At 43.6% G+C, this 108497-nt stretch overlaps 2 protein-coding genes across 15 annotated transcripts; one reads left to right on the top strand and one right to left on the bottom strand.

The window, feature by feature from the left end:
• Positions 1-781: 781 nt before the first annotated feature.
• hivep2a (HIVEP zinc finger 2a) lies at positions 782-82769 on the bottom strand. 13 transcript variants are annotated; one of them, XM_026318016.1, is made up of 19 exons: positions 82329-82769; positions 74652-74720; positions 64314-64449; positions 60080-60128; positions 44793-44863; positions 20175-20248; positions 18719-20055; positions 16568-18459; positions 16091-16351; positions 15643-15811; positions 15400-15478; positions 13465-15244; positions 13204-13361; positions 9942-10117; positions 9249-9350; positions 6354-7233; positions 5367-5475; positions 4165-4278; positions 782-3756 (listed from the first exon to the last, which is right to left on the bottom strand). In XM_026318016.1, the coding sequence occupies exons 7-19, from the start codon at positions 19698-19700 to the stop codon at positions 3079-3081; spliced, it is 7380 nt and encodes a 2459-aa protein (XP_026173801.1). In that variant the 5' UTR covers positions 19701-20055; positions 20175-20248; positions 44793-44863; positions 60080-60128; positions 64314-64449; positions 74652-74720; positions 82329-82769; the 3' UTR covers positions 782-3078. The 13 variants fall into 13 exon arrangements, with proteins under 13 accessions (XP_026173801.1, XP_026173803.1, XP_026173811.1 ...); XM_026318018.1 differs by lacking the exon at positions 64314-64449 and having other exon boundaries at positions 782-2923; positions 3057-3756; XM_026318026.2 differs by lacking the exon at positions 64314-64449 and having other exon boundaries at positions 13465-14587; positions 14651-15244.
• Positions 82770-92010: 9241 nt separating this feature from the next.
• On the top strand, positions 92011-105334 carry aig1 (androgen-induced 1 (H. sapiens)). 2 transcript variants are annotated; one of them, XM_026319414.1, is made up of 6 exons: positions 92011-92307; positions 95406-95561; positions 97413-97514; positions 103495-103610; positions 103850-104016; positions 104796-105334. In XM_026319414.1, the coding sequence occupies exons 1-6, from the start codon at positions 92167-92169 to the stop codon at positions 104813-104815; spliced, it is 702 nt and encodes a 233-aa protein (XP_026175199.1). In that variant the 5' UTR covers positions 92011-92166; the 3' UTR covers positions 104816-105334. The 2 variants fall into 2 exon arrangements, with proteins under 2 accessions (XP_026175199.1, XP_026175198.1); XM_026319413.1 differs by lacking the exon at positions 104796-105334 and adding an exon at positions 104642-104754.
• Positions 105335-108497: the final 3163 nt, after the last annotated feature.

Raw genomic sequence — 108497 nt, 5'->3', positions numbered from 1 at the left:
TATTCTTTTTTAAAGTCCCATCACAGTCACAGCTCTTCCTGCCACCACAGCACGTCCCTAATGACCCTGGAATAAAGATCTTATGTCCATTGTCCGTGAATATCCATCACGTCACGTTAGTTTCCATCCTGAATCGATCTTATCTTATATATTATGACAGGTAGTGTCTAGAAAAGGTGCACAAACTCAAGAAAATCTAAAAAATCCCTTACAAGCAACAAGTTAATGCTCTTTGAGATGTTCATGCACATGCACGTGTTTTTTAATTTTCTAAGTTATCAGCGATTATTGGAACCAAAAAAAAGATCTTACCTTCTGCATGGACCATGTGGTGACTTCTTCACTTCCTGAAAGGATGTCCCGCCTCCCCCTTCATCCTGGATTGGACGGTTTATTGGTTGTTTCCTATGAGAGTGTAAATACTGGGCAGTATCTTGTACCTGTAACATAACATCCAATTTCTGTTTTCCACCAAAGATCTATTGACAAGTCTCCTGATTGATGATTAATGATTAATACTAACAATAAGAACATTACACAACATTTTAATTCCAATGTTACCTTAAAAACCTGTAGAAAACTACAAATGATATTTGTGAATACTTAGCACACCAGAAAATATTTGTGCTGGTTCTGTTTTCTCTGATTTGTCTTCATCTGGTCCTGCTGCTGGGAGGACAAGACCCAAAACACTTGAGTTAAAACAGAAGCGGAGCCAGATAATCCCCCGTGGCTTCACTTTCCCCTCTCACATACACGAAACACTGAAGAGACGAACACGTGATTCTATTCATATTTATTTGAAAACAACAATCCATTTTTCCACTTCTACTGCGATTCCTCATTGCAACTGGGATCATACATGATATTTGTATTAATTCCACGGACACCATCACAAACGTTACCCTTGTAAATGCACGTTTACCTTTTTTTGTCTTTTTTTTTGTATGGTTGTCATTTTTTTATACAATGACTTGTGCTTTGATATCTTTGAAAGAGAGAAAGAGATTTTTTTTTTTAAAGACATCATCGTTGTCATGATAAGTGTACATAACAGAGAGGGAGGATCAAAATTGAAAAAGACATAAGAAGAGGATATACTGGTCGAATACACACCGATACACAATACGGAGGTACACACTCACATTGGAGCCTGCCCAACTCCACCCAAAACTGTCAAAAAGATAAAAGAAGAAAAAAAAAAAATCACCACAACCCCCAACTGTTCCCTTCTTCTCCTGATTTAAAGATTTTTAATCACGCTATTGTTGCCTTGCAACAAACACACTCCCTGCTGGTGAGCAGAGTTTTGGCTAAATATTGCTGAGCTACAAAGGGACGTCCGAGAGAGGAGGAGGGATGAGAGAAGGGCCGAACGAAGCAGCGCAGAAAGCCTCAGTGTCACAACTGATACAAGTACTATCATCATCATCATCATCATCATCATTATTATTATTATTAATAATAGAATTATTATTGTTCCAGACAGTTGGAGGGTTTAGAGCACAGAGCACTTCTCCTGTGAACGTTTGCTGTAAAAATGACCAGAGTGCTGGGACGTTCACAGAAGAAATATAAGGTGCATTTGTTTGTTTGTGTCCCCAGAAATAAAACCACTTAACTAAGAGTTTCTATCTAGGTCGACTGAAACGGCCACAACGCCAATGAATGCAAATAAAGCCTCACGTCTGTTTAAAGGGTTGGCTGAATATTTACATGGACTGGAATGTTTCCCTGTGTAGGTATCCAGTGGAAAAAAAAAAAAAAAAAACAACAAAAAAAACTTTATTCCTTCAAGAAAAGTCATTTGACAGAAAGTGGAGCTACCTTTGATTTGTGTATCGTTCCCCTCGGACAGAGGAGGCTGTCGGAGACGGGGGGTTCAAAACCAACGGGTGAGTCGAACGCCAGGGTGAGAGGAGGCATGTTCATTCACTTAATGCTGAGAGCAAATCGAAAAACAAAGAAAACTCACAACCAGGGACAGGAAAAGAGCAGCAGAGAAGATGTACACTACCAAACTACCATAACGTGAATGCCATTCTAAATGTTAAGTGCAGATAGATAGATAGATAGATAGATAGATAGATAGATAGACAGGTTGATAGATTCTATATACTGTATGTATTCATATGCTGGGTAAATATTCTGGTAAATCTTACTTCTATGTGTATATACCTCCAAGTAGAGGGGGCTTACTTAGACGTATATAAATATTTCTAACATATAAAGCCATATTACAGTGTACATATCCTTGCCCTAATGTAAGCGATAGCAAAATCCCATGCTTTACATAGAAAAAGGAATCCACGACATTTAAGAAAAAATGTACAATTTATGAAACATGGTAACAATAATAAATAGTATTATAGAATTGCTGCTGTACACAAAAAAGCCATTTTTCAATTTCACTCATATAAAAATATGTTTTAGTGCAACCATACATAATAGTAATATCCATGACTTCACATCGCTTGTCGAGACTTTTAAGGTGTCCAAAAAAACAAAACAAAAAAGAAGAGACACAGGAAGAGAAGGGGCAGGAGGACTTTTTTTTTGGGGGGGGGGGGTTGAATTGATTACAAAGCTGATACGCAAAACGTGATAGTATTGTATTTACATTTACCTTCCTGCTTTGTTTGCTTATAAGAATATAAGCAAAGAAAACAACCAAAAGATGAAAGAAAAGGCACACACGTAACTGTTCGATTATTTTTTTTTTTTTTTAGTTTCGCATTTTTTGACGTACCGTTTACCCAGAGTCCTTTAGTTGCTGAGCAGATTTTGGTCAGGTGTTGGTGTGTAACTGTAGGCAAATCCTCTTTAAATGAGAAGGTGTCTGATAGCAGGCCCCAGTCAGAACAGGCGAGCTGCACAAACAGGTCCACTTGAGTCTTAGTCCTTTTTTGACAAGAGCTTGTGTCTATGAGAGACAGAGTGTGTGAATTAGAAGAAATGTGTGTGTGCGTGTAAAGTGTGCAAAAGTTCTTCTTCTCTCTGTTGCACTTAGTCCCTTCCTATTATCCAACAACAAACAAACAAAAAAAAGCCTCCACCTCTTGTTCTTCTGCTGCAGAACTACGACACGTCTGTGCACGTCTCTGCCTCCCTGCCTCGCTCCAGCCTGAGAGGTTTGGAGGCTGCTGGAGGCTGGAGGGCGTCAGATCTGGGGCTGGGAGGGTGAGGGGAGGAGGAGGAGGAGGACGAGTGAGGGGAGGCAGGGACCGAAGGGTGGGGAGGCCTGAGCTCCAGGCTGCTAAAGTGCTGAATCCCGGGACCTTGAGGAGGAGATGGCGAAGGGTGAGGAGATGGCGGCGAGCGCTGTTGTTGGGAGTCAGGGGACAACACGGAGGGAGAGGAAGAAGCTCTGCCGCCATCTTTCTCCTCTCCTCTTTCTATGGCGTCCTTCGAGTCAATGCAGAGTGAGGCGATGGCCTTGGTGCAGGTCTGGATGTTCTCCTCCTGCTCCTGCCTGACTCCACCTCCCTCATTCTCCTGCAAGGTGATGTGAGATGAGGAAGACTCCCTCACCCTGTCTCCTCCTACTCCACCTTGCCCTCCCCTCTCCGTGAAAGAGGAGAAATGTGGGGAAGCGACGTCGCCGGTGGTGGAGTCCTCCGACGTGCTTTTCTGCAGCGTCAGGCGGGACGCGGCCTGCTGCGCCCCCTGCTGACCCAGAGGGGTGGTGACGGAGATGGGAACGGAGTGTACCATCTGGATCCCTCCAATGGGGATCATTGGGTAGGGTGAACGCACCTGGAATGAAGAGTCACATTTTAAAGGCCTCTGCTGCCCCACATGCTCCTTAGAGCACCCAGTGTGTGTTAATCCGCCACTTAAAATAGTCCCTAAAAATGCACCATTCACTCCTGTTTACGTCACATCTGCTAAAAACTGTAGTGACCAGCTGTTTCAGGAAATGAGCCAACATTTAAAAAGTGAAGCTCCGTATTTATGAGGTGTTTTAAAGAAATGAACCAACTTAAATTAATTTTAAACGTAGTTCAAATTAAATATACTTCTACTAACTAATGCGTCTTTATGTCTCTTTTAGTATAAAAGCCAAATCAAAATATGTGTAATACGCAGAAACTTTACCATATTAAAAATATATAAAGTAAATTTGCAATTAAATAAAGAAAAAAAAAGAAAAGAAATAATTACCTGGAGTTGGGAATGAAGAGGAAGATGACTGAAGAGGCCTTGGTGATGTGGGCTGGACTGGTTGCCATGGCTACCACCCTGATCCCGGTCTCCTGGTGAACCTGGAATATGTTCCTGGAAACACAAAGGGAATATGAGCCTCAGATGGATTTTATTTTACTCCACAAAAACTCAGATGAAACCTCACTGCTGAGTTTGAAGTCTGACAGTAAAATCTTGAGACAAACATCAAACACACACTGGACCGGACGGAGCGACTCACAATAAACATGTTTGTGACGTGAAACCAAATATTATGCAACAAGAAATAAAGAGCAGAAACAGAAAGGTGTGGTTGCAGGTGCTGGGAATTAACAAGTACCAGGCATAAAGGCTGAATCCTGGTTATTAAAACATTAATCTGCTTCGTTATCAAAGCCGAGTCTCTGCTTCACACTTCGTCTAAGTGGGAGCAGCAGCCGAAGCCAGAGTTTGAAGTGGAGCTCTTAAGAAGAAAAACAGCCGCGTTATTAACCACACCACCGCCAGCCAAGATCCCATTACCACCAAAACCCAGCAGCCCTATCTTCAATCATCCCTCTCTCCAACTCTCGGTCTATGCGACTCGCTCTTCATTCCCTCATCCTCTCTGAATGTTTCTGCTCTGTCTGCCAGACGCCTTTCTTCCCCGTCCCTCCGTCTTTCTCCTCTTACAGTCCTTCCCCTCCAGCTTCCTCGTTTTTACTTAAGGTTTTCCACTTCAAAACCACAGACTGAATGCAAGAAAGGATCTAAAATATCACTGGCACTTCCTGAGTGTTAATGCAGCCTATTTGTATCTAAGGCATCTAAGGCAAAAACACTCAGGTTTTAAGAGCATTTATTGTATTTTTTATTAAAAAAACAAACATTAATACACAGGTTTCATATAAAGTACATGACATGACGTGGTATCCCTGCTAACCAGGCTCCAGCTAAACTTTCAAAATAAACCGCTGCTGCTAGATTTCAATAAGAACAATAAAAAAGGTAAGAAGTCAAACTGCAGCCAGTGAGAGATGTTTAAAGACCACACACAACTGAACAGGCAACAAACGCTCTTCAAAAATTCACGTCAGAATTTTGTAGCTATAAATAAACATCTACAACAAACACATTCCTGTGAGAGAAAAAAACCCCACAAAGACTGAAGATGGAGAATCACAGACTACTATCGGACTCACCGTCTCCATGTCTGTGCTGGCTCTGCGACGTCCCAGACGGCCGAGCTCTCCCTGACCCAACAGCCCGGTGTGGTGACCCGGCTTCAGGCCCCGGGCTCCGCTCTGAGGGCTGCAAGTCCCAAACAAACGCAGGCACGACATTAAATCTCCACCAGGTAGACGCTTCTCTCTGGCTTTGAGTTTTTTAATCGGCTGATGTTTAAAACGAGCCAGTTGGCTAAGATTTACAGAACCGATGATTAAACGTGTCCGTCTTTGGCTTCTTCCTTTCTCAGATTGTTATGAAATCATGTTTCACTGATGTACAGTGTTAACAGCAGCTGGCAACCACAGCTGTCAAACTAATAAGTAAATTCCCTTATGAAATGTAGTGGAAGAATAAACTGGGACAACATTCAGTGCTTAATTAAATTATCCAGTAACACCAGTACTTTTCCACTTTTATAAAATCAGCCAGAGCCTGTTACTGGATTTGTAGTTCATAAAAGAGCTTTCTGTATATACTATATAAATAAATAAATATAAATGTTATAAATATATATTCTAAGCGAGTAAACCTCCAACTGAATCTAAGCCCATTGTTCCTTCTGGTTTAGCTCTGTGTTTGTTCTGATCTCTGTAGCTGCTAAGTGCTCGTCTCCGACTGTGTCTGTCTGCTGTTTGCTGCAGTGGACGCTGGTTTTTACAACTGTTTTTGCTGAAAACTGCTTTTTTCTGCTGCAGCCAACATCAACACTGCACCAACGTACAGCACAGCTCTGGTCTGGGCACTAAACAACGATCTGAAACTTGCTGTTGAGCTTCAAAAAGCTGCAGGGAGTCATCGACACTATGTCATATGATGCACTGTTATTATATTGATATGCATTATAGCAACTTTAAACACATGTAAAGGACCAGTCTGATCAGATTAACAGTCACTATAAAAGTGACATAACCAATTACTAATTAATAAAAATAACTCAGGTGACCCTCCCCTTGTCTTACCTTTGGAGGTGGAGATGTTGGGAGAGCCCTCGGCGAGGAGAAACTGGCCGGATCATCCCCCTGTTGCGGCCTCGTGGTGAAAGGTCACGTTTAAAGTCTCTTCCTGCGGGAGAGGTGGGTCGAGACAGAGGGGAGAGCAGCGAGAGGTGTCCCCTCCTGGGGGACAGGTCTCGCCGGTATCCCCCCGACACCCCGAGGTCTCTCTTGGGGGAGATGTGACGCAGAGGAGAGATATCCCGCCGGGGAGAGAGGTGTCTGGCACGTGGCGAGAGGTCACGACGTGGGGAGAGGTACCGGCGGGCCGAAGGTGAGGAGGAAGGTGAGATAGGGGACGGGCAGCCGGAGTGGTCCAGCCCAGGTGAGGACAGGCGGGAGGAGGAGGAGGAGAGGTCTGGGGAGGGGATTGGAAGGTCTTCGTCCATGGAGGAGGAAGGTGGAACCATCAGCCTGCTACCCGGTGTCCTCTGCAGGCCTCGATGGTACTCTGCCTGACTGTGCTCTTGCCCAGCCAGGTCGCTGGGTGGAGCCTGTGGCGTGATCTGGATACTGGGCACGGTGGTGAAGTAGCCAAAGAGCGGAGGCTTGTTGGTGTTTCCCGGCAGGTCGGACGCTGAGTGATGGGACAGGTGAGGAGCAGGGTGGGAGGCGGCCACAGCGGTGACGGACAGGGAGGGCAGGCCGTAAGGCTGCGGGCTGGTGGAGCGTGAACGGGTCTTTGGAGTCGAGTCGCCGTCATAGTCGTCCTCTTCATCATCCTCATCATCCACCTCATCGCCATCTTCCTCTCCCCCCTCTGAGTCGTCCGCATCTGAAAACTGATGATCTGTCATCCCTCCTCTGGAAAGCTTTTCCGCAGACCTCTGACCTTCCTCGCCGACGTCTAGAAGAGAAAGCAAAAAGCAGAGGATGAACAAGAAGAAGAGGAGAAAAGAGAAATTGAGGAAGGCAGAGGAAACAGGACGGGAAGATAAAAAAGGAAGCAAATTAAAAAAAAAAAAACAGAGGAGGAAGAAGAGGAGGAGGAAGAAGAGGAGGAGAAGAACCAGAGACAGAAACACCAGGTTTGTATTAATTTGTGGCAACAGAGTTTAGTTCAGACGTGGAATCAAATACCACTGAAACCACATTCCCACCAGCTCGGACCAACAAACCATAAAACACAATAAAACAAAGTTATTTGAGACAAGACCCAACACACTTTGGGTTTTCTGCACGATGGACTGCAGCCAGACGTTGGCACCGTCTGATTGGACGGTAGCTGCACAAGTTACTGTTGGCAGGTCACCAACCATCACTTTGGGTTTGACTTTACTGTAGAAAGTAGCAGATTGGCTGATAACTCAGTTTGTTTCTGTGAGTCAAAGATGCACATTAATCTCTAAACTTGTTCTGAGTTCACTAAAGTTCCTCTGGCTCTAAATCAAAATCTAAAAATGTTCTAATGATTTATATTATCACCCAAAAGCTCTTTGCTCTTTAATATTTTTCTGTGACTTTTATTTGCTCCTTGCAGACTTTTTCAAGACGCGGCGTAGAGAAGCAGCCGTTTTGGAGTTAATGCATTATATTTAGACAACTGCTCTGAGCAGAAATCACATCCACTAACACTGGACTACTTTTCCAGTTAGCTTCTTATATACAACCGTTTTTCACAAACCACAGATGTTTATGTGAACCCACAGACGGACTTTCTGAAGCTTTCTCTTTCCCAAAAATCCCTGTGCATGTGTGGGCTTGTGTCCCAATTAAACACCGAGCCAACACACACACCAGCAGCCAGTTGAAGTAAAATTTAATTTGGCGGTCACACATGCTGGGAAATTACCACCAGTCAAACGGTGGAGAAACATGACGGTAACGACTTCATTCATCCACTTCAACAGGACTTGGTTTGAGTTTGAACGACCTCCATGTCTATTCTGACCCACCTGTTCAAACAAATACGGAAAAACGTCACATGATCACCGGCCAATGAGATGACGCCCTAAACGAGCTTCGCACTATTAATTCTAGCACTGGGCTCACAATATGCTTCAATAATCCTGAAGCATATTTTGTATTTATTATTTGGTGGATTTTATTTCAAAGCTCACCAGTGACATGAAAAATCATGAAGATGAAAGTAGAGAACATGTCTAACAAACTAACACTCCCTGATCCTGTTTCCATAACCCCACCCCCCCAGATGTTTAGAGACCAGACCACAAAGACAATGGAAAACTTCGCTGGTGTTAATAGTAAAAACCTGCGAAGAACATAAAAATAAATCCACTGATTTTCTGCTTCATTATTAAGTCATCAAAAGATTAACGGGACGCCGAACCCCACTCATCTGTTCAGACTCTGTCACAGCCTCGAGAGACAGCTGAAGAGAATTTATTATTTGTGAATATTTCATGGGAAATCACATTCATCCCCCTCAGCCCACAACATCGTCCCCAGGAATCATTTTCAGATTATTTCCATATCAGCTGATTAATGGGATGGCGAAGGCCTTGGCTTTAACTCATGAACCCCGCCGTGCTGGAGGCAGTCGCAGGCAAGCAGCAAATATTTGTTGCTATTTCTGTGAAAGTCGAGGAAAATAAAATTGTGGCTTTAAAATTGTTCCTGGAGATCTTCATGGGAAAGTTTTAATGGAATAAGGGACTTTCCTCTAGGATTTTTTGTTTAAGGTGGCTTGAGTGTGAAGTGTGGCTGACATGAGTCCTGGCTGTCAGGGCTCAGCTCTGCTTTCCATTACACCGACTGTCCCTGTGCAACCGCACCGAGCCAAAACACAGCGGGCAGTCCAACGAGATGGCCGGACGTCACTGCAGCTCCTGGAGTGTGCGTGTGTGTGTGTGTGTGTGTGTGTGAGAGAGAGAGAGTATGGTTTAGGTTATGGCCTCCTACCTCCTTCATCTGCCTCGGTGTCCTCAACCGAAGACATGGAGACTCCCAGCTCCAGACATTTTTTCATATGAGCCTTAGACTTCATGTGCTTCGTCAAGTTTCCTACAAAACACACACACACACATTTAATCACCATTCAACTTGTCTTCCTGGAGACCAGAGCTTGTTTGGCTGCATCAACACAAAAGTTATTAGAAAGAGAGTGAAAGGAAAGAGCGAGACCACAGAATTATAATTTACAAATTATACATAATTTATACATAATGTCATTTAATGACAAAATTACTCAACCTGGTCTGAACTCTGCTGCACTCAGATGTGTACAGTACACTGTGTATGCTGCTTTGAAAATGTATCAGGCAGATAATGGCTTTTTATTAAAGGCTGGATATCAGCGAGTCAGCATCTTCGACCTCTGATACGATGGTGGTTCCCGTCTGACCGCAGCCGCAGAAAACAGCCGCTCCGCATGTTTTATTCATTCATTTAAGTGCTCACGTCTGAATTTTGGGATTTAAATCATCAACCCAGTGAAAAACAGCATCGGTGTTGATTTTCCTACAAAAATCTGCTTTTAAAATTTGTCTAATGGTCACAGGAGTTGGATGGAAAGTTTTCAGGCTTCGAAAAGTCTGTGCCTCTGAATTCAGAACGCTTTAAGGACGGTGCGAAGATAAATAACAGAAAACTCACCTTTCGTCTTGAATGCAAAGTTGCAGAACTTGCAGACGTAGGGTCGGACGTCGGTGTGCGTTCGGATGTGTTTCTTCAGCATGCTGGGCTTCTTACAGCGGATGCCACACTCTTCGCAGATGTATTTCCCCCGACCGCGACCACGGACATAAACATAGTCCTCATTGGATTTATACCTGCAAGAAAGAACAGGGGAGTTTCATCTTCCTTTCTTTATGTAGAACATAGACACACATGAAAAAAACAGTTTTAGACTGTACTGCATACTGTATATGCCTCTCCACATATACAGGGGTCAGAGGTCAGGGGCAGCAGCCCTGCAGCTGGTACTGGGACAGGGATTCTACAGGTTCTGCCTAAGTCCAGCTGAAATCATGGGTTACAGCTGTGAGCATCAGAGCTGCTGCACATGTAGGACAACCTCTGAACATTTGTATAAAAATATGCATCACTGGATTTCCACTGATGGGTTCCTGTAGCTGGAGTCTCATGCCGTGTTTCTGGGCCCCCACAGTAAATCCTGATACTGGATTTTATTAGACCAGCATTGATATTTCAGAGAAAAAACACAAACCCATAACTTCAACACATAGTTTTAATAGGCCTATCTGAGCAGTGTCTAGGTTTTCCAGCTGTTCTTCTAATTTACCTGCTCTACAAACTCGGCAGGTTAAACTGGGACAGTAAATCCCACATCAGTTGACCTGGTCAAGGGGGTTACAGACTAAAATAGGAACCAGTGCACTATTCCACCTCTGGTTTTGTGCTCATGGTCTTTAAGCTGCTCCTTTGTGTCTAAAAAAAAGACAACCACAATCCTTCTTCCAGTCCTTCTTATACTTTTACAAGACATTTTTAAACATCACTGTCAGATGTGATTTTCTGTCCCAGATGAGGCTTTGAGTGAAATAGCGGACACTTGGCAGCAGGATCATGTCTGCATGAGTCTGTCTGTCGTGGAGGGAAATTACCACCAACCACTATTCGAATGTTGCGAAATCGTGTCTGTCTTCTCTTTGCCGCAGAAGCATCACACTCAGGTTGTCCGTTGTGTGAAAAAATAGCTTTTCTTCATGGTAAAGTAGTTGGGAATTGTGTCGTTTCCTGTCCTGTCTGCAGCGACTGGAGCAGTAGGTAATGAGCAGTTCAGGGCCTCGTGTTAGAGCAGGTCAGGTATCAGGTACATCAAACAGTCCGTCTGCATCAGCGAGGGGAGACGGTGGGAAACACCTCTGAGTGCCGGTCCGAGCCGAGACGTTTGCACAGCTGCAGCCCGTTATGAAAATGAATTACGATGACGGTGATTTTGTTTTATTCTATTTTATTCGCAGCACACGGTGAGATCATAAAGAAGATTCGCTTTCAAGGCACGCAGGCATAAAGTCGGCATAAAGTGGATTTGTTTGCTCTGCCAAAACTTGCGCTTTATAGATTTCCTTCCTGTCTTACTTTGCTCTCCAGTGTTTTGTGTACCAAATGCTGGTTAAGAATGTGTGTATATGTGTGTGTGACTTTTTCTGTTCGCCCTGTTTGTATGCTTTTATCCACTTATTGCTTCTAAAGTCTCCTTTGGGGACAAAGAGAATTACTTCACTGTCTGCTGCATTTAATAACTCCCCGTATGTGTGTGTGTGTGTGTGTGTGTGTGTGTGTATTTGCATGCACTGTCTGTTCCTTTCAGTAACCTTGGTCTTACTGGCTCTACTGTAAGACTATAAAACATTATGATGCAGCAGGAATGTCTCACACTACAGGGGTTTCTAGCTTAAACTCCCTCAAACAGCTTTATTTGACCATTTAACATACATTGCAGGTCAAATTCCTGCGATTTCTATGTGGAAAATAAAGTTTATATGACTTTTAGAACATCGTAATAAATAATACAGGGTGATCTTGGCTTCATCGCTATCAAACAAAACCTTTTATTGCCTCACAGTTTGTATCAGATCCCAGTGTGGCTGCTGTGTAAACACAATGCACAATGAAAAACTCATTTCTGGTAAATGGAAAATCACCACACACCAGATCCGTAGTAGCAGTATGGCTTATTTAAGGTTTTTCCAACACTAACACAGTCTGAGTCAGTATATATCCTATAAACCGGCCCCAAAAGAAGCTAAAATATCAAATGTTACATCTAAAAAATGAGAGAAGTGATGCTTTAAATACTCGAGAAATCAAAGAAACAGCAAAGATCTGAGTAAACACTTCCAGCTTTTCAATACAGACACATTTCATTCACTTCCAAAACATTCAGGTTTGAATCCTGGTCTTTCTAGAGAGGTGGCATTTCTTTTCTGGAGCCAACAAAATTCCTCATGTGTTTTCATGGGGTCCTCCCATCAGCTAAGGACTAATGAGGGACAGTTTCCACTTCACACCAGCCTATGAACGTAAGAGCAAAATTATCAAAGCCGACATCCAATTACAGCGATGCAGCTCAAGTCGTTAACCCTGATGGGTTTACCAGGCTCTTGGCCTGACTCTCACCGGCACAAATGAAGCCTAGAGAATCGGTTGTAAAAGGATAAGTCTTCTTTTTTTCATATACCTAATAAGATTTTCTGATTAGCCGCGATGTCCTGATGAAGCAAAGGTCATCAGGGTTCGTTTTGGTGAATGTTGAGCTGTTCGGATTAAGAAGAAGACAAAAATAATCAGACTCAGTGTTTTCAGAGTCTGAGGCTGCGGTTGTCTCATTTATATTAGAGCTGAGCAGCAGCTCTGAATGAAGCTCAGGTATCTGCTGTCTTTATTTATTTAAGGTCCAGAGCTGCCTTTCTCTCATTGGTCCTAAACCTCAGTCAAATGAAAGAGACCAGGCTTCTGCTATCCTGGTCCCTCAGGTGAGGACTTCGGTTCATCTCTTTTCACCTCTGAAACTTTCCTTCTGCGTGTGCTTGTTATTGTTATTTGGCTCAGGTCTCATTCCTCCGTTCGGCCCATTTATTTCCTTTTCCCCTTTTAGTGTTAAAATCTTGGTTTGCCCATGTGAAGCTCCTGCGAACCGAGCAGCTGTGAAAAGTTCTGATTAAAGGTGCTACTATGATGGATGAAACTGCATCCGTTAAGAATAAGAGACAGAGCGTAAACTTCCTGCAACTCACCCATCACTTTCATCGCTTTAAGATGTGGAGCCTGATCTGTAGCTTCTAGAAATCCCAGATCTCAATCACTGTCAAAGTCTAGATGTAACTGAGCCCCCTGGGGGGATGTGCTGAGAAATTACTCAGCTGTGTGTGTGTGTGTGTGCTGGACTTACCCGCCTTCGAAGATCTTGATGCGGGTTGGTTCGGTGGCCGGCTGTTTGACTGAGACCTCCTTCTCTGTCGGCTCCTCCTTTGAACGGTCCCACGACACCACTCCCTTCATCTTCCTCCCAAAACTACTGACATCAACCGGCATCAACTCAGGCTTCAACTGCGGAGAAGAGGAGCAGCATGAAGGACAGAGCAGGACCATTTTTGACACTTCCTGTGCTGGTGTTTTTGATATTTGAGTTACAATGTCATAAACCTGATACCTGATCAAACCTCAGCTTCCAGGCCACAGACGACACCAGTTTTCCAGAGCTGGGCGGTGACATGGCTGCTGGTGTGTACATCAAATCGGTGTTTCTCCTCTGCTTGGACCTCAGCAGGGCTAGAGCAGCCTTGGTGCTGAGGTTCAGGGGATTGGGATTGTATGAGCTCACACACCACGAATTGTAGACGGAGCTACGCAAGGCAGCCTCGGCGCTGTTGGGTTTGGTGTAGTTCAGGAAACACCAGCTGACTCTGCTCATGGTGCGCAGGCTGGGAAACTGGAAAAACTGCTGGACATCAGCCACATCTGTGAGTAGAAGAGTCTGGCCCGCGCCTCCGGACAATCCCGCACTGCGATTGGCAGTAAGCTGAACCAGCATGCTGACGGGGATTTTACTGGGTGTTGGCTGCTTGGTGTTCTCAGAGCCTTCTGCATCATTGGAGGAGACCATGGACTGAGGACTGGAGCTGGGCTCTGGGCCTGAATCATCCACATCAAGGTCCTCTGGGGAGTCCCGGCCACCTGAGACCGGGGAACGGTTGGTGACAATCTGGAGAGGAGGGGTGAAGCTCTCGGCCCAGGACACATCAGAAAGGTGAGGGGCAGAGGACCGGACTGGAATGGCCATCTTTGTGGCAACAGGGAAGTCGCCTAGCGGAGGAGAGGAGGACATCCTTTCAGAATCATCCATGGAGCCTTCGCTCTTCAGACCGGCTCGATCAGCTCTGCTGTGCCTCTTGTCAGGCTTGTTACTGCTTTCAGTTCCACTCAGTTCCACAGCACTCATCTCCTTAACAATCTGCCCATACATCCTCTCCTCCTTCACTCTTTTCTGCTGCTTGGTCTCAATGAAGAGCTCCAGGGAGCTGGCAGGGGAAAGCATGCGCTTGCTGCCGCCGATGCCGGATCCTGAGGCGTCTGTGGTGGATATGGTGCCTGATGTTAGTGACAGGGGGATTCCTGTGTTCAGGCGTTGCTCTGGCAGTGAATCTGGAACCTTCCAGGGTGGGTACTGCAGCATTGTGCCATCAGTCTGTGCCAGGAAGTGTGACAGGCTGAAACGTGTTCCACCTGTATCTCCTCCGATTCCTCCAGGTGGTTTGCTGATACCTGCAACACCGACTGGAGGAGACGCGTTGTTGTTGTCGGCACCACCTGGGCGGGCTGAGCCTATCCCCTGTGCTGCACCGCCATGTGCAGCTATCACCTGGCTAACGCTGGTGTACATCACACTACCAAACGATGGCACATGGGTTTGGATCCGCACAGGAACAAGCATACCGGGCAGGGACGACTGGGAGACCAGGTTCTGGGTGGCAAAGACAGGTTGGATCTGCTGCAGAAGCATGGGGGCAGCAGTGGAGCTGGGGAGGGACAGCTTGGAGGGGAGGGAGCCAAAGTTCTGCTGTTGTTGCTGGGACAGAGGAGTGGTGCGAGATGAAAAAGAGGCAGAATACATCTGAGAGCCTGGGTTTTCTTTTCCATCGTGTGGCTGTTGGTCATGGATTTGCTGCAGGGAGTGGAGGGGCTGCTGTTTGTGTGGTGGGTGTCCTGGAGATCTGATGTGGAGTTTTTGGAGCTGCTGCTGTGCCTGCAGGGTGAGCTGCTGTCTGGGCGTCTGTCCGGCCTCTTGACTCCAAAACAGACTTGGTTGCTGGAAGGAAAGGAAGGGGGGGCCACCCTGGTACTGCTGGATTACTTCCTTGTTCACGACCTCATGACATGGATGTTCCCCCTCTGACGATGAGCTCTGAGCCTGCAGGCGATGCTGCTGGGACCTGTTTTGGAGAAAAGGTTCTTTTTCTTATTGTGATGAATATAAAAGCATACATAAAGAAGCACAATGAGAAGTTGTTATGGACTAAAGGCAAACATGAACTGAAATATTTCTAAATGTGAATAAAAGGTTGTGTAGGGAAACAGACTTTCATACCTGCCATAGAGAGGCTCGTCCTGCAGGCTGTCCTCACTGATACTCTGCTGGAGAAGATACTGGTGATGCTGGTGAGATCCTGCACATGAAGATAAGACACAAAAAGTTCTCTATATGGTTTATTGTGAAATAAAAGACATCCCATATTTTCATACTGGACATGTATAACTCCAAATACTGCAACCCTGGTTACTGAGTGGAGAAGCATGTCCTACATTTAAACTGAGTGGTTGAAAGGCTTACCAGCAGTACTGCTGCCAACCCTCTTGGTTCTGCTGGCGTGATCACTGCTGCTGTGGGGGGATCCGACCGGTCCAGGCCACACCCCATGTTCCAGACTCTCCTGTTTGACTGACATCTCAGCACCTCCTGGTTCTTGGGCGACTGCCTCTGGATAAACACTCAGTGAGGCCTGTCAGATGAAAGCAGGGAAGTGAAGTGGGTCAGTTGCAAAGAAATGACATTTTGTTATAGTTATGCGTGCAGGCCTAAGAATGGGTGCAGCCACAATGTAATGCTGATACCCTGTAAGGAAATTTGGACGAAGCAGTGGAGTTTCTAGTGGTGCCTGTCTGAGCCCCACTCAGTCTGTACCGTGCAGCTCAGGGCACCTACTGTACAAGCTCAAACTAGAGAACAACAGACAGACACTTTGTCCAACTTTTTAAAGAACGACAGCTTTTGACGCTACCTGTCGGACCAGATATCCACGACGGCGTTCCTTCATTGCAGAGGCACTGGAGTACAGCTCTCCCTGTCTGGGGGAGGACAAGCTTCCGTAGTCGAAGGATTTGCTGCGCATTTCAGGCAACTCCATGGGCAGTGTGCAGGGTGCTTGCTCCGATGAAGACCTCCTCATCTCCCTCTGCTGGTGATGGCTGGAATGACCACTGCCAGGCACGGTCAGGAACTCCGACTGCTTCGTTCCACCACCGGAGGCCCCTGAGTCATCCTGGTACAGAAACACAACTAAAGCTGTGCAGGATTGTTCCCACTTTGTTTAGACCTAATGTGTGCACGCTGTCTTTGACAGGTGCTACGTAAACATGAACTAACTATGTTAGAGCCATAAAGTACATTAACTATCTACTGATCAAGCAGAATATGGCACAAAAACCATAGTAATACTGGTGGAGAGGTAGTTCAGATAAAGTACGGGTTAGGGTACCTGTTTGGTCGGTGAGACAGTCTTCAGGCCTTCATCTCTGTCGAAGGACATGGAGAAGGATGAGGAGTGGGACAGGTTGCTCTCCTGACTGGGGCTGCGAGATAGACTTGTGCAGGTCGACTCAAAGCTTGATTCCCCAGATGAATGCTCCATATCTGCGAGGCGCAGTCTCTTCTTCTTTGGTGGGAGTTTTTCCGATGGCATCTGGGAAAGCGTGTCACTCCTCTGTGGCAACTGGAACTCCTCAACATGCTGCTGCTGCTGCTTCTCTGGCTCCTTGGTCAGTGGAGCTTCGGTATCTTTCTCAGGCTTGTCTGGCTCCTCTGTCACCCTGATCTCAGGAACCTGGATGTTGGGCTGTCGGACTAGTTTGTGTGGCATGTGATAAGGCTGACCAGGTGAGGCTGCAGCTGAGGAAGACGAGAGGGAGGCCAGGTCACTGTCGCTTTGCAGCTGCTGCTCCATGCTCTCTGTCCTTAGCAGGGCGGATTCAGGACTCAGAGCATCTTCGAAGATCTCTGTGTCGGACTGTTCAGAGTACTGGCTAGATGGAGCTTTATCTGAAGGCTGATATCCTGGCTGCTCAAAGGACTCGGACTTTTCAAAGGAATTTGGCCGGCTGAGGGAGTTAGTGTGCTGGATGACTGATATCACATTCCCTGCTGCCTTCCTGCCCTCAGAGTCAGGAAACAATGCAATGTCCTCAGAGCACATGCTGGCACAGGTGTCAAAGCTGTCAGACTGGCTGTGGGCACTGTGGAGAGAGCCCTTACCCGTTAGGGTGGCTCTTGAGCCATCGAGACTACTTTGTTTAAACTCATAGTCCCCAATCATCTCCACAGAACCACTACAGCTACTGTCACATTGTCCAGGGCTGTCCTCCTCATCCCCAACACTCTTCTCTTTCCTCCTTTTTCTTGTGGCTATTTCTGACATGCTAACTTTAGTACCATATGGGCTGTGGGCAATGTGCTCTGGGACTCCTGGGCTGCGCTCACCAATCTTTAGACCTAGAGATGAAACTAAATTCTTGGGCATGTGTCCATAGCCCTCGGCCTCTCCTACGTGGGCTTCATTGGCTGAATGCTCAAACGCAGCCTGTCTTCGAAGTCTACGAAGCCCTGGTGGGTAAAACACGTCATCAGATGTCATCATCTCATCAAAGGAGTGGCTGCCCCGAATCCCTGGGGGGACAGTGAGGTTCGGAGGGGAGGAAGTTGGCATGGAATTACTCCTAATGAGGGTCCCGGAGTCTGATGGAGGCTCCAGAAGCCCTGTACTGCTTTGACAGGGTCCTGTTGGATACTGTTTGGGATCTCCAGAGATCCCAACATCCCCTCTGAAACAGATATGATCCTCAGCTATCTTCCCCATGTCCAGAATAGCACCGGGTTGCTTTAAGCTAGCCAGGCTGCCTGGGTCTGGCCCCGCCATGCCCACTGTGATAGACTGTCTGGATCTGGAGTTGGGTCGGTAGTACCAGGTCCGACCAAACATGATCTCTTCGTACGTCTTGACATTAGTATTTGGAGGGCTGATCTGCTGCTCTGCACTCTCAGAGCGAGAAAAGTAGCCAGAGTCTGTGCTGCCTTTGCTGTGAGGACTGAGGAGGTTCAGGGACTGGGACATGATCAAGTCAGAGTCCTGGCCTTTTTTCTCATTCAGCCTCAGGGCCAAACGTTGCTTGATGGTGGGGGAGTCGTCCAGTGAATGTGCTCTTCCACCAGCCTGTGATGCCAACATGTGATGTGACCCTTTTATGTCCTGAAAGGGTGGGCACTCCATCCCTGTGGAGGGGACCCCACCAGCCCTGGGGACGATAAGGATAGGCACTTTCATAGACCCCACGGGCAGCTCTTCAGCCGAATCTGCATATGCTGGTTCCACACCACCTATACAGGGAGAAAGACAGTAAAGCACAAAACACAGATTAAGACTCAGGTCACCGACTCCATACCAAGAAATAGTTTATCCATCAAAAACCTCAACACTTGTTGCCTCTACTGAGTGAGTTTTGGTGAAGCAGCCACAGGGCAGACACAGTGAGTCCTTAAACTAAAATGTTTTGGTTTCTGACAAGTTGGAGCAGCTTTTAAGGAGCAGGACTTTATGCGTTTTAATCAGGGTGTGTAATGTTGATGTAAAAATGACCTGCATTCTTGTCAGCTTCAAGAGGGACGGGGCTGTCTTTGTCCGTCAGCATGGTGGAGCCCTCCACACCTTCCTCATCTGTGTCAGTGCTCTGTTCTCCATCTGAGTGGACCTCGGCCTCGCCCCCTGGTGAGGCCTGGTCCATGTCTCCGCTGCGGGCCACGGTTAGCTCTGAAAATGGTACGAGTCCAGCCTTGATGGCATGAGCATGGGACTTGCGATGCTTATAAAGGTTGCTCTTGGTTTTGAAGGAAAAGCCACACGGGACACATGGATACGGCCTCTCTCCAGTATGTGACCGGATGTGCTTCTTCAGGACGCTGGGCTTGGCACAAGCTCGACCACAGTAGTGACAGATGTACTTACCAGGCTTCTTCGGCTTCTGTTCTTTTTTGCTGTAGCCCTCCTCTCCAGGCTCAGGGCCTGACTGAGAAGACTGTCTGAAGGAACTGGGTAAACTGGGAGATTTCTGGCGGGGAAACCTCCCTGCCCCAGCCCCATGAGGGTGTGTGTGTCCTGGATGTCCTACAGGGTAAAGGTCATCTGAGGGCAGCTGACCAGCAAATGGCCAGGCATGAGCCTCGAGGCCTGGCTGGGGTTTGGCTCCTGAGAGGAAGCGTTCAGTTTGGGGATGCTGAGGATACGGCTGGCCCAGCTGGTAGGAGTATCCCCTGGGGAACCCCTGAGCAAAGGGACCTTGTGGATCTTGAGATGGTGGGCCTCCTAAGGCCCCAAATGCTGAGGGTCCAGATAGCAGCTTTCCAGAATTCCCTGTGACTGCGTACTTCTGCTGAGGTGCTGATCCCCCGGTGGCACCGCACGGCAAACTCTCGCGGTGTCTCGACTCTGGGTCAGCAAAAGTGCTTCGTTTGGTGGTGGCAGAGGGCTCGGACGCCCACTTTCTTTGCAGAGGGGTCTTCTCCTTCACTGGTTCCTTGTTCAAGCATTTCTGCCCAGAGACAGCTGATTCACGGGCCTCCATGTTTGTGACGCTCCTCTATGAGTTAGGATAAGGAGGAGAGAGGGGATGGTGGGGGGTGGGGGTGGGCGGGGGTCGGGAGGGCAGGTTGTGGAGCGTTACAAGGTCCCCAAACTACCAGGCATGATAGCTGAAGCTTTCAGGGCTGCTAACAATTTTAAAGAAACAGGAAATCCCCATCCATCGCTTAGACAGACTGACCGTAGAGCCAACAGTACTTAAAGTGTAGTAAAAGGCAGGCTTCACACAAAAACATCAGAAATGTTCCTCTCCTCCTGCCATTTTGTAAACACACGAATGTTGTTGTGCGTAGTTTTTCTGTCCAGTTCATGTAAAGGCAGAAGGATCCTTGAGTGATCTGGAGTGGAGAGAAAGAAAGAACATGGGTGTGGACTTGTGGAGAGCAGCTAACAGGGTCTTTAAATAGTCCATGAAGATTTAAACCATGATGAATATTAACTAAGGGTGTGCACTAACTTTTCTTCAGGTGAAAGTGCTGTATGGCCTCTTTGTCTGCCGTCAACAGTCATTCGCTTCTATCACCAAAAGACCTGCAACAAAACAAAAAGAGAGAAGCAACACATTATTTTTTTTTGCCCCAGAGCTTCAATTAACACAACAATCAAATTCAGTCCTGGGACAGAACATCAACCTGACGTCTCCCTGGTCCCATGAGTTGGTTTTGAACAACAAACCCTGAAGGAATTTACAACAAGATGTAACATTTTGATTTCTAAGCCAACACACCACTGCAGCAGTGAGCCGACAAGACCATGCCTGATGTGAGAATGAAAATGTCATTGATTGCTCAGTTAGTTTCTTCACGCTGGAATCCATCTGTGCTTTTGCCTTTTCCACCCCTTCCTCCTCCCTCCCTCCTCCTTCCACTCAGTGAGTCACCGATGCAAAGCAAACCCACGCTGTTCCTAAAAAGACACAAAGGCTTATAAATAGCACAGGGGAAGTGACGTCGGAGTGTCATAATGTGTGTGGGCGTCCAAGAAGGCCAAGTCGAAGAGCATGCCATCATCGCTAGCACCTTTCCTTTCTCTCTGGCTGTCACAGTTTCATCTGTCTTTATATGTACGCTGTCAAAAAGCAAACAACACACACATTCACTCAAATAAAGAGACACAGACACACACAGGTGGATACTTTAATTGCAGGCAACTGCACTGCAAACACTGTGTGTATGTGTGTTTCCATTGTTTAATGTTTCTTAACCACACCGACACCTGACAGCAGAAGAAGCAGCGCAAGCAAACACACACACACACACACACACACACTTGCTGAAGTTGCATTTTTGCTTTGTATTTCCTCATCTCAGGGTTGAAACAACCTCCCTCACACTCTGATTGCAACACACACTGTGGCCTCAGTGCTGGTAAGCAAGGCTCGGTGACGTGTGTGTGTGTGTGTGCGTATGTGTGTGTGTGTGTGTGCGTCTTGGGGCCCAACGTGAAATCTAAAAATAGCAGTGGAGGAAAACATGCTGTATTCTTAGCAGCAGGAACGTTAACTTTGTGTTTCCTTGTGTTTCACACACACACACACTAGAAACGTTATCGCAGACATGGGTCGGTTTTATGTTTTCCATGGTGTTAAGAGTTCAAGAATGTGGTCTGAAACTCAAAGGACTGACTCCTCTGGTAGAAACAATGGGGACTGAGTTTGGCCAGCATCAAACTCAGGGTGATGCTTAATGGTTAGTAGGAGGGTCAGCTGAAATAAATATAGACAATCTGTGGTGATGACTTGGAGGTAAAGCTGGACTTTGTATAGCACTTTTCAAACTCAGCAATTCAGTCGTGTACGTGGGATAATTCCCTTCAGGGTGAAACACAGCAGTGCTGAAGCGTCATGGGTTATGTCCTTCGACGCCTGCAGCCTGGAGAGAACAACAGATGACGATGTGCAGTAACAGACTCATTCAAAATGAGGCCAGAGTTAGATTTAGTGTTAAAAACATCCTCTTTCATCCCTAATTTGTGATTCTAAATGGGTGATGTTCACATTTCTGCATGTCTAGGCCTGATCCAGGATGACGTGCTGGATCTCCTGGCTGCCAGACGAACAGTTCATTCATATATAACTTGTAATGGGAAGAGCATAAACAATAAAGAGGCTGAGGAAGAAATCCTGCACCCTGGTTTACTGTGGCAGTCAGTCCTGTAATGAACTGAGCCATAAGAGAACAGATAGTTCAATGAATCAGGGCTCATATCTTTAGATTTCTCATAGATGGAAGTGTTGCTAACTCAACAGTAGTAACTTCATTGTTTTATTACAGTGGCTTCCATCTTTTCCATATCTGCCACAGTTTGACCCACTTTCATACGTACCCAGGATGACTTTAGCAACGTGAGAGTTCAATACAAAATTCAACCTCTTTGTTCTCCGAACCCAAACAGCCACATTTAGCTCCCTGGGTATTGATTTCTGGATACGAAGTCCTGAAAATGTAGACACTTACTGTAAGTCCTGCTGCCAAAAGGAGGAACTAGCTTGTTGAAGCCGTCACATACCTCGGCAGTTACTGTTTTCCACCTCCTGACTCACACACCCACAATAAGGCAGCAATTAACTCTGACCCTAAAGCATGCAGATCAATCTTGGTTAAACACCAGTTTACCCTTATGCAAAGTGGTTTTGTAAGAAAGTGTTGAATGGCTGCAGTCTGCAGAGTGAGTGGGAGCATGTAGTGAATGGCTTACATAAAGCTTTATTCATGCAAGCACCGACACAACCTGCCCCAGTTCCTGTGCGTAGGAAGAGACATCGCTACCGGTGTTGTTTATGTGTGTGTGAGCGTAGGAAGTGTGTGTGCTGGCTGTGTGTGTATGTCTGTGTGTGCCTGGGGTGGGGGTGGGGGTGGGGGTCATTGGCAAAGGGTAGGATAAGACCCAAATTGTGGGCAGGTCAACCCAAGGTGCATTCACAGGCTACACTCAGAGGTAAAAATAGAAACGCACAGACACTCAAACAGTCGAACACAGTGATTTATCCGAATGCTTTAAATAACCAGAGTTACTTAACATAAAGGAGCAGAGATCAGCTCAGCTTTCAGAGACATGGAAATAGATCTAGGTAGTGTTTTATACCCACTGCATGCTTTTCCTAGAATATCAGACCTGGTCTAAGTTTCTTTTGTGTGTGCAGGCACTGATTGGTGCTGTCTTGAGTTCTCCTGTGTGTGACTGCATTCAACACACACAATGGGCTGCTGTAGGGTGAAGTGAACAACATCTCCGTGAACTCACTGAACAACCACTGACTTGTTTATGGTCACGTTGAACTCAAAGTAAACTGCACCAAGCAAACAATAAAAGAAGGATCTGCAGGTTGGAGCTGGACCATTTATTATTACTATAATTTACTCATATCCTGAAAATGTTGAAAGAGGGTTATTGGTGTTTTTGCAGATGCACAGGTAGTGGTAAAAATAAGTTACTGCACCTGTACATGTACAGCCAACACACAATACAAGACCAACTAACAAATGTAAAGACTATGGGGAACATAACTTAAGTAATGATACATCAGTGGGTGTCGTGCTGCTGCGACCAGGGTCAGATCTGATGGAAACCATCAGCATGTGTGGAAGGACTGCTTTGAACAGCTTTGTAAACTGTTTAAGGAAAAAACAAGCAGCTATACAACAAATCTGACAAAATACAATTGACACAAATGACCTAAATCAGTTCAAACATTAACTGGATATTTTAAATAAAAACAACTTCCATAGTAGAAACGCACTGAGGCCACTGGAAACGAGTGCATGCACAGTTATGGACTGGAGACTCAAGCGAAGTCAGGGGCATGCAGGTATGTACAAGTACACTCATACACACATATGCCCGAAGCCTGAAGGTATGAATAGTGTGTGGGCATGAACCGTGCACTGAGAACAGAAGGCTGTGTGTGTGTGTGTGTGTTGGTCTATGAAGTGTGGGTGGTTGTTCAGTCCTAAGCGCCGAAGGCGCTCTCTCGCTCTCTCTCTCTCTCTCTCTCTCTCTCTCCCTCCCTCTCCCTCGTTCTCCTTCATTTCACCCAGCTTCACTGGAATGACAGTCGGGAATAACGTTGCCAAAACTACAAGATAATAGATCAACATTAGTGCAAATCCCTTTCCATCCTTGTATCATTATCAGTGTGTGTGTGTGTGTGTGTGTGTGTGTGTGTGCGTTTTGGAGCAGGGATGTGATGCATTCGTCTCTCTGACACACACTCACTCACCAATATCCCTCTCTCCTACAGTGTCTTGTTCAGATATGCAGCAGATAAGCCTCTCATTTACTTTCAATGAAAGACCCATACGAGGACAGAGTTGGCTTCTGGCATAACTGTGTGTGTGTGCATGTGTCTGTGTGTGTGTCTGTGTGCGTGCGTGTGTGGTTGGCTAGTTATTCTTAAATTGGCCCACCAGGGTGCCGCATACCAAGGGGAATGGTTGAAATTCTTGTGACACAAAAACAGACAGAAAATATCTTTGTGTGTGTGTGTGTGTGTGTGGTCACTTTGCATACGAAGCAGAACACATTTCTAACTATGAAACCATGAGCATGAACACAAAGAGACCGACACAAGAAAGACACGAGGAACCAAAGAAAGAAAAGGGAACAAGGAGTATAAATACTAAATAAGTGCACTTGAGTGAGCGGAGCGAGGACACAGGACATGAAGTAGGAGACTAAAGGACAGATACAAGGAAACAAAGACACAACAGAGCAAGGAAAAAGGAAAGGACTTAGGTGAGGAAACAAGGATGCAGGAGGGTAAACAAAAAGCTGATGAGGAAGAAAGATACAAACAGAGGAGCAAGGAAACAGTAAAGAGATAAGGAAGCAACAGATAAAGAAAGGAAACAAGGATGCAGTGGAGGAAACGAGCACAGCAACAGATAAAAACAGCACAGATTAGGAAACCAAAACCAACGAGATGGAAAAGGACACAAATGAGGGAACAAGGACACAAGGAAAAGATGAAAACAGGACAAAGAAGAAAGAAAAGGGGACGATGCAGGTGAGAGGTGAGGAAACAAAGACATACAGGTGTGTTTTCCAGTGAGATGCAACCTTTGTAAATGAGACTGGTTGGTATCAGGTTAAAACAAACACACAGGTAAACTGCACATATATCAATAGATGCGTACATGGATCAGAAACACACCAAACAAAGGCTGGGTTCGTATTTCGGAGCGGGAGGCGAGGTGTGCTGGTGCTCTGGGTGGTCAGATGCTGTGTAAATTATTTAAACACCTTCCTAATGGTTTCCATTCAGTGATTAACCACTTTACACAGCCGCAGAGAGCGAGGGAGAGAGAAGGGCCGGCACAGGGCAGCTGGCACCGGGTTTGTTTTCTGGCTCTGCTCCGTTTGGCCCCAACTGGACCAAAACCACACACACCTCCATTAAAACACTACCTCTGATTTACCCTCAGGGGACAACAAGTTACTGGAACAATAAACTGGACCGAAGCTCGTGCGTGTTTAAGTGTGCACTGGGAGTTGATCCATTTACTGGCATCAAAGCCAAATATTTCAACCGTCCTCCACCACTTCGTTAGCGCGTTCATTACTGTGCAGGTTCAGTCTCACAATCAGACTCAACTGAAACTGTCATAAAGTGCCAAAGCATCCTGGGAGTATTAGTCTTTTTATTGGATGATCTGCACATCCAGATTTGGCCAAAGTCCGTGTTAATGTGGGGAAATGATCACTGCACATGTTATTACTGGTCCACAGTGATAAACTGGTAGTTTGGGATGATATTTGGCTCCTGCTCCAGGTAAAAGTTGTATCCATTTTAATGTAGGAAATTAAAAAGTCGTGGTTCTGCTGGAGGAAGTCCAAGTCCTTCCATCCAAAGGTAGAGCTACACCATCTTCTCTATTCCCACTTTCCTTCAACCCGTCTCCTCTACCTCTATTCCTGCTACACACGACCTACATTTCCCAGAGAGCTTTTGGAGAAGGTCCTAGTGAGCCGGTTGCCGTCACCTCAGGGTTACATGTGTAGGTGTAGCTCTTACAGTGGAGCTTCAGTGAGATGCTCTCGTAACCCATTCTGTCTTTTACTGGAGCTGCACTGGAATCTGCTCTATTTTCACACCAGCACTCGTGGGTGCAAATATCAGCCTCTCTGCCTCTTTTACACAGAGAGAGTCAAGCATTTCTCTGACTCCGAGAGAATAATGTCAGCCAATTATGTGTGGAAAAGACTTTTGCATGTTTTGGATAAAAACATAAGTTTAAAAGCAAACTTATGAAAAACTTTTCTCCATTTACGAGCTTTTCAATCCTGTTTGCTCATAAAAACCTCACAGCTCCAAACCCAAAATGCATCATCATCATCATCATCATCACCCTGTTAAAAATCAAAAACAAAACACTGGTAATCTTCTGTTTTTGCCTCCCAAGGACTCACAACACAGACCCCTGTTCCTCTTTTGATACCTCGATATCTGACAAAAAGCCAATTTGGGCTGGAAACGTTCTTTTACGAAGGTAATAAAACAGACATTTTAAAGAGATCATCCATCTTTGTTGTGAGTCCTTGGGAGGAAGAAAGGACGTTAAATCTCTAGGCCTCAGCACCTGTGTTTGGCACACTGGTCCAAGTTTTAAATGTTTCTGTCAAGACCCAAACACACCAGCATTTAATACAGCATTTAGTCCTTAGACTGAACTCATGGAATAAATGTCTTTGATCAGTTCACATCAATGACTTTAACATTTGATTAGTGAATTTACTGATCCGGAGCCCTAAAGAATCCAGAAGAGGATGCTATCGATGTGACTGGAAACAGAACCACCTCAATCTCATACACGGCTCATATAAGCTCAAAAAGCATCATAATCCTGATAAACGTGCTTTTCTTTAATTCCCTACATGTTGGGTAAAGTTTTGAAGATGAAATGTGGAGATTTCTTATTGGTTTTAAGTCATAAGCTGCCCTGTTACATTTCTGAGATGAGGCGAGCTTGACGAGCTGCCTCTCCATGTTTTCTTTACACCGTCCCCCCTTTCTGCTTCTAGTGTTAGAGAGTTGAGTTTCAAATGCAACGCCCAAGCAGAGAATTATGACCAGTTATAGAAGTAAAGTACACCGTTGGCTAACACTCCTTTTTTTCTGAGCTCAGTGTAAAAGCATCGACGCTTCGACTTAAACTGCCGACTGTCGTTTTAAGGGACGGTGTTTTGTTTTAATTTGGTGCTGTCAATCATCTGTGCAGCTGATGCGTCGCTGCAGGTCTGGATGTGGAAGATTATACGTGAGAGGGAATAAGGAGGCAGAAATGACAGAGGGAAGAGGTCCTGAAGAAAAGACTGAAATTACATCTAAGTGTGTGAAAGAGATGAATCAAACTGAACCGAATCTGAACTGTGATACACACATATACAGACACACACACACACACACACACATACAGCAGCAGACAGCTTGTAGACAGTGATTTACAGCAGGTAGGAAGTCAATTATGCTACTGGATATTTCAGTCAGAAAAAATGTCTGTGTGTGTGTGTCATGAATAGAGTATGTGTGTGGGAGGTGGCAGCACAGGCAGCTTTGCTGAGACAGGATGAGGGTGTGTGTGTGTGTGTGTGTGTGTGTAGGAGGAGGAAGTTCTTGGTGTGCCAAGGTTACAGTGCTGCTGCTGCTGCTGCTGAATTGCTGTTATAAAAGCTTCAGTTATACAATGGAAACACTGCAAACGTAACGCTGCTCTGTGATGGGGAAGAAATCTAAATTGGTGATCTTTCACTTCCCATCCACCAACACACTTTTGCTATTTTAAAATTTACCAAAAAACTATGCTTTTGGAGCAGAAACAGATCTCCAAACACTGTTTGCTTCTGAGGATGTGCAGGGCAGAAACAAAACAGCTAGAACAACCTGAAACCTGAGAATTACCAGTTTATCTACAGATGTTTTTTCAACCTTCCACAAATTATTCAACTCATTAGAGACTTGTAAACTAACCTGAAGGTAAAGTTGGTAAAACCCAGAGAAAATGAGGGGTTGCACTCTACAGGTGACAGATACTCCTGCCATGTTTCACCTTCACACAGGCTCATCTTCCACTTGCTGGCTTCTGTTCACACACAACTGCAAACACTGTCCCCTGCAGGCTTCGGTAGGTAATCTGTGGGAGACGTCTGAATGTGTTTTTAGGAGAAGAAATTTGTGTGGTTTCCAAAGAAAAGAGGTAAAAATGCTGACTCAAACCACGCTGCAACATCTAAACTAAACCAACAACTAAAAAAGCTCTAGAATGGAGGGTGGAGATGCACTTTAATTGGTCAATAAAGCTCGTCCAGAAAAACAACCGAAAATCTGATAAAGGAGGAAAAATGTCTTCAAAAATAACCGTTTTCTTTCTGTTGCTTTGCCGGTTTTTTATATTCGAGACTGGCTGGTGGAGTAAAGTCCAACACCAAGAGAAAAAAGACACTGTAGGACTGAGGGTGTGTTAGACATGGGAGCTACTGACTGCTGATGATTTTGTATGTGCTTGTGTATTCAGTCCTTAAGATTTTCTACATGAGGTCACAGGTGATGGGAACATTTCTGCCACATGACAGCTGGACAAGTAAATGTTAAAATGTTAAATTCTCTGACTCAGAACTTGTAATTTACGGACTCGGCTACTGTGCAGCACAAAAACAAATAAAATCACTCTAACATTCAAACTGCGGTCTTGTTCTCGTTTGTTAATGTCCTGTTGTCGTCGTTTGCTCTTATTGCAGAGTCAACACTTCCTGTTTCTCATCTGGTTCAAATTGAAATGCTTCCACAGGCTCATCGGGGATACTCCCTGTACTTGTCCCTGGAAACTTTAATTGTGACCCCTCTAAAGGAAGTATTGGGTTTCATTTACAGCAGCTTGAAAGGAAACGTAGAGCTGAAATGGTATGAATCTGTGTGGTCACGATGACGGTGTCTGGGCAACCAACAATCCAAGACCCAGTGATATTCACTAATAAACTAAGCAAGGATGAGGGGTTAGGGTTAGGATGAGGGTTAGGACAAGGGTTAGGATGAGGGGATAGGATGTGGGGTTAGGGTTAGGATGAGGGGATAGGATGAGGGGTAGGACGAGGGTTAGGGTCAGGGGTAGGATGAGGGGTTAGGACAAGGGGTAGGATGAGGGGTTAGGGTCAGGGTTAGGATGAGGGGTTAGGGTTACCATTAACCTTAAAGTTAACTGTCTTTCTAGAAAAAACAGACAACCTCTGACTGAGGCCGACAGTAAACTTGGTTCCTCTCGGAGCAGAAGTTGTGGTTTAACTATTGAAAACCCTGCGTCTCACAGGACGTGGTGGAAGATCTCGCAATATAAAACAAAAACTACAACAATACAAACAAACTTATAACTTTATTTCCCTTTTGTTATGTATTATGCTTGTGTGCTGCACAAAACTTTGCCCCTGTAAAAAGTGCATGTACTGTAGCTGCTCTGGAGGCAAAAAGGGTTCACACACTCACACACAGCGTGTGGTTGAAATGGGAAACATGATGTGACACAGGCTGTTAGAGAATTCCATGTTCTGTCTCCTGACACACACTCACACATACAGTATATAAACTGTACCTACAGGCTTTTCTTTTCCAAAGCAGCGGTTCTTCCACAGCTGTGGCTGTTTGACCAGCATGTTTCCATTTAGCAGAGAAAGCAGAGAGAGACTGAGAAAGAGTTGGAGAGACGGGGAAGGAGTGAGAGAACGGAGACCGAGAGGAGGGCGGTGAAGAGGTGAGGAAGGGAAAAACAGGCGTCTGTTGGTGTAAATTGCCAGTGGAAAAGAGAAGGCAGTCATATTTTCCACGGGGCTGTTGGGCCAGCCTTGAAACTATTACTGAGTTAGCCCCGTGTGTGTGTGTGTATGTGTGTGTGTGTGTGTGTGTGTGTGTGTGTGTGTGTGTGTGTGTGTGTGTGTGTGTGTGTGTGTGTGTGTGTGTGTAGCTTCATTACATTTTCCACAACAGTTTGCAAAATACACCAGAAGGCAAGATGGACAGAGGAAGGGTTACACAGATTTTTTTTTGTCGACAAACGCTCTGGAAGACTTTTAAGATCCTCTTGCGATCCAGCAACAACCAATAAACACCTTAAAGTTCCTCTGAGAACTTCTATAATGTTGGAGGGTTCTGGCAGAGCTGATGTGGCTTTTTAACAACATGCTGAGAGGAATTCTGAAAGAAACCATCCAGGGCTGTCCCTTCTCCCCTGGGATAGTTTTCTGCTGCTGTAAACCTTGTCCTGCGGAAACAGGTCCAGAAGGCAAACTGTGTAAATTTTCGTCCATATGTGTGAGATGATTAGACAGAAATACTGAGCATGACAAAGTGCTGGATAATAGCAGCCCAGACTCATTAAGAAGTAAGTAAACTTTAACTCACACAATAATAAACTTCATCTGTGAACTAATCAGACTGGATGTGGATTAACTGATTGACCGTTCCTGGAGTCTACGCTGCATTTGGTCGGTTTTCAGAAAGTCCCAGTCCAGATTTGGGCAGTTTTCAAGTCTGAGTTTCAGGTTTGGTTCTCGTGTTTGGTAGAAGATCCCAGTTATGGGTCCACATTTCATTGTTAGGGCTCAGTTTATGGGGTCGTGTCAGTGGTTTTGGTTCAGAGAGAAGTTATGTGGTTTAGATCTCAGGTTTAGATCTCTGGTTACAAATTCAGGGTTTAGTTTAGGTTCAGTTCTACATTTGGGTTTCAGTTCAGCGGTTTGGATAGAGACCTCATTTTTTTTGGTTAAGTCCACAGTTTTGGGTTTGGGGTTTCGAATTTGGCCTCGGGTCTCAGTTTTGGGTTTTTACATTGGATCTCATTTTTTGGTTTAGGTGTCAGGTTTGGGGTTGTGAGTTAAGCTCTGCCCTCAGGTTTCATGCAGACCTCTAGTGCAAATTTAGCCACGGTGCCTTCGGCTGTGACACAAACCGTAAGACCTCTGCACACATCGTAGGAGTCCTCCCTCGTGCATTCAGCCCGAATCTGCCTTGTGCACGGTGGCAGCTGTTGTAGAGGTCGGTGTGTTTTATGCAATGTGCCTTCAGAGAATCTGGAGTCTTTGAATGAATGATGCATCGACTGTGCTGCGCTCAGAGTGGGAGCTTCCAGCCCACAGCAGCTCTGTAAAGAGTCTGAGTCAAATTCAGGGCACTCGACTATTCCTGGTATATATGTGTGTGTGTGTGTGTGCAGGTATGATGCTTTCACTTATGTAAGCTGTTTTCTATCATCTGTCTCCTCTCCTTCCCTTGTTTCCTCACCTCTCCTACTCCTTTCCTTTTCTTTCAGTTTTCTTTGTTTCCTCTTTATCCTACACAAATCGTTTCTTCCATACTCTTCTCGTTCGTCCCGTCTCCTCTCCATCGTTAAAAAGAAAACAAACCCGTAGGCAGGTTTTAGCTGCGCTATAGTGCTGAGTTAGTTTTCTTCTCAACAACCAAGTCGTCCTGGAGGCCATTTTTCATGGCGTTGCATCAGAAATCTGCAAACTGAGCCTCGCAACAGCACCAATAATAGAACTCACACTATGTGGGGCAGATAATTACCAAAGCCTCCACTTACAGACTTCACAAACCAAACAAGAGACAATTAAAGCTTTTGTTGCTTCTGTTTATGTCAGGAAAGCTGACAGCGAACAGCACAGTGCAAACTCTCAGTTAAACTCAGAAATATGCAGCAAGGTAACGGTTGTTGAGCTGGAGGAAGAAAACTGGTATATGATGCTATTTTACTTGTGTATCTTAGTCAAAGCTGCAGTAATGTCATTTTTTACAATTCTGGGATCAGGCTACGTAACGTCAGGCATGACTCGACAGGACTGTGGCATCAGGAATGAAAATTAATGTGCAAGTGACAATTACTTGTATTTTCACATGCACATTATGGTGTCAGAGTCAAAGACAAGAGCGCTCATGCACGCACGTTTGAAACAAAGACAAACGATGATGTTGGAGCTGTCAGGTGGGATTTGACTGTTCGGCTCTTTTCTCTCAGGCAAGTCACAACCAGAATATGTGATCTCTCTGAACAGCTAATCTGACACGACGACCATCTGTAATGGCAAAAATACCAGCACGAGCTAGTTCCTATCAAACATAAAGCGAGCTCTGAGAACTAGGAGCAGATTCAGAGGAAAAGCTGTAAAATTCAGATCCAGCTGTGACACATGATCGTGATAATCGGCAGCTGAGACATTAGAGGTCGTAAACCGGCACACTAGGCTAAAAAAACACTTATCGTGGCCAAATTTCCTAGAGCAGATTCTTGCTCTGACATCTGGGTGTCACAGTGGGTGACAAGAAACAGAGACACAAAGTCTAAACCTGGTGTTTGCAGTATTTCAGTATGTACCAACTCCTTGGATAGTTAAAACCTGTACGGCCTATTTGTTCTCTCTGAAAGAAGAAAGACGTCCCAGAGAAGATGCAGCCATCAGCTCAGGATTCAGCAGCCAGGTCCCTTTTATTTTGAAGATATTTAAAGAACACAACCGCAGGAGGGCCCAGACTGGCCTGTGGATTAGAAAAACCAGTATTTGGATGATGAAGCCTGGTCGTAGCATCTTCTCCTGTCCCACCTCTTTGTTTGTAAGCAGCAAAACGTACATGCTGTGCGTGCACGTGTGTGTGCATCCATGCTGACACAATGGAGGCGGGTGGTTGAATGACTACTGTCTCCAACACCCGTTACTCACACACACACACACACACACACACACACACACACACACACACACACACACACCACTGCTGACTGTCCTCCCACACACACACACAGCTAATCTCTGTCCCTTCACATCCGCAGAGCAGCAGGTAGGTAGGAGGTGTGTGTGCGCTCTGAGTGTGTGTGCGCTCTGAGTGTGTGTGTGCGCTCTGAGTGTGTGTGTGCGCTCTGAGTGTGTGTGTGCTCAGAAGGATGACTAACATCTTACAGAATTAAAAAGCCTGAACTCCCAGTAGCACAGATGGCTCGCTGAGCAAACTAGACCAAGACCAAACAGCTAATTTCACTTGGTTTAAGCCTGAAATTCTTCCTAAATCCCACCACAGCTTCACCCCACAAATATACAAACACACACACCAGGCTGTTTCCTGAGTGTGTGTGTGTGTGTGTGTGTGACTGAACTTGTGCTGCACACCTGCAAATGAAAAATGCTCCTGTTCCACTTCCTTCTGCAGTTCTTGCTGCTCATTTGCATCTCTCTTCCTTTCTCTCTCTTGCAGTTTCCTTTTTTCTACACTGGCTCAAATGCAAAACATGTTGTCAGAGAAGTCGATGAAGAGAAAAGTGGAGGAATTTATTTCTTTTCACTAGTAGCAACAAAACTATCTACATTTTGTACCTTGTCTGTTTTCTTATTTATGGATTGTGTTATTTCTTATAAGATTAGCAGCACCATGTGAAACCTACTGAATTTACATGTCTCCTGATTTTAGTTTCCTGATCAGGTTATATAAGACTGTCCTTACACTACAATTACTCATGATGGCTGACCTGCAGATATTTATTAAGGAGTATTTTTCAGCCTATAGAGGCTGTAGATTATGTTTCTGACCCACATCAATAACTGTTTACTTGTAAAGTCTGTAGTTTAGTTTGTATAATTGTGAATATTTTCTTCATGGTGATTACATTTTCTGGGGCTGACTGTCAGGAGCCTTGTTAGGAATAATAAGTTGAGAGAGGACAACGCAGCTGAAACATCTGGATTTCCTCCTGTGCTGATGTGACACTAAATGAAAGGAAACTTCCTGTTGGTTTGAAATAAAATGTACAGGTATAAAAATTAAAGGAAAATACAAAACTAATGCTGATTTCAGTACAATCTATCTATAAAAAAAAAAACACAACATGGCTGAAGGTAGCAGTCCAAAAATCTTCCTGACCTGAGGGCATTAATTATCATTTACAGCCTGGTTTCAGTCTGTAAACCAGATTCTGGATCCTCCTCCAGGGATTTATTCCCATTCAGACACACGAGTATAATTGAGATCCAACACAGACGCTGGCTGAGATCCATTTCTTTACGTCACTGGTTTTGTGCAGAGGGTGTCGTCATGATAAATCAGGTAAAGGTCTTTCCTAAAGCGTTGCCTCAAAGTTGGAAGAACATTATTGCGGCAGCATTAATAAAGGACCAGCACAGACCGCGGCGTCTACATATTTGTGGCCAGAAAGTGCAGTGTTTTGTAACTGGATCTCAATGACCAAGACCAATGAAGACTTCTGCTGTGTGTGTGTGTGTGCATCATGCATGCCAATGTATTTATATATGAGTTTGACCCTACACGTCGCCCTACATGACACCCGACTGCTGCAACATATCCTGGTGGACTGGTTTTTATGCTGCTGCTATTAGCTCACACTGGTTTTTCTAAAAGGATGATATGAAGAGAGAATCAGTGTAGAGCGGAGAGAAGCTGGAAAGAGCAGTGAGCCTCATAATGAATGAAACAACGACAGAGAGAGTGCGTGTGTGCAGAGGTCAAGGGCATTTCAGCTTCCAGGAAACAGAAAACAAAACTCATTCAGACCACTTCAATGCTTGTTTTACTCCAGGAGAGCTCAGACTGATAAAAGACTCATTATTTCCACTGCTCTGCACTCAAAGTATGACTGTAGTGGTTTTATTAAGATTAAAAAAAGGCACATGATCCCCTGTTCTATCGAACCTGCAGTGATTCACAGTCAAAATCACAATCGATCGATCAGAAGACGTTCGATTTCCAAACAACCACACAAATCATTTTTAGATGGAACCAATAAACAACCACTTCTAGCAATCAATTAAACAAAATAATAGTTTCATAGGTCTCAGCTAGTCTGATTTACGTCTCACAATAACATTGAACAGCTTCATTTTTCAGTTTATGAATATTTCACTGCTGTCACATTATAACCTCACGCAGTTGAATACACAGTAAACTGAACAGCAGTGAATATAATCTATATGTCTGATATCTATATACCAATATACCATCGATAAATCAATCAATTATAAAATGATATAACTGTAATTACTGTGTTTCTGTTGAATCTGCTGTTACAGTGTGGGCTGTGTTTTCCTTTACTATTGTTTCGTCTTGTGACACACACACACACACACACACACACACACACACACACACACAGGGTGAGGAAACCATAGGAACAGACGAAGGTGTTGTCAACTGCACCTGCTCCTCCTCTACACTCTGCACAAACTCCCATGATCCTCTCTGCCTTTGTCTCTCTATCCTTTCCAACAGAGGAGACTGTACATTTATTCTAGTGCTGTGTTGATTATCGTATTTTTCTTGAATATTTCCATGTCGTGCTACTTCGAGATAAATGACTCGCTTCATTTATTAGAAAAGATTCCTGCCGTGTTAAAACGTCCAAAAAACTTTTCAGATATTCACAAAGTAAAAAAATCAAGTGACACGTCAAAAATGAGAAAAAACAAAAAAGTCTTATAAAACGGTAAAAATGGCGAGTTGTCAACTTCCACCTGACCTTTTAAACGCCGGTTCAGGAGCCGGTCACTGAGAGGCTGATGAAGGGCCTGGCTGGTGGGGGGGGGGGGCAAACCCAGACTGAACTGGGGACCTTCTAGCTTCTCCAACCTTCAGGCCACCACTTCCCATTAAATACACATATTAAACCCAAGAAACAGAGCTGTCTTGGAGGATATTGATTGTTTATGGACATATTTATGTTTTGGTTTTTCCAGTCTGCAGATCAGTGATTTGGACAAGGTCAAATTCCTCCGACCTCAGACGTCCAGTGAAGGGAGCGATCACATGACAATCACCAACACAAAGAGCCGACATTCAACAAAGTGTGTGTGTGTGTGAGAGAGAGAGAGAGGTTGTTGTATTAGGCCTTTGTTTCTCGCTCCACAATCTGCCTTTGTTTTAATGTCTCGATGTCTTTTCGACCTCTGCCCCACCATCTCTCTCCCTTCGCTGCCTGGAACAGTTTCTTTCTCTTTCATTCTCACTTTTACTCTGACTTTTCTTTCATTGCTCGAAATTTCTAGTTTCTTCTTTCGGTTCCTTTATTCCTTCTTCTCTTTTCCATCCCATTTTTTTTCTCCCTTATTCCAGTTGTAGTAATTATTCCTCACCTTTTTCCCCATTTAAATGTACACTTTATCATCTGTAGTTTTAATTAATCATGCTACTCGTTAACGAACCCTCCTCCTCGACTGTTAATTAATCAGGTTTCTGCTTTAATGAACGGTCTAAACTTGTTAAACCTGTTTCCCTCTTAATTAGCCCGTTAGCTCCGGGGTCTAACACTCCGACAAGACTATTAGGCACTACTACGCCTTAATGGCAGCCTTGGCCAGTGTGTGCATGAGTGTGTGTAGAGATTACCTCACTCCCTAATGGGGCTGCTCAAATATTTATAGGGCAGGAAGCTGAATGGGAAGAATGATAGCGCTCAGGGAGACAGCAGACACTGAGGGAGTACATCAGAAGACTGATGCTACCTTCAAGTGCCGCTCGCGAGCTCCAGCTTCCGACCTCGGAAGTTGTAAAGATATGGAAAGCTCAAAGGGTCACAACACGCGTGTTTGAGTCACTTTACTACTGGACAGGTGTTTTCATAGCATCAGCATTTTGTTCTGTCATATTAAAGATCTTAATACTGAGCCTGAGTAAGATTTGTGAGCATGCAGCAGTGAAAATTATACTTCTGTCGCTGCATAGCTACACAAGGGTGTGTGCAGTATCAGTTTCGTCTTATAGCCAGGAGGTTTCATGTCGACAGCCAGTGTTATATGAGAAAAAAAAAAAAAAACAGGTGTGCTTCCGCTCTTTGTGCCCATACACACTCGACTACAGACGGATATTTTTGCAGATGAAATCAGAGCGACTTTTACAGAAAGTCAAGTTTGACCTCTGTCTTCCAAAGAAGTACAGCTGGCTGGGCTTTTGTTAACATCCTATGTGATTCATTTCAACACTCAGCTGGTTGTGTCCTGATGCAAACTGCTACAGATACCAGTAAATAACAATGTAAATGTAAATAGGTTTTCCTTTCTGCATGCAGACATTTAGAGTCGAAGCTGCTAAATGTTCTCACTTTCCCTGTAAAGAGCCGATTTGGGACAATTACTGTCACTCAGCGTAGCGTGATAGAGAGTTAGCGTGAGGCTTTGCACCACTGCAGGATCAAACACTGAAGAATCTGCTGGGGCCTTCAGATGATTTATGTTCTCGTTGGGCAACGGGGATGTTAGGGAGTTTACAAAACTCAAATCTCAATGATTTGGGCAGTAATTTAGTTCAGATCTGAGTCTTGAACTGTTGTTTCTTCCTTCAGGCGAGTTCAAACCACCCTGCCAACAAAGTGAGGTAATTCCACTTGTTTCCAATTCTGTTCACTTGTTTCAGGAATTCTCTGGCAACAAGTGTGAGGATCTTTACAAAAACAAGTGCAGATTAAAGGCAAACTGCTACACGTGCGTCGAGAAAGAAAATCAAACAGAACATGCGAAAACTGGAACACGATCCAAAGACTCTCATGGCACAAGTGACACGGCACAGAAACAGATGAAATGATCTCACCTCCATTCACAGATTTCCCTTCATTATGGCAAGAACAGAACTTTACGAATCACAGATGAGATTAAATGACCTGTTATCTCTAACAATGCAGGATGCAGAATGACAAGCAACAAACGTGAGAGAGGGGGGATGACGGCACGGATCTGGTATCTGTCTGGGGAAAGCTGTGGCAATGACATCAACAGAAACACACTGCAACAAGCATGAGGTCAAGGTGTTGTGTTACGGGAGGCACGGGTGGACGAGCGCTACGAGCCGAGAGAGGAAGAAGTGAAGGGTGAGACACCCGGGAGGCAAGTGGGAGACGGAGGCTAAAGAAAGAACTAAACAATAGAAGAATGAGTGAAAGAAGGAAGCGAAGAAAGACGAGGGAGAGAGGTCAGGATGAACTCAGCGCTGAGGGACTGGGTGGAACCAGATGGGAAACACATGCTGGAACACACACACACACACACACACACACACACACACAAACACATGCACGCACATTCACACAAACGGCGCAGCGAGTGTGGGCGGAGTCTGATGATGACCTCTTGACACCAGATGGAGGGATGACACTCACATGCTCCATCATTTGCACCTAAAACTCATCCATCTGATGTAATCTCACATACCTTACATTCTCACTGTTACACAGTCAGCATTCTGGGTATTTGAGTCCCCAAAGTGATTCTAATGAGTAAAGTGTGCTGTAAATTTACAGCGATGATGCATTTAAGTCACATAGGAGAGCAGCTAAATTACAAAAGGCGAAGTAGAGCAGTAAAAAAACCTTTGTGCTTCAGTTTCTGTTGGAAACAGTGACTGGCTGTCGGTGCATCAGAGGATATTTGCATAAAATTATACTTTTCTTAACTTCCCCCTGTGCTGAAGCTGTCGAGCTCTGCAGGGGTTCAGGCCTGAAAGACCAGGTCTCATTCACGATTTAATGGCAGCTGGCATCGGCCCAGAACATAACCCTAACACAGGGGTGTCCAGTCCTGGTCCTCCACTGTCCTGCTTGTTTTCACCTGGATCAGGTGTGTTCAGTCCATTAGAATCTGGAAGATACCAGAAGTGGGTAGTGCAGGGATAGTTGGAAAACAAGCAGGACAGTGGCCCTGAAGGACCAGGATTGGGCACCGCTACCCTAACCTAAGCCCAACTAACCCTGACCCTGATCCTAAAGTCTAACCTGAGCCCTAAAACTGAGCCTAAACCCTCAAACATCCATTTGCAGGTGTGTCAGACAGTGAGTGGCCAAACTGTCCTGACTCCAGACTCAGACCGTCGCTCACAGACGTACTCACAGACACATGCTGGGCAACTGATGTATATTTCATTAGTTTGTGTTTGTCTCTCTCTCACTAGACACACAATAAAAAAACAATCAGGTTCCTGTTCTACATTGTTGACATGGTTTAGAAATGACAGGAAATTAGAGATCACAAAGTACAAGCTCCTTTTTTTTTCATTTCATAAACTAACACACGTCTGCTGTTGTTTTGATACAGTCCATAAGGGTTGGTCGGCCTCTTTAGTCATTAAAGGTGAGTCAGAATCATTCTTTGTCTATAAATAAACTGGGATCCACCTTAGTCAGGTTCCAGGTGTGTCATTAAGTCAGTTTACAAAGCAATTAATGAGAGAAGCTTTGTTAGCTAACAATGTGACGATGAGCAGCAGCCAAACACTAAAATAAAGTATAAAGTAAACGTTGTGTCATCTTCCATATTCAAAGGTCAGATGGAGAAACCCAATCAAACCAGAATCAAAGTCAGTCCATGCACAGTGAGTTACCTCAGTCTGCAGAGAAGCTGTGGACGGTGACGACCCAAAGCCAAACCTGCCCCGGTGCAAACCATCTATTCACGTTTCCCCCTCATTCACCAACTCACAGCCGCACTCACACAACTACGAGCTACCTGGAAGGTTGAATTTGACAAATGGGGCAGGATCCAAACACCTGGATGACATTCAAATCAAGTCTACATGAAGATGAATAACCAGGATTACACCTGAGTGAAAAAGTTTGCATCCCCTCACTGTGAATTATGTTCACCAAAACAATCTGTCTTTTCCACTTTTTGCAGCCCAAAGGAAGGCGAGGCAGAGTTTTCAATCAAAAGGTGGATAAGAATCATCAGATGTCAACAATAACCACAAACCAGGACGTTCCCGTGTGACTGTGGTTCACATGTTCAATTACATCATGTTATCAAAAAAAAAAAAATCAAATCAATGCATAGGAGCCATGTGATCTACAGTGTCGCCTCATCAGTGTCTCTGCTCCTAATGGTCGTGGGAATAATTTGGGATTTTCCACACGTGCAACTGATGTGGTCCGTCTGTAAACATTTAGAGGAACCAAACCACGACCACTAATTATAACGGCCGGTGCTGCCGCCAGCTGCTCCTTGTGTCAGGTGTCGTCAAGACCGTTTGCACGTCATCACGTCTATGTTGTTTTTTTTTTTTTTACTAACTTTAACCTCAATTTCAACCTTCGACCCTCGACAAACGCCTGCAGGCAGCAGGATCGGCAATAACTTTAACCAGCGTCTCCTCTTCTCGATTCCAAACAAATACAAGGTGCAAAAAAAACAAAAAAAACAAAAAAAACAAAAGAGTTAAGAAACCAGGCTTTCCCGTTCTGCAGGTGGTAAATACCTCGACAGGTGTGTCCAGCTCAGGCTGAACATAATTAAATAGTTTTCTTGTGACTTCATAAACTTTAAGTGAAACAGCTGACATGCAATTTGTTTCAAGTGAGTCAGTGGTGGATTCTGGGAAAAGGTTGGGCAAGGATGACCAGGACTGATGGGAAATACATCAACACACACACACACACACACACACACACACACACACACACATACACACACACTAGTTCAACACTGTTATGTATTTTATTGCTTTGGCAACACAGCAGTGGCCGTCGTGCCAACAATGGATGTGTGAATTTAAGTGAGTAGTGGAAGAGAAAGATGAAACAAAGAGAGAAAGTCAAACAGAAACGTAAAGAAAACATAAAGGTTCTCCATTTCCAAAGCTCTCTGCTTTTAGAGAAGCTCAGATTTCAAAATAAAGCCACAAAAACTGGGCAACAGAGGAAAAAAATAAGGAGATGAAACGTCTTTCACAGCTGTTAGCTTTTCACATTTGCATTTCTACACTTGTGAGGACCTTCACTGACATTCCTGCACTCTAACATCACACCTATGTGCCTAACCTTGACCTTCACCCTCACCTTGACCTCAAACTAAGTTGAAACCTAACCCTAAAAGCAGGTCTTAAACTGCAAACAGTCCTTTGACGAGGTGGGGAACGGCCAAAATGTCCTCACTTCCTAAAAATGTTCCCATGCTGAAGTTTTTAAAGTGAAATGAGCCCTCCCAAATTTAAAAAATAAACAGGCTTACACTCACATTTTCACATGCTGTGCAGCTTAACTACAATAAATACCTTCTGCACTTACAGACTCATCCATTACCCAATGGAAAAAGTGAAATGCATCCTCAAAAACATAATTTTCTGCTATTGTGCAAACCTCAAGCCAAAGTGAGATTAGTGGTATAAATTATGATTATTATATGTTGATGCTGAAACCATGCAGGCCGCCAGAGTTCACGATCCTGTAACATCTGTAACACGATCAGCTCATTCATTCAGTCACTTCCTCTTTATTTTAACCAGCATGCAACACTATGATGTAAATGAAAACCCTGGACCAGTTCCCAGTTGGTCACAAGGCTGAAAGTGTCATTTCTGAGTGTATGAACTTATCGTCACGCTGCATTTTGTTGAGAAACAACAGGAAAGTTTTACCAAAAAGCAAATCACTAAAATAGTCTGAAACCAGGACGTGCAGATGATTTCGGGGTCAGAGTTCATCATCGTGGACAGACAAAGTCCTCATCTGAAAGGTCCGATGACCGAAGAACCCTGAAAGGTGTCGAGCCCTCATCTTGGGATCCAAAGCACAGATGCCTTCAACAGTTTCATCAGAAAACAAACTATCAGACTCTCTACCAGATAAACTCCCTCGTCTTGACCACAGACAAAGGAAGTTGGTCAACCCCATTTTCTCCAATTGCTCAACAGCTGAGAAGCAGCTGGATTATCACCAGCCTGGACGTGACACGTTTCCGTTTACTGTAAAATGTGTGTGTGAATCGTAATTACAGCTTTTTCTGACTGTCCACTGGTGCAGATTATTTTGAGCGCAACATGGCTGCTGAACCGTCCTGACTCTTGCTCATACTTCGTTCCTTTTCCACTGCACACTCAGCAAAACGCTGAGGTCCGCAGCTGTTTCAGTGACGTGTTGCCGTAGGAAAGTCAAAATAAAGCATCCCGGAGTTGTCTGCTTCAACAAACAGCCAAGAAACTAGTCCCACCGCTTCGGACACTTGAGACGCTGCTGCACGTTCAGGAGACAGGCAAAGTAAAATGTCTTAAATTGGAAATTTTATTTATTGCAAATATAATCCTGATTAATAAACTGTCAGCAGAGCCTGTGTATCAAACTAAATGTCAGGATCACCTCAAACATCCTCCTACAGGGCAGAATTTAGTGCATTTATCACCACACACGATTTCTGGACAGGACCTAATAAAGTCCATGCAGTGGGACCCATCTCCAGGTCGACATTATAACCTGCTCATAACCAGATCCTTTAAAATGACTGAGCTGGTTCCAAGAGTCATATTACACACCATGTACAGCTGAGAGTCCTTTTCTATCACTGTTGCTATTAGTCAAGTTTGTTCGAACCTTAATCGACAGCAGACGCCCACTTGTTCCTAATCTAGAACAATCTGCAATTTTTTATGAGTTAATATTTTCAGTACTTGCAGCAGATTAAAGCTGCTGGCCCAGCTGTCTGCCACCTGTTTGCTTTGCGTGCATTTCCTCGTTCTGGCCACATGCAAACATGTATTTCCATTTCCATTGTTGCTGTGCATGGGGCTGCAAAACAAACTGGATTTATGCTGATGATGACATCGTCGCGGGGCCGAATGCCTTTCCTGCCGCCTCTGGAGGTTGTCAGGGGCAACTGGATCTCGGTTGCTGTCAATAAACCGAGCGTGGGCGCATTTACCCTTGAGTTAGTCTGTTGTTTAGCTCTATCCAAATACTGCGGCGACCCAAGATTTCAGCCAGTTCAAACTGTTTGACATTCACGTTTCTTCTGCCCTCCGAACCACGAATGTGCAACAAAACTGCACCAAACAAACTCTCATCACACGGGCCGGTGAATCGCCGAACTGCGCCGACTATTGTTTCATCTGAGCTTGTGTTTCTGTATATTTGCTTTGCTCTGAGTATGTATCTGTGTTGATGAAAGCAACACTTCCCACTGAGAGAATAAAAACCCTCGAAGAACCCGACCCCGAGGACCTCTCTGCCTGTCTCGGAGCACGAGCGTTGCCCAACTAGAGCGAGACAGCTGCAACAACATCAGGCTGGAGACGAGGAGAGAGGGGAGAGAGAGGAAGAACGGGAGTTAGGGAGAGCGAGGAGAGGAAGAAGGGGTCAGCGAGGCTCTATTTTTATCTCTTCTGAGTTGTGTCTCGCCGTGAACGGAGGAAAAGATGCGAAGAGGAATTGTGTTGAAATTGCGCTCACAAATGATTTCATAACTTTGGCACAGAGCAGGCTGCTGAAAGCCAGTGATTTTGGTGTGTGTGTGTGTGTTTGTTATCACAAAGCACTAAGCTATCATCACAGCCTCGCTCTGACTTCCCCAGGGGACACATCTTCTGATTTCAGCATTTTCTGATGCACTGATTGTTTTTTGCACCATACTCTGAACTACCTTTTCTATTCTCTGTGTAAAGTTTATACTACAGTGTGTGTGTGTGTGTGTGTGTAAGCTTGTCAGGGCAGGTAACAGCTTTCTAACATATTTTTTTTGTCCACCAACCACAGTGTCTGCATCAAACCAAAATCATCCCAGTTACTCGGGCTGACGATAATTTCGCTCGCTGGAATGTGTGTGTTTTACAGCTGGAATGTGTGTTTTACAGCTGGAATGTGTGTTTTACAGCTGGAATGTGTGTGTTTTACAGCTGGAATGTGTGTGTTTTACAGCTGGACGTCTAGTTCCATGTCTGGTTGTGGTCACATTGAAATTCTGTCCTCTCCTGCAATTGTAACCGTTTAGATTCAAGGAATTTATTTGTTTACTTTTTTTGACTCCATCATGGATGCGCCGTCGGCCTCAAGGAAGAGCACAGAAACCAGGAGAGCCGGTTCACAAACAAAAAATAGTTCAACCAGTCCTGTTTGTACCACAGTACAGAAAGTACAGTAGATGCCTGTACTAAATAACACGTAACAACAGAGGAAAACACAGTCAAACAGAAGACACCAGATGAACCAGTACAGCCAGTCTACAATAGAAACTGGGGGAGCAAACGCCACATTATATATAATCTGAACAAACAAACCAGACCAGTTCAAAACAGCACAGACACTGGGATTTATGGTTTAATATGCAACAAAACACTTCGTAAAACTGTTAATGAACCGGCGGACTGATCAGAAACCAGCTGGGCCTCGACTTCAAGGCAAATACGCCTCCTGCTGCGGGACTAAACAGAAACATCCCAGGTCCACTCAGCAGTTCAGCAACAGCAGCATCACTTCGAAAGTCCACACAGAGTCTGGACATGGGCTCAGACCCAGAAACAGACTGAACCTGGTATGAGAACTGAGCGGTCTCTGTAAACACAACATCCGTCACTGCGTTCGAACAGCCTCCATTAAACTTCTGATTTAAAAACTAGTAACTGGACCATGAATGAAGATGTTTAGCCAGACATTGGCTAAATTACAGCAACTTCAGGAAAGAAATGAGACATTCAAGGAAAAAAAAAGCTAAATAGAATAAAAAGTAAAAAATAACTAGAAGTCTAAAACAGACTTGAGTCTAATCAGGTCAAATAGTTGACCTTGAATTTTTCTCTCAGACAACGACAGGATTTAAAGTTTGCTTCCTACCTGCTAATCCTGGAGAATGTGAGCACACAAACAGTTTCTCCTCTGATTTTCAAATAAAGCAGGAAATCGGCACTTTAAGCCGATTTCAAAACCGAGGGAGTCTCCTCTGCCTGTATACATTTGTTTACACTGACACTGATCTGAATCATCTGTTTCTGAAATCCCTACAATGTTTTTAATCGAGGAACATTCCTCAGAAGTGGATTTATGATGTTTTGATATGCAGCATCATATTTTTAATATTCTCTGGAGCTGCATGGAGTCGGTCCAGGAGGATATAACCCTGAATCATAACTAGAGAAAAGACGATAAGCTCATGGAAATGAGCTTTTTAGGAATTTTCTTGACCAAAACACCAAATTCTGCTTCAGTCTGATGTTTATGAACATGACACATTTCATCCCACCTACAATAGCCATGTTACACAACTCATGCTCCACAGTCCACTGCACTGTCAAAAACTCAGCTATAAAAACAAGCTGCAGGTCAGGGTGCTGGCAGGTCAGGGTGCTGGCAGGTCTTACCTGTTGGTCTGCACGTGCTCAGTTTGGTTTCAATGGGAGTCCTCCAGAAAGAGAGTCCTCACAGGGCCGTCCTGTAAAAACCAGCATGATCAGAAACATGTTCAGAAATGTAAACCCATTTTCCTGCTACTGGTACTTTTTACTTTTACTGCAGTACATTTACTACACATGTACTTTAAGACTTTAGAAAGAATGTGAGGTGTTGTTGTTATATATTAAGTGTCTTCGTTTTCAGCTGCAAAGCCCCAAAAAATAATAACTTCTGCACATTCAAATATGTGTCTTTGGACTCTCAGGGCTCCGAGATTTAAAACCATTGCCAAGGGGCCCATTACAAATACTGAATACTTTAAACACTTTTTCACTCTTAGAGTGAAGAGAAGGGAGAAGTACTCAAAGAACTTCGAGTACTTCATCTGTCCATGTGTGTGTTAGGCTGCATTTTGGGATCATTTGTACAAAAATGATACAGAAAAACAATCTAACCATATAAAAACATGTGTATTGAGTTTAAATATGTGACTCAGTGTAAACCCTGTGCAGCTTTAATGAAGAGCTGGAACTAGCTGAAAATACACGACGCTCTCAGATACAGTTAAAATCATAAATCAGGGCTGGATCTGTATGTGGGGATGTCAGTGTGTGTTTTGGTATTTGTGTATATTTGAGGTTTAGTGTGTGTGTGTGTGTGTGTGTGTGTGTGTGTGTGTGTTTGTGTGTGTGTTTGCATTTCTGAGGGAATCCGGTCACTATTGCTACAGGAAATAAACAGGATGTGGTGCAGGAAGTGGTCACCGGAGGTGTGAAGCGCACACACCCCCATGTGCACACACGCACACACAGACAGACAGACACACACATACACACGCACAATGAAACACTAAATATTTTTCTCAGGAAACAGAAACAAGAGAGAGGGATAGAAAGCATGGGGGGGGGCAGGAAGAAAATTAGGAATAATAGGAAGGGGAGGAGAAACAAGTGAACAAGAGAAACGACAGAGGAGGAGAAATGGAGAGAAATAGGGCAAGAGAGAAGGCATGGATGTGAAAAAGAAAGAAGGAAGAAATAAGTGGAGAGATGAAGAAAGATAAAACAGGAGGGAGAAAGAAGGATGGGACTGACTGTGACACAAAAGGGGGAGAAAAAGAAAATGAAAGGGTGAGAAAGATGGAGAGAGAGAGACGAAAAATGAGAAGGCAGAAATAAAAAAGAGGAGAAAGAAAGGAGGAGAAACAATGAGAAGAAGGGAGGAGGAGTAAAGAGAGAGGAGGGAAAATGAAAAGAAGATGGAGTGAGACAGTTTGGAAAAGTGCTCAGATCCTTTACTGCAGTAATTCATCTGATACTGAAAAGGAACTAAAGTTACCAGATAAATGTAGAGCAGGGAAAAGTACAAGGTTTGACTCTGACATGTAGTGAAGTAAAGTACAAATACCTCAGAATGGTACTTGAGTACATGTATTTAGATACTTTCCTCTACTGGTGTAAGAAACAGGTGATAAAGGAGGAGACAGAGGCAGGAAGGTTCCTTCAGTTCATCTGATCTGTCGTCTCACTGCCACAGAGAATGGAAAGACACACACACACACACACACACACACACACACACACACACACACACACACACAAATGGAAAAGGCCATAAACTCACATCTACACACATGCTGACAATGTAATGGGTGGAAAACACAGTGACAGAAGAGCGGCCAGTCACATGTGCCACACACACACACACACACACACACACACACAGTGGGATTGCTGTTTTCAGATCACATTATTCCGAGTCGTCCTTTTGCTCCAGTCTGTCAGGAGGAAGCCAGGGAAAAACTATGACACTGTTTTTCTGTTTCATGTCTGTCAACACGCACACACTCAGATGGTGAGGCCGACTGTGTGTGTGTGTGTGTGTGTGTGTGTTTCCATCCCTCCACAGCGAACCTTTCCAAAGAGAAAAATAAAGCTGTCCAGCTGTTTCTGCGCTGCGTCTTTTTTATTGGACTCCTTCTAACAACATGATCACACTTAATCTACAACGCAGCTCCTCTGCATGTTTTACCCATAATCGTGTTATGCTGAGTCCTGCGGTCCATGACTCAAAGGAGCTGACATGACACCGATCAGGTCTGCTTATTGATTATAATTCCACTGCTACTGCTGCACCCCAGGGTGAAACACATCAGTTTCCAAAATGATGTAAAATCTAAAAAATGTGATGTTCAGTCCCGCCACCGCTGAGAGCGATGATCTTTTCTTCTGCTTCTCTGTCTGCTTGACCTTTCACATGGTTATTGTCTATTATCACTTAATACGAAACATAGAGGGAGTTAGAGCGATTAGCTCCACTCATCGATTTACAGGTTAGACAGAAGGAAGCAGAAGGAAAAACATCAGGGTTCGGACACAGACAATAGTTTTCGACTAATTCAAAAACCTGTTACTGAAATGTGGATCTGAAGCATTCGAGTCCTGTTAGACTTAAAAAGACCAGATCAACGCAAATCTCTTTGAAAACTTCTCATTTGGTCCATCAGAGACCGTCTGGTAGTGAAGCATCATGTTTACTCTCCCTTCATAGTTGTTTCCACTCATGCGGGAGATTTGAACACACAATCATCCAGAGTTCACCCTAAGCACTTCGTCCTCATTTAAAACCAACGGACATGTAGCAGGTAACACGTCCATCAGTTCAAAAAGTATCTAATCTGCTTGTTGAGCGATGCTGTGAATGTGGAAAAAAATGGGGAAAAACTGATGAAAGGAAAACTTCAGCAGAGAGCAAAGGGAGCACATGCAAGAGGGTCACAAGTTGGACTCAAATCCGCAACATCTGGATTTCGTGGACGCAAAGTGGGAAATTACCACCAGCCAAACTCTGGCAACTCGAAGCTGCGTCTGCTAGGTTTGTCCACCAGACGAGTCGGTTTTGGCACCAACTATCATTTAGAGTCAGGAGCATATTCAGGTGCCAACATGAAAAGGAAGTGATCTGTAAACCACAGTAGCCTCCTGCCCATCTTCCTGTGCTAGACCCGCAAAGAGACAAAACAAAACGCGAAGCCACGTGACTTTGTGAAAGTGAGGAACTACATGCTGCTAATCGCTATCCCCCTCGTTCTGCTTCTTTTCCTACTGTCTTTCCAAACTGGGAGACGGGGAGAGGCAACAAAGAGGTGTGGAATAATGATTTTCCATTCATTGTAGAATGGGAGGTAAAGAGGCCTCCAGGTGGATTCTGGTCTTTTCCCCTCGTCTCTTTTCACTCATCTCTTGTTCGCATCTGCTTCATTCATCTGTGCCCCACTTCTATCACATCGACTGATCAATAGATCATTTAAGAAGCAATCCAAAGCATCCATTGATCCAATTATTCCTCAGTTTGACCATTCAAATGATGGCAAAGACGACCAAAACACCAATAAATGCAGCACACACAGAACACTTTATGTAAAAATATCTTGTCAATAGCCCAATCCTCCAAAATCCACCTGATTTCATAAGTAAATAATAATATTGACCTAAAACCACAGAAATCAGTTTTGGGAAAGGCGTACGGTGGCGTCACGTCACGTCAGCCATCTTTGTTTACAGCCTATCATTTAAACAAATGAAGCAACAAATGAGTTTCCAGCTTTCGACAGTCCAGCAGTCGAGCTGAGCTTCTGAACAACACACACCAATCTAAGGACGTACTCGAACTCAATCGAGAATCTAAAACATCCACAAATTACGGCTGTTTGAAACCGGAACAACCACCTTGTGCTGGTCTGGATTTAAAATGCCAGAGCTGCAGGATTTAATGGGAGCGCCGCACTGAGCAGAGAAAAGTCCCAGTTTTTATTCCGCTGTTCAGCTGCTCATTATAGAGACACACACACACACACACACACACGCACTGATACATGCATAACCTCCCACCTGACAAACACACACTTTCACACACACAAACACACACAGACCACAGAGGAATTTTCTAGTTTCATATAAAACTGATAATGGGATGTGTCCCAGCGGGAGTGGAAAATCCGAGGTGACTTACGAGGCTCCACATTCCAACCTCTCACACACACACACACACACACACACACACACTCGTCTTTTTCTTCTATCACACAAACACACTTGTTTTTACACCTCTGGGAAGAGAATAAGAGGAAAGAAGGAGAAAAAGTTTGGCCGAGAGAAAACAGTTAACTTCTCTAAGTTTCCATGTCTTCTCAGCACCAGGCCTCTTTATCGTTTTTCTTTCGTTTTGACGCAGAGGGAAGGGGTCAGGAGCGCCTTTCTAAACATGTTGCTGCAATATGCAGTGCAGCGAGAGCTGAACCCAGATGAAGGTGAAGAGAGGAGAGGAGAAAGTCCCAGGGCATGGAAAAGTAGAAGAAACAAGAATAACCAAGTGCAGAATAGATACAAAACCGCAAGAAAACAAGTAAAAGAGGGAAGGACTAAACCACAGGGAAAAGAAAGGAGTGAGAAAAGGACAATAAATGTAGAAAAGAACAAATAAGAGGAAGATTAGTGGAAAAGATCAGAAAGAAGAAGAAGAAGAAACAGTATCTGTTCAGTTTGAGAGCAAACACTTAATTCCACTGGAAATAAAACCCAATGTGACTCACTAACAGTATTTAGTTTCTGACAACAGGGAGGTCTGCTCCTAAACAACAGAATTAAGATAAAATATCTATTATATTTCTTCTCCAACTCCCTCTATTCTATCACTCTTTCCTCCCATCACCTCATTATTTTGCTTCTACCACATCGTCGTGTCCATCCTTCTATTTCTTCTTCTTTCCCTTTATCATTCCTTCATCCTGTACCATTCCCATCCCTCTCCCTCGACTCCTCCTTCCCTGTCTGCGATGCATTAGTCTTTAATCACTTCCTTTACTCCTCCTGTCTCTTGTTCTTTACCTCCATCATTTATTTTACTCTTTCGTCCTTCCATCAATCCATCAACGTTCATTCTAACGCCCCCTTTTTTTTGCTGCCTCCATCTGTCCATCCCTCTCTCTCTCCCATCGTTCCTCCAAAATGAAGCTCTGTTTGCCAGGTAACCAGAGCTCTGATATGCTGCCACTACCTGCTGTGTGTGTGTGTGTGTGTGTGTGTGTGTGTGGGGTCCTGGCAGTGTTTGTGGCACAGACGGTGTTAGGGGCTTATACCTGCAGAGAGGGAGAGAGAGAGTGATGCATAAAACTAGACGTCAAGGTGATGCAGCCACCTGTCCTGCTTCAGTGTGTGTGTTTTTCTGTGGTTGTGTGGACAGATTATTGGTTGAAACCATCACTGTGAGGACATTTGGGCCTGTGCTCACGTCAGAGACCTGCTGGAGGGTTCGGACCGGGTGAATCTGAAAATGCATCTCTCTCTGTCCGTCCAGATTAACACTGAGCTTTTCCAAATTGGCCTCTGAACTGTGGAAATGTGACTCCGGCTTTGGAGAAACGCTCTTATTTTGGTGACCAAGCAAATGTTTGTTTTCTTGAACTTAATCCAGATGGAAAATAACAATAATTTGATTTTTTCCAGACTTAGTTCTCTGCTCGTTAGAGATGTAAAACTTTCAATTCTTCTTTTGCATGTATTTCTAATAAAATTAGTGCAGCTCACTCTCTATAAACAACATCCAGAGCAGAAACAGAAAAAGAAAACTGATCATACTTAGCGAGTTTTATTGTGTGTGACGTGTTTGTGCTTGCCGCAAATGCAGTGCGAGGAGAAAATCCAGTTTTCATGTGAACAGAGACGCATACAGACAGGAGATATGGATCCATGATCAAAAAACAGCACTTCAGAATTTACTCTGGCCTAACACAGGTTGGGGTCAGGGGTCAGGGTTAGATGTGGTGGGGAAGGTAAGTGGAAGGAGCGTGCGACAACCAGACACAGTAGAAAACACAATGGTGACCGTGTGACAGTAAGAAGTGTTGTCTGAACAGCATAAAGAAAGAAAGAACAGAAGCGAGGATGGAGATGATGAATTATACAGCCTGTGGACTGTCACAGACACTTGGACACACAACCAGCCCTTTAAGGTCGGACTCACTCAGACTTTGTTAGCACGATGCAAGAGGCTGCGTTGTCTCATGTACCCGTGAGACAATGAAAGACATTCCTGGACGTCCAGCTGGAGGAAGAGACCAAAACACAGCACTGTGGTTTATAAAAACCAGACCCAACTGCACAACTCTGGACAGTTTATCTTTGACGTGATGACCTCGAGGTAAACTGCAGAAATAAGGTGTCACTTCCTGTTCCAAAGGCATTCGCAAGAAATGTGCATGCTCCTCCCTTTACACGATTGACCAACACAGCACCTTGTGCCTCGTATGACGTCAAGTCGGCCGCAGAACAAATACTGGACGAGCTCCAGCTCTTTCCTGCTGTGTCATTTTGGTGGAGCCCCCTCCCCTGGTGCTGTTTCCTGTGACTGCACTTCTCACATTCAAACGAATGAGAAGAGCTGCAAGTCTTCACACAGGGCAAAAGTCTGTGTGAATCCAGCCTAAGAAGGAAGCTGGGTTGTGTTTGCTAACATGAGTTTTGTGGTTGCACACAGAAATATAGGTCAGATGGAAAGATGGATGCATGTCAGAGAGAAAGAATGGAAAAGAACAACAAAATAACTAAAAAAAAAAAAAAACTTTAAGAGCAACATACTGAAACAATAAACCCAGACTAACTTCAACATAGTCTTAATTAGTTCTGGGGTGCTGTGTGTGTAAATGCAGTTCTTTACCTTCTTCAAGATAAATGAATTTTGTCTTCCAGTTTTAAACATCTGAGAGGTGTATGGTCAGAGCAGAAGAAAAAAGCCACATGAAGATCCCAGGTGATGTGAATGTTTCAGTTTGACCTCTGAACCAAGTGACTTAGACACTAAACTGCTAATTTAAGAGAAAATAACGAGTAAGCCGAACAGAAACGATTCTTCAGCTGTTGAGCATGAGCATTAATTCTTCTTAGAAAAACCAGATCTTAACTAAACCTCCACTTACAGTTTGCTTTCAATCTCCCTTCATCAGGAGAAATCATACTATTTGTCATCTGCTAACTACCGTCTGCTAACTACCGTCTGCTAACTACCGTCTGCTAACTACCGTCTGCTAACTAGCGTCTGCTAACTAGCGTCTGCTAACTAGCGTCTGCTAACTACCGTCTGCTAACTACCGTCTGCTAACTACTGCGTGTCCAACACTACATTCAAAACAGTGAACACAAAACTTCCTGTGCAGCAGCAGACTTTTCCTGGGAATCAGCCGCCACATCAGGCAGAAACATAAAACCAGTTAGTGTGATGTATTAGCTCTGTCTGATGATTGTCATACTGTACACAAATGAATGAAAACATGCGTGGAAACGGGAAAAAACCCTTCAAAAACACTGCACTGCATTCTTTGGTGAGAAATGTTTTTGGTGGCAAATAATAAAAAGCATGAATGAAATCTTGACTGATCCTCCTTCAGTAAAGTTGAGGGCATTTCCCCATTAGCACATAATCAGCTGTAGCTACGAATGGTAAGAGTTTGCAGCCTCAGCTAGCTCTCCATGCAGGGTCATATGTGGTTGGAGTAAATAAGCCAAAATGTACAACAGCATCTTTCTGGGAAACAGAATCTCAGAAAATTCCCATCTTCACAGTCAGGTCCCATTTAAATGAACAATGTTATCTGTGCTGAAGTAAAGCAATCCACTGTGGCCTCAGACACACATCGCCCACTCAGAGCATCTCGCGGCGCACGCACGTAAACACACACACACGTGCACAGCAAACACACACGTGCACATACCAGGGCAGGAGCAGCACACTTCACTGTCTGAGAATTTGTGAATGGAAAAACGGTTTAACACACTTGGCGTCCCGACTCGACTTCCTACGCTTCTCCCTGAGAGGACACGAGGAACTGACTGTCGATTGGTTCTTCTGTCTGTCAGTCTGTCCATCTGTCTGTCCGACACTGGATTTGTATATCAGCCTGTTTTATTATCTCACCATTTCCCTGCATGTCTGGCTGTCTGGCTATTTTTATATATGACTGTCTGCTTTATTTGTCTGCCTGTCTTCCTGCACTTTTTCTGCCTGTCTGTCCTTCCTTCTATTTGTTTATCTGTCTCTGAATGTCAGCTCGTCTGTCTTTTTACTTCTCAGTCTCTCTGCCTGTCTTATGTTTGTCTGTCGCTTTATTTGTCTTTCCATCCGCAGTATTTACTGAACTGTCAGTCTTTTTCCAGGGAACAAGAATGAGCTGCATCTTTTCCACTGTCTCCATCTATCACGACATCCAAGCAGACAACAAATATTATGGTATGTACCACTTTAAAAGCCAGTTTTTATGGCGTCAAAGCCAAAGTCAATAGTCACATGCATCTGGATTATAAACACAAATGAACTGGAGCTGGAAACCAAGAGGGCCATTTCAAAATAAAAGTCTTTCCAAAGGTCAGAGGTGAAAGCTGGAAGCAGAATAGTGACGAGGAAGAAAATAAGGAAAATGCTGCTTGAGAAGAGGTGGAAAATGTCAAACATTTTCTAATGGTCAGAGGTGACTCCACCTACAGGACGGACATACAGCCAGAAACAGAGCAGAAAGAGGTGATGATAAAAAGTGAGAAGAAAGAGGAGAAAAATTTAGAGGCAATAAGGAGGAGAAGGGCACATGAAGAAAAGATGAAGAGGAGGAAAGAAGGGAGAGGGTAGAGAGAAAAGAGGAGGCAGGAAAAGAAACAGAAAGTAAAAAATGAAAACGCAAAAGAAAAGATAAAACTGTCAAGGTCACTATGATCACAGACAAAGAGCTGTGTGTGTGTGTGTGTGTGTTGTGTATACTAGATAACTCGAGGTCCCAGCAATGAAGATGTAAAACATAAACACAAACACGGTTCAACCTGTTTTGTTGTAAATCACTGCTCTCCAGGCTCAAGACGACAACACCCTGTGTGTGTGTGTGTGTGTGTGGTGGCACCCCTCGTTTAATGGAGGGAACTGACACCACAGTGTGAGACAGTCAGCTGTCCAGTGTGTGTGTGTGTGTGTGTGTGTGTGAGTCCATTAACAGTAGCGCCCTGGGAGAGAGTGGAGGCTGAGGAGGGTTTGAGTCAGGGCGCAGGCTGAATGAGCTGAAAAACTGAAGAAAGAAAGAGAAAGAAAGAGAGAGAGAGCGGAAACGAAACACAAATTTCTGAGGAAACGGTTTATGTCACTGCCACCCTTGTCAAACACACACACACACACACACACACACACACACACACACACACCACGCGCTGTCATTCACGGCTGCTGCATCGCAACAACAGCGGACGAGGACATCCCCCCGCTTGGCTGCAACATGAACACAAACACACAAACACACACACACACACACACACACAGAAAGCAGGGCAACAAAAGAAAAGCAAAAAGAAAGGGAGAACACATTAGTACAGACGGATAAAGTGTGAACCAACCTGGCCGGCTCTCCTTTCCATCACTGAAGACATTCCTCTGTTTTCACACTACCTCTTTCCATCGCCACGGTAACAGACACACTGACTGGCCGACCCTCACACACACACATACACACACACATACACACACACACTCACTCTCTTTCCCTCTCTCGCTCTGTTCCTCACACACATGCACTCAAGTTTAAACTCCCATTACGTCCAGTTCGTCAGCAGCCGTCCATCCGCTCTCCTGTCCGCCCGACACTCTTGTGTGTTTACATCTGAGTGTGCTCACTTGTTCACCAGGCAGGCGTGTGAGCGTGAGTGTGAGTGTGTGTGTGTGTGTGTGTGTGTGTGTGAGTGTACAGCAGAGTGGGAGCCCTAGAGAAACACTCCTCTTGCCACAGGAGTAAAGCCCAGGCGTGACGCAGAGCCAGAAATAGAAGGAGGGGCCCCGGCTGGGGGCTCAGCAGGCCAACACTTACGGCACTTTCGCAGGGACATGCATGCACATACACACAACAATGCTCTGTATATAAATATATACTGTACATGCACAAAACACACAGGAAGAAAATGCACACATGCATTAATGCAGCAAATGTATTTACATAAATGCATGTATTATGTGTACAGTATGTGTTTAGAAATTATATATATACACACTAATAGCTAAATAAATAAACACTTGACCATGTGGATATTAAGTTCCAGACATTTTAACCATTATGAGCATTTTAAAGTGTCAGTGTTGACACATTAAAACCTAAATGCACAAAGACTGTGGCTTACTGTTGATCCTGTTGCCTGTTCTTATGCACAGTCCCTCAATTTTAAAACATACAGGCATAGCAACACGTTTTCATGGACAGTTGGCTGACTATCGCTATTGTGACTGACTTCATGTTTCATTCATGACTGATGGCAAAAAGAGCCAGGATTGAGCAGGAAAGGCTTAGAACATCACCACATTCACTGTCTGTAATGGATCTGACACCAAATAACTGGTGTCCTCTGGCCCCTAATACTGGAGGACGGTGTATTAAAGGAGCAGTGTGTAAAATGTGAAAGCTTTAGCAGCATCTAGTGGTGAGAGTGCAGAATGACTCACACCCCAATTCCAGGCGTGAGGTAGGGTACGGTGACTGTCACAAAACAAAAGAAAACTCGATTCCCTGTCTAGAGCCAGTGTTTGTCCATGCGGGGCTACTGTAGAAGCATGGCTGCCTCTGTGAAAGGGGACCCGCTCCCTGTGTAGATTTATAAGACTCACTCTAAGATTAATAAAATGAAATGGTACTTTTTGGTGATTTCACACTAATGACAACAGATTTATGAATAATATATTTCATTTCTGCTAAAGGATCACTCTAGATATTACACATTGAACCTTTAAATGTTCTTTCACTGATGCGAAAAGTTGCTGTTTAACAGCCAACACACACAGAAAGTCTCAGTGTTGCGTTACAGACTGAACACGAAGTGAAATCCTTGATGGCAAAAAGCAACACTCCCAAAACTAGTAAGAGACAGAATGTACTACATGATCAGTTCACATTTGACATATATTGAGTTGACTAAAGATGCCGTTGCTCATCTTGCAGTTTCCGACTGTTGAACAGACACAGTTTAATTTAGGTCAAAGCTGAATCAAAGCAGACGTGCACCTGAGACCAGATTTAGGTTTGATGTCCAGGTGTCTCTCAGTCTCCCTGAGGACGTTTACACACTCAGCTATGATAAATCATACACTGCACATGCACATTAAACATACACATCTATTAATACACAGAGATATACAGACAAAAACACAACCTCTAACACACACAAAGTACCGTACCAGCTATACTTCAATAGTATGTGAAATACTGTATACAGTGATTCTACCCAACTACATTTCAGAGGGAAAATACAGCAGATTGACCCAACATTAGATATCAGCTGCTCCTGCTGAGGGGATTTGTTTACATTTTCATTCTCTGCTCCCACATTTTGTGTCTCAGAGTGGGGATGTTGACGTCCAGCTATGCCAAAAAAACTCGTTCTGACTCCTTAGTACATGGGAACACGTGCAATTTCACTGTTTGCAGACAAGTGAGCTGCAAATGAATATCCGCCTTATTTGTGACGGTTAAGATCAACATCAAGGCTTAGAGGAAGCAAACGTGCATATCTCACGCAGTTTGTTTGCAAAACTCAGCACTTTGCAGCCTGTGTTTAACTGAGATATACACACTCTGCATTATGAATGGACGCACAGACGTGTATGAATTATGTGCAGCCTGCAGTCCATAAATATTCCTTCCACTCTTTAACATTGTGTGATACAATAAGTGTTTTTGCTTTAAATTAGATTGTTTACACTTTAATTAAACAGAAAACAGTTAATGGTTTTGAAGCTGAGAGCCAACAAATGGACACACTTTTCCTAAGTCGCCCAGATAGATGTCTGTTCTCTCCTACGCATTAACTGCACATTTATAATTCAGTGCTTTATTGTTGACTGTCCGCTATCACACAACACAGACTTGTAAACGTCCACACACACACAGACACACACACACACACACACACACACACACACACACACAGGAGCGACTGCTGGTTATGAAACAGCTTTTGAGTCGAGGGCTCTGTGTGCATCTGAGCTGTGAGAGTGCAGCTTACATAAATACTTGATCATATCTGGATCGCTCTCAGTCTGAAAATATATAATCCTCCTTGTTAGGATCACTCGCCGTGAGGGTGTAGGGGGAGAGACGGAGGAGAAAACCCACCGCAGGGAAGGAGGGATCCAGGAAGAAACATCAGCTGTCAGCGTTAGAGGGATGTGAAGCCTCAAGCACGACCCTCCAACACATCCTCATTTTCACAAGATAAAACCCTGTTAGCATTCAACAACCACAGCTCCCATAAGGCTCTGACATCCTCTTTATTCACTGCTGTCATGTCCTGTTCACATCATGTCAGCAACATGGGAATAACGGAAAACATTTACATATAGATGGTCACCCTACCAGCCACACCAGATAAAAAGAAATTCAAGCTGAACTGGTTTGTTGTGTATTTGTAGCAGGTTACACCAAATATAAACCAACACTTGATACCTGGCTCCGTTTATATTAGCTGAATCAACTGTAATAGTGTAGAACTGAATTTTGTAAACACTTGAACTGCCAGTGAAAGTGTTTACATCCATTTTGTTGACACATGCAGTTTACAGATCACTGATGAATCTGTTGATGCACGCCCTACAGAGCTCTTGCATTAGCATGTATGGCTAACAGGTGTGGGTCACCTGTTCACCTTTTACAGTCCACATGTGCATCGTCCTGAGATACAGCAGCGAGGGGTATGGGTAAAAAAAAAAAAAAAAACAGACGCCCACGTGTTGTGCAGACAAAGATAATCCCACCACTACGCTGAGAGCTAAACTGTGCACAAACAATAGTCAAACCCCAGCAGCAGTTACTGGGTGGGAAAAGTCCAGGAGGTTGGAAACATTTTTCAAAAACACTGGACTGGCAGAAAAACAGCTTCACAAACTTTGCCTCCATCGCTGCCATGTAGCGACCTGTAGCACAGAGCTTCATAAGCATAAACGTTGGACCACGCTGCTGCAGAGGGTGACAACTTATCGATTCAAATATGATTTTTCCACCTTCATCAGTCAATAATTAGCGATGCCGACCATGATAGAAAAAAATATTGTGATAATATGTGTGGCCGTGTCGTCCAACCCGAGGAGGCCGTTTGTCTTTCGCAGCAGTTACACGCCTTTACTCGTTCTTCTCCCTTGTTAATGGGGAATATTAATTTCCTGTATTCCATCTTTACAGCATTAATTTTTGATGATTAAATATGGCTGGGAGCGGCTCGTCCTCGTCTCCAGCCGGGCTCAGGCTTTGTCTCGCCTGCCGTTTTATTTTCTGTCTCCAGAAAGTGTTTTATTTCTGTCTCCCTTTGTCTTGGTCTCGTGTTTCTCTGTCTTTACCTTTGTCTTCATGTCTTTCAGTCAGTCAGTCTCCACCTTCACTCTGATCTGTACTATGTCTCAGGATTCCTCTGTCTGATTGTACAGTCAGTCTTACTGTCAGTCTCTGTTCAGTTCTGTCCCTGCTGACTTCAGTTGTTCCCTAATTGACAAGATATATTGTAGATCCACAAACTACAACATTTGGAGCTTGGTTGTTTAAACACGTTTGATACCCAAGAGCTGTTCAGGTACATGCAAACTCTGCATGCCTGCAACAATTAGACCCACATCCACCCGCATGCACCACAGCCAGCATCTGAGGAAGGGGAATAAAGAAAATGCAAGGGCTGTTCTTTCCATATGCAGAGTTTCCTACAGCAAAGCACCATGGGAAATGCAGTGAACCTAAAACAAAGCGTTTCTCCCTGCAGGACACCTTCACAAAACAAAGACTGTGTCACCTTTCCAGTAACATTCTGCAAAAAACTGTGTCGTATTTGACATATTTCTGATCCATTCTGCCTTATTAACTGTAGTTGCTCTCTATAAATGAAGCTGCTGGCGTGAGCTGCTTGTGCACAGTGTTTGTATTCTTTCACAACATGCTGCTTCTTCTAAATGTCTTGCCAATAAATCTTCATTTGTCTGAACTCAGAGTGGAAGAAAGATGGACCACTTCAGTCTGTAAGCCAGAGGGGGACCCAGTTTGGTGTTATGCAACCACACCATGACAACACACACACACACACACACACACAGGCCAGCTGTCCCTGATTCCAGCAGTGACAACTATCACTCTATTTGTTTATCTCTGCTTCCCTGTCTTTCTATCTCCTCCACTATCTCCCTGTGTGTCTCTCTCTCCAGCTATCATTTTCTCAGGTATGTCCTCACTGGTCTGTGCTTCATGCTACTACTAAAAAAAACTGATATCCTGGGCAATGGTGTGTTTTTGATTTAGTTTCAACGTGGCAGTGTCCCTGTGCACGAAGCCAGGGCCATAAAGAAATGGTTTCCCCAGTTTGCTGGGGATGACTGGCCTGCACAGATGTCTGACCTCAACCTCATCTGACACCACTGGGATGAACTGGATCGCTGACCGTGAGCCAAATCTTATCACTGCAAATCCCTGAAGCAGGTTCAACATCTGGTGGTAAGACTGAAAACAGGAGAGTTCCATGATCGCACGTTTTTCCACGTAACGCTCATCTGTTTCATACAGCAGCTCGTCCTCTTACCTTCCTGTCCTCGTCACCCCTCACTTTCTCCCTCTCCCATCACTTCACACCCTCTCTCCATGTCACTCTACAGGGTTTCATGTTGCCCACGGCACCTGTTGCCCCCTGGGGATGGCACAATGAGCTGACACACACACACACACACACACACACACACACACACACACACTCACACACAGAAGCACTCGACTCGACTTGAAAAGGCTGTGTTCATTATGAGAAGCCTTGCAGTTTGTATATGGGGCTCCCCACTCATGGGAAGGGCAACACACACAAACACACACCAGCAACCTTCCCAGCAGGCTGAACGAAGACTACGCACAAACCCTCGAGTTCAACCTCATTAAAGAGGCTGCTGCTTGCCTCTGTAATACACACACACACAGACACACACACACACACACACACACACACAGCAGTAGCTGACTGCGCAGGTACGGCTCACAGCAGCGGCTGATGTCAGCTCTTAAAGGTTACCATAAACTTCCCTCAGTGGAAAACACAGCAGATCCAGCCTGATTATGAAAAACACACTGTTTACCCCAAACTTCTCTTCATTAAAGTTAACGAGTCAAACCTCAAAAACACAAAGGTTGTCCCTGACGTTAATTACAATAAAACAAAAACATCCCACGTACCTTATTTTCTCGCCACAGAAGCGGCACAGGGCCACAGTGGAAGCCATACCTGCAGAGACAGAGGAGGACATGAGGACAGAGATGACGATATGTCTGTGCAGATTATTTCAAAACCAGTGACTCTCTTTCTAAAAAAAAAAAACAACATATTCTCTCCTCGACAGTTTAATTTGTAGAAACTACCAAGAAAAATCTATTTTGTTGGCATTTAATGAAATATTTCAAAGGCCTCATGAGGATTGTTTTTGTTAAGTGCTGAAGCCTGGTGATATTTTCTATTTTTTAACTGTGTCAAATTGTCTCCACCAAGTGCACTATGTACTCATGTTTAACTAACATTGGCTCAAAACCTCAGTGTCCAGTCATTTAAGGACGTTACTGAGCTGCATATTAGTTTTTTTTTAATAATACCCAGTGAACCGCAGACAGTAGTAAAGAAAATACTTTCAAGCAGATAAACATGGGATCATAAATTCAAGAGAATGACTTGTAAATGTTACACTTTATGATTTGTTATTTTTAAAAACCAGTTTGGCACAGAGTCACAGGACTGGGATGTCGTCAGAAGGCTAACGGCTCCCAGGGTTTCCGCTTATCTCAGCCAGATTTGTGCTGCCATTCATGGCCCGAAGTTGGGTCACATGCTGTTAAATGTCCTGATTCTCAGTCAGTCCAACCAGCCCGAGTCTGCGTCCCAAAGTTAGCCAAATCTGGCTGAGACACAGGCCAGACCAGAGTCAGGAATCCTTCAACAATCAGAATCTGACGGTTCAGTGTTTTTCCTGTTTATTAGCGACGTCACAGGCACGGGGCAACATCCCTGTGCTCTGAATCTGAAGCTATTTCCTAATGCTTCAGTATTAACTAGCAGCTATATGAGCATCTGCGCTCCGTCTGGCTGAAGCCCAGTGACGGCCGCCTGTCTTCCTGTCTGTCTGCTTGTATTTCTGTCTGCCTGGTCTGAAATTCATCTGTGGCCCAGCCCAGGCTTGCCCCCCAAAGCTAAAATTATTCAGGGTGTCCCCATGGACGCTCCAGCTACGTGTCCATTTCAGAGAATCCACTTTAGTCCCAGAGACATCAGGGGTATCCAGTCTAGTGTTACACAAGACAAACCATACCACACTCACATACAAGGCCTACAATAAATAGCAATGTGTCAGGGTGGGGGAGCCACAGCTGTCAATCACAGATGTCTGAGCCAAACTAACCCACCACAATAAATCTGCAGGTCACTCCTGTTTCACAAATACACTACAGAGTGAAAATTATTCTCCGGATTTAGAGCTACTGCACCAAATGTGTGTTGCTCTGGTAAAAATCCAGACCAGAATCACATTTTTACTTCAGCAACCAGTTCATTTCAGTGTCATTTGAGTCAAGTCCTTTTTGTGCTTATTCTTCTGCGTTTGAGTTTTTATTTATTTATTTTAAACAGAGGTGATGATCGGCCACACAGGTGTAGAAGGTTTCCATGAGAGCAGAAATAAGATGCAAAGACACAGCTGGTGGATAAATGAACTTTTCTTTCTTTTTTACTTTCTGACTTAAAGTGAATACTAAGCTAACTGCCTCCTGACTCTGGCTCCAATCTAAACAAACATACACAGATACTGATAAAGAGAATTACTGTTGATATGCGTAAAACTTTATACTGACATACCACATTATAGTGGATCCACACTGAGGTCTGCACCAAGCTGTTCCAGTTCACAGGGCCCTTGTTTAACAGGATTGTAAAGATCCGATCTGAGGCTCTTCGCTGCATTTTGTTAAGGAAGTTGTGTCTTTTGCTCTGAGCTGACAGGACGAGACGCTGCCAGACTGGCTCTGCGTGCGCTTGTGTCAGTCAGCCAGCCAGCGGTTCGTTAACTAATTATTGAACTCGTTTATCTCATTAGGCCCTGATTGATCTGCCAGCTGATGGACTGGCAGCTGAGCGCCCTGTGTGTGTCTGCTGTACGTCAGACGGACCGGGCTAATCGATAGTAACAACACAGGGAAGAGTTTAACTGTTACGCAACCTCATTATTTGGCTGCAGCTGCAGGGGGGTGGGAGGGATCCAAAGTCGCACCAATGTCACCTGAAGGGCAGTCTTCCTGTTAGCGGCAGGAAATTAGCTCAGATAGCACACGAGCTGCTGTCGTGCGGTATCTGATGGTCAGAGCACCGCACAACTGCATTCATACAACTTTTAACTGTGTGTCACACACACACACGGCAGCGAGATAGTCACTGTGTCTTATTTATGCACATTCCCTGTTGCACCAACACTATAACGTCCAACCTGATGAGCTGATGTTCTTATAACAGAATCAGAAATAACAAATATTTACATTAAGTTACGGTTTTCAACCAAACTGAACCTTTAAACTTAGTTTTATGTTTTAAATGTCACATTAAAAAACTAAAATCATACCAAATAAGCCAAATGGCAGCACATTTCAGTGACGATAGGGTTATTAAAACAGGAAACAATTAATTAGTCAAATAATTAAAAGGTAAATCAACAAAAATATCTATCTATACTTTCAGATGTGTATAAAATAACACACAGGCTATATTTTCTGCCTTAAAAGTTAAATTTGCTGAACGGACTTTTGTCGTCACCTTGACCTTTTTCTTCCATTTTTAGAAGCTGTTTTTGTAGCTCGGGCCTGACTATGACTTAGACTTCCTCCCTTAAATTAAGAGAAGGAAAACACAAACAAATAAAGGAGTGCTGTCGAGTCACCCTCCACTTCCAGACAGAAGCAAAACAAAACAGATTGTTTACCATCACAATGCGGATTTGGGACTCAGATGCCCGGAAAACTTGAAGCATGTCGGGAAAGATTAATTAAGGCAGCGTGGGAACATTTTATTTTTTTATTTATCCTTTATTTCTCTCAGGGGGAACTCCACACACCTGGGAGTATAACCAGTATAACCACAGCTCTGCACTGCTGGGAGGCAACAGGTTGCAATTGGAACCACAGACCTCAGAGCACCAAGCCTGGATCTATAAGCTGCAAACGGCACTGTGGCCTTTTACACAACAGAAAATAGAGCCAAATAAAATACCTGATACCAGACTAGTCCATTTTACATTAGTACATTAGAATCCACATCAGCTGTGTTGGGATATTAGAGGAACACATCTCAGCCTCACATAAAGGGCCATAGTATCCATCCATCCATTATCTATACCCCCTTAGTCCCAGGGTCCCAGGGATCAGCTGGAGCCTATCCCAGCTCTCTTTGGGTGAAAGGCAGGGGTCCACCCTGGACAGGTCCCCAGTCCATCACAGGGCCACATAGAGACAAACAACCTCACACACTCACACTCACTCCTATGGGCAATTTAGAGTCACCAATCAACCTGACATACATGTTTTTGGACTGTGGGAGGAAACCAGAGTACCTGGAGAAAACCCACACAAGCACAGGGAGAACATGCAGACTCCACACAGAAAGGCCCCTGATGGGTTTCAAACCAGGAACCTTCTTGCTGTGAGGCAACAGTGTCCACTAGTCCACCGTGCTGCCCGGGGCCATAGTATTAAATGAAATATTCCTGTAAATGCTAAATTGATTCTTTACTCATTGGTGACATGATTCTCCACAGCATTAATCAGACACAGTCACTGATTGGAAAACTAAAACGTTTTTTTAGTCTAATGAACTAAACTTCTCTTTAGACACTGGGATCTAACATTTAACTACATAACTGACTAAAGTCCAAATAAAGATATAAACTCTTCAGTTTACAAGCTTTTCAGCAAATTAATACAAACTGCATCAATAGATTCCAACTCCAGAGTCAAGAGAGACACGACGTTCAGGCTCTTTATAGTTGAGGACATAAAGTTAGAAAAGAGGTTAAAGGGGTATTCCACTATTTATTCCCTTCGCAAGCCTGGGCAGCAAAGTTGCACAATAGTTCTAGAGGGAGTTTTTCAAAGTTTGAAAAACAACCACGTCATCAGGTTTATTTCTCGTTTTGACAGATGTGACACGGGCGTTTACCAGTCAGGAAGCATCTAATGAAACAAGCTTTGTTTGGTTGCATTACGGGAAATGCAGCCTGAACTGTAATAATTTGATGTAAAGAAACATGATCGCAGCATTACGAAGTGTAAACATGACGTTTTCTTGAAGATACACACTATTTTCCTACAGTTATTCCTTTAGAAGGAGTCTAGTAGAGTAATATTAACATAATTACACAAACCAACAGAGTGCTGGCCCTACTTTAACGTTTGAAGTGAAACGTCTGCAGGCCTTCCTTCTGTGTGTCCTCCAATAAGTGCACTGATGACGTGAATCCAGGTAAAAGCCATTAACCTTCATTGATTCCTCTTATTAAATTGATATCAATCAGAGGAATCTGCAATAAAAAGACTATGAAGACGTTTTAAACTCCACTCTCACTCTCAGTGTAGTCGATACTGTGAAAACTGAAAGTGCAGCTCAGTATCAGGATAATCTTTCAAACACACACACCACACCACACCACACACACACAATTGTAGTTTTGACTGCCCGTTCACCTTTAGCTTTCTCTGTGACGCAACAGCTCAGGGAGGGCAAAGAGAGGCCAAGCTGCAAAAATCTGGCTTTCCTCCTCAACACACACATGCGCACGCACACACGCGTGCACACACACACACACACACCTCTTACTGCTTCCTGCATTGCCACTGCACCATTCAGCATCAAATATGCATCAAATTATATAAGCGAGACTTATGTAACAGGCTCTATCCCCGACTCTACCCCAGTGTGAGTGAGAGAGTGTTTTCATGCTGAGGTCTATGGCTAATGAGGCCATCTTTGCAGGGGCAAAACACAGAAAGTGAACAAGGAGGAAAGAGGAGCTAAATATAACTCCCCTGGCTCTGAGCAGCATCCAAGAAAAAGGAGGAGAGGAGAGGAGAAGAGGAAACAAGGAGAGGAGAAGAGGAAACATGGAGAGGAGAAGAGGAAACAAGGAGAGGAGAAGAGGAAACGAGGAGAGAGGAGAAAATGGGGATAACTGTGGAAAAAGGAAAAAAACTAAACTTCAACTACAGTTTCATGTTATTTACTGAAGGACAGTCGGACCTTTCCCTCAGTCTGTTTTATATGGGCATCATTTTTTTTGTTTCATTCCTCAAGTGTGTTTCCAGTGTTTATCCAGGGATTCAAACCAACAACCTCAAAAAAAGACCTTGCCCTGAAAATACAGCAGGAGAAATCTACTCTCCTGTTGTGGACTGTTCCACTTTCCAGTCCCTATATTTCCCAGAATGCCTTTCAACTATTACTTCAGCTGGAGGGAGAAAGCGTTAATTTATTTTATGCGTTTATTTTCACAATACACACGACTGATGCTACGACTATATATTTTTACACCTACATGACACATGATCCCACAAACAGTGTGATGGATCAAGGTCTCCAGTGTCACCTGGTGGGAAAATAAAGCAATTTAAACGGTAATGTCGCTCATCTATACGTCTCACGGAAAACTATTTTGCTAGTTAAGCACACCAACAGTCAAACTGCCCTCACGGGTGGGAAAACCTCTCCTGCTGCCAGATTCCTGAGCTAAATTCAGCTCAGATCATCAGACATAAGCAGCGTTCACTTTAATATACAGACACACACATGCTGCCTAAAAAAAAAAAAAAAAAAAAGCAGCGTCCCATGGACACAAACACAGCAGAGCTTTCTGCCACCACATAGCAGCCTCTCTGCCCGGCGCTGGAATCCACAGCTCTGACATTTCTGCCCGCCGCAAACCAAACGGGAAACCTTTAACGGCCTGAGGTCGGCCCGGGAGAGAGATGCAGATAAATTACAGTGTTTGGTTTGGTGAGGAGACTGAAAACCAACTGGGAGTGTGAGTGGGTTCATGTACAGCATGTCTGGCTCTGTTTGTCTACACATATGTGTGAATAATGAACAGTATGCGTGTGTATAAGCATGCACGGTAACATATTAGTGTATGTGCTCATTGCTTCACGTGTGTGTGTGTTTATGTGCTGTCAATACATATTTAAAAACCAGGGTTTGTGCAGTACATTAATCTCAGTGAAACAGAGACACTGAAGCAGCAGATTTCTAACTTGTAAACACAGAAAAGCCATGAAACCAAAATGTGTGCATGAGAGAAAGGACACCACAGACTCACACCGGCATGAAATCCAGCTGAGGCAAAGCAGACGGGAGGCCGGTTTCTCTGGAGCGTGTTTATTTAGGAGTGGATCGATGATCGAAGTAAAACGTTCATGTAGTGTAATGATACCTCAACACATCAGCACAGTGGTTTAGACCGTCTGAGCCTTTAAACACCTGCACCACATGTTTGGAAGGTCACACTATTAAACTCCTGCTCCTCATCATTAATGCGTCATGCAGCCTCATATTTACAGTGAAAACGATAATGCCAACATCACTGCAGCCATTTCCAGGTAGCTCAGTGCCATTTAAGCTGCAACGTGCAGGTTTACATTTCTACCTGACATCAGCAGGTTCAGCTGAGCGAGAAAAATTTGCATCCCTTTGCTTTGAAATGGCAAAACATAATGTTTACTGCACCTTCAGCCAATGTCCTAATATGTTCTTGTGCTCATTTTGTCATTTCAAACTAGGGGAAACAGAAAAGCACAAGTATTTGGAAATTAAACTTATGGAGGTGATAATGTCTCATAATGTGCTTTACTTTTTAATGTCATGCTAACAATCACAGCTTTGGAGGGGACATCTCCATTTTTTTGGGAGGGGAAAATGATCTGAATATATCTGCATGGATATTTCTGGCCCGCAGGTGAACGTATCCAGTGGGAATTAGACAAACGGAGGAGAGAGAGCGAAATTTACGGATGGCAGTCTAACTAGAGATCACACACACAGATGCTGACAGCTGCTTCTGATCCTCCAGTGTAGTTTAAGTTAACAGAGAGGTCTAATATCAGCGAGCTGTCAGCCAAATCCTGTCACTGACACCGTTGGTGTGTGTGTCACAGCATTGAAACACACACCAGGTACTTTCAAAACAAACAGTGAATGCTGTTTGTCTCAGTGTCTTCTAATCTCGCCTCCTGTCTCATCTGTTAAAAGGCTGAGGGAGGAGACAGGAGAGACCGCATCGCTGACAGCAGGAAAAGGAGGACGACGATCTGTTCGGGATTTTATTTTGGTGCATCACGAGAGAAAAAGAGGAGGAAGGGAAAAAGGGGCTGATGAGTGAAGGAAGGAGAAAACTGAAGAGGACAGATGAAGAGATGAGCAAAAAAAAGATGGTGGAGGGAGAGAGATGAATAAAGAGGGAAGAGGTGCAAAAAGAGGAGGAAAGGACAGGAGATGAGGAGGAAAGATGGACAGGAGCAGGAAAGGAGCGAACGTTGAGGAAGGAGAAATGAGGAAAAGTAAAGAGAAGGAAGAGGAGAGAGAAGAATATAAAGTAGAAAAGGAGATAACCAGTAAAAAAGCAGTCGAAAGATCTGGGAGGAGGAGAAAAGGGAGAGGAGCACATCAAAAAGGAGACAGATAGGGAGGAGATGAGAACAGAGAAGAAGAGATGAGAGAAGGGAGGAGAGGATTGAACGCAGACAGATAGACAGAGCTTTGAAGAGGAGGAGGAGGAGGATCAGCGTGGGTGAAGGATGAAACGGGAGGTGAAGGGATGCAGATAGAAGACAGAGGCAGCGATGGAGGGATGGAAAAAAGTTGAGTGATGAAAGAAGCGAGGGAGTAAGAGGGAAAAAGTTTGGGTCTGACTGTAAAAGAAGAAGAAGAGAAAAATAACAGATGCTTTCAATGAACACGGAGAATGAATTCCACTACGTCTGGGGGGAATTTACACTTTTTAAAAAATATGACACCATTATGATTTTTACACGGCGATAATGAAAACTGAGACAATATACAAACTAAACCTCCACACATTCACTTATCACATCTGTCACAACTGTGTTTTTCTACCGTCTGATGAGAAAACATCAGAAACTAAACTTCTATGTTTTGACATGAAACTGTTTGTAAGTGGATGAATTTAAAAAAAACAAAAACGTGATCCTGAGGATTGTGGGAAAGTGGAGCGCTCACAACCAACAGAGTTAACCATCGCAGGGATTAATCTACTGTGAACTGTAATAACATCCCCACCGCGTGTAAAGCTGCTTTTCTGTCACACAGGTTAGTAAACTCAATATTTGTGTTTAGATTTCTTAAGACTTTTTAAAAAAAACACTTAATTTGTAAAATAAAATGATGCTGATTGGGAAAATCATTAGCTTTACTTATTCTAAAGGCAGCTTCAGACCCAAATGAGCACTTATACACACACACACACACACACACGCACACACTAGTGTCCTGTTTCTGAGTCTTATCAGGGTTTTGATTGTTGAGACCAAGAAAGTGAACAGTTTTTAATATCAGAATGTAATGTCTGCTGGTGCAAACACACAACCTGATCATAATCTGGATCTGTGCAATAAAACATTCCTCAGATGTTTCTATGGACATTCTTTGTTCACATTGGACTCTACTGTAACTAAATCCAAGCTGACTACTGATGTGCAAAAGGCCTCAATGTGATTTTTGATGGAATATTCCAATAAACTCTTTCAAAGGGTGTTATGAGATAAAAATGTCTGGGGTTTTGTCAACCTACAGAGGTGGAGCATTTAATCCTTTCACTTCTTTTTCTTTGGCTTCACTGGGCCACATATTCAAATTGGGGCCTACCAAATAAAGCCTCACTGCTCTGGTGCTGTTAATGTCTTGCTAAAAGGCACTTCATTGAAAGCTGTGAAGCAGGGGCGGGCATTAGAGTTGCATTTCTCCCACCCTCATCCAGGCATTATACTGTACGTGGAACATATTTAAACACTTGTGACTGCAGAGAAGACGAACATCAAAAAAAATTCAGCTGGATGTGTTTTCAGGTTGCACCAGATTTACGTCCCCTTTGAAGTCTTCGTCTGCTAAGCCACGCGCAGAGTTAACCGTCGTTAGCATGTGCTGATCCCTCGTCACATGACGGACGGGAGGTGTGACGTGCTAGCCAGCTGTGCTAGCGTTTAAGCCTTAATTCCCTGAGAGTGAGTGAGCTAGCGTGGAGCTAATCAGTCTTAATGCCATGCATATGGAGTTAGCTCTGGAGATGGTTAGCTGCTGCTGCACTGGCTAATCCTGGCGGCTACAGGAACAAGCTCAAACCCCCATTTTCCCAAATATGTCAATTTAGAGACTGCAGCATGAGATTAAGATTATAGGAGGAGCATAAATAGAGTGGAGGACAGAGAGCTGTAAGCATTTGGAGTATGTGAGGGGTTTTTGGTGACAACCTGCTCTTCTATCCACTGAGGCTGAAGAAAAGTGTCTGAATCTTATGTAATGGCACAATGGCGAGCAGGAAAATAAAGGCCAGGCCAAAGAAAATGGAGAAGAGAGAGCAGGAGAAAACATGTGGCGAGGCAGGAAAGGAGGGGAGGACATCTTCTCATCATCTCCCTAATTTTGCTGGGTTAAAAACAGCCTGCGACACTTTAGCGTGTTGACTTCCTGCACAAGGACAGGAAATGAAGTCATGCTGGTGTGGGCACAGAAGAAGAAGCTGTTATCTTAAGTGCATGTGCGCGTCTCAAACTGAAGCACCTGCTGCTCTTATTCTCTCTCCCATTCTAGAAAACCACAGCCTTCAGCCTGACCCTTCCTCCTGCTCCTCCTCCTTCCGCCCATCACATGTTACGAGCCTGAGTGCCAAGGCGCCGACATGGGCCAGTCTCTCTCTCTCTCTCTCTCTCTGCCTCTTTCTCTATCTCTCTCTGCCTCTGTTTCGGGCAGGAAGCCACCAAGTGGCACATCAGAGGCGCACCACCTGTTCCTGCCTGGCAGAGGAGATCAGGGAGGGATGGAGGGAGTGATGAAATGATGGAGGCAGGGGGAAATGACAGGAGGAGGTGAGAGAGGTGAAGAGGAAGGGCACGATGATGGAGCAAGGGAGAAATAGCAACTGTGGAAATGTGAGAAAGAGGAAAGGAGATTTAGAAGGAGGAAGAACAAAGCAAGGAGGGATGAAAGGCTTGAGGGAAGAGATAAAGTGATAGGAAAGAGGAAATGTTAAAGGAAAGGCGTGAAGGAAGAGAAAAAGCAAAGGATGGAAGCAGATATAGAAAAAGGAAGGAGAAATAAAAGGGTAAAAGGAAAAGAAGGCACAAATGTAAACAGACAGACGACACACTAAACTACCAAGCTGCTCGTAACACAAATAAACGTAACCCACTTTTATTCATAGGCTGATGCATAAGATGTGCACACACATAACCATACAGTGTACAACCACACACACACACACACACACACACACACACAATGCATGAACAGGAAGTGTGCAGCCTGCAGAAGCAACAAAGCCAACATTTGCATGAGGAACGATGCGGAAGTGAAACTAAAGCTTCTTATTGTACCACACTGTGCCCAGACACACCACTACGCTGTGTCTCTCTCTCTCTCTCTCTCTCACACACTCACACACACACACACACACACACACACACACAGCTTTCCATGCAATTTGAATTAACAAACAAAGAAGCCAGTGGACTTCTGGGTACCTGGAGGAAATGGGAACCAAACTAACTGCTGATGTCTCAGCAACAGTCATATCCCATAATGCTATTCAAATTCCACCGCTCTTATCTACCACACACACGCACACACACACACACACACACTGGGTGAAGTTAGGGGTGAGAGGATGCTCACCCAGAGGCCATTCAATTAGACACAGCTGTTCATCAGTATATATCATCCTCCTCCTGTGTGTGTGTGTGTGTGTGTGTGTAAAACTACATGTGATGTTGTCAAGGACACAGCTTGCATCTGTAGCCGTGGTCGCCGTGGCAACATGCACTTATTCCGCTTCACCTCCTGCCTTGTCTATTTTTTTTTTTTTTTTTGGAGAAGTGCGAGTGCGGAGGTGTGTGTGTGTGTGTGTGTTTAAGTGTGTTTCAGTTACTTCCTGACACGTTCGGGCCAATCAGCCAACAGACACCGACGTGCAACTCTCATTGGCCTACTGTCCACTACTGGGTTTTCATTTTAAATGTACTGACTCTGTGGTTACCATAGCGCCCGCATCCATTTGGTCCTCCATCCTGCTCTCTCTCTCTCTCTCTCTCTCTCCTTGTGTGTCTTTGTTATTTCACTTCATTCATTAGAATTTCAGCAATTTTTCTGTGACATGATTCATTTAGTCCATTTTTAGATCTTGTTGCTGCTCTGCCACTCCTCCATCTCTCTCTGATTTGTGTTCTTGGGCTGATTGGGAACTTTAGATTTAATTATTCATCTTTCAGAATTATCCTAATGTCTGCTTTTGTTGTTATGGCCTATAGTGTGATGACTTATGTTCTTCATAATCACCAGATCTCAGCCCAGTTGAACACTTAGTTTGGTAAGAGCATGTTAGACAGTGTTTCAGAAAAGCTGTTCTGTGAAATTACTGACTTTGACATTTGATGTTTTTACTTTACTGATCTGGTTTTTGTTGCAGAACCGGCATGGGGCCTGTGCACAGTTACACCCACACACTTAGGGAATTATAATTGTTGGAAAGATTCCTTTGACAGCCTCCCAGTTTCTCTTTACATACATTTACATACTTTTCACACAATGTCAGAGCCAGATTTCAAAAACTTAGCAAACAATAAGAAAATCTGTAAATATTCCCATCGGTCTGTGCTATGTAAACATTGTTCAGAGGGTGTGAGATAATTAAAGTAAACTGCTAAGTCTGAATTCACAGTATTTTACCAGTAATTCCCAACAAACATGAAACTGGTCAGATATTAAGGCAAAACAAATAATGATGGGCTGTTTCTACTGCTGGAATGAAAGTTAAGGAAGAGGAGGAGGCAGAACCATGGAGGAATACATCACATCAGCTTTGTTGTCCCTGTGGCCAAACATGGTACTGCAGCACTAAATGCCCCTGTGGATCAGTAAGTATTTCCCCACAGACAACTAGTGTAAAAGACACATCTGTAAAACTGTTGATAGCAACAGTCAAACTGCAAACAAGGTCAGTAATTCCTCAGCTTCCAGAGTTTCCCTGAAGAGCACAAATAAAATGGAAAGCTGTTTTTATGTGCAGGGAAAGATTGTGGATTTGGGCACACATCACAGAAACAAAGTGGGAAGAGAGAAAACTTTTTAATGGAACATGTCCATGCACAGAATCCCGTTTTCTTTTTTTTTTTATTAGAAAAATCAATTTTCATCAGCTTTTATCACATAATCTTCTCTAAATATCAATCTTTCCCACACTAACCAAACAAAAACTGTTCCTTAAATTACACTTTCTGGAATTTTCATTCATCTTTTTGTGTCAAAGTAAATATCAACATGATACGGATGAACATGGAGACAGACTTTCTCTCTCTGTGTGTGAACAGTTTCCCACAGTTTGGAGCAGCCGTTGACATTTGTCACCTTGCCCATAACCCACCCAACCCACACACACACACACACACGCACACACACACACACAGCATGTGCATTTTAGAGCATGTGCACAGTCTGCAAGCGCTGACGCACATCCTGTGCATCTTTTCTGCTGTGTGTTTTACAGAGGTGACACTGTATGAAGTTTAAAGGCCCACACATTTGTGCAGATACTAATCTCTGCTTTACATGATCTATTTCTGTGCACTGTCAGACTAAACCACACACACACACACACACACACACACACACACACACACACACAGAAGAGGGAATGATGTGTGAGCGAGGGAGCCATAGAGGCAGACGGAGGGTGTTTGGATGACACAGTTCATCTCATTCTTGATTCAAAGCCGCCTGACACACAGGAAGAGGAAGTGACACCGCTGACACACACAAAAGACGCTGCTGCTTCTACTATCCAGCTAAGAAAATCTAAAGGCCAGCCCCTCAGTTAAATGATCCTTGACGGCTGGTTTAAGATGCAGTGGCCTCTTGACCTTTGACCTTTACACTGCTGCTTGTTACTGCTGGCCCCACTGTTAGGACTCCTCAGATAGCAAACATGACCCAAACTGGTGAAGTTTAATAATGAAGAATCTCTACCTGGACTTCTGCTTTTTCCTCATTTGAATACAGTGTCAGACACCTGTGAGTTCAGACATTAAATCTGCTACGACTGTTTAACACTATTAATGTTTAACACCATGTCCTGCACCGTTGCTTTGAGTCCTCAGCCAAAATGCAAATGCAGGTCAGTTTGTGGTAAAAAACAAAACTGAATCTACATGCTTCCTTCACTCAATGGTCTAGACACTAGAATATTTTGTTATCTTGGCAAAGTAGAAAAATCTACTGGACTATTGCAGGACATCATCACATTCATCCACCAAACCCTTTTTTCCTCATCGTCAGCTCAACATGATATCCTGCATACTTCTTCATTACAACAAGAACACTGAGATGTCAAAAATATTGTTTTTCCAGCGCCAACGCAAAACTGCTGTCACCTTTTTATAATTTTATCAAGAACCTGTTCACATTATAACATACTTTTCATGTTTTAATGACAAAATAACGAATGACTCAGTTTTACAAGAAACAAAAAAAATCTATTTGTGCTTTTCTACGTTATTTTCTTATTCCATCCATAATCTGTACCCCCTTAGTCCTAACCAGGGTCCCAGGGACCTGCTTGGAGCCTATCCCAGCTCTCTTTGGGTGAAAGGCAGGTCCCCAGTCCATCACAGGGCCACATAGAGACAAACAACATTTGACTGCAGCGTTGGCCTCCACAAACAGCCGGTAGATGATTCCTGGGAACACACAGGGTTTTTTTTTTTCCCTTCCGCACTGCTGATGCTATGGAGCATGTGATGAAAAACAGCCTTACGGAAAATTTACATGATAGCAAGCTGCAGGATCATTACAGTGAGCTTTTTCATTTACACTCCCAGCCGAGGTCACACCTCCGGTAGCGATGCTGGCCGGTTGCCGGGGCAACCAGCCAGGAAAAAAAAAACAACACAGACACACACAAAAAAAAAAAAAAAAAAACACGGAGAGTAATTCTGGTTAAGTGACTACAGCTCAACTCTCTCCTCAGTGTGTGTGTGTGTGTGTGTGTGTGTGTGTCAGAGCCTCTCCCTTCCTCTGTCTCATGACAAAAGCAGCAGCCATTTTAAATCACAGTGATGGTTATTATCACAAAAACGTCGCTGTTCGCCACTTTCTCCTCGTTTTTAAAGCCGCTCTCACTTCCCTCCCTCCTGATGACTTGATGCTAAACTCAACCACTTTCTGCTCACCTGAATTTCAACTTCACCTCACCAATCTATAATATAACATATAATTTTGCTTAGTTATTTGCTATATGGCTGATAAATGTCACCTCCATGTTCACTCACTGCCTTTCAGACTCAAATCTAACCTGACGGTAATTTCTGCCTGCGAAAATTCACTTTATCTTGCGTTTTACTTGCTGTAACATTTATTTGTATTTACAGTATTTGCTGTGAAACAGTAGCTCTGTCCACCTGTGTTATGGCTGCTTGTCATGTCTCACTGCAAGTTCAGGTTGGCAGAACCTACCTGGTGTAAATGTTTGTCCCCTGGTCCAGTTTAGCAAGTCCACAACGGGTCCACACCAGGTCACAGCCCCTGGTGGAGAAAGAGAGGGAGTATGAGAAAGCATGAAACTTTTACATAAGTTAAACAAACTGTAAACAAACTCAATCTACTTAAAGGTCATATGCATTTTTGGTAGAATAAAGCCAAGCCTTATTTCCACAACCAGTAAGTTCCTGGAGTCTCCACTGGTTTCCCCTGCCTCCTGGTCCCAGTCAAACATAGGACGGCACATAAACCACCACAAAACAATAATAATCGCATTGTGTTTTCAAAAGTGGAGAAGTGTATTTATATATAATGGTATTTTAGACGACAGCACTCCATCATCGCGCATTTGAACACAACAGAGCCTCGTGCACAGCCCCATAAAGAAATGGTTTCCCCAGTTTGCTGTGGACGAACTTGACTGGCCTGCACAGAGATCTGACCTCAATTCCAGCCAGCAGCTTGTTGGATGAAGTGGCGCACCGACTGTGAGCCAGATCTTAACAATAACATTAGTAATGGACCTCGCTAATGTTATTGTGGCTGAATGGGAGCAAATCTCTGCGACCGGCTTCCACAGTCTGGTTGGAGGAGTGAAACCAGAAGCAAATTAATGCTCATAGTTTAGGAATGACTTCATATATAGATGTACGGTTCAAATGTCCCCATACCTTTGGCCATGTAGTGTAAAAAAAAGGATGAGTTATATTATAAAACCCTTTTTAAACTTGTAGAAGTCAAAAGGTCATGAGTCTGTTTTAGCGTATACTCGTAGTTCTTCAACTCATGTCAGGAAAATAAAATAAATCACAACAGCCGTGACATGTTGATCCTGTGGTTTGTAATCAGACATTTTTAAACTCTTCATTCCCTGTAGACTCTTGTTTTTTTTATCTTATTTCTTGACACTGACATGTCAAACCTTCAGTGAGTCCAACAATAAGCAAACATATAAAAACAGATGACACTGAGAGTTTCAGATCCTGTGTGTCATCCATTTGTCATCTTGATTTTCACTTTTCTTTTGTCACTTTTTTCTTTAGGGTGCTGGTTTTTTTTTTTTTTTCAGCTCATTGGGTTTTCTGTTCTCACACCTGCTGAGATTGGATTCCTTTTCATCCCCTCCTATGTTTTGAAGTGCTTTTCATCTTCTGTATGGTTATGCAAATAAACCTACAGCAGTAACTGTCTCTGTGCTTTCATTGGACCAACACTAACTCCACTCGGGCAGATAATACCAGACCGGGCAGAGGAGCCCTGGGAACTGAAAACCCACCTGAGTCTTTTATAACGTGATTTCTGATCTACTTTCCCAAAACCTGCCGCATCTGCGTCATTTAGATTTCCTACATTTCCCAAAATGCCTCTGGACATCCCCCAGAGAAGATGCCAGTATTTAGCAGGGTTTTACATGTACGTAGAAAGTATGGGGGTGAAACACGAAAGTCAGCATTTCACACTTAACTTGCACATATTCTGGTTGTAGTTTCATTTCTGTGGGTGCAAAGACTCAATTTTCTCACTGAATGACTGTCGGTGCAAAATAGCGGCTGAAAATTCTGAGTGACTGACATTAAAAAGGTGAGAGTTACTGGTGTTTCAGATCACTGGCACCTTTTTTAATCATACAACACCAGTCCTGCTGGGAATCTGAAGTCATATCATCTACATCTGAGGCGTTATCCATCCTCGAGTAAGAAAAACATTATTAAATCTGAATCCAGTAGCCCATCAAATCAAAACTGTTTATGTTTACTGTTGTTTTAAACAGCTACCACTGGAGCTAAAACTCTACCAACTTCAATTTTGTTGAATAAACATGTTTGTTTTCTTATCAGGAGTCAGATTAATGTCTCTGTGCTCCATAGTCCAGCAGGTGTATTTAGCCAAGATCCAGGAGGTTAAAACATGAGGAACCTACCAGCCAAGCTCAGTCAAAAGTGTCACCCCACAATTCAAATGCCATAATAATAACAATAACATCTCATCTAGTCAACATGTGCACAAACACAAAGCTAAAGAGCAGGGCCCACTTTCATTGCTGCTCCTCATGAAACTTCACACCTGTTGCTAACTGGTGTTTCTAATTTGCCCCAGTTTACCAGTTAACAACATACAAATGATCCAGTTATCTGGGAGGGCTGAGACTCTTCTTCTTCTGACTCAGAGTTTCCTGTCTTCCAGTCTCTGGCTAATTCAATTAATACAAATATTTTCAAACAGTGTTTTCCAGAAATTAGGAGCCTTTACCCTGAAACCCTTTTCATTAAGTGAGACCTGGATTTAATAGGTCAATGTTTCAAACGCTGCAGGAACAAATGGTAACAGAAGACTTGGAGTGACTCTTACACAGCTGACAACGACACAGTTTACAGTTATCTGAATGGTATAAAAGCTTCCAAGACATATACGTATCCTCTGCATGCGTCACGCTGACTGTAGGAGTTATAATCCTCTCACAGCGAACTGGCCGTGCACAGTCGAGGGAAAACTGGATAATAGCTGCTTCGGTTGGGATTTTCTGATTACAAAACACAGATTTAGCTCAACTGTCTGATGCATAAATGCATGAAGTGAGAGTGATTACAAGGTGCTGAGAAAGTAGGCCAGTTTGGGTAAAGGTCTCCCTCGTGTTTTCTCCTTCTTTCACTATCTCTCTATTATTTCTTATATTTAAATTACCACACCAGCAACGACAGCCCACCTGAGTAAAGAGAGGTTAGATTACAATATCAGCCATTTTCAACACACACGAACACACTCATGAAAACGAGGCAGCACAATCATATTTCTGTTCTGGTTAGACAGCTGCCATGTGCTCATGGAGCGACAGATGTGTCTCGTGAGCAGTGATTGGCTCCGGGAAGAAAAATGGCTTCAGATGGCTGCAGGGACCGAGAGAGGGAGGCTTCCTTTTGTACAGCTGAGGACAACAAGCTGGGATCACACACCCCGCAGAGCAAACTGCTTCAGCGGCTGACAGAAGAGACACACTCCTCTGTTGGGATAAACAGCTCATCCTTTCTCCAATAGTGTCCTTTCCCCAGCTCTTGTTTCCTTCTTTTTCTCTCTCGTTTCCTCTTCACTCATCTTACTTCTTCACCTCTTTCTCTTTCCTTTTGTCTCCTCTTTCGTTCTCACCCTTCGCGTCTCGTTTCCTTTTTTCTCCTCCTACTTCATTTATCTTCCCTTGTTTCCTCTCCTTTCACCTCGTACCCTTCCTCCATTCTCTTCTTACCTTTTCACCATTTCCTCTTCTCATTTCTCTTCCCTTGTTTCCTCTCCTCTTGTGTCCTTTCCTCATTTCCTCTCTGCTCCTCTCATCTGATTTGCTTTCTTCTTGCTTCCTCGCCTCCTTTTTCCTTTCTTGTAATCATGTTTCTTTTCCCATGCTTCCTTTCATTCTCTCATGTTTCCTTTCCTCTCCAGCTTTTCATCTTTACTTTTGTCATTTTCTCTTCCATCTCACTCTTTCCTCGTCTCTTTTTTTCTCCTACCCCCTCCCTCTGCTTCAAAATGTCCTCGGTCCTCTCCCCCTTCCCTTACCTCCTGTTCTTCCACATTTCTCTTCTTCTTCTACTATAGGTTACCACTTACCTGCCATCAGATACATGTAGTGTATTTCTTAAAAAGCACAAAACCAAACCACAGAGGAACGACTGGCCAGGAGAAGCCAGTCAACCAACCCATTAGGCTTTGTGTGTTTATGTGTGCGTGTCTTAATAATTTAGCCATCGCTGTCAGGACCTCAGTCACTGCTGTGCTCTCAGGTTCCTCTACAGCTCTCAGGTGATCGCACACACTCACCCACAGAGGTAAAACTGTGCCGCTGCATTCAAACGCAACACAATGCAGTGAGAGGAACTGTGGCTCCGTTCGGTGTGATGCTGAGTTTCCTCTGTATTCACTGGAGAATCATTAAGCAGCGTGTTACTGAGTTGCAGGTGGATTATGTTGCAATGCAGGTGTTATTTGTTAATAATATTCCACTCTGATGTGTTACAATAACAGAGTGGGCGAGGCAAAGAATGCCGTTATGCAACGGGCAGCAACATTTTCTCTGTTTAAATGTTTAAGGTAAAGGGTAAAGTAAGTAACGTTCACTTAACGAAACACTGACAATAATTTTAAGGGTCTTAGCAGTGGCTCATGAGGTACTTACATACTTTGAGTAAAAATAAATATCACAGTGTAAAAATACTCTGTGCCAAGGAAAACACCTAGACTCCAAATGTTACTGCAGTAAAAGTACCAAAGTATTATCATCCAAATGTACTTGAAGTATCCAAAGTAAAAGTACTCATTGTGCAGAATGGCCCATTTCACATGAATGGATCTGATATTATTGGGTTCTAATTGTTGATGCATTATTGTGTTGATCACTTTAATGTTGTGTTGATCACTTCAGTGAACTGGAGAGAACAGGCAGCCAGCTGTCAATCACACCTGTCAATCACACCTGTCTACCAACGCTCACACAACCAGCATCAAACTTTCTGTAAACCTCAAAATAGTATTAATGGAGCAATGACTTCTCAAATTACCAGCAGTAAATGTACGACAGGGCCTGGAATAAATGAACATAATGTCTCCACTCTGGAAAAATGACTGACTTAGTAGTTTTAGCGAGAAGTTGTCGCCTTTCAAACAGAAGAAAGTTAGAGCCAGGACTTTTTTAGAGCAGCCTCTAGCAGCTCTGAGTGGCCTTTACTCTTTAAGACACGTCCACGTTGGCTCCAGCCTCCAGCTGTGGAAGTTACTGCCTGGGATGAACGCTGTGCACAGCAGCGACTCCAAGCTGTAATGAAAGCTCAACAGTATCTGTGTGTGTGTGTGTGTGTGTTACTTCATCACACCGTGCCGTGCATATGCAGTCATTTCACATTCTCCAGCTGTGATGTGTTAATTGACAACAAATGCAAACTTAGCACATCTGCAGTGAACTGACGGTCACACAGAGACAGACCGGAGCAGAGGCCGACAAGGAACACACCAAAAAAAAAAAAAAACCACACAAACATAAAGAAATCAAATAAACTCACCAGGACAAATTGTTCCTTACAAAACCCATTCTACAGGACAGCAGCAACCAGCCACACACCTTTGAACAACACTGCGCACTGTGTCTATAAAGCACCTGCAAGATGAATGTGATGTATGCTGCTGCTATCACATGACAACCAACTCCAGCCACTTGAATCGACCACAAGTTGTAGCTGCATGCTCCAAAAAGGGCACGCTGAGATGAAGCATGTTTTTCTATCAGGAGGAAGTATCTGAGTAGCACTATCACTGCCTGCCTGTGTACATGGAGTATTAATGCAGTAAAGAACAGGATTTTATGTAGAAGGATATTTTGGAAACATCTGACTTGGGGTAATATGTTTGTGGTCGTGAGCAGGCCTGCCCTAGTGGCCACTGTGACACAGCTGCTAAAACAGCAGCATGGCCACTTTCAAACTGAGACACCCTCAAAACATTTCTGTTTTTACCCTTTTGCCTTTTCTCCATTTTCAGCTATGAGTGTTTGCTTTTATCTCACACGAGTCAGCGCGGCACGGTGTCAGCCATGGTGCAACAGTGATTACTCTCCGGGGTGAAACAAATCTTCAAAGCATTAAATGTTTGTCAGGGGTTACTAGTAGTCAAATTACTCATGCAATCACTTCAGCCCTGCTGGCTCCTGCTTAGACAGTAAGTGGTGTTGTATATCGTGCATGTAGACCTACATACATGCATAGATTTCCCACAAGGCCTAAGCAATAAATTAAATGTCTGGTGCAGAAAATCAACGCACACATGTTCATTCTCTGTACATGGGTGTTTGTGTGTGTGTGTGCATGGAGGCCAGCTCCTACGCAGTACACCACGACGGCCATCTGAGGTGGCAGTGGGACAGATGGTACGTAGGTCGGCCTTTGCCCGTGCACGCTCTCACACACACTTTACCACTGACGTGTGCACGCACACAGTCACCAGCATGTGTCCTGACAGCAGAATACATACTGCAATGATCTCGTTAGCTGCAGGATTATAACCTCATCAACACCACAAACAGTCAAGACGAGTTACTATTATTGCTCTTCTTTTGTAGCTTCAACAAACAGCGACAAAGCATCCCGCTGTGATACGTCTCTCTTTAACTCACAGCTCATTTATTTCTTCTTTCACTCTGCTTGTTTTGCAGCACGGAGCTGTTCATTGTTTCTAAAAATACCAACTTTACAGTATCAATCCTTGTTTAAAATTAGCAGCTTTCCCTGCCAACAAAGTCAATAAAAACACATAAAAGGGATGATACAGTTTGCAAAGAAGAAGCCAAATTGTAAGAATTATTACTATTATCATTATTTTAGGCTACTATCATTGTATTTATTTTTCTTTCTTAATACGTTGTTAAGTGCAGAAGATGATGGCAGGTCTTTCTGGCTTCACTGTTTATCTGTCCTTCATTTGTGCTTCATCATCAAAGAATTAAACATGTTGGCAGCAGAGCAGTGTCCTTCAGCTGCCTCAGACCTGCAGCTCAAACCCTCATGCTGCCAATCATCCGCCCTGCTCTACTGTTCATGGGCAAGATCTCCACCACCTGTTGCTCACAGTTGCGTTTGATCCTGACTTGACTTGACCTCTGACCTCCGTGCGGAAGACTGGAAGTGCACGGAAGAAAGAAAGGTCACAGGATGTGACTGCAAAACACAACGTGCTTAAATGATGAGGCTGTAAATGTCTCCTCTGGAAATGCAGTGAAGATATTTTCCAGCCTAAGAGTATCAGCGGGCTTGTTAAAGAGAGACAGACAGAGCAGAGCGGGGCCGGGCCGTGAGTCGGAGTCTCCCCGGCCGGGGCCCCTCTCTAGACGGCAACACGTCATGGAACATTCCCGGAACCAGCCAGCGCACCACCCACCACCTCTCTCTCGCTGTGTATGCTTTCATACACAGACACACTCACGCACACGCACAGGCAGAGGAAACAAACGATAAGCATATGCGATAAAGTGGCTCCTTTCTCAAAAAGAACTCGTCTATGAAACAGTTTTCATTTGTGGAGACGTAGGACAACACGCACTGTAGGAACAAGCCTGTGCGACCCGAGGAATGCCACACCGATCAGACTGTAACAGCAACAAGGAAATACCAGACAGTGCGCTAAGGTCACAGCTTCCACTCACTTTTTGAACACTCCACAAGCACAATACAGAGATTACAGGAACCACGTAGGGGCCGTGTGAAGGTGAAGGTCTGGGGATCACAGCACCCAGATGCGAGCAGGGCTGGTCTGTTGCTGCACATAAGGCTCAGTAATCACACATCATACCTAACCGAGCTTCCACTCACAGATTCATATGTACCAACACTCCCCCTCCCTCGCGTTCTCCCTCTATCTATCTCCCCGGCCTTGCAGCCAGCCTGGCCGTGCAGGCTACTGCAAATTCCTCAGGCTATTACGCAACCCGGGTAATCTGCATGCAATGCAATGCGTGCCCGGGGTATTCCCCCAGCATAGCCATGCCCTTATAAGCTAAACAAAAGATCAAGTGCCGAGGAAACTGTACATAATACCCGTGATGGCGCAGAAAACCCCACTGTCACTGTGATATGTGCGAGAATATGTCCGATAAGGTTTCATTTTCACCGGCCCCGCTCTTACCTTCTATCTGCGCTCTGGCTGCGCGTCTCCGTTTCCGTGCGAAAATGACAACAAGCAACCCCGGTGACAGCAGCTCCGATTCCGGGCGCTTGACACTTCGCTGGTTGTCCGTTAGAAACAGTCGGGACACGGTTGTTAGAAATCCACAAGAGTCGGAACCAGCGATGGAGACGTCGCGGCGACGCAGTAGAAGGAGGAAAAGTTGCGCGTAAAAATGGAAGGAATCCTTTCCGACCGGATTTCTGCTGCCAGAGCTCCACTACTGCAGTCAGACAGACAGTAAATGTGTGCGTCTGGCTGTGTTGTGAGTGTGTATGTGTGCGTGTGTGAGGGTGAAATCAGGAAACACATACACACACACACACACACACACTCTTACGCACACGGGGGTTATTCCAAGCGCCACTTCCCAGAATAGCAGCAAAGAGAAGGATAGAGAGTGAGAGAGACGGAGCGGCACAGAGAGAGAGAGAGACAGAGAAAGAGAGACAGAGAGGGCGTGTGTATGTATGTATGTGTGTGTGTGTGTGTGTGTGTGTGTGTGTGTGTGACGTCGTCGGATCCCCCAGCGCGCAACCAGGGCAGAGGGAGGGGAGGGGAGGAGGAGCAGTGGCCGAGGAGGAGGCTCTGTCTGCCGGCACAGAGAGAGCAGGATTCCCCGGTCACCTCTGGAGCGACCTGTCTGTCTGACTGTCTGTCTGACTGTGTATATTCCACTATAGGTTGAGGCAGGAATTAAAAACATTAATTTACATTAATTTACAGGAGACAAGGAGCAGCATAAGATTATAGTTGCATTCATTTATAGGTTTTTATTGAAATCTATACTTTTATACTAGTATGAGTAATTATTACTGTTATCATTGTATATAAGTTAAATACTTGTACACTGTAATGTGTACCTAACAAATCTTCACAATATTAAAATCATCAGTTTCCTGCAATTAATTTCAGTGTTTGAGGATTTATTATTATTTCTTCAGGATCCACCTTGAGGCCTTTGTCATGTTAGTTAAGTGTGTGTTTTAATGGTGTGTATTCCTTAAGGATCTTCAGTTAAATTAGCACAAAGCAATAATCTGGTTCTACATTTCTGAATTGTTGCGTGGACCTGTGTTAAGCAATTTCAAACATGTTGCTGTGCTCACTGAGAACCGTTTCCCCGTTTAAAGAAACAATTGAGCAACCAAGATTATGTAAGAATGGGGATATGTCAACTAAAAATGACGTTGGCAGGATGACTACTGCTACGAAGTGGTTACAGCAAAACAAAATACCTTCTCCCAGCAAGAAAGTGTCAAACATAAACACGGTGTCGGGCTAAATGACCAAAGTGACTGAAGTTAGTTTTTATGGTGAACACACCAGGGGTTTTTAGAGACTTTGCCTGGTTAAAAAAAAAGAACCTTGGGTATTGTCCAGTGTGTATTTCATCTGGATTACTTTTAAAAATTGACCACACGGACTAAAAAGATGAAGGTCTAGTCTATCATTGCATATATGACATGTTATTTCTATAGCAGCAAAGGACTGACAAAGTTCTACATGAGCTGGTGGAAAAAATGTGAAATATGTTTTGAATCCACACTGTTTGTTTATTTCTGTAGGTGGATTCCATCCTTTTTCAGCCAGAACCATGAGAACTACATGAGGCCAACTTGTCCAGCTGCCACATTTTGAGGTGGATCCTCAGTAATCAAGCAGCACACACACTCCAGCTCTGAGTCTTTCCATCTATAAAACACATTTAGGAATACAGAGGACCTCATTTACGCAGCCCTCCCGTAATAAATTAAATCAGGCTTGATAAAGTCCTTCCTTCGTTTGGATTGGTCCAGACGTGGCTACTTCTTTGTGCTAATAAACAACATTAGGTTTTAAAAGTGCAGGTTTAATAAATGATTGGGTTCTGTGTCCTGTGCCTGCAGCGTCACAGGTTCGCCTCCTCTTACAGACAAAGCATCGACCTGCTCGAAATGTGAAATGCAACAGGTAAACTCTGGCGTAACCATCCGCTGTGGTAAGTCAGAAAAAAGTCAGACCTTTGCACGGCGCCCAGATGTCAGCCTTCTTCAAACAGCTCTCATTATATCTGGAAACAGGTAATGACACATAATGGTCTGATAATTGTCTCCATGGCATCGGTCCATTCACTGCGCAGTAAGAAGTTATCCAAGGTGAGAGCGAAGGCGAAGGAGGAAGAGATGCTGTTTGGCAGGAGCAGAACCATTGACGGAGCAATCAGAAAGACAGACTTCCTGTTGTTGAGGTTTTACTGATGTCAAGGATCTTTAGCATCATCTAGTTAAATCTCAACAGGGTCTATTTGTGGTTTTAGTTGTTTTCAAGACTCTGGGCAGATATGCAACAAACATCCTGTGTCAGATTAGAAGAACCTTACCTGAACTAATGGACCAGAGATGTCTCCATGTTCCAGAGCTCAGTCTGTCTGCAGTGGTGTGAATCCCAGCTTCTGCTAATGGAAACATAAACACATCATAAAATAATTTACATCATTTATATCCATGTAATGTTGCATATATACAGAAGAAAAGCCACTACAGATTGAACAAAATGAAAAAACACTATTAAGAAGTGACATATTCCTCCCAGTGACAACACAAAAAGTAGATCCCTGTGCAGCAACAGCTAATCTACAGGTTTACTTCTGTGCTTACTTTTGAGTTGAAATGATTTAGGTAAAAGTAGAAACTAAATAGAGCAGAGTTTATTTGGAAAGGTTGAGGTATCCTGTGCTGTTGTCATATATTGTTTTAATTTCTATAACATTAAAAAAATAACACCGTTAAATTATTGCAAATCTAGTTTTCAGTGGCCTGAATAGTTTCTCACCACAGTTTACATTTTTCTGCAGCTGTTTTTCATGGATGTAGAGAAGTAGAGATAAGATCACACACGGACGCATCATAAGAAAATCAGCGTCGGTGCCATAGGCAGCTATCACGAGCTGAACGTATTTACTCTGAATCATGGCAACAAAGCTCTGACTGGTTCGACTGTTTCTCTGGGATGAGGACCAAAGACTCCTGTTCAGGAAACCAGGCAGTCGTTAAAGGTCATTAAAGTTCAGATGGACAGTCAGTCAGACAGACAGATAGGTAGGTGTGTGTATGTGTGTGTGTATGTGTGTATCGTGCCGGCCAGTAATAAGTAGATTAACGTCTGCCATTTCCCATAAGAGGCTCATCGGGATATGACCTCATCACTGGTGACCCCGGTGTCCCCATGGCGACGCCGTGGCAACACGGCACCATGGCGACAGAGAGCTGCTGCAGCTCCCGATGTGACGATTTGCATGTGCTTTTCATACGAAGCCCAGGAGGAAGGTGTATGGCATCGGCACACTGCCCTCACTGTTTTCAGGCGTGCTGGGTGGACACTGTATGTAATTAAGGACACGTCCGCAGGCCTCTGTTCAACAAAGCTGTACACTCATAAAAAAAAAAACCCTGAATGACAATAATCAACCACTGAAAATGCTCTTATCTTGCTGAACCGAACAATGCTAAAAGCAGATGTCTTCAGATGACTCATAACTTTAATAACAAGCGTTGCTTCCAGCTGTCATTTCGATGAAGTAGGTGTGAGTTTTTCACATATGCCATTTTACTTTAATGACACTCCATCACTTTTTTTCTTTTTATATGTCATTCCAGGAAGTTATTAATGTTAAAGTGTCTCTTTGGACATTAAGATAAAAATAACTAGAGTAGAAAAACATCGCAGCTACAATCTAAAAAGAAATAACTTCACTGAACCAACATTCGTTTTAAGGCTTTGAAGCTAGAAATTTCACAATAATGGCAATAAAACAAAATTACTTTTAAAAAACCAAATTGCGAACAGTATGTCTTTGAAACATCCCCTCAGGGTGTTTTATATTTTTTAGTCCTTGTCATAGTGCACTGCTGTGGTTGTTTTGTATCTCTGTGTCATTTTATGTCTGTTTGTGGTCATTTTGCATGTATTTGTAGCTGTTTTGTGTGTGTGTGGTTACATCTCCTAGTACTTGGTGATTTTCATCATTCTGAATCTCCCGTTTATCACTTTAGTTATTTTCTGCCTGTTTCTTCTGTATTGTTGTAGCTGTCTGTGGTGTTTCACATCTCTTAATCTGTTTCTGAATCCAAAGTCAGTCTGCATCTCGGTCGTAGTTATTATGTGTATTTTTTTGTCACTTCATAAACATTTGTGTCCCTTTGTGGTTGTTTTTCTATCTCTGAATAGTTTGTGAATCTTTAGTTATTTCACATCTCTGTTTATTGTCTCTTTGTGGTTGTGTGTCTCTTTGTGTGTCTTTGCAGCGACTTACTGTCTACTGCTACTCAGCGTGCGCAGAGCTGCATATGAACCAGACATGATTTTGGTTTTGGTGCTGGTCCTCTCATCAGACTGAGTATCGGGTAAAATAACAAGTACAGCTACAATCCCAGGATGTGAGTCATGTGTCGTGCTCTCCTGTACTGGTTAAAATCTTTGACTGGAACCCTAAATCCTCTCTATTCATGGTTTGCTTTCACTTTACAGCTCAAAGAAAAACAACCATGAACAGGGAACACGCTGAGTGGTTACGGGAAGTTGTGATTAATCCATTACATGACAAAAGTGGATACTCACTAACACACACACACACATATACCCACACTCAGACACACTCAGACACACAAAGCCAGGCAGTCGCCCCAGGCTCTTGTCCCAGAGACGAACTGTAACGCTCTGCAAGACAAAGCACTTCTGTGACAGCTGACTGATTACTAATGCTTACTCATACTCACACACACACACACACACACACACACACACACACCGCTCCCCAGGCTACCACACCTTGTTCCCCACAGATTGACAAGTGAGCAAGTTGTGTTTGCCTGACACACACTTTTTTATACACACACATTAACACTGTGTATTTTTCCATCCTTTGATCATTGACTCTTGTCATGGTGTCTATTCCCTCCACACTTGCACAAGCACACACACGTGTGTAGCCCGCTTATTACATAAAAGCTCAAGGGTAAAGATCAAACTATGTGGGAGATAACAGTTTCAGGAGGACATCTTCACAGGTTGTGTGTCAGAGTTCAGAAGACACACAGAGAGAAAGGCTGTCTGGAGCTAAACACTGTCCCTTACTGGTCGGCATCAGTACTGACAATCAAAACCAGTGTCTTTGTCATCAACCTGTTCAGTTGAAACAGCTGAAATTACCTCTGTCAAATCAATATCCTAAAAATTCAATGTGAATATTATGAACATTTAATGTTCTGTTGTGATTTTAAACATTGTTCTCTTTAATGTGGCTTCAGCTTTACTGCTTTGTGTTTATTTTACTGCTTCTTTTGCCACACTGCAGCTACAGTACAGATCCTATTTTAGATAGTGTTCTTTCTGTTAATTTTTTTATTTTCACAATAAATCAAATCACAAAAAGTATACTTGTCCCACCTACCGGTTTTGGTTTTATTTGCAAATATGACTTTCTCTTTTCTTCTGGCAGTTTGGATGTAGTTTCTAGGATAGTTTATCTAAATGATTAATGAGTTCTGTGGATGATCCAGAACAAAATTTACACAGTTTTTGATTAAACATTGTGCAGTTGAGCAAGAAATGTAATTTTAAGCTGCAGTAATATGACTTCACTTGATAGGGTGGGAAGGGTTTAAAAGGTCGATAGCCCCAAATCAGTGCTATTAAAACAAACTGAATATATCAGTTTGCAGGGGCTAAGTGTCAGTGTGTAAGTGTACGTTACAGTCTGGGTTTGAATCCTACTGAATGTAAATGTGATGTACTGTAGCTGCAATTAGACATTACAGCAAGCAGGTGGAAACTTTTATGCATTATTTGATGCTTTTATTTTCTCAGTTTTATCAGACCTCCTGGCCTTGGCTCATTTCAACTGCACCATAATATTTTAGTCCGAAAAGTTATTTTTTTTCTTGTCATAGATGAGTATTGTACCTACGCGGGCACAATAGTTAAGAAATGGTGCTTGAATCACGATAGCCGAGGTAGGTACAAGTGTAATTGTTATGTGGTTATGTAACCTGTGTACTTACTTGACTCTCCACTTACTTTTTCTTCGTGTCTCGCTGCCAGTCGACCAGAGTTTCCACAGTGGAACCTATTGGAGAACGAGGGAGGAAGACAAGCAGGAGGAGGAGGAAAAGGGAAAGAGGAAACATGTCACTGCCAAGTCTTCAGAGACCCCACAGAGCTCGCAGTGTGTGTGTGCGTGCATGTGCGTGCGTGCATGTGCGTGCGAAGTGGCAAACTGACATCCTGCTCCCCAGAGCCTTATTTCCACTATAGGAAACTTTTCACACGTGCCCTCACACACATACACAGGCTCCAGCTCTCTCTGGGAACTACAGGGGTGAAAACAGTCCACACAATCAATCTGCAAATTTCCACAAACAAACCGCACGAAGATCTTTCTTTTACAACAACCAAGCAGATGGTGGTTTGAATCTAAGTCCAGGTCAAGAAACTAGTTTCACTAATGTGAGGCGTCCTTTATCATGGCACTTGATCTGATAAACATTTCCAGTGGAGCATCCAAGTTATTCCTAGAAAATTCCCAGGTAAATGAACTCACTCATGGTGAATTCACCTGTGTTCAGACTTGCTGTTACACCCACAATAATTAATCTTATCACTTGCATTTAAACTTCAGTTATACTGTGCAGAAGAAGGAGTCCAACACAAACTCTATTGCTGGCTTCACAATGATCAATTCATTAATTGTTCTCCACCCGTGACATAGTATGAGGAATTTTGTTTTGGCTCTTTTAACAGGAGGTTGTATACACTGACTTTAGGTTAAATATTTGCTTATTTTCACACTGAGCAAGATATAAATATCCATATCTATATCCCGTTCACGAGTTATAGAACATCATCATTTATCTGGATTTGTATTTGTGTTCAGGATAAATCCAGGTCCAACCTTCTCAGTTGTAGCTCTGTGTTTGGTCTCCACCACCTCCTGAGGGAAATCTCTGGCTCTTAAGATACTAAATCCTCCCCTATGTTCACCAGCTTGTCTCTACCAGTGTCTGTCTGCTGTTCTGGGCTGAGGAGGTGGTTTTTCCCAAGTGAAGCTGCTATAACACTGATGAGAAACAGTAAAATTGTGATTCAAACTCCTAAATATTGAGCTAAAACTCATTATAAAGCTCTGTAATGCTGAGGGGAGCTGCAGATTCAGCTGACAGTTTTCAGTTCTGTTGGTTCATCACTATGAGCGACCCCTTTCACAGTCTTATCACACATCGTTATTATAAAAGATTCTGATTAGAGCTGCTTCGAAAGCACATTTGTTATTCATCCTGTTTTTCTAAAACTGTGCAGCAGCAGAAAAGAAGGAGAACTTTTACACTATGCATAGCCCCTATTTTATTTTGAATTTTCAGGTATAAAGGTAGAAGTTCAGTCCTGTAGCTAAATGGTCACAGGTTTGATTCCTGCACTGGCCAATGTACTGAGAGAATATATGCACAGTGACAGACAGTCAGCAGGCTGGGTACAGAGTTTGTCATGTTAACATTCATAACAGATTTGTGTTATCTGTGCCTGTGCATGTGGCCATCCATCCATAAACTCGTAAGAGCAGAGCATCACTGCATTTCAGCCTGAGTAGCTGTTCGTCGTCACCGTGGCAACAGCATCACCTCTCTCTAGCCTGCTGCAGCTTTTTCTTTTTTTTTTCCAAAAAAATATCTACAGTATGAGCATCGTCTACCTCTCTCTTTCACTCAAGTCAGTTCATATTTATTTCACTAGCTGCTTTTTACTGAATCACCATAAACTGACACTCCACAGTTTAGAAGATCATTTTTCATATGAGCTGAACGTTTTTTCAGTGCTTAAGCTACAAAAAATGCCTTAAGACAGTCCACAATCATGGACAAAAAGACTATACTGAAAACGGCAACATCCATCCATCCATTATCTACCACTTATCCCTTAGAGGGTCAGGAGAGTCAATCCCAGCATGCAGTGGGTGAGAGGCGGGTCCCCCCCAGACAGATCAACAGCCAATCACAGGGCTGACACACAAAGACAGACACACACTCACATTCACACCTGAGTCACCAACTAACCTAACCTGCATGTGTTTGGACTGTGGGAGGAGAAAACCCACACAGACACAGGGACAACATGCAGACTCCACACAGAAAGGCCCCGGGTCCACCTGGGTTCAGACCCTAATCCTGACCTGCATGTGTTTGGACTGTGGGAGGAGAAAACCCACACAGACACAGGGACAACATGCAGACTCCACACAGAAAGGCCCCGGGTCCACCTGGGTTCAGACCCTAATCCTGACCTGCATGTGTTTGGACTGTGGGAGGAGAAAACCCACACAGACACAGGGACAACATGCAGACTCCACACAGAAAGGCCCCGGGTCCACCTGGGTTCAGACCCTAATCCTGACCTGCATGTGTTTGGACCGTGGGAGGAGAAAACCCTCACAGACACAGGGACAACATGCAGACTCCACACAGAAAGGCCCCGGGTCCACCTGGGTTCAGACCCTAATCCTAACCTGCATGTGTTTGGACTGTGGGAGGAGAAAACCCTCACAGACACAGGGACAACATGCAGACTCCACACAGAAAGGCCCCGGGTCCACCTGGGTTCAGACCCTAATCCTGACCTGCTTGAGTTTGGACTGTGGGAGGAGAAAACCCTCACAGACACAGGGACAACATGCAGACTCCACACAGAAAGGCCCCGGGTCCACCTGGGTTCAGACCCTAATCCTGACCTGCATGTGTTTGGACTGTGGGAGGAGAAAACCCACACAGACACAGGGACAACATGCAGACTCCACACAGAAAGGCCCCGGGTCCACCTGGGTTCAGACCCTAATCCTGACCTGCATGTGTTTGGACTGTGGGAGGAGAAAACCCACACAGACACAGGGACAACATGCAGACTCCACACAGAAAGGCCCCGGGTCCACCTGGGTTCAGACCCTAATCCTGACCTGCATGTGTTTGGACTGTGGGAGGAGAAAACCCACACAGACACAGGGACAACACACAGACTCCACACAGAAAGGCCCTGGAGTCGAACATGAGTCAAACCCAGAACCTTTTTGCTATGAGGCAACAGGGCTAACCACTGCATACATAATTATTTTAAATTACATTCTGTTTGTATTAGTATTAACAATTGTAAATATAACAGTACTATTAAGGTCATATATAATTGCAGGTGGCAGCTGACAGTTTGTCCTGCAGCCAAACGGTCAGAGGTTTGATTCCTGCAGTGGCATAAACAAATATACACGCTAATGTGCTCTTGTCACTGTCAAACCACTAATTATAAGGCCATATTTTTTACAATCCTAAAATAAAATAAATAGCAACACCATATTTGTGAAATTCTACTTATGAAACTCTAGTTTTTATAGTACCTTTGCTTAAACCACATCATTGACCTGCCTACATTTCATTATGAACTGGTCCCAAACACATCATGTTGTTATGGGCTCTTTAATCTTGTCTCTGCTGATTCAAATACTGTTCATGAGAATGTTGGCCATTATTATGATTGTGATAACAAAACATTTAACATGCTTGTGCTGCATCCTCGTGTATTACCGTATTGACTACAACACCCCCCCCTCTTGCATCATCATCATAACACGGAAGCAGTAGACTCGCAGAGGGGGGAAGGAGAGGCTCCGACACAGGGAGCAAGGTTCAGACGGGTAAAAACTGTGTTATACGGGAACGCAAAGGTGAAAATAGGCGCACAGAGATAACGGTGCACAGGTGATCAGAGCCAGAGAGCGAGCATCATGGCGCTGATACCCTCGCAGGTTCTCAGGGTCGCCATCCTGCTGTCTTACTTCTCCATCCTGTGCCACTACAAAGCTTTGGACATGCCGGCACACCAGACCTACGGCGGCAGCTGGAAGTTTCTGACCTTCATAGACCTGGTAAGGACTAATGCTTGGTTCTGGTTTAACCCTGAGAGCGAAGTTAGAGCTCCGCGCCGCAGGAGCTGCAGAACCGGCGCTGAAATTAATATTCAGCGTTTCCTCCTCCCTGTTCCTGCCCCCGGTGTTCCGGTGTTTAAGTCACCGGCAACGGGACACGGAGGTGATAGAATCGCAGTGAGATGTGCGGGGGGCTCGATTGCTGAGCGGAGCTTGTAGCCGCTGAACCCGGCAGGTGTTATGGTTCAGACCGTGCCCGTCACAGAGGCTCCCCCTGCTCGGGAGCGCGCAGCGTGTACACGGAAGCTTGTAAAAGCTCTGATTATCTGTGGCCCAAAGGAAGATTATTAAAAACAGGGAACATTGTCATTTTGCTAAAAATTAATATTTTTGTTTGAACTTTGTTTCTATTTGACATTTAAACACGTTGAATTGTAGGAACATGTTTGATGAAGATGCTTTTAAATAAAGTTTTAATTGACGGATAAAAGTGTTTGAAAACAGAGGAGCTGCAGTATCTTCTGTTTATGGATCTGGATTCTGAAGTGAAATGAGATTAAGGACTTTACACAGCAATGACAAGTAAAAACTGGAAGGAGACACAAAAGCACAAAGCTGCCATTCATCCCAAACAATGCACACACACATGCCCTCACAAAAAGGAAGATCTGTTCACAAACTTTGGCAATATCCTCAGTGGTAGTTATGAAGTAGTTATAAGAAGCTATTTTAGATAAACAGCAGAAGGTTTGCAGCTTCTGCAGTGACTAATGTTTGCATTTGGAGAAATTGCCAGTGGATGTTTTATCAGGGTTTCTTTGTCATGCAGTAGGAATTTATCCACAAGTTATTTTTTCCATGTTTATGCAAAAGCACAATTCTGAGGTATTTAACTTTCCTCACTATTATGGGACAATGAACAATTAGGAAACAAGACAATTACAAACTACATGGATTTTATAAACATCAGTAACCATTATTACAGTTTTCTTAGTGGTTCAGTTAAAACAAACCTGTGTGTGTGTGTAAGAAGTAGCTGTGTCATATTTTCCACATTAGACCTCTCCTTCTGGTTAACTGTGCTTTTAATGACCTATACACACCAGCAGCCAGGAAGCACACACCACTACAACATCTGGTTCTTAATCATTTTGTGTGTGTGTGTGTAGCATGAAGCTCTGCATACTGGTGCAGGGTCATGATTGCCTTAGATCCATGTCACACAACTGAGGTGAAAGAACAGAATGTGTGTTGACACTGCTCAGAGCCTCATCGCTAGCTGAGTTGTCATAGAAAATCATTATTCATGTAGCAGACAAGCTACGTTTGATTTAGTAGCGGCGAAGGATTTATACCATTTTCAATATAAATTTCCATTACGAGATACATACAGACGTACAAAATGTGTTCAACGCCCTGCCGCTGCTTCACCCACTGGGTGACACTGGATGCTCCCTGAGGAAGAGATGGGTGTGTGCATCCTCCCATCTTTCTCTGGAAAACAAGGTCAGATCCATTATTGTGAACATATTGATGGAGTCTTTCATTGCACAGAAACTGAGCTGGTTTCTCTCTCCCCACTGCTCCGTCTGAGTTCAAGCATTTGAAATTCATAATCTAAGCGATGTATTTATAGTGCATGTCGACACAGCTCTGTGGACGACAGGTTTAATTATCATAAAAAATAATAATAGAGATACATGTGTTTTTGAAATACTGATATATTTTTCAGTCTCCATGCATTTCATCTTCTTTCATTTAAAAAGAAATAAAGCTGCTGCTGCTGCTGGTGATGATTTAATACAAACTTTCAATCATGTTCAGACATTTGCAGCTCACGATACATGGACTCATTCAGACAGAATTGGTGCGGCTGTAATTTAACATGGGAAGTTGAGAATAGGATATGCTTGGCATCCAAGTGGCTTAAGTTTGTGGATAGTGTTGCTAGGCGACGGGCAATAAAATGGAAATTACACTGCTCCTTGTTAAAGATGGAAAATTGTTTTTTTGTTTATTGGATTTTATGATATTATAAACAAATCACCTCCTAAACTTGGCCCTGTCAGAACATCTGGATGTGATATCTGTGTGTTATTCAAACGTGACCCCAACTCAAGTCATTGATAACTGATTAACTGTGGCACGTTTTGTTTATTTTGACTTTATTTAAAGTTGGGTAATGGAGAAGTGACATGAGGGGGAGATACAGAGGGACAGTGAATCAAACAGGGCGTGTTTTAAAACAATACACACAAATAGACTTGTAGTTCTGAGCTTCAGGGTCAAAGCTTCTCTCCAGAGCCAGAATCCATCACAAAGAGTCCCAGTGTGCACAATCTCAGCAACATCAAGTCAAATTTCTATTTTACAGCACAATATCACAAATTTGCATCAAATTATTTAACAGTCTGTCCACAGCAGCATCTGTCATTAGACCCTCAAATTAGGATGAACTGACTTCACACCATAATGGATTTAATCAAACTGAAAAGTGACTTTACTGGACTCCGCAAGATGCAACAACTGACATCACAGCAGCAGCATAGATGTGATTAAAGACAGCAGGGTCACATAACGAACTCTTTGAAATCAGATCATTTCAACGTGCCCTCCATTAACATGCCCTATGGCATCAAATAGACTTAAAACAGCATAAACAGAAACAGGTTACTAGTTAAAAGTTAAAGACAACTGACTGGAAAAGTACTGCACTGCAATATTAGGCTCTTACAAGCTACAACCAAGCCCCACCTCTCTTCCTAGCAGCTCCATTCTGATCTACTAATAGCAGAGCTAAAGATGTGCATGAGCTTGACACGGGGGGTTTCCTCCGGTCAGAAAATTCATGCTCCCTCTGTCCGTCAATAGCCAATAGACTGGCTAATGTCTGTCTAGTAAGTCAAAAGCAGCAGGAGTTTGTTGGTCTCTGACTGGGAGAAAAATAAATCTGCCAATGAAAACAGGAGTGCCCTTTGAAATCAGCACACAGAACTGTAACACCACCACCAACAGTAGAAACTATTGGATGTGTTGTGACCGTCAGAATGTTTCACCACAGTATAAACTACAGGGGAAACCTGTCGATCTGTCTGCAGGTGATCCAGGCCGTGTTTTTTGGACTGTGTGTCCTGATCGATGTGTCCAGTCTGCTGACTAAGGGAGGTGCCAGCAGGGAGCAGGAGCGTCAGCTCAGGAAGCTGATTGGCCTGAGGGACTGGATGATGGCTGTCCTGGCCTTCCCTGTCGGAGCGGTGAGTGGATGGATGCGTGCAACACACACACACAGAACACACAACCGCCTGGCTTGCAAGAATCAAATGCTTGAGTACTGTATTTACAGTATCATCATCTCTCTCTCTCTCTCTCTCCCTCGTCTTACTGCCTTTTTTGTCCTTTGCTCTCCCAGCCGTTTCCTGCAAACCCCTAACCATGGGGTTTTATACGGTCTAAATGTTAGCTTCACTAGGCTTTTCCACAGTCAGGTTTGAAAATTCTCTCTGTTTAAATCACAGTATATTTAGGCTTTGGTGAGAGAAGCAGCCATCTATTTAGACTTTTTTCAAGTTTGTCACATGGCGCAGATGCCAGAGGCTGTCTCAGAGGGCTTCCAACCCTGATGGTTTACTCAGCAACAGCAATAAAGTATTCAGTGGCATCTCCGAGCTGTGCAAAAGATTGCTAGAAGGGCAACACACACACACACAAAAGCTACTGACTGACAATCATGGGAGAGATGAAGTGTTTCTTTTTCTGTTCAGAAAAGGGTTTCTACAATATGAGCTGTAAACTTTCAACAGTAAGTTTTGATGAACTGGAAGATGCAGCGATTTATGACTGTAAGTGTTGAGGTTCGAGCTCTTGGAAGGCTTTATTTATACAAATAATGAAATTTTCTATGGTAAATACTGAATATCCAGCACTAGGAACTAACCCTCTTGTTGAACATGAGCGTGGACTTTGAGACTCAGTCGGGTCTTGCTGTGAATAAGCAGAACAGAAAGGAGGGCGTCGAGTCGTCCTCTACTGCTTCACACAGCCAGCTGGTGACCCCTGTCTGCTCCTCAGGCTGTTCGCACAGCGCTGGCAGACCCCACTCACATGGTCCCACCTCTCTCACACTGATTAGGACACACTCACACACTTTTAGTCAAGATTTCAGTTGGCAAGGTGCCTGATCGTTGGCACACTGAGGAACCTGTCTGACCACAAGCATAAGTTTCAACACACAGTCATGAATATGCATATTTTACACTCTAGTCACACACAGTTGATACTACCTGCACCTAGCAACCTGACTGCTACAACACACTGTCTGACACACACACACACACACACCTATAGGAGCAGTCAGCTGGCACGGTGCCATGTGTGTGAGTTCAGTTTACACACAGTACAATAGACATGGTTCTCAGCACAGCTAATGTCTGGAAATCCAGCCTCACTGAGGTAGAACCAGTGTGTGTGTGTCTGCATATGCATGTGGCTCTGCATGTGAGTGTTGCATGGATGCACGAGTGCAGGTGCATATATTTCACATGCATATGTGCGTGCACATCTATATTAGCATCTACTTTATTGTACAGCCCTGTGGAAAGTACAGAAGGTCAGTGCGTATATGTATACTGACACATGCAGTTAAAAGTGTGTGTGTGTGTGCTTGTTTCCCACTACCTCTGGCCTGTTGTAAGCAGAGAACATGCTGGTCAGGGTACAATGGGGGGGTTGGTTCAGATGCCTCGAACTGGAACCAAGATGACGTTCAGGTAATTCCACCCCCGTCCTCTAGAACATGCTCTGGCCCCGGACCAAAATGTCTGCTGGAGATACATTAAACCAAGAAGTTGTTAGGATGTGTCGGGCTGAATGTGATCTATGATCAGGATGTTCTGGGTGTGCACAGAACAGACCAATGCATTGTCTGTCCCTTACATGTACAGAAATAATAACAAGACAATATAAAAGTCTCTATAATAGTACTAGTGGGTTAGTGATGATACAGTACTACAGTATTTAGTGTTTTTCAGTGATATGTGTTGTTTAAAGGCCACAGTGCACTGTTTCCTGACTTTGTGTCTTCTGTTTCTTTTCCTGTCTCCTATAAGTTTGTGGTCTTTACATTCTGGACCCTCTACATGTACGACAGAGACCTGGTCTACCCCAAACTACTGGACAACTTCATTCCTCAGTGGCTCAACCACGGCATGGTAAGTCAACCTTTCTGTACAGATATCGTTTAATTCGCTGTTAATTTCTAAAAATCAAATACCTGCTGGAGGATGGTTTCAGCAGAGGCGCTGCCACTTAACTAACCAGCTGTCATTAGGAAGTGGTCTCTGCATTAACAATGGTTTAAGGTTTCTGCAGCAGTGACGCAGGTGATGACCCTGAAGGCGAAACTCTTGTTCTACTGGTCAGTCCTCACTGACACAAACATGTACAGCACTATAAAACATGTACAAACAATTTATAGCAATAAACTACACAAAGCATGCAGCTGAGGTAAGAAGGGTAATGTAAAGTTGATGAACTAACACCAGTCAGTGAAAGTTAAAACATATGCATTAATAATATATTAAAAGCAAAACCTGAACGGTCTCGGTCTTGGAACACAGACAGCATTTTCATCTCTCTGCGGTTTGTATTTTGTCCTTTCACACCAGTAAATGTACGGCTGCAGGGATAATCATCAACCTACTATTGGATCAATGGCACAAAACAGTTTGACCGATGGATTGCACATGCCAGGACATGTAAAATGAGGATCATTATTCGTATCAGTGGATCATAAACTCCATAAAGTGTCTGATAAATCTTATCAGTGGTCAGAGTTGGCGCTGCTGAACCTCTGAATTTGAACGGAGTTATTGGTAGGTGGTTGGCTTTGATTTGCCGACTAGAGGAAGAGGGTTTAATCTAATGTTTAGACAGCGACTAACACGCTGTGCACCATGTCGCCTGACTGATAAGAGCATCAGCTGTGTGTATGCTCCAGTCGGCCAGTGTGATAATCTGCAACATGCAAAAGCTTCTCATCAAACTTCCTTCAGCTAGAGCACTGTCCACAGAGCAGAGGGAGCTGAGGTGTGTGACTGCATTTCAAACTTAATGAGACAAAGCCGGTGTGTGTGCGTCTGTTTGGTCTCTTCTCCAGGAGGTGAAGCAATAACTGAGTGGTTGCTATGGCGTTGTTGCCAAGGACCAAAACAACCAGAACACCACCAACGGCCGTGTATGTGTATGTGTGTGTGTGTGTGTGTGTGTGTGTGTGTGTGTGTGTGAAATGGCAAACATTTGTGTGTGTGTGTGTGTGTGTGCACGCGAGTCCAGTGGTTGTAAATATTTTGCAGTATTCCATGGTATCGCTGTTGTTTGTTTATAGTGGCTGCCATGGTAACGGTGTCACCATTCCCATTGGAGGAGGGAGGGAGTCGGGTGATGTCGAGTGAGAGAAAAGATGCAGGATTCTAAATAATGTCTAATGGGCCTGAAAATAATGAAACTGACAGCGAGCAAGTGGCAGATTGCTTGTTATTGATCTGCCTAAATCTATTTACTGGCAGTGTTGATTTAATTACACACAAAGAGAAGTGCATAGCCTCCCAAACTTGGATTGATTTTACTTTTATCTAAGGACTGCTGCAGTCTCAGTTAATGCTTTGGCTTTGCTGTGCATGAAGATGCATAGTTGTGCAGCGAGCTAATCGCACTTCCAGTAAAGGCTGATGACAGGATAGGGCTTTCCAGGTCACAAAACTGGAAAAACAAATGACCCAGATGTCAAATCAGAAAACAAGAGTTTGATCAAAGTGATAGAAAAATGAAGAATTATCTGATCTCTCCTGCCATCAAAGTGTGAAATGCTCAGGATGCTAATCAGATTTTCAGTATAACAGTGATGGGTGATAATGTTGTTTTATGACTGGGTGGGATGATAATGGCTGTGCTGTCACTTATATACAGGGATTTATGCGAGTTTGTGTGTGTGCGTGGGTGCGGCCAGTATTTGTTTTAGCATATTTGTGTTATGTAAAAACAATTTTAATGATGGTGTTTTTTCGTTCGGGTCTGTGTAGTAGTCCTCAGACAGCTAGTTCACCGTCGATCCCACACACACATACAGGGAAAACAAAATGTGCAACATCGAACGCCTCAGAGAAACGCTCTTACATTAGCAGCAACAACTTGTATGTGCAGGACGAGTCTATTTTCTCCTCTTGTAGCAAACTTGCCACAATGGATGTTCAGCTAAGGAGTCTTTAAATTTGCAAGATTGAAGGTGTTTGATGCTGCTGTGCAGCTCCGCAGGTAAACTGCTCCACCAGCAGATAACACCCGTGGGACTCGTGCACCACTTGTTGATATAAACACAAAGTATACTACTACTACCACTTATTGTCTTACTGTGACCACATCCCCATGTCTGCTACAGTCAGTCAGCTTTGTGGTTTTCTCATTTTGAAACGAGACTCAGTTTGGAAATCTTACAGCCTGCCGCCTCGTGCATCAAGTTTTAGGAAGATTCTGTGGTAGGATCTGTTGTTTTGTTGCTATAAATTTATTACACGCTGTGTGACATGTCTTTAAATGTTTTGGTAGGCGTCTTATTGTTGGGTTTTCTACTCACTTACTTCTACTTACTCAAGCCTCTTTGACAACTAAAGAAATCTGCTTATTTTCTCCATTGCTTCTACTCTTATAAAGAATCTGTGTGTTCTCCTCTGTTCAGTCCCAGCTACTATGAAAACACTGATTTTAAAAAAAATAAAAACTCAACTTTAGGTCTTATATTTTTTTTAGCTGCAAACATTTCAATCCATCCACTCTACTGAGGAAATGTCAAAACCAAGTTCTCTCACACACACAAAACAGGTTTTTCCTAGCAACAGAGGATTATAAAGTCACACTGGGTCTGACGCCACTGACCTGTGACTGAGACACACACACACACACACACACACACACACACACGCTTATTCTTCGTTTTGTTATAAAAGCTCTGCTGGCTGAGGATCAGCTGTGTGTTCACATCTGGTGAATCATTGTCGAGTTTGGGTACATTCACACACACAGACACACACACACACACTTGCAAACCTGGGATCTGCATCCACATTTAACCTTCCTCTCGTCTGTGCCCTCATTACATTGTTATTGCTCTGTGTCACATTCACTGCTGTGAGAACCTGTTTTTTTTTTAGGCGTTTACTGACACGCACAGAAAAACACAGCAGTATAATCATCAGTTTTTTCAGTGACAAAAAGGTTTGTCAGGACACTTTTTAACACATTGTCAGTTTATCTGCCACTGTCACCATTTGGCTGCAAGATTATATATTAGTGACTATTAGTGATGTAGAATTATTTCTATCAGTGAAACAAAAAATAATGACATCCTGCCTCTCTTTACTAAACAGTGGAACGAAAGGACTTTAGTGCACAGTATTGCTGCAGGGTTCGACAGGTTTAGGATAGCAAATGGATCAGAAATGTCCCTCTGTAATATGATAAGCTCTTTAAGTTAGAAAGGCGTTGGGGGGGAAAGTGTCAACAAAGAACTTTTTATTTGATTTTCAGGGTTCAAACAGAGTGTAAAAAGCTTTATCAGTGCAGAGACACAAGCCTGAGCAGCAAGTTCTGCAGGAGCTGCTGCACTTTGACCTTTTGAAGCCTGCACCACTCATTCGTCTGTATGTGTCGAAACCTGGCAACGTTGAGTTTAAATGCTAGTGAGGATCCAAAGGTTTCCAATGATATCAAATATGTCAATCTGATTTAATAGGATTTGATGCATCCTTGAAAAGTTGGAGGAAAACATCAAACTGTACAGATATAATACTGAAGAAATTGTCACATCTGGGAATTTCCTGTTCTGTGTTTTTCTGTGACCTATCAGCCACCATACCAATATACCTGCAATAAGTTAATATTTAGCAAACCTATCTGTATTGATTACTTTTGGACAGTAGCACCTCAGTGTTTGTTTGAATTACTTCCATTTTATTGCTCAAGAGCAACTCAAAGCAGTGTAAGGATGGAGGGCAGAATGTTTCCCATTCACTTTCCCCAGTTTATTTTCATTGTCCGATGTTGGCGTAAACCCACAGCTCTCAGGCTTTACAGTAAGTCTATTTCTGATTTCAGTTGCTCAGCGACCTTGGAAGATGATTTACTTCTTGAACCTGCCACTCAGTCGTGTTAACTTACCCCCAGCTGTGTGAAATGGTTGGTCCCATTTTTAGCCCGAAACCACAGGATCAAACCATGGGTGTTTGCTCGGGGGGGGGGTACCACAGAGGCAGAAAACGAGAGCGGAACCACAAACATCAGGCGGGAGACAACCAGAGAGAGGATAACAATGAGAGAGACCTAGGAACAAACATATGAGGGACAGTGAGAATAAAAAGTGTATTATTTACGAGTGTAACATGACCAGAAGTCTGAGGCAATGTGGGTAAAAATGCAACGTCAGGACGTGTGTGTGTGTGTGTGTACAGGACAAAGATGGGAGGGAAACCTAGAATTTCAGACCCCAGGAGACTGAGCTATTCTAATTTGGTTTGTGAACAGACCCCCATATGTGGTCCCAGGTCCGATCCCTATCAGATGTGAGTGTGCGAGCTCCGTCAGAACGGTCAGATCAGAATCCATGTGGTCGTTTTAACGTCTCCCTCCTCTGCACATGTCGCCTGTCGTCATCGTTCAGTGTGGGAAACATCAACATGGAGGAGGGGGGGCAGTGGAGAGACCAGGACGCTTCACATTGGTTGGACATTTATGGAGAAGCTCCTGATGGAGCCAAACTGGAAGGAACATATGGGAACCCAGCAGCTTTGGAGGAAACTGTGCACAAATGATGTTGTTCTTCACATGTCACTTCAGTCTGTGCATGGTGGCAGTTTAGGGGCTCAGGGGGTTCACGACTGGTCCATGTCCCTGACAGACATGGGTGGGAAGGAACTGACACAAGATAAAACTTGATCAACCCTGAATTTTCACCCACCGCTGCCATCAGCGTCAAACCAAAAATCAACCTGGGAATAATTACCAGAGGGAATAACATAACACAACAAGGTCGACCAGATCAACTGCATGAGACAAGAGTTCAGTAGTCTGACTTAGGGTGAACTGTCTGTCTGAGACACACACACACACACACACACAGATGCACTAATCTACAGCTGTGCTCCTGACAGTGCAAATGAGGTAAGAGGTCTCAACTCTGCTGAGGCAATTATGGCTGATGTGTGTGTTTGTGTGCACATTGGCTTTTGTGTGTCTTTTGTATGTGTGTGCCACCTAGTGGACAAAGATTATTCCACTTAGCAGAGGATGTGCTAAATACTGTATACAGTATACAGCTGGAGAAGACTGATTTAATTTATCATGTTTAATTGAAAACAAGACATATGTTAAAATCATATGTGGAATATCACTGGTTAAGTGTAGATGCCTGATGCCATAAATGTGTGTGTGTGTGTGTGTTAACTGCTGACTATGAGTCACTGCAACACAGATTAACAACAATTCCCATATGATTGTGTGAAACAGCTTCACAGACAATAGCAGCACATGCCACGACCTCCATTAAATGTGTTTGTGTTTTTATTTTGATCATAATAGTGTCTACACACACACACAAACACACAGCATATAGAGCTGAATAAATTATTAAATGAGAACAAACTGAGGCCCAGTAACCATCATAAATAGTTAAAAATTGAGCTGTTACAACCTGATACATGAAAATATGAGATATTGCTGCACTGATCTTTTCTTTTAATGAAGTTTATCGTCACTTCAGAAAGTCCCACAGTTCACACTGCATGTCAGGACAGAAACAGGGACATGAAGTCCAGGGAAAAAGTGAGCGTGGGTCTGAATACTTTGTAAAGCCACTGTAAATATGTTTTTCACCCAAGCAGTTCCCAGTGTGGCCGAGAGAGAAGTGCTTTAAAGTGCAGTGCTAATATTTGCAGCTAGATGGTGGACTCTGGGCTTCATCCAAGGAGTGTCAACTCATCTGTGTTTAAATTACATTCAATTCAGCCTGTCAGGAAACAAACCCTGTGAAATGGTGACTGGTACTGAAAATACTGAACTACTGTTCTTCAGATGTATACAAAGTTTTCATAAATATAATATTATATTCTCTCCTTTCATCCTGTACCCTCTGTCTGCTCTCAGCACACCACCGTTCTTCCCTTCATCATAATCGAGATGCGGACCACCCATCACCGGTATCCCAGCAGGTCGTGGGGTCTGGCAGCTGTGTGCTGCTTCGGTGTGGGATACATCCTCTGGTACCAAACGTTCCTAATCTCTCACCCATTCAGACCCCTTTTTGTTATCATTTGTGAATTTACACCATAGTTTATCACTTATAAGTGATATTTTATTTATAAAATTAGTTTAGTTATATTTTTGGCTCATTTTTAATGTGGTTTCAGTTTAAGGTATTTATTTTGACTACTGTCCACTGTCCTAAATAAAACATGCCCAAAATGTCTAAATGTAACTTCCTGTGGCCCCGCCTGCTCAGGACATGCTGGGTGCACCAGGTGACAGGTGTGTGGGTGTACCCGGTGCTGGAGCGCATCACGCCCCTGGCTCGAGTCGTCTTCTTCAGCGCTATGACGATGGTGATTTGCGTCTTCTATGTTCTCGGGGAAATCCTCAACAGCTACATCTGGGACCAGCCACACACAGGTACACAACTCACACTGGAAAAAACAAAAAGCACACCTGAGCATCATCTACAGTCCACTGTTACAACTTTTAGTCAAGTTTTAAATGCTGATGTGATTGTCTTCAGACAGCTGAACAATAAAACCGTAGATGTGAGGCTCTGAGAATATTTCTCAATATTTTGTTTTTGTTAGACTGGTTGTCTTTTAAAACTTCGGAGTACAAGTTTACTTTTGCTTTTGCTGCAAGTTAGTATTTTAAAAGACACACGAGCCATACTGCTTTGATAAGAGCAGGTTCACAGTTGTAATTGATGTTTTGAGCCGATTTAATTAAGTCTGCCAAAACATCTGAAAAAATAGCAGATTTTAAACTGGTCACACACAAAATGAGAATTTCATGCTCAAGAGTTGCACTTGCAAATCTGATGCTCACACATCTTCGGCAGCTGACTGAAGAAGACTTGGATTTCTTTTGTGCTCGTTCAGGAGTTCTGCCATCAATAAACTTCTCTTAGATTTGCTCGTCAGTCTAAAATGTGAAAATAGCAGAAACAAATATAGCAACTGTTGATCGACCATCTCCCCCCACTGCCATCACATGTTCAAACACACACACACGCACACACTGTCTGTCTCCCCAGCAGGTCAGCAGCAAACTCCACCTACCCAGAGAGAGGAGATCTGTGTGTGACTTCGTCAAAAAGAAGCCTGCAGACTTGTTCTCTATTTTTATTCTCACTTAAAATACCTCCCAGACACACTGCTTTAGTCTGCTCACTCTCCTTTTCTTTCTCCCAGAAAAGGTCAAAGGTGAGTGAGCCTTTTTCGGCTAGACATCAGACTTGGCTTATGTTGGACAAAGCAGGATGAGTTGTGCCCCAGCCACAAGAAAGGAAAACAAGCAACCTCTCGGGAAGTGAAGAAGGCCGTTACCTTTGAACTACATGAATGACAAAAACCATAGAAGAAGCCAAACATCATCAGTTAACTATGAGTAGAGAAAAAAATGACAGATGAAGGCAAGTCAAGACTCATCTTTTGTGTTTTGGGTTTTTTTTCTCCTTTTTTGTTTTAAGGGGGAAAAGTTCAGTAACCATCTTTGTGATGTGGAAGAAAGTGGACAAAACGCACAAACATACATCTACACATAACAATGGACCCACTGTACAGACATAAACGGTATTTATGGTGTGCTTTTCTGTTAAGACCTACTTTTGAGCTACTGTAAAACTACTAATCAACAACAATGTGTTGAACATCATTACTGAACATCCTTTGAGTCTCTACATTATGACTACATGCCGATACAAAATCAATAAAAATCTGAGTGGAAAATATTTATATTTCTCATCGATCAATTCAGTTTGGAACCTGAGTGAAATCTCCTGCAGCACACTAGCAGTCTGGTTTAAGTTGGAACACAAAACTGAACCGAATGTGGCACAGTCTGACAGTCTGGTAAGAGAGAAACACTCTGCACCTTCATGACACATCACGAGATGTCACTGCAGCCTTATTTAGAACAGGTGACGCTCATGATTCGCCTTCGTATGAAGCCTCATGTGCTGCTCAGTGGCCTCATACACAGTCTTACACAAAACAGTGCAGGAAATTATTCCACTTCTGAACGACTCATATTGGTATAAAAAAGGTTATAATGACCATGCACACACAATAATGACAATTAGCCATTGCTATTCTGTGCACACGAGAGGACACACATACTCAATATCCACAAACACAAGAAAACAATGTATTTACAGGCAAAATGGCACCAGGCATCAGTAATTTTGCACAAATGTCCGGGGATGTAGAAACAACATGCAGCCTCACTCAATACTCACTAAAAGAGGAACTGGCTAGATAAAAAACATTGTGGTTTTCTGCAAACAAATGACAGAAGTGAGAAATGAAAAATGAATGCAAAAAAATCTGAGAAAATACTAAATATTGGAAAGCTAGGACAGAGGTGACAAAGAAAAACTGAAAGAAAAATAATCATAAATAAAGACATGACTGATTAATAGAAAACCAAGTTAAAGGAAGGCCAAAAAAATGACAAGAACAAAAGGAGAATAAGCTCGGCATCACCATCCTCCCCCAGTGCTGAGCAGAGGGTGGAGCAACAACTTTTCAGTTGGTTTTTTTGGACTGTAGAGGTTAAAAGAGTGAAACCACAAAACATGTCAATGCAACGCTTCCTGTCAACACAAACCAAACTCCCCCCTCGTCTGCTGCTTCTTCAAACACAAACAAACGCCCCTCCTCCCTTCTCTCTCCCGCTCATGTCATCTGGTGAACTAATAAAATATAAACTGCTTTATTTTCTGCAGCAGTATTGTTCTCTCACCTTTACACAGTCTGACATCTCACATTACACTTTTTTAACGTGTTTGAAAATGTGTGTGTTTGTGTGTATGACTCCTCTGTTCCTCTCACTGTCAGTTTGGAAAGCAGAGTTTGACACAGCACACTGTTCATTAGCGCTTAACAGCTAACTCTGCACTGCTGTGTGTGTGTGTGTGTGCCGTCTCTTCATTAACACGTCAACTCCTCCACTCTGAGGTGACACATTAAAGCATTCAGGAATATTCTGCTCTGCATTAATTAGCATAGATTTACATGGTAACTAGCGGAGAGGAGCCAGACTGCTCTGTGTGTTGTAGGAAAAAAAAGACTTTTATTTGTGATATATAGTCCAAACCGTATGTATTTGAGCCGTGAATAAAATCAGGGATACTACATTAAACTTTAATTTGGCATCAATATAAAGGGAACTGTGATTAATGTTCAGCCCTTTCTGCACCTAGAGCTTAAAATCCAAGGGTTTAGAAGTAATTGGACCCTTGGCTATGAAATGGCTATGAAATCCAAGGATTCAGTACCTGCTGCAAACGACTGGTCAGCGTCAGAAACAGAAAGGCCAAGCTGCTGTAGCTGACAAAAACACACAAAAAGAAACCAGCAGAGTTCTGGAACAAAGTTCTGTGGACTTTTGAAAGCAAAAATCAACCTCTATCAACATGATGGAAAAAGTGTGGAGGAAGAAGGACCGGCTACTGAAGCAAAGCACCGCCTCATCTGTCAAACACTGTGTTATGGCTTGGGCATGTGTGACTGCCAACAGAACCAACACTGGCATTAATTGACGGTTTCACTGCTCAGATGTTCACCAGTCAGAAAATGCAAGTCTGAAGTCTCTAAGGGACTCTCTCTTAGAGGGCCTTTTTCTTTACTCTTTAAAAACACAGAGCCTTGCTTGAAAATGAATAGAAGAAATGTTTAGACATGTTTTAATAAACACTGCAGCTCATAGATCTCTCCTTATCTGACCTTGCTCGAAGCGCAAAGGGAAATAAAAGATTAGCGTTAAGTGTTTCTGCCACAGGACTTTTATTTTGTTATATTATGTTAAACTGGAGATAAACATGTAGACTTAGCTAAAAAAAAACCTCTTTATTTACTTACTTAGGACAAACTGTAAGCATAGAGTTCAACATTATCTAACGTTACACCCCCATTATATGAGAGCTAACATCCCGCTAATAATAAGTTTGGCAGTTTCCTATAAAACTTACCTTCTTCTAATTATTTGAGCCGTCACAGTGAGCAGTAAAAGGAAAAACATTACGATAAAAACGACATTATGCTGCAAACAGCAGCAAAACACCTGACAACATTAGCGCTAATTAGCATTACGCTAACTCAAGGTTAGCTTAGCTAAAGCTAGCTTACCGGTTATCATCAACGCTGCGCAGGAGCGGGAGTCTCCAGAAGACCCGTGAGGTTGGACCCGATGTTTTTTTGAATCTTTCCCACATTTTGACGTGAAGCTTTTTTATCTGTTCACCCCGAGGGTTTTAAAACCTTAACGCTAACTCTCTATGCGAAGTCTGCAGCGAACTTCAGAGCCCGCCACGGACACCATGACGCTCGTTACGTCGTTTCCATGGATGCACGTTGTAGCTGTTGCGTCACACCACACTAAAACCGGCCTTCTTCGGAATCGTTCGGCGCATTATCGGGTTTTTAAGGACTTGCGAGTCATTTTTGACGAGTCCGAGTCAAGTCTGTTTATGTGGGACTCGAGTACCCACATAATATTATAGTATAATATTTTATGTTATATAATAAATATGATTTTATTTGACTCGTTTTATGCTCCTTGCGAAAACATACAAGAATGAAAAATTAAATAGAAAATTAGTGAAGGAAAGGTTTGTGAAGTGATGAGGAAGAAGACAGATGAAGGAAGGACAGAAAGCTGTAAAAATGATTTAAAGACACAAAGGGGAAATAAAGCAAGAAAGGAAGCAGAGGAAGGAAATGAGAAAAAAATAGGTGAGAAATGAGTAATAAAGGAATGTAAACAGAAAGGGAAAGAACAGAAAATGAGAAACAAAAAAGGAAGGAAGGAAGCGTGGGAGGAAGGAAGGAAGTTGTCTGCTGCTAAAAAGGGAAAGAATGAAGAAATAAAGTGGTGAAAAGCAAAATTAATGC

This window comes from Mastacembelus armatus, chromosome 24, assembly GCF_900324485.2.
Source record: "Mastacembelus armatus chromosome 24, fMasArm1.2, whole genome shotgun sequence".
Classification (NCBI taxonomy): Eukaryota; Metazoa; Chordata; class Actinopteri; order Synbranchiformes; family Mastacembelidae; genus Mastacembelus; species Mastacembelus armatus.
Note: the sequence above shows the minus strand (reverse complement) of the source record. Positions and strands in the feature narration are given on the sequence as shown.

Excerpts from the sequence above, each read along its gene's own strand:
- hivep2a (XM_026318016.1), bottom strand. The coding sequence starts at position 19,700 with ATGGAGGCCCGTGAATCAGCTGTCTCTGGGCAGAAATGCTTGAACAAG. Across the intron at positions 15,479-15,642 it reads GGTTGGCAGCAGTACTGCTG|GATCTCACCAGCATCACCAG; the intron begins GTAAGCCTTTCA and ends CTTCATGTGCAG. Across the intron at positions 5,476-6,353 it reads CAACATCTCCACCTCCAAAG|CCCTCAGAGCGGAGCCCGGG; the intron begins GTAAGACAAGGG and ends TGGGACTTGCAG.
- aig1 (XM_026319413.1), top strand. The coding sequence starts at position 92,167 with ATGGCGCTGATACCCTCGCAGGTTCTCAGGGTCGCCATCCTGCTGTCT. Across the intron at positions 97,515-103,494 it reads AGTGGCTCAACCACGGCATG|CACACCACCGTTCTTCCCTT; the intron begins GTAAGTCAACCT and ends GTCTGCTCTCAG. Across the intron at positions 104,017-104,641 it reads CTGGGACCAGCCACACACAG|GTCAGCAGCAAACTCCACCT; the intron begins GTACACAACTCA and ends TCTCCCCAGCAG.